A 144,179-nucleotide genomic window follows, 5' to 3' on the forward strand; every position below is an offset into this window, starting at 1 on the left:
CTGGATGGAAATTATTAGTGCCTAAAATATTGGTATTAATTTACATGGAGTCCAAATATCCATAGGATTAAAATGATATATTCTCCTTGACTCTTTATTATTTCTTTTGAGAAGAAATTTAGAACTATGTATCAAGAGCCTTAAACTTATTTATAAATTTTGATTCAGTACTTATATTTTTAACATTTTTTCCATATAGCTAAATATCAAAGAGTTATATCCTAAAATGTTCATTACAAATTATTTGCAGTAGAGAAAAATTTGTGAATACTCCTAAAGTAGTAGGGAAATACTAATTAAACTATGCCATCTTCTCTTGACGGTCAATGGTGGTTTTCCAGAGCAGCTGCTGTTTATATCTGATCGTTTATGTTTGTGTGGAAATGAAAACAGTGTTTTCCCCAGGCTCCTGGACAGTTTCGCAAGCTGGCATTTTGTGCATGGTTGTGTGATGTTGCTAGGAGTGACTGATCCTTGGAAACGCAGTCCCCTGCTGCTGCTGTTTCACCTCCAGGATACCAGACACCAGAGTTGTGACAAGGCCTTGAGTTGGGGCAGCATGGCAGGATCAAAATGTAATCTCAGCCTCTGTGCAGTCTATGAGAGCCTGAGGCTGCAGGCAGAGGTAGGAGACCAAGAAATGTGAAGCAGACGCCACAATCCCAAGGAAAATACCAACATCTTATCTTTCTTGCATTCATTCATTCATTCATTCACTCAACAAATATTCACTGAGTGGCTACTGTGCCCCAGACGTTGTTTTAGGTGCTGGAGAGTTGGTGGTGAACACCAGATAAAAATTCCTCCCCTTATGGAGAGTCGCTCTGGGAGGGAGAGAGAGTGGTACTGTCTATTAGAAGTCAAGAGGTATGATTGGAGAAAACAAAGCAGAGAAAGGGTATAGGGAGTTTCAGGGGAGGGCATATTTTAAAATTGGACAGAGAAGACCCCAATGAGGCCATGTAATCTGAGCAGCCTTGAGGGAGGAGGGAGCCTGAGCAATGCAGTATCTGGGAGAAGGTGTACCAGGCAGAGGAAGAGCTCCCCTGACATCTTCTAGCCTTGAACTTATCTCTGCCTTAGTCTATCTATGGTGGTAATTACCTAACCTAAGAAACAGACTCTAGTTTAATTGGAATTTTGGAGGAGGGACCCCAAGGGAACTGTAGAATTTTCACATTTGTTAGAACTTAAGACCTGGAGCGCCCCAACTTATATAGGAGCTTCTGAGATCCCATGGACCCTCTGTCTGTCATTAAGAATTTATACCAGTGTTTCCAAAATGTTTCTCTAGGAAACCACACTGAGCAGTGACTGCTCAGTGAAGAAAAGGTCTCATTCTGAGGGTGGGAGTGGTGGAGAAAGGTTAATGGATACAGGTTGCAGTTGAGTAGGAGGAATAACTTCCGATGTCCTATGGCACAGCAGGATAACTATGGTTGACAACAATTCATTGAAATTTCAAAAATAGCCAGTAAGGAGGATTTTGAATGTTCCCAGTACAAAGAAATAATAAATGAGCTGACAGATATGCCAATTTCCCTGATATGATCATTACACATTGTATACAAATATTGAAATGTCACACTGTACCCACAAATATGTACAATTACTGTGTGTCAATAAAACAAAGAGATCTCATTCTTAAATGAATTTGGCAAATACCACATGCTGGCTGTCTTCCCGGTTTGGAGATTACCTTTACAAAGTCCTGCAATAAAGAAACCTGTGTGATTTTGTTTGACCCTGAGTTTCCCAAACCTATTCCTAGCTGTGGCTGTCCACATCCTATGGAAGAAATGTTCAAGGGGATACACTGGTTCACACAATGACGTTCCATGATGGACACAGGCTACCTGTCATTGTTCCTTCTCTCTTATGTGATGTTAGTTTTGTTGGATCCTCAGGCAGGGTTGGTGATAAAACTCTCCAGCATAATCATGGGTCTTGGACACAGAATACAAGGACAGATGGCTAGAGATGTGACCCTACACAAGAAGCCTTCAGGGTCTCCTGAAGATGAACAGGAATATATCTGAGGAAGGTAAGGCCTGTGTTCAGTGTAAATTGATCCAGAGACACAATGTTATCACCCAAATAAACACCAGGGTGTGAGGGGATGTGGGCCAGGAGGTGGGATGGGGGCAGGCCAGATCAGTTCTAAGCAGAAAATCTCACCAGCCATTGCCTTTGCTGTCCTCAGCTGAGTGTCCATTTACTCTCCTGCTGTCTCCACCCATTTCCTAATCTCTAGGTAAGTCTTGATCAGACTCTGAGTCCTGGTTACTCTTTCTAATTTAACATTTCTACCATCCTTTAACCTCCTTCCTTCTTATTCTTCTCTTCTGGTTGGTCCTTCAGTTCCCTTTCCCCACCTCTCCTGCTTCCTCCCAATCCCTTCACACACTAACTATTGTTGCACATCCCAGGTACGACCCACCGCTATTCTGTCTTGTGTCCCTGCCTCCTTCTGGCCTTTTATATTTTGGGTTCCTGGTCCAGAGGAAGACAGGCCTTTTTTTTCACTGATGTATCTTTTTGCATCATTCATGTGACATCTATGTTTATAAAGCAATTCTCCTTGACATTGCTCCTTTTTTTGTGGGGGGGGGGGGTTACAAAAGTTTGAAGTGAACCTAGGGACTCTTAACCATGGGGCCACATCCCCAGCCTCTTTTTCTCTTTTATTTAGAGACAGGGTCTTGCTGAGTTGCTTAGGGCCACACTAAGTGGCTGAGGCTGGCTTTGAACTTTGGATATTCCTGCCTCAGCTTCCCAAGCTGCTGGGATTACAGGAGTGCACCACTGTGCCTGGCCTTTGCTCCCATTTTTAATAACAGGATTTACATTGCTTTATAATAAAAACCTTTTGCCTAGAAATGTGAGATAGATTTCCATAGTCACCACATCCATTATCCTTGGAGATTTATTCAATCCTATCATCCCCTGATTAAGCAATGTTTATGTGGGAGGTGCTAAGGATAGAGAGAAAGAAGACAATTCTGTTCTGAAGGAGCTCATGGTCCAGTGAAGAAAGCAGATAATCTCAATAGCATGGGGCAAATACTGTCCTGGGGGCCAGGAAAGGATACTGCTATCCAGGAAGCATGCTGGCCCAGGCTGGGAGGGTCAGGGAGAGTGTTTTGGTTTTGAGGGTAACTAAAGGAACAATTCAAATTTGATCTCTTAACTGAAAATTAAATTTTGGAAAGCTTTGATCTTGTACTTGGCTTGAGAGTTTCTCAATACTTTGAGTTTTCTGATAAGATCAGGGACATTATTAATAAATGGGATTTTAAAAAATACTGTATGATGAAAAGTGTCAGCATTAGGAAGACTTGCATAAAAACTCAGGGTAATATTTTCTATGGGTATTGTGTCACAAAGTAATGCATGGATAAAAGATGCACTCAAAATGCAAGACAGATCATGGCTTTAATGTCACAGTGAATGAAATGCTTAATGACATGGTTTCAAATTCTACATTACAAATCATCTTTAAGAAACAAACACATGTAGAGTTTTGGTGTATTAACAAAGAAAAATATTTAAAATTATCTGAAAAGATAGTAAAATACTATTATTTCACCAACTATTAACTATGTAAAGTTAGATTTTCTTTATGTCTTTAAACCAAAAAAGTATAATATTGCAATGTATTGAATACAGAATTGAGAGAAGAATCGGCTGCTTTATTAAGGTAGACAATAAAGAAATTTGAAAATATGTAAAATAATGCCATTATTATTGCCTCATTTTTTCGTTTGGGGAAATACATGTGTTTTTTTCCATAAAAATACATTATTTTTTTTAAACATGTAATTCTCATTTCTTTAAAATTAAATAATTAACATTCAGAAAATTTCTCAGTTTCAGTGTCTACATGGGTAAATTTGTTAGTTACACCCTACTTTAAGCCCTTTGGGGGTCCTCAATAAAGAAGTCCTAACCACTGGCCTAGACTAGAAAATGCATCCCTAAACCTGAAGAAAAGTGATTTTCATTTTTGCTAACCAACATCCTTTAGTCCTGATGATCCCTTTCATGTCCCTCCCCTGCTCCACAAGAGATCTGTTCTGCCTATTGTTAGATTCAGAAGTTTGGAATTGCCATGGGTTCATCATCCCATTGCAACTGAATTTAGTTTTCTGGCTTTGACAGGAATTCAGAATTTCAGATAATTTTCAACGTCTGACAGGCTATGTATCCCTGTGATGTTGTTCTTGCCATAAAGCTGTACAAATATTTATTGAGTGGTTCCTATTTGTCTGGCATTTGTCCAGGAAGGAGGCATTCGATGATAACAATAGAGATGCTATTCCTGCTCTGTGGGGTTCATGGTTTAGCAGGAGAGCTAGTGGATAGCATTTACTTGTGCCAGGTTTGGAGCATTTTATATATGGGATCACTAGTTCATTATCATAACAATTCTCTGAGGTTAATATGATTATCCACATTTTCCATAGAAGGAAGTTTTATGTCTAAAGAAGTTAAGAAATGGGCCTGTTCTCACTGTAGAGTTCAGTCTAGATTCTCCCCCAAGATCCTCTCTAGCTATCCTCCTGAGCACTGTGCACACACATCTAAGTTTGGTGTGTCCTGCTGCCAATGGCTTGTGGCTGCAAAATTCTTTAGATTCTTGGGCCATACCCAAGTGCCTAAGAATTTATCCCTGACTTGCCACCCACTAGCTGACGACTGACTGATGAACAAGTATAGAAGCCCAGCTTCCTTTGCCTCTGGATAAACTCTGGGGTGTAATTTACACTTCAGAGCTCCCTAAGAATTAGGTTGAGGCTGATCTTCTACTGAAATTACACTACTTGACTTTTTTTTTTTTTTTTCCTTTCTCTGGTTTGTTTCTCAAATGTTTGTCTTATTCTCCTGGGAGTGTTTTCTTGATAAATCACTTGCACCTCAATATTTGATCATCCACCTAAGTGAAAGAAGTCAGGATTTAATGGTGAGGCCACGTGACTGGAGCACACTTTCTCTTACACAGCCCTTGATCCTGTGTGTCTGCTTAATTTATTTATATGTGGGCTTGTTGATGGGTTCGTTCATCCAGAGTCAGGTTTGAAATAACCATGCTTTTTATTTTGCTACATGTGAAGATATTTTTCATCATCCTGAGAATCTGTATTCTTCACCTTGTTGGGAAAGAAAAATATTCTACATGGGAGGTGGGAGTGGGTAACATTCAGCTAGATCTTCATGATAATTGAAAACCAGTCAGCCTTATAGCAGCTCGATTCACAATAGCTAAACTATGAAACCAACCCAGATGCCCTTCAACAGATGAATGGATAAAGAAAATGTGGTACATATATGCAATGGAATATTACTCAGCCTTAAGAACAATGAAAATATGGCATTTTCAGGTAAATAGATGGAGCTGGAGAATATGCTAAGTGAAATAAGCCAAACCCAAAAAACCAAGGCCGAATGTTTTCTCTGATAAGCAGATGCTGATCCATAATAGGGGAGAAGGGAGAATGAAGGAACTTTGGATTATGCAGAGGGGTGTGAGGGGAAGAGGTGTGGAGATGGGAAGGATGGTGGAATGAGACATACATTATGACCCTATATTCATGTATGATTACACCACTGGTGTGACTGTACCATGTACATCCAGAGGAATGAGAAGTTGTGCTCCATGTGTGTATAATGTGTCAAAATGCAATCTACTATCATGTATAACTAATTAGAACAAATTTTTAAAAACCCAAAACAAGCCAACAAAAAAAAAACAACAGTCAACTTAATATATGTGTATAAGTGTGTATGTGTGTGTATAAAGTTGACTGGTTGACCTAATATAAGTCATGTAAGTTATATATACTTTTATAAATTCTCTCTCTCTCTCTCTCTCTCTTTCTCTCTCTCTCTCTCACACACACACACACACACACACACACACACACACACACACGGGTGCGCCAGCTTCCCTTCCCTGCTCATAGCAAGTAAAAATGAATGAAATATTAGTAAACCCATGTTTCCTGCTACCCTGGTGGTAATAGATAAGCTAATGAAGAAATAGTAGTCAATAGCATTCCATAGACTCTTGGATTGAATCAGCAGCGGCAGTTAGAATTTCATGAGCCCTCAGCCCCTCCAGAGAAGAGAACAATGGCCTGGTGTGGGGTATGTGTGTTGGTCACAACCCCACCTTGCTGAGCTCCCTCTTCTGGTCAGTGTTGACTTGGTAAACTCTTGCTCCTAATCTCCGGGCCTCTTGATTTGGTTCCCTAAACTTGATCATTTGCCTTTAAAGAAAACACACTGAGTTCTGAGTATAGGTTGTCCCCTTGTCTTTTGAGTTTGCCTTGGGTTAAAATCCATGGCCAGCACAGGAGCACATATCTCTGAAGCAACCTTAGCATCAAAGACATTTCTGTAAAAAGGGCCTCTCTCTACTACCACAAACTATTATTATTATTTTTTTTTTTCAATTAACAAAGGATAAGGTAGTCCACAGGGAAATTTTGGCTTGGAGCCCCAGAATTTAAATATGTGCTCTAAGTGGGGAGTTAAAAAAGGTTTTAGATTAATCCAACTCTTGCAACACCTGGGCCTGCCGTGGGGGTGGGGCTATTAATCCAAGTGCTCAATTTGAGAGCCAGCAACTCTGTCCCAGGGTGTGGGCTTTAAACGTTGTCTTGGCAGCCCAGTTGAGGAGTACAGTGCATCCCTTGGTATGCCTTGGTTTCCAGTCTCACCCCTCTATTTTACATTTTTTCTCTTCTACAACAAAGAAGAGATCTTATTTGATCTTTTCTTTCTACACAGATTTCCGGACACAGTCCATTCTTCAATTTTAGGAAAAATAAACCTCAAGATAAGACATGGATTTATTGTATTTCAAGAGAGACCAAGATGTACGTAGAAATTCTATAAATTCTATAGCTGTACTCTGGGATATATATATATATATATATATATATATATATATATAATATATATAAATATATATATATATATAATATATATATATATATTTATATATATAATATATATATATATATATTATATATATATATATATATATATATATATTACCAGAGATTGAAACTTGGAATGCTTAACCACTGAACCACATCCCTAGCCCTTTTTCTATATTTTATTTAGAGACAGGTTCTCACTGAGTCGCTTTAGGACCTTGTTAAGTTGCTGAGGGCTGGCTTTGAACTCATGAATCTCCTGTATCGTGCCCCCTGCAACAGCTTGGATTACCAGGCACTCTGGGAAAATTTTTCTAGACCACCTTCAGCACAGTGCCCCAATAAGAAATTTTAAATTCTCTCTGAAATCCATGGAACTGGGAAATATTTACAACACTCAGCCATTTGTTGATTTGGATACGTGAAGTCTTCTACAGGAGATATTTCTTATAATCATGGCTTCAGAATAATTGATAATGGAGGAGATTCCATCCCTGACTTGGTCTCCTTCTTTCCTCCATTTTTTTTTTTTTTTTTTACATTTACTTGAAAGAATAGTCTCTTGAAAAAAAAAATATGTTATGATCTGAACACCCATGGACAACTGTTAAGTCTTCTTGAGACCCAGGGCCCCACTCTTCTGGGCATCCTGTATTAATGATTATATAATAACACTCCAAAGACCGGAGGGTGAGATCTGCTTTTTCATCCAACATCTTACATTGTGGTGGTTTGTCTCTGTTCTCTGAGTTTCATGATGCTGTCCAAGATGACAAGAAGAACAAAGGTGACAGAAACTTGTCCCAGAAAGACAAAGACCCAGAGAACAAATCTGGGGCAAGGCCAAAAAGAAGTGGTCCAGGGGCTGGGGATGTGGCTCAAGCAGTAGCGCGCTGGCCTGGCATGCGTGCAGCCTGGGTTTGATCCTCAGCACCACATACAAACAAAGATGTAGTGTCCGCCGAGAACTAAGAAAAAATAAATAAATATTTAAAAAAATTCTCTCTCTCTCTCTCTCTCTCTCTCTCTCTCTCTCTCTGTCCCCCTCTCTCTCTCACTCTCTCTTAAAAAAAAAAAAAAAAAGTGGTCCAAAGGCAAAGTTCAGGACAAACTCAACAACTCGGTCTTGTTTGACAAGCTACTTAGGACACACTCTGTAGGGATGTTCCCAGCTATAAGCTCATCAGCCCCACTCTGGTCTCTGGAAGACCGAAGATTCCTGATCCCTGGGGCCAAGCAGCTCTTCTGGAGCTCCTTAATGAAGGGTTCAAGGCCCAGGGCTCCAGGCATTTGTACCAGAAATACTAAGGAAGTGGTGCTCCAACTGCTGGTGAGATGTAGGAACACATTCAACCAATGGTACCTTTGGAAAGATAAGGCTTTATTAAACCAGAGAGGGTTGGGAGGATGGGAAAGTCTTCTGGCTTAAAATTCAGTCTAGGGGTACACTACCCATAAGATACCAACCACCTCCAAAAGGCAGAATTCCATCTCAGAGAACACACTGACCCTGTGGGACTGGGCCAGCCTGGGCTAATTGAAAGGTGGGAAAACTTGGTTTACCCCCAACGCCCACCCCCTGCCCCCCATTCCCAGTGAGGGTCTTGTGGTCTTCCACGCTCCCACTGTTTGACTTCATCTCTTCCTGGGCCCTCAAACCCATCGTGTCGGGTAGTAGGTGAGGCTGGCTTCATGTCACATGTTAACTTCCCTTTGCGCTGGTCTCTAATTATGAGAGAGAAAGTTCTGTCCTTTTAAAGGCAATGTGGGGGGCCTAGGGAAGGACTGAGGACACTGAAAGGAAACTTCTTGAAGAACTTTTGACCAAGAGAAACACCATCTGAAAATGCCTAAGCTAACAGAATTGAGTTTAGGACATCTGCTTTTGGCCTATTCTCATTAACCACCATGTCCCTGGAGACTGGTTTTCCTCCTAATATGGTGAAATATGCCAAAAGCAAGTAAATTCTCCTGTGGATTTAAAGGATTTAACTGAATCACATGGAAAGTTACCAGATTTTCTGAATGATTTATGTGGTAGAAGCGTGGTTCTATTTGGATGAACTTCTTGCTGTCTCACAGAAAAAAGAAAGTAAAACATTCAATATATACTCACCAAGTGGTTCCAAGGGCGCTGCGTTGGAAAAGGAAAAAAAAGACACTTTAAAAAAAAAAAGTTAGTTTAGGAATGTAAAAAGAAAATCACATTTTCATAGAGCTATCACTTTGCCAATTGGTTTTTGTTTTTTGGTTTTGGTTGGTGCTGTAAATAAAGTCATTTTTCTTGTTAGCGCATCATTTAATCGCTCATAAATAAGAAAAAAGGTGTGTTAAGTGTGGTCTTAATCTAAGTGTTAACACATTGGAGAGAAATGTGAAGTCCCTCGAATTTATACCAAACCCTTTAAACATATGAGATAAATTGTAGAAACTTGAAACCACATGGGGATGCTGAATCCCAGGCACATGCCCTTGCTTCCTCAAAAATCTACAACATCTCTTAAGAGTTGAAGTTCAATTCCACTTAAAAAGGCATCATTTCCATTCTCAGACCCATTTTAAAATAAAACGACAGAGGCGAATTCTATTAGTTTCTGTTTACATCTCAGTGACCCTAGAAAGGCTCACAGGAAATTCACTTCTCAATCAAACATTTTGTTACTATTTATTGCAAAGACCCCAGACAATGTATTTTAAATGAATGCAGAAAAATTTATTGCTAGGAAACTAGGACAAACTATACAACTTGCGTCATCTTCAACCAGAGAGGTAAGAATGATCAAAGAATAATAAAGAAAAGAATGAAACTGGACACAGTGGCATATACTAGCAATCCCAGTGGCTCGGGAGACTGAGACAGGAGGACTGCAAGTTCAAGGGCAGCCTCTGCAACTTAGCAAGGCCCTAAGCAACTTAGTGTGTATCCCTAAGCAACTTTGTGAGATTCTGTCTCAAAATAAAAAACAAAAAGGGCTGTGGATGTGGGTCAGTGGTAATATGTCCCTGGGTTCAATTCCTGGTACAAAAAAAAAAATACTTTTCAAAAGAAAGGAATCAGGGTGATAAAAATGGAACTTAACAAATCCTGGTAATGTTCTGCACCCCCAGTGTTTCAGATGTATTTGGGAACGCCATGGGAACACTCTGGGTTTGCCTCTTCTCTGTGCTCTACCTAGTAAGTTTTTGCTTGGCAGAATCCCTCACCTTGTGTGAAAAATCATTGGGGATCCAAGGAGGGAATTTGGGTGCATATAAGAGTAAATGACAAATTACACATCTTGGTTTAGATGTGTAGTTCTTCAAATATTGTGTTTTTTTTTTTTTAAGGTTATTTTGAGAAAGTGATTAAGGCCCCAAATGGACTTACCCAAATCACATACACTTTGCTTCTTGCAATCTTTTCCAGGGTTCCAAAACTCCAGGTCTAGAACATTATTCGGGAATACTTCCACTGAGGTCTGCTTAAAGAAGGCACCTGACCTTGGGCAGAAGTATAATTCCTTTTACCAATGACCAGTTAATTCAACTGGTTTTATCAGAATAATTGTCAGAATAATCTCCGCTCTCATTTTTAAGTGGTTTATAAAAAGGAACCACAGGAAATGGCCTTGCTTGGAGCTTTTCAGAACTAGAAATAGTTATTAAATTAGTAAAAAACAAAACAAAAAAACAGAACACTAACAATCAGATAAATACAATATACATCAAACTCAAGTTTTAAATGCTATTCAAACCCGAGAAACAAAGGAGGAAATGTTGATTATTTGGGGGAGAAATGGGGGGAGGATGGGAAAGGAAGACCAGATGTTCGATTTTCAACATCAATGTTTCTGAAGCCAAGAATATATTGCTGACCCAGGCATGATAAAATGTGCAGGGATTTCCAGCAATCCACAGTCAGCTGACCTGTTTAAGGAGAAAAACAACAATTTTTAAATCAGAAAGTGAGACTGCAAATATGATTTTCTTATCTGGGATGCTCGTTATTTATACCTCAAAATGAATAGCTACATAAAGGTCTTATTGTTTCTTATTGAAACAACCTTTAAGCCCAGGGAATGCCTTGACTTCACCAGGGTATCAAAAGAGAATGTTGTGTTTTATTTATCGATGTGACTTTTATTCAATAGCCAATCTAGCATTTATCAAGACACTATCAATTACAGCAAATGAAATCAAAGTCTTCCTCTTATTGCTGGTTAGCTGACATAGTGTTCTCCTTTCACAATTGATAGGAATACATTTTCTTTGCTTTCCATTTGAGCCCTTTTACAGGTTTGTTGTTGTAGTTGTTAGAATCAAACAACTTTACAAGTAACACACAGCTACGTGTTGTCTCAATCATGGGAAATTTTGTAGGTTTGGCTGCTTCGTGACACCATTTAAAAGTATGCACTCTGTCCTCTTTTGATTTGACCTTGAAATTTCCAAACTGAAGAAAAATGACTTTTGTAAGGACACCAGCCCAATTGAAACTTTGCAAGATTGGAATCATTTAATTTTGGGAGGTTGTATTCCATCCAAAAGCCTTCTGTGGTTTGCGTACCCCAAGAATGATTTTCTATCCAAGTCATATTTGAATAAAGCAATGGATAACAACTTGTCCTGTGTTTCCAAGAAACCTAATCTGGTGCAGGGTTGGGAGTCCAGGGTGTTTTCTTCCACCACCCTTTACAATAGGGACTGGGGGGGGGGTTTGTTTGCAGGCTCACTCACACCAAGATTTTACTGCATTAGCCAAATCACAACACAAAAACTGCTGATTTTATGTTAGGTTTTAAAAATTACATCTCAAATAAGTATATATATATATTTTTTTTTTGGTCAAAATGTACAGTCTTTGTATTTTCAAATACTAAAGAAAGACTAGATTATTTCTAGCAGAGTAAGCTTGCTCTCTTCTTTGTTTTCCCTTTCCTCTATTCAAGATAGACAAAATTTTTTTTTTTGCTATTTTCTTAGAAAGAATGACCTCAATATCAACTATCTTTTTCCAGCTATAACTTTGGCAACTTCAGGAAGTACACAATGACTTTGTGTTGCCCCTTGTTGATATAAAACTTTCATAATCCTAAAAATTTCTCCACTTTTCAGACTGAGGTCTACTTTTTCCTGCAGCTTAACCCACCCCGACTTTTCCACTAGCCCCACATGAAATAAGACCTTGAACACCAATAAGCTAAACAAAAAGGTCAGTGATCATAAGGAAGTCATATTTAATAATAAAATGATTTTTAATCAAAATCTTTTAAATATAAGATTTAGTGTCCTGGGCAAAAAGAGTAGCATTGCTTATTATCTTGTCTTTATGAATTTAAAGTATTCCAGTGTAGATTTTAGAGTGATGAATCCTTGTTTTAATCCATTTCTGTACCATCAGGTGGGCAGTTTATTACTTGCAACTTCCTAGTCAGAGGTGATTGGTCGACACATGAAGGACTTCAATCAAGGGTCTACAAGTTATTGGGGAGACAGTCTCCCAACATTTACCCTTTGCAATCTCATCCCCAGCAAGCAATTTAACAAATGGAATACAAGCAAAATGATGAGATGCTACTTCTAAGGTTAGGTTATTAAAGATCATGACTTCCATTTTGCTGGCAAACCCTCTCTTGCCTTCTTGTGTGCTGGCTTTGAAGATACAAGCTCCATGTTGGAGAGGTATACATGGCAAGGAACCATGGGCAGCCTCTAGTGAGAGACAAACTAAGATCCTCAGTTCAAGAAGAACTGAATCTGCCAATGACCACCTGAATGAGTAGGGAAGCTGATCTTTCCTGACTTGAGCTGTTAGATGAACATAGACCTGGCTGAGACCTTAATTATGGCTTGTAAGAGACCTTGAAGGAGAAGACCTGGTTAAACTGTGTCTGAATTGTTGTTCCACAGAAACTGTGAGTTAATGTTTTAAGTCATTATATTTTGGGGTAATTTGTTATAAAGCAATAGATAACTAATACACAAGAGCTACAAGGGATCATGTTTTACTTTTATAGTAGTTAATCTATTGTACAATAAGCAAATTAGATGATGTGAAGTATGCCTCAATAAAGCTATTTAAATGTGTATATTAGAGTATTTGTTAAGCAACATAAATGATACTGGAAAAACACACATATATCTGCAAAAGGAGTGGTATAAATTATGTGAGTTGGCTAGAAATAATGTGCAGTAGTGTGCTTCTCTGCCTTTGCATGTAAGAGGCATAAGGATAGAGCAAGCTCAGAGCTCAGTACTCTAACAAGTATTCCCTTCTTCAAGGACTTCGCTTAGTCCTGGATTCAGCCATGACATGGAAGGATTATAGGGCATGATCTGATTCAGGTTACAAGACTATGGTCTTTGTCCCAATCAAAACTGCATTTTGAGGAGTCTAAAGAATTATGTGAAACCTCCCTGAGTTCACGTGAGCAGATTTCATGACATTTTTGTGCCTGTATGTTACTAATTGATTGTGAGACAGAATTTGTCCAGTGATTTGCTTTCCTTGAAACATACTATCTGCTGTTGAGTGTTTTTGGAAACCTATAGCTTTAACCTTCTACGAGGAGCTAAAGAAATTCACCAAAAAACAAAACAAAACAAAACAAACAAACAAACAACAACAACAAAAAATAACTGGGCAATCGTGGATGACTAAGTTAACTTCGATGGTTCCGTAACAATGCTTTTGAGACAAGGGATTAATGCATCAGACAAAAACTGTATCCCCTGTTAAAAAAAAACGGGGGCCATTGTGTGTCCTGTAGGTTTTATCTTTGCTATGATAGATCAATTAAACTGGCCCCTCAGCTAAGCCATCAACTAATTCAAGCAACCTCAAAGACATAATGATAGCAGCAATTCTCTTACTCAAAAACCTTTCATAGTCTTTTTTTCCCCTAAGAACTAAGTCTAACTTCTTTGTCTTGAACCCAAATATCACACATTTTTTTTTTTTGTTTTCTACTCTCTATCATATATCTACAACATTGGACAACTTTTGAAACATGGCCAGTTCTTGTTCTTTGTTGCTTCTCTATCTTTATTCATTTAACTCCATCCATCCAAAAATCTTCCCACCCATTAACTTTGGACAGTGTTTATTATATCTCAGTCCCTTGGTTACAAAGATAAATAAGGCATGGTCTCCCCCCATAAGAAGGTGCTTGTTTGTGAGCAAAAGGAAGTCTAGTAGAGAGAATGAGAGAGGAGAGGGAGGCCGGGAGGGATCAGGAGGAGGGTAAAGGGAGGAATCATGAACCAAAATTGATTTCCAGGCATATATGAGTTTGTTGGGATGAACACAACTACTATTTATAACCAAAGAAACAATGCCAAAGAATAAAAACAAAAACAAACAAAAAAGATACTTGTTTAGTGTGAGTTGGCCATATCAACAAGCAATTTCAATACAATTTGACCAATGATGTGAATGGTTGCTGTGAGTAGATTAAATGTGGCTATAAATTCTTTGTGGTTCTTCCTGTTTAAAAAAAAAAAAAGTGATATCCTTCCCCCCCTCTCACATGAGCCTGGGCTATCTCTGTATCTTGCTTTGACATAAAGAATGCAGAGGAAGTGGCCTCTACATATGTTGCAAGCTTTGAGCCTTGCTCTTGAATCCAGTCACCTCGTAAAGAAGCCCAGTGGAGCCTGCTGAAGACTGAGAGGCCAGGTGGAAGAGAAAGAGGCACCTCTATGAATGGCAACACTATATTATATCAGTCATTTTTTAAAAAAAATTTTAATATGATGTTTTGACAGCTAAGAGGACTTTGAGACCTTGGGAAGAAGTACCCCTTGCAGGGATAGCTAATTCCCAGAGGTGGTGGGCAGTTGGAAGACACCCATCATGTGCAGACTGCCTGACCACTGCTGTGCCCTGCACCTCCTTATGTAACTCTCATACCAAGCCAATCTATCCCCTAATAAATAAATAAATCCAGAGCCAGGTACCAGACAACCAGGGACAGCCCTTATGCCATGCAGTCCCCCAGAATCATTCAGATTAGCTGATCCTAAGCTGTTTGCTCTGCTTTGCTTGACTTTGCCCATAAAAACCCCAATACAGTCATTGACCTAGGTGTTCCCTTAACTTCTGCTTCTGCCTCAGTACTGAAATCTGGTACTTCCCCTTGTGGCCCTATAGCCTGTGGTATGTCCCCTTCTCTGGAGAAATGTAAACACAAAAATCCTCTTACAAGGTCATTAGCTTTTCTGAGTTGTCAGTTGTCACTCAGTTGCCTCCATAAATTAAAATCCTATGGATTTATATTTGAGAACAATCACCAACTAGTTGTACTCCCAGGCCTGAGTCAAGACTTCAGAGGGCTCCAACTACAGGAAGGAGCTCAGGAGAAATCGGCAGAGCTTCCAGGCAGAGTCCAGCCCTAATTGTAAATTCACAAGAGAATAAATGCTGTGGGACAGGGATAGAATTGTGCTTCTGTGGGCAGCTGTGCATTGTCTAGAGCTCACACGACCAGCTTAGCAGACTGTGAATCTAGGGGAACGATGTCCCACCTCTGCATCTTGTACCAACTGATCTCAATCCAAAATCATTCTTGTCTGAATTCTGTCCAGTGATGGATTAACTCCCTTCTCTCACAAAACCCTGCTTTGTCTCCATTTCCACCTTCATTTTAAGCATTCCTTTACTCTATATAAATTTTGCTACTTTGACTTCTCCTTTGAATCAGTTATGACATCTACCTGTTTCCATCAATTCATGAGTTAAATAAAACTTTAATGTGCACTCATTTTATACCTGTATGAGAGTCATGGTTTTACCTTACTCTGAAAATTGGGCAACTTCCTCAGCCTTTAAAAAAATATTTTACTTAGCGACGAGGTCTCTAAGAGTTGCTTAGGGTCTCACTAAGTTGCTGAGGCTGGCTTTGAAATCGAAATCCTCCTGTCTCAGCATCATGAGCCACTGGGATTATAGGCATGTGCCACTGTGCCCAACACCATTGAGTTTTTCTGTGTAGCCTTGGATGTGTGAAGGTGGCAAAGGCTGAATCCATCACTCACATCCCTATGCCCTTTATCTCTTTCTTGTCCACATTAGTAATAGAAAAACATCATTTCTTTGTGGCATAGATGATAAGTACTTCTAAAGGAAAATAGCCCTGCCCCATTTGGACCAAGTGGAGGTAGTGGGGAGATGAGGCACTGGCTTTCCCCATTGAATAGTCTGGGTTCAACTGTACCATGTACCAGCATGTGTATATTTGTTAATATCGTTAAGCTTCATTTTTTAAAGATGGTTTTATTGTTGCATTATACTTACACACAACGAGGGGTTCATTTTGACATAATTGTACATGCACAAAATATACAATTTTTCCATTTCTGTCTCTGGTACTTCCTCTTTCTCTTCTCTCCTCCCTCCCCTTCCTCTACCCTACTGGTATTCCTCCTATTTATTTATTGTTCTTTTAATGGTACTTTATAGATATACATAAAGGTGGAATTCATTGATATATATATATATATGTATATATATACATATATATATATATATATTTATTTATTTGGTGGGGGCACTGGGGATCGAACTCAGGAGCCGTAACCACTGAGTCCTACCCCCCAGCCCTTTCTTGTATTTTATTCAGAGACAGGGTCTCACTGAGTTGCTTAGGGCCTCATCATTGCTGAGGCTGGCTTTGAACTTGTGAATCTTCTGTTTCAACCTCCTGAGCTGCTGGGATTATAGGCGTGTGCTATGGCACCCAGCTACACATATATATTTTAACTGATTTAATCAATTTCATGTTGATGTTCCTTCCTTTTCTCATCCCTTCATTCTTCCCCTCAATTCCCTTCCTCTACTCCATTGATCTTCCTTCAATTTGCATGGAATTCCCCCATCTTTTCCTTTATTTATTTCCACCTTCTGCGTATGAGAGAAAACGTTTGACTGTTCACTTTCTGAATCTGGCTTATTTCACTTAGCATGTTGTTCTCCAGTTCCACCCATTTACCGGAAAATGTCATAATTTCATTCTTCTTTATGACAAACAGAGTAATACTTCACTATGTATATATACCACATTTTCTTTATCCATTCATCTATTGACAGGCACCTCGACTGGTTCCATAATTTGTAAGCCTCAATTTATTCATGAACCAACATCACACTTACTGCAAAAGATTGTAGTAAGCACTTACAGGACTGGGTAGCAGATGCTTTAATTGCCCATCTGACATTCACTTCCTCACGTCCAAACAAAGCCCCAAGTTGTGTCCACATTGTCTTCAGCTCCAGTACAGAGTCCTGAGCAGCGGGAAAGAGTTCTTCCCTGGCATCTGTGACTGTTCAGGAGAGGGCACATGATTGTCAGTGCAATGGAAGGATGCAAACAGGACTGGTTTGCATCCCATGTTGGAAGAAAGTGTTCTTTTTTTTTCCTGTCTCTTTTCTGCTGTGTGTGAATTAGGAAGCACATGGATACTGATTGCTGCAGATGGCCATCTTGGAGCCAAGAGGGAAAACAGATTTAAGACACAGCTTCTGTTGGAAATCACAACTGCAGAAGGACCAAAGCTGCAAGCCCAGAGCCTGGCCCATAGTCAGTGCTCTGGACGTGTAATCTAAGCAGCAGCCTGGGTTCTGTGGATATAGAGAGGAACCCTCCTTTGAATGGTTACCAAGAGTGTTGGCTGGTAAGAACTGGAAGGACTACTCCATTTCCCGTAGACTGTGCAGTTTTATCATGTGATCAGCCTTAAGTGATTGTTCCCCTTAAAACCAAAATTCAAGTACAATTGGGACATTGGCCTCTGTATTCAATTGCCTGTAACCATAATTCATTTCTGTCAAAAATATAGTTTTTCTTTCCCCGCCAAAATGTTGAATCACAATTTTCAAGGGCTTGGCAAAGTAGTATTTTCCCATGGGAGATAACATTTTTTAACTTTGATTTTTTGCCCCCTATATTATAAAATAACAATAGCCAAAGCCTTGCATCTGCTAACAGAGTATTTGTGAGTATCTACTTGCACCAGAACAAAGTGATGCTTCCAATTCAAGTCCTCTTTTTTGAGATGTGTTGTGATAAAAGACTTGGAAAATTTTGCCACTGGCTAAACCTTGGCATTTTACTGAGCTCCCAAGCATTCTTCTGAATATGGTTTTGCCAAATGCAGACATGCATGTGTAGAAATACACCACACACACACACACACACACACACACACACACACACACACACACACTTAGCTTATTTTATTTTGTTTTTGCTACTGGGTCTTGAACCCAGGGGCATTTTACCACTGAGCTCTATCCCCAGCCTGTTTTGTTTTTTGAGACAGGGCCTTGCTTAGTTGCTGAGGCTAGCCTCAAACTTGCCATCCTTCTGCCTCAGCCTCAGAGTTGATAGAATTACAGCTATGCACCACCATACCAATTTCTTTCTTTCTTTCTTTCTTTCTTTCTTTCTTTCTTTCTTTCTTTCTTTCTTTCTTTCTTTCTTTCTTTCTTTCGATAACAACAACAAATACATAATGGAAGAAGCAGAAGACTTATTGACAAGGTGCAGACATCTTGCTTTCTAAACCCTTTTTTTTTTGGCAGGGGGTATTGGGACTTGAACTCAGGGGCACTCGACCACTGAGCCACATCCCCAGCCCTATTTTGTATTTTATTTAGAGATAGGGTCTCACTAAGTTGCTTAGGGCCTTGCTTTTGCTGAGGCTGGTTCTGAACTCTCAATCCTTTCTGAACAACAACCTGGCCTTAAGATGTGGGATGAGATAAGGAAGTTAATTCAAAGTGATCCCTTTTTCTTTTTCTCTTTTTTCTTTTTCATTTTTTTTCCCTTGGAGTTCTGAAATCCAGAGTTCAATGGACAAATATTTAAAGTTTAGAAAAATGGCAAAAGTTGCATGTCACAGAACTGACCATTGTGTGATTTTTATGATGATCTGTTTTATCTCTTAGTGGAACTTGTGAACCCATTCTTATTTGGTGTGTCCATTTGATAGGTCTTTGGGACACTTCAGTACTACCCAGGGAAATCTACGCGGTCGGATGCCAGTTTGGTTTCTCAGCTTACCTCGTGTCCCTCTGTGATCACTCAGTGCTTGAGACAAGTCCAAGTCCCAGTTAGGGTTAAGCATAAAATCCTGTCTCTTGGTACAATTCATTAAGAGACAATTTGCCTATAATAGCTACTTAATGTGTCTGCAGTATATTTTCACTATAGACAAAATCAATAGAGACGATCAATAAAAAGAATTATCACAAATTTCCTGACAACTCCATGGTGGCTGGGAAGCCACGGGAGAAGGGGTGGGCCATTGTGTTGGGTTGTCTCTGAGCCATCGGAAGCCGGTCTAGACTGGTTATCTTAAAGTGCCAGTCTTGTGGCTCCCCAAGAGAGCTGCCCACAGTTCCTTTTCTGGTTTATTCACTGACCCATTACCCTGATCTCCTCCTACTTCCTATCCTGGCTCTCAGCCCTTCTCTGACTAAAGATAGGCTGGGGTGAGTTTTGGAGTCTGGGTTTTTTGATTTTCATTCTTAACCCCAATCAAGAAACTCTTCAGGCTGGGTGCAGTGGCACATGCCTGTAATCCCAGCGGCTCAGCAGGCTGAGGCAGGAGAATCGCAAGTTCAAAGCCAGCCTCAGCAATGGTGAGGCGCTAAGCAACTCGGTGAGACCCTGTCCCTAAATAAAATACAAACTAGGACTGTGGCTGTGGCTCAGTGTTTGAGTGCCCCTGAGTTTAATCCCCGATACCAAAAAAAAAAAAAAAAAAAAAAAAAAAAAGAGAGAGAGAAAGAAAAGAAAAAGAAAGGAAGAAAGAAACTCTTTAGAACCAGGGCAGCAGGGCAGCCATTGTGCTGTCAAGTTGAGGTAGTGACAGCAGAACCAACATATTCTCGCATTCCACACTTCTCTATGTATGCACCTTATCCGTGCAGGAAAGATTCAAGCATCTGATCAACACATACAACACAGTACAATGGAATAGTAAATTGCAGTCCTGGGGCAGGACATGTGATTGCAAGTGGGCTGCAGGAAGGGAGAGGATAGTTGTGAACCTGACTCTTACTGTTTTTAATGATGAAGCCACCCACCTAGGACTACTCTTTCCAGACTCCTGGTTATGGGAGAGAATCAAATGTCTTGTTATTTTTAAATACTAAAACTTCTGTTCATTGCAACCAACTGTAATCAATGCTGATAGGAGTTATGAACATCTCTGAAGACAGAAGGCAATTGAAGTGTGCCACAATGACTTGGCACAGGAGTAGCAAGGCCTGGGTCTTTTCCTCCCCTGTCTGGCCCCACAGTCAAAAGTCTTAATCCCTTTCATAGTAATGGTTTAACTTCACCTGGGGTCCTAATCAAAAAATGAAGAATTCGTCTACTTCACTTCCAAAGACTCCATTCAGGAACTCCATTAGGGACCCAGCAATCTCCATTCTAAGGCAGCAGCACTGGCTGTCCTAATGCCAGGGCTTTCTAAATCCCATTTGCAGAATTGCTGCTTATGTCATCGTACCTCTTAATCCTGCTCATTTTTTTGAAGGCCTACCTTTCCCTCACACTTGGGGCTGACGTCACCACAGCACCGCAGCATACCTCCTATTGCTCCCCTCACACCAGTGCCAGAGTCTGAATTCAGACACTGGACTACCTTAGCTCAAAAGCACAAGGCCCTTGTTCTTTGGGATCTAAGGCTGAAAAGTGAGAGCCATCAGGAAGGGTGGGATAGGGCCACAACTTCTTCTCCCCTCCGGAATAGTATTGTTTTATTTGTCAAAATGGACATCCTGGTGCCCACAGATTGAAACAAACATCTTTACTTCCTCAACTTACTGGCCAGCTCATGACTTAGATGTCAACTGCCCGAAAAGCAGCAAAGTGAAATGGTCATGAGTCTTCATTTGTGGGACACGTAGAGGAGGAGGTGTGGAAAACACTGCACACATTCACTTATATTTCAAAGAAATCCAAGTGGTTTGCTATCACTCAGCTCTCTGGCTTAACCAGCGAGACGCAGAATCCAAATGTAATATTGCAGGAAGCCATGAAACCAAAGTTTTGAATTTTTCTCAAGAATTTCATTTTTTAATATTAATCATAAAAAAAATCACCAAGCCCCTGTGTCTCATAAAAATAAACGAACATTCTCACTCTTAAATGGACAAAACAGAGGAAATCTGGAAGCCACCTAATGCTTTCTGTGTAGCTCCTCTAGGTCATCCAAAGATTCAGATCATTAATCATTCTGTTTTGCCAGGGAAACTGAGGAAGCACCAGGTCATGTTCCGGGTGTGGCTGTTGAAAAGTTGCCTACCGGCTACTCTAGTTTGGAAGAGCAGCTCTGTGGGGAACTGGAGAAAGGCCCAGAGTCTGTAGCATGGCATGATCTGGCCCAGGGAGCATGTCCAGCTACATTTCCAGCTGGGTCCTACTTGCCCCCAGGGACCTGTGGTCCTTCAGAGGGTCATGTTTCCTCAAAACTTTGTTCAGCCTGCCCCTCCTTATTGACAGGCCCTCCTGCCCCTTTCCCACACACCAAGTACCCATTCCTTCCCTGCTCACTTATCACCAGAGGCTTTTGGTACAGCCCTTTAATACCCAAAGATTTTTATGTGTCTTTGGTATTCGTGTATCTGGCCTTCCCACCATGTCCCACCAAAACACTCACAGAGCATCTTGACAGCTGGATCTTGTTTAACTCATCTTTCGTTTCCCAGGGCAGATCACTTTGCCAAACACAGAATAAATGCTCATGAAATGCTTGTTGAAGGGATAAGTAGATAAACCCACGCAGACCCTTGGTGATGTGAGAAAAAAAGATGCTGCCTTCCACCTCATTCTTGCTCCTTACAGGAAGCTGGAGGAAAAAAACAGGAGGGTGGGGTGGAGGGGCGGGAAAGCCCATTCAACTTTCTGGCCTGCTTTTCCCAGGGGCTGCATCTCCCCTTTTGGTCTGAGGAATGTAAACACTGAAAATAGAGCTCAGATTCCTGTCAATGATAAATAACTTCTCCTTCCTTTAAAACAAGGAAGAAGGAAAACTGACGGTCACTGGGGGGCAGTGATTTCGGCTGGGCTGCCAGGGAACATGTTTGTGGCTGTTGCGGGTATTTGGGAAAAGATGCTACCTCTAGGGCTGGGATCACTTAAGGCTATCCCATTTTGGGGGAAAATGTTTTTAAGGCTTTCCTTCCCTTGGAAGGAACACTAACACCCTGGCAATTCCTGTCACTGTGTTCCCAGTTTAATCTTGAATGAAAAAAACTTCAGGCTTTGGAATGATGGCTCTTGTGGCTCCTTGGGTACAAAGGCTAGAAATTGAGTAGCAGTTTCAGGGTGAGGGGCGATCATTGCCTCCAGCACCGGGGTGTCAGCCTCCCCACCAGGGGGCTGGAGCCAGGCCTGGGTTGATGTATTTACCCAGGCCTCCAGGCAAGGCTGCCCACTGTGATATGGGGCTGCCCGCAGCCTAAAGGGCTGTCCTGCTGGCTTTCTCAGGATCTGGTAGACCATGCTATCTCTAAGCAACCTCCCCTTACAAAGGGCTCAGGTATTTGAATTTGTTATGTTGGGAGACTAGAAAATTGGTTATTGATGGGAGAGGTTTATAAGATGGAGTTGGGAGAAAGTTTTGCATCTGTTAGGAGAATGAATTTTGCTTACCAACAAAAGAAAAAAAAATGGAGGTGAAAGTAGGGACTGAAATCGAACAAGAAAGGGGATCACTCTTCACCAGAGCCTTATCTGATAGTGCAGCTTTACTAATAAAATCTCATTTAAATGTAAAAAATCTCATTTATATGTAAAATCCACTCCAATTCCCTTGAGGTTTATGTTACCAACTATCAGAATTTAAGACCCAACCGAGGCCCTAAAGGGATGAAGAGATTGCCAGAGGCTACACAGGCAGGTAGTAGACATGGGGGCCAGGAGGTGAAAATGGTCTGTTTGCCAGACTATGAACAGAGTGTAAGGAGGAGGAAGGTAGTTAAAAAAAATAAAAGGGAGTTTTGTTAGAACAGTTTAAAATCAGGTCAGTCTCCTGAGTGGCTTTTCTGCCAAGCACCATCCTATTTTAATCTTTATAAAATTTCCATAGGAAACTTCCTTGGGAAACTGAGACTCAAAGAGGTCATACCACTTGTGCAAAGTCAGATGGCTAAGAATTTGTGCAGTCAGGACTCAAACTTGGGGTGGATGGAGTTCTTACTATTAGGGGTCAGACGGAAGTGAATGGTGGGAACATGAGGTGAAGAGAATAATTCTATAAAATGGGTCCATTGTGCTGACCCCCACATGCTTTCTTTTCCAAGAAGCAATCTATCTGCAGCCCTGCCTGGCCTCAGTGGACAGGATATGCCACATTCCTCAGCAAACTACCTGTTAACTGCAGGAGAAATGCAGGCCCAAGATAATGTCAATGGGAGGAACCCAGAAGACTTTTGTCAGGAGATCCTGGAACTCTGGAAGATAAGGATAGTTCCTCTTAACAATAAAATCTCTAAGAATATAGTGGTTAAGAATCCACTAAGAACCAGTCAGCATGGGTCAAGGTGACCTAGAGTTGCCATGATAGTGGGGACTTGAAAGACTCATGTCACCCAGCTGTGAGTGGAAAGTTGAGAGGTAGACCAGGGCAGGACTCTCTGGAAACTTCTCTGGTACCCCCCAAAAACTAGAGTGCAGGAGAGGCACATAGTTTCTCTCCTGTCTGAGAGGACCCACTCTCTCCCTCAAGAGGGTCCTCTTTCCCTTGTCCTATCCCTTCAATAAACTCATTGCTGTTACTCTGAGTGACACGTCTGAAATCTTTCTGGCTTGATCGCAAGAATAGGACTTTGAAGAGGGGGGGGTCTTTGAGCTGCCTCAGTTTCTTGTAAGACCCCAGCCCCATAACATAGCCTCTGTGGTAAGGCAGGGAGGAGCAAGAGAAAAATGAACGAAGCTGTAGACTCTGAGGAACCAGGAGAATGATCATGTCCTTGAAGAGGTCAAGGTAGGGAGGGCAGAATCCATAGGGATTAGAGGGTAAGTAAGAGGGGTAGAGGGGAAGGGACAAGGAGTTAGGACAGATGACAGCTTTTCCTGTTGGAATTTGAGTCCTAGATACTGAGATAAGTGCAGCCTGCCCTCTGCACCCCCATGTCAGAATATTTTAAGGTCCTCTCTAGTGGTGTTAAGCAGACACAAATTCTTTGACACTCATCGCACTGAGGGGGACTGTTCCAGTCTAGGTGGGCTTATCATTTGCTTGTAACCAATAGAATGCAGAAGTGGCTGCGAAGATGGCTGAGGCTGGGTCAGAAAAGTCAATGTAGCTGCCAGCTTTCTTGTTGGGACCTGTGTCTTCAGAGGTCTGCGCTTCCATGTAAGAAGTCTGGCTACCACAAGGCTTCCACGCCACGAGGAAGCTCAGGGCACATGGAGAGGCCATGCGTTCTGGCCAACAGCTCTAAGTGAGATCCCAACCAGCAGCTGCCATCAACGCCTAGATATGAGAGAAGGCTGTTTCAAATCAAATCAAATCAAGTCACCCCTGCCTCTACCTTTGTAACTTCCCAGTGGAGACTCCAGACATACAGGAGCAGAGACAAACTATGCTAAAGTGTCATACCAAAATCCCCAACAACACGTAGAATCTGTGAACATGATAAATAGGTTGTTTTATGTCACCATGTCTTTGAGTGGATTGCTGTGCATCAGAGACACCATCCTGTTTCTTTTCTTTTTTTTTTTTTTTTGAGGGGGGGGTTCTATGTCCCTATTCTTGTCCACCATTGCCAAGTTCTTGCTTTTCAATAAACTATAGATGGATACACAAAGTGACAGTCCTCCACAGACTACATGGGGGTGATCTCAGCCACACTCTTTGATGAGGGCCCTTTCAGCCTGCAAAGATGAGCCACCTTCTTTACAATTGCCTCTCCTCACTGGGTCTCCAGGTCTTCCCTCCCAGCCCTTTTTCCATCCTTCTCTTTTAGCTGACAGCCCCTTACCCCCTCCCCTGCATTTCCCATTTGGATGGCAAATGCCTTTCAGTCCATTCAGCCCCTAGGGCAAGAGCTTCCTGTTAACTCTGGAGTCATTTATGGAGTTCACCACAAGCCCTGCCTATAGCCATGGGCTCCTGGAGTCCAGCCTTTTGTGAAAGAGGCTGAGTGTGAAACAGCCTTAGCAGATATCTATCTGGCTCTGGTTCTGTCCTAATGGTATAATTCTGAGGTTGTTAAAATTCTTCAAAGAACTAGGTGAGCTCATTTCTGCTAAATTAGTACTTGGTAGGAAATTGTGGAGAAGGAAACTCCAGCACAAAGTTCATTCATTATGTGACCCCAGTGCTAAATCACGTTAGCAACCCTTGCAAAGATTTAAATTCAGAATCCAAGTAAGGCTTTTCTTGCTCTCTTTTATTTCTTTTTTTTCTGGAATTGATCCTGAAATTTAGCATCTAACCAGCATGATGCACCGATAAGGTTTTAGGTCTACATTGATCAGTGTCTCCTCTACTTACTCATTAGTGCCTTTATGTAACCCTCTGAGTACCAGTTTCCTTATCTGCAGGATGCAGATAATGAGTCCCACCCACAGTTACTGTGAAGACGGTCTGAGATAACATTGGAAGCCAAATTGATCAGAAGTTAGGCTAGTTGGAGGATAAGGTTTAAGATCTTATTTTTGTTCTCTTTGTTTTTATTTGTGGCCATCCCTTAAAAAATCATAATGGCTCTACCTTCCAAATAAACCCCGAATCCAGCCATTTCTTACCCTCCCCTGCCAATCACCTGGCAACTCTCCTATCTGATCTCCTGGTTTCATCTGGGGGCCTTTCATCCCTGCCCACAGCAGCCAGAATAATCCTATCAATCTTGTCATGTCTCTTCCAAACTCCAAGCCTTTCAGTCCCTGGCTTTCTTATTCAGAGTAAAGTGTTTACAGTCGACTAGGTCTGTGTCAAATCAGACTCCTAATACGCCCATCTTCCCTTCCTCTTTTCATTTCTCTCTCTCTCTTCTGGTTTCTCAAGCAGCACATATACCTCTCAGAGCTGTGGCACTTCTGTGGCTCTCAGAGACTGCAGGACCCCTGTCTTTGCTTCTTTCAGCCATCAGCTCACAGGCCATCTTCTCCACCAACTCTTCCCTGACTGTCTGAATTAAAGTCACCTCCACACCTCTTCCCTACTTTATTTCTACAGTTGATCACTTTCTTATTTATAAGACTTACTAGTATTTCTTATATATTTCTCCTGATTAGAATATAAATTCCATGATAGCAGAGATTACTATATATGTATATATATATTTTTTAATTGCTACATCTCCAGTGCCTAAAACAGGACCTGGCATATAGTAGAACCTCAACTACAAGGTTGAGTTGACCATAGGCCACAGGAACAATTGCTTGACTGTGGCCTCTTGCTAATATTCTATCTTAATGAAGATGACTTCTGTTCAGCTCTGCATCAAACATCAACAGTCTTTTTTTTTTTTAAATAAATATTAGCATGGGGCTGCCTTCTCTAGTTTGAGAATATACTAATATATGCCTGGGGGAAAAAACTCAATTGAGGTCAAAGGATGCAAGAATAATGAGTCCTAGGTCTTCTGCTTGCTGGTTCCAAAGGCTCCCTCAAACCAAGGATGGACTCCCTCAAACCAAAGATGGACTGCATTTTTAGGACAGCCCCTGATTTATGACTTAGGGGTTTTTGACTCTCCAATGGTACAAGAATGATCAACATTTAATAAAAATCATATTTTGTTGACTTTGGATCTTTGCCAAGACTTGTGATATATGTAAGATACTTTCTTGAGCTACTGAGTGGGGCTAGTGAGCTGCAGCTCCCAGGCAGCCACCCAATTACTATGGGAGACAACGAACAATCTACAGTGTACTGTGCAACAGTCAATAAATTATGTGAGATATTCACAACTTTATTATAAAACAGGCTTTGTGTCAGATTATTTTGCCAAAATAGGCTAATGTTAGGTGTTCTGACAATGTTTAAGTAGGCTAGGCTAAGCTATAAGGTTAAGTACATTAAATGCATTTTTGACAATATCTTCAACTTACTATGCTTTCTTAGGACCTGGCCCCATTGTAAGTTGAGGAGCATCTATATAATCTGCAGAGCTCATTGCAAAAGACAAAGGTGGGGCTGGGCCCTTGTTCAAAATGATTAATATCATCAGTATAACAACAGCAGAGCAATAAACCAGGAGTGGGGTCCTTCTGGGCCCTACGTGATGGCATAGGTTGTGCAACTATAATGCTGGTCCTCTTCTTCTTCTATGTTTATATTTTTGCATCCACTGAAAACAAACCTTAGGAGGTTTATTGACTCAGTGAACTTTATTCACATCATCTCATTACCAAGAGGCTAAAAATTTTAAGGGTATTCGCTCTGCTCCAGGTCCACTGGTATTCAGACTTCAAAATAATCCATTTTTGTTTTATCTGGATCGTATGGCAATATTGGAACAGGAAGATGAAAGTTATTTACATTATTGTCGCTACCCTTGCAATAGGTCTCAGTCTGACTCTGAGCATAGCACTTAGTGCTGAGGTTTGGAAGTGTCCAGGAGGAAGACTTGAGGAAAGGGGGTGGGGGGAGGGTCCCTGCTTCTGAAGAGATGAAGTCATTTCTGGACCATCTTGACTGTTATCCATGGTGTGACCATAAGCAGCAATCTCTGGCTTACAATATGGAGCAGGCTGGGAGGAGGCCCAGATGCAGAAGAGTAGGCCCAGGGCAGTCCCAGGGCCTGTGGACTCCAGATGCCACCAGGTAATTTAGTTTAATGATGGTGATGAGTACTAGAATATGCCAAGGAATTGCTGAGCAAATCAGCTCTTTTCCTTGGGATTTATTTTCTCCATCTTTCAAAGAAAGACCATATTGTTCAGAGGCTATTTTTGAAAATTAACCAGGCTTCAAACTTTCTCTTGCATTCTGAGTGTTTGGAGGTAGGCATTATAAAACACACAAGCCACCAGCCCCCCTTTATTTACATTTTCCTGAAAAACAAAAGGAAGCCTTTGGCGTATTTTGAAAACAGGTCTGTCTCAACATCTTAAACTTAAAAATGACCTGTTCTTTGGCTCTGAATACAGTATGGATGACGGAGACTGTGTCCAGGCTCACTCATGAATATTTTTAAAAACCTAATTACAAAAATCATAGTCAAGTTGAAGAAAAATGTAATAGAAATGTTATTTAAACCACAAAGTTATCTACAGATTTTTACAAAATTCCAAAGATGAGATGACTTGGCCACACAAGCTTTAAAAGTATTAAATGGAATGGGCAAAAACATTAGTTCACCATTTCAGGGGCAGTTTAATCACTAAGCAAATAGATTTGAACCTATGGAGATCTTTCTTACAAGAACTTCAAAGTCTTTTCATGAAGATAACTAAAATAAATATCATATGCTATTTTAAAAATCCTATGTATACTCAAGTCTTCAAGTGAGGTTTAATTTTTTTTGTAGGTCAGAAGTTACACATTTGCATGAAAGGCCGGGAGGCTATTCATATTTACAAAGGCAAACTTTTCTTCACTTCCATTTTTGTCTTTGATAGGGGCTGTTAACAACATTTCAAAGTAGCTTGGCTTGTAGTGATTGCTTCGATGTGTCATGAAAGAGTGGACATCAGTTTAACAGGAAGTGAAATGTCACAAGGTAACAAACCCGGATATTGACATAAGAATTTTGTACTCAGCCAAACACACTTGGAACCCCAGGCTCTTGTTGCTTCCCCTTTTTATAATACCTTGGGAATTCAACTTTTCTTCTGGTTCTATATCTGATTCTCATACAAGTGGAACCTGTTTTCCTTTTGACTATTGCAATTCACCCACAGTCTGGGTAGGAACAGCCCACTCCAGAAATGGGAGATGGAACTGCCTCTTTTCTATGCATGGTTAATGAAATTGCTGCATCTTTAGGGATGGCTAGTAAAGCACACAGAATTCTTTTCCCTGCAGAAGAATCCACAAGAGAAGCAGAGTTACTAGTGCTCAGGGAATATGAGAAAGGAGGCAGACTTGGATGATCTTAATGCCTTTAGCCTAGTTCATCTTCTCCAGGAGAGCTGTTCCTGCAACCCAGAGAGCAGGGACCAGCTTCTCCCCTGGCTCAGGTTTAAATTCTCCTTTTCTGACCCTAAGATCTACCTTTTTTTCCTTAGATGTGCCAATGTTCTCTCCTCAGAGCCAGAGTTCCTTAATCTCCTTGAGGGGTTTTTACATCTCTCTTCTGATGTTGTAGATTCCTACAGAATGGAAGCCTCAAAAGGTCACCTGGCTACCATGGTTCCAAGTTCAGGTGAGGGTTGCAGCCCAGGGTACCACTTCTATAATCTAAGATATCTCTGACCAGGGTTTTAAAGCCTCCATTCTTGAATCATGCCAAGTTCAGGGCTACATCCTTAAATAGGCATTGCTTTGATGATCAAAAGTATAGGTTGAGCTGGGCACAGTGGTGCAAGCCTGTAATACCAGCAGCTTGGGAGGCTGCAGGAGAATTGCAAGTTCAAAGCCAGCCTCAGCAAAAGTGAGATGTTAAGCAACTCAGTGAGACCCTGTCTCAAAATATAATACAAAATAGGGCTGGGGATGTGGCTAAGTGGTTGAGTATCCGTGAATTCAATCCCTGGTTCCCCCCCAAAATGTATTAGGTTGAGCCCAGCATAGTGTTACACACCTATAATCCCAGCAATTTGGGAAATTAAGGCAGGAGGATAGCAAGTTAGAGGCTGGCCTCAGCAATTTAGGGAGGCCCTGAGCAACTTAATGAGACTCTGTCTCAAAAAATAATTATGTTGAATCATAGGAAATTGCCAATATTCAACCATTTTTATTTAAAAATATGGTAGATTCATAAGAGATATTCAGACACAATGAACAGATACTTAAAGATTTTTGGTTTTTTTTTTTTTGTCCTGTCTTTTTACTTTATGTTTCACGTCCCCTAACTTCTTTCTTTGCATCCCACATACCTGTACTAAGACTCCACACCTACACACACACACACACACACACACACACACACACACTGACTTACTCTTTCTCTTCTGGGATCTCATAGAGTTAAGAAACCAGATAACAATAAGGTTGAGGGCTTCATTATGGAAATGAAAGGCCTAGGCTGTGTTACTCACAATACCCTTGTTCTTTGTTCAGGGTATCCACCCCTCAACTTTACTCTCCACTCCCCAGTTCTAAAATCAACCAGGAGAACATCATGGGGCAGGTGCGGGGCAGGCTTTATGTATGGACCAAGTCTCTGTTGTGAGTCATAGAAATCTGGATTCTGCATTTGATGTGTGAATACTTCTTAGAAGGTGATGATGGGCAGGTTACTTAATCACAGACTATTTCAATTTTCTACTTTCTATCACTGAGGGAGAAGACAAGGTAGCATAGTAAAGTGACTAAAATGGTTCATGGGACACATTGGTTCCCCCAAGTCAAGTCTGAGCAAGAACATTAAATTTCCTATCCCCTGGAGCTTTCAGCCTCCAAACCTACCCATATGGCTCAGAGACCAAAGAGCTACTTTCCTTATAGTGGCATGTGGCCTGGGACATTGGTGTCTTAGTGGTCACCAGTGAGGCAGCTGAGTCATGGCTCGCGGAGTCTCTGATGCTCTGGGGAAGATAATTTACATCTGGAGAGGCACAGCAGTGGTTTTGTGGCCTGGTGACATTTGGGGCTGGTCCCTAAGGATGGTTCAGGTTTAGACATATCCTCTGGGCTAGAACAGCCTCATTAAATTTTCTGCAATGATAAAAATGTGATGTATTCTGTGCTGTCCAAAACATGCAGTTACCACACACTTGAAATGTGGCTGGGATGAAAGAGGAATTTTAATTTTAGTTAACTTAAATAGCCAAGTATGGCTATTGGTTCTGATATTGAATAGCACAGGATGGACTAGGCAGAGAAACATCAAAACGAAATCCAAGCAGCAGGAAATCATAAGACAGACACAGGGCAGCAGCACATGTGTTAGCTAGGCTGAGGCACAGGCCTCAGGAAGGATGCTAACATCTAGGACAGCTGGGGAGATATATGATTGTCAGTTTCAAGAGTTTGAAAGTTATTTTCCAGGCAGTGAGAGCTAGTGAAAGTTTGTGAACAAGGTAGTGACAGCACCTTGCTCCACTTCGGACTCCTTAATCTAGCAGGAGACAAGGGAGTGGGGTATCTGATTTGACCAGATAGAGGCTGGAAATGAAAATATTTAGAAATGTCACTACAGAAATCCAGGAGAATCTCCTAATGCATGCTGAGCACTGAGCAAACATCTTTACCTGGATTACCATTAGTTAGGTTACAGGTCCTCAAGAAGGTTCAAAAATAGAAAAATCTGAACCAGGTCTGTTGGTTTCCAAAGCCCATAACAGAAAGAATTTAACTGCACTTTACCACTGTTTTCAATATCCTGGGGGAAGAAAGGAGAGCCGGTTTCCTCTGGCAGTGTAATGATATAGAGGACACGGAGCCAACACCGTAGGGCAGGACCTCGTCTTAATCTAGGTGGGGGTGGCTTTTCTCATAACCTGACAGAATTTTTTTCCTTTCCACAGGCTTTTCTGAATGGGACCCCCTGTCTGCTGCCAGACCCAATGCCTCCTGCCTTCCTACTGCCTTGGTTCAGGTCCAAATCATGGTATTACAGAGCCCATTAGCTTGATTGTTTGTGGGCAAGTAGGGTTATCTGCAGTTGAGGAATTCTAAAAAGGTAGAGACTGATTTTCTTCCTAAGATCTCTTTAATTTGCAAGTAATTCTCTCTTGCTCTTGCTCTTTCCCTCCCTCCCTCCCTCTGAACCTCCCCAATTCTTCCCTTTTTGGAAGCACTGTAGTGTGGTGAAAATATAAATTCAAAAATCAGGTTGTTTGAATTTGAACCCTGGGGTGCTAATATGAACTTGAGAAAATTGTTACTTACCTCATGGCCTAGTTTTAAAGATTTAAGGTACCAAAGTGCTTAGAATTGTGCAAGACATTTACTGTATATGGACTTACAAGGATGATTTATTACTTGACAAGACTTTTTCATGTATCACCTTGATCCATCAGTTTGGAAGGGGACCAAAGCAGGAGTGCCCCTGGGTGGCCAGAAGGAACAAGCAGCAACTGTCAAGAGACATTCTACAATATTTGGGTGTGAACTACAAGAAATTGTGCAGAGATAACAGGCCAGTTTTCTGAGCTAAATTCATACCCTAGGGGAGAAGCCATGCAAATGTAAAAATCGCAGAGGAGGCAGGCCTGAAAGGGAAGGGAGAAGGAAATCTTCAGAGGCACTGGAAAGGGTAGTTTTCATTCCTGTAGTCTGTCATTCAGGCTGATGACCCAAGCTTAACCAGTCCGCAGCCCAGAGGGAACTGCTGAGTATCAGACCTGGGCTGCGGGCTAATGACGATCCCAGTGCTGCCACCTACAGGGTCTGCGAGGCAGAGCGCGCTGCCATCAGGGCTCCTTGGCGGCTCTGTGCTGGACACAGAGTCATCATCAGTTGTTAGCTCCTCTATCTTATTGGTTTTGAATGCTTCTGTCCTTAGATGCAACAGTTCAGGGACATATTTCCAAACGTTATTTCTAAAGGGGATGGGGGATGAAAAAAAACAAACTAAAAAAAAAAAAAAGCCCCATACAGAGAAGGGTAGGAAGTGCACATTGACCTAGCCCCATATGCTAGGTGATGAGTTAGTGATGGGATGTGTTATTGTATTTAATCCACGTAAAAGATATCATCAGTATTATTATTATCCACACTCCAAAGTAGGTTAAGAAATCCAAGTCACAGTTGTTTAGACCTTGGGTCACTCAAATTCTGAAGTCCAATTTTGTTGTAACACACTAATTAATTTCTTGCTCTTTCTTCAGTATAAAAGTGCCCACAATGGAGTTGACTAGACAGGAAGGACAGTCATGGAGAGATCCTGTGTGTGTGTGCAAAAGCAAATTACCTCGAAGTAGTGCTTTAAAAATGGAGACTCCTCAAATGAAGATATTGTAGGAGAAATTCTCCCTTACATAAGTGAGTTGGGTGCCTCTATTGCTGGGGTCCTGAATATTTGTAAATTAAACTATTTTTATGCATTCCAGCCAAGTTGAATGAAATAACCTTGCAGACCAAAATACAAAACAAGGCACCATATCTGTCCTTTACTAGCTCCACTTGTCTTTTAATTGCTGAATTGGGGCATGCTGCCTTTACACTATAGTTATCACATTCAAATTCATCGTCCTGTCACAAATGGAGCTTCACAAGCTTTACACTATAGGTACATACCACCCAGGAACTTTGCTAAAAAGCACCTTCTGATTCAGTGAGTCTGAGATTGTGCATTTGAACAACCTCCCGGCTGATAGATGTGCTGTTGGCACAGCAGACACACTTGGTGTTTCAAGGAACTAGATGATCTTCAAGTTCCTTTGAATCATCAAAATAAATTTGAATTTCATGCATATCATTATATTTTATTGTTACTTAATGTTTTGAGAATCAGTAAACTATGTATTCCATCAAAAATAGAAACACAGGGTAGGCATGGTGGCACAGCCTGTAATCCCAGCAACCTGGGAGTCTGAGGCAGGAGGATTGCAAGTTTGAGGCCAGCCTTGGCAACTTAGCAAGAACCTGTGCCAAAATAAAAAATTAAAAGAACTGGGATGGGGCTAGGGCTGTAGCTCAGTGGTAAAGCCCTTGCCTAGCATGTGTGAGGCACTGGATTCGATCCTTAGCACCACATAAAAATGAAACTAATAAAATAAAGGCACTCTGTCCATCAACAACTACAAAAAATAAAATAAAAAAAAAAAGGGATGTGGCTCAGTGGTAAAGTGTCCCCAGTACCAACAAAAGCACACAAACAAAAAACAACTTTCTTACCTGTTAGAATGAATTTACCAGAATAGTCTATCTTTTCATGCAGGCTGGTCTATAAAGTGATATCTTTAGAATCTCTATGACCCGGAGGAATATTGCCTCTAATCAGAGAGTAATTTCAGCACCATGAGAATTATTTTTCAACTATAAGGGAAAGTAATGACTTATACCATGTTAAGAAAAAGTGTCAAAATTATAATTTTCCACTCTTCCAGGTGAGTTTCAAGTCCACTTTTTTTTTGCCTTTTGTGTAAGTGAAAATAGCCCAGTGACCCACTTTAAAACCAAGAAATAACTTCTTATATCAAGGGATCTGGGGGATTCATTAATACTTACACTTATCAGAGTCTCCAGATGTTGAAGAGAAAAAAAAAATAACACATTCACAGGTGATGTGCAGCAAGCCCCTCTCATAATGCATAAGGGACAAGCTATTTGTGGCAGTAAGGAACAAAGTGACCTATAAACAAGCTGCCATTTACTTGTTTATTTTGTCTGAGGTGCATTTATTTGTGTCTGTTAGTACTATGATAGCTAATGCTCAGCCATTATTTCCATCATAAACCTCACTGGGGATGAGAAATGCAATAGAACTAGATCCTTCTCTTGGAATTGATTCCCCCCCACCACATCAATTAAAATATTCAGTAAAGGTGTTGAGTTCTCTCCAACTCCTTCCTATTTCCACAAATAAAATATATGCATTTAAATGCTTCAAAATCAATGACTACCTTGTATGTCTTAGAGAATATAATGTGTCAAATGAGAGTAGTGGAAATAGTAGATTTGTAATGAGAATGAAATGGAAGAAAGGTAGGCACCTATAATGGGAAGGAAGTGCCCATATGCACACAGTAGTTTTTCAAGTGTGAGTTTACTGACTCGTATACCTTAAGACTGATGTCTGGGTTAACCTTGTGAGGACTGAGCTCCCTACTGGGGAAGAGGCTGCTGCTATCTGTATCCTGTGATCTGAGGCCAGCGTTCCCTTTTCTCGTTTCTCCTTTGTGGTTCCTGCCCTAAAGCCTACAATTTTTTACAAGTAGCTTCAGTCCTTTCGGCTGAGGCTTTGCTTACAACACATGCTGGAGAACCTAGGTGTTGGTCTTTTAATTTTGTAGAATTATTATTGTTAATGACATCTACGTTGGCCGACACTCTTTCAGGGCCAACCATGTGGCAGATAGGGGTTTGACTCAAGTTTTAACAATTCAGAGGTAGAGTTGAAGCTATGTTCCCAACCCTGAACCAATAAATGAGGTTAGAGAGATTAGAAACTATATTTGGTCCATCTTGGACCACTGACCTCTTCAGTCCACTGAAGAGTGTGTATGCAGTAGGAAGGGGGACCTCAGTAAAACTACATATTTTGAGCAGCATTTCTCAAAGAAGGTGCTTGCTTTTCTGGAAAAAAAAATTCAGGTCCATGATAGCTTTGGGCAAATTGCTCAATTGATTTGGACTTCAGCTGGATAGTTTATAGAATGAAGGAGTTAAAGTAGATAATTTCTCAGGGTCCTTTCATATCTCAAACTCTCTTGTTTTGTTACCTTTTAAAATGTAGCACTTTCTAAATCATTTCACACTGAGCCCTGACAAGCAGGCAGAGATGATACTATTTCATTCTCTTATTAGAAGGGGAAACTGAGGCTCACAAAGTTAATGAACTTGCCTCAAATTATTAGAATGTCAAGTAGAAGAATTAGGATGAGATATGAAGTCATTGGACTAGTTTCAAAAAATTCCCTTTGAATGCTTTTCACATTAGTAAAATTAGTTTCATTTTATAATGATTACTGACTAATCCAATTGGTGAAGAGCTATTATCGATTATGCTTGGGTTGGTGGGATAGTTTTGACCAATTAAATCTTAGATATTTGAATTTATTATTTTGCTGCATTCCAAGAGGTGCTGGGTCATTCATTAATAGGATTATTGTCTTTATTGTGGGGGATACTAAAAAGTAAGGCTTGAGGAAGGAAAATAATTCAAATTGAAGAAGATTGCCTTTAGGCAGAGACTGAGATAAAACCTCTGAGGAACTGGTTACCATCTTCCATCTCACAGATACATGGTAATATGCCATTAAGCCAAAAGAGGTCAAATAAGCCACTGTTTATGGTTTTTAGATTTCTCTAAATTAATGCTTACACCACACAATCAATGAAGTCTAGAAATCCAATTGCATAAGTTTTATCTTAACTTGTTTATACATTCCCAGCATCTACAACCACCTACCAAAGTAACTGAGGAATGGTTTAGGGGTTGAAGTTTTTTTTTTTTTTAAACAAGTTAATAAGTTTAGCATGAAAAAGGTGAAGCCCCAAAGGGAGAACAGTCTGTGATTAAGAATTATAAAAATAGGACTCAAAAGCATGCCTTTGGTCTGCCAGCTAATAAATTTATCATTAGGGAAATAAATATGAATATTACAATGATGTCCACTGAAGCATCCCTCCTAAAAGTAAAGAGTTGGAAATAACCCAGGTGACAGATTATTTAAGAGGATTATAAAATATTGCCTAATTATTAAAAATGATGCTGTCAAAGGATAATTAGTGTCAAAAACTCACAATAATGAAACCAAAAATAGCATGAACCAGATTACCTGACTTATGACTCTTCCTCAACTAACTTCCCATTGCATGACCTTGGACAATCTTTATAACTTTGTGTTTAATTACACTCAGATATAAGTTGGGTTTAATGATAATACTTACCTCATAAGCTTGTGGAATGAACTGAATGAGGTAATATATATGAACTGCTTATCACAAAGCTATGAACCATAGTAAGATTAGGAGATAGTACATTTTTCTTTTGATAATCTAATTTTTGGTCAATAATTATAAGTTAATTTGATAATGGAGAGGAAAATATTAATATTTTTTATTTATCTAAGAATTTAGATTTTTTAAATTATGGTGAAATACATGTAATATTTACCATCTTCTGTGATTCATACATTAATGGTATAGTTCAGTAGTGTTAAGTGCAGTCACTTTGCTGTACAACCAATCTCCAGAACTCTTTTCATTTCACAAAACTAAAACTCTGTACCCATTAAACAATTCTTCATGCTTTTCTCCCCTTGCCCACCCCTGACAACTACCATTCTATTTTCAGACCCTATGATTTTGCTATTCTGGGTACTTCACATAAGTGGAGTCATATAGTATAAGTCCTTTTGTGATTGGCTTATTTCACTTAGAATAATATCTGTAAGCTTCATGCATGTTGTGGTATGTGTGAGAACTTCCTTTTTAAGGATGAATAATATTCATAGTATTTTAAGGATGAACAGTATGCATACACCACATTCTCTTTATCCATTCATCCCTTGATGGATGCTTGGATTGCTTCCACCTTTTGCTTATTATAATGTTTCCATGAACATGATTGTACAATTATCTGAAAGTTTTTTTTAAAAAAAATATATAGGTTATTTAATTTACATTTAAGTTCCTTGAGTCTTATAAAATATGTTTAAACAGAGTAAATTACTTGAGATACTTGTAAACAGAAACTATAGGTGATTGACAGCCCAGGCATGATCCGTGGTTCTGAAATTATTAATGCTTCAAATATAGATAAATGTAGCTATTTATCAAGGACTTATTCCTTGCCTTTGATATGTGCCACATATTTCAGATTTCAGTTTCAGCTATAAGTAACAAGAAAAAAAAAATCCTAACTGACTAACAAGGGTTAAAACAAGATGGCACTGCTCAGGAAAGCTGGAGGCAGTCAGCCCAAGCTTGGATTTCACTGCATGGAATTGAATATTTTCTCTTCTTGCTCTGCCATGTCCTTGAGATAAAACCTAGGAGGATCTGGTTACCATCTGCCATATCCCTGAAGTTTTCTTCCAATCTCATTGCACGAGGTGGCTGCTGGATCCCCAGCCACAATATTATCCTTGTACTCCAGTCATATGAAAGGAAGAGAATTAGAAGGAAGAATGTGTTGTTCTTTTAATGACACTTTCCATTTCTGCCCCATTGGCCAGAAGGTAGACATAGGATCATGCCTGTCTATAAGGAAAAAAAATGGGACAAATGGCCTTTATTGCTTATAATCCATGCACAAACTGGGGGTTGTATATTGAGAAAGAGGGGGAGAATAGATATTGGGGACCAGTTGAGAGTCTCTACCAGTATGGCCATACACAGTAAGTAGCAACCTGGTAGTGTAGATCCTTAGGTGGATAAGGAAGCTAATCTTGACTAAGAATCCTCTGATAATGGCAATTTTTTGTTATTCTCTACTGATGCTTACTCCAAACGAGATTGATTTAAAGTCTTTACAAGAACTATTAAAACCTAGAACAACAAGAGAAGCCATTAGCTCAATACCCTGGACCCTGGATTGGCCCTCAGGTTCTCCTGTGCATCCCCCACTTCAGATAGATGGGGCTGCAGCTCTGGTGCCAATGAAGCTGGCATTAGGTACATTTGTTTGGAAAGTGACTTCCATATGGAATATGGAACACAGGGGCCTTTCTTAAAGATCATCCCCTGTAAATGAGCTACACTAGTGTCTATCTGGTGATGGAGTTGAATGTATATCTGATTTGTATATCAAACCAACTTACGTGTTTGGTGAACTCCTGCAGTGAATCAGTACCTGGAAAAACATTAGCTGTTTTGATGGAAATTTTTTAAAAAATCTTTGTTTTAATCTCAGAACTTTGCTTTAGTAGGACTGGAAAATCTGCAACACTCTAACCTAGTCGGTTAGAGTACATTTAAATGAACAAGTACTATGTGAAACAGCAAACCTTACCCCATTATTTATGACCATTTTTTTTCTGTTATCTTTAGGTTGGAGATTGGGGTGAAATCATGGGTGGTCAGAGAAGGAGTGAAGGGAGTTTATTTAGTACAATATTATTTCAAGATGAAAAAAATCGTGATTTTGTTATTTTGATGCAACTGTGTTTAAAAATGTCTGGATCCTATCATCTTTATCAAAACACTCTGTTAAAAATGGATAAGCTTCTTAGTCTTTAAGGTTACAAAGAAATGAATGAAAGAAAAATGAAGAAAAATGATTCAGTAAAGTAAGATGAGGCTAATGGTTAATAATTCAATTTCAATAATGGTCATATATAAACTAGACCAATATCACTGAGACGGTGCTTAGGCCACTGTTCCAACTCCCCTCATCCCTTCAGAAAAGTAATTTCAGAGTCTCTGAGTTTTTTGGAATGACATGAGAGTCCGGGACACTGGCTGAATCTAAAGGACTTCTCACTAGCCTCATTTGGTGCCTAGCTGTCTCTGAATGATGACACACAAAGCAAACTAGTAGCAAAGCACAGAAGAGAGTGCAGTTCTTTCACATTCTAGCCTAGTGATCTAAGAATAAACTCCCTGTTCAACTGATGAGCTCAGTTGTGGTCTGCTTTTTATGGTGTTACAACTTGTATAGTTGGTTCCAGTTCAGTTCAATAAATATTTGAGTAGCTATCACGCCAGCTCTGTAACTTTAATTTGCATCATATCTAAAATATCCCATGGTCTTTTCCTATAATTCTTATGACTCATAATCCAAGAAGGCAGAATATCTGTAATGGAAAGCACCACCATCAGGGAGCCCGAAGAACTCTGTTTAACTGGGCTATGCCATTAAGTAACCATGTGACCCTGGACAAATCATTTCCCTCTAAGTCTTTAGATTTCTGACTTTGAAAGAGAAAGGACAAAGAGGAGGTTTATATGATTTCTAAGACCTGCAGTTCTTTAAGAAAATAGTTGAAATTGGCATTTCTTTTCTTTTTTGGATGGGGTGGGGGACTGGGGATCCCACCCAGGGGCACATTACCACTGAGCTACATCCCCAGTCCTTTCTATTTCTAAAATTTTGAGACAGGATCTCATTAAGATTCTGAGGCTGGCCTGAAACTTGTGATCCTCCTGCTTTAGCCTCCCAAGTCTCTAGGATTAAAGGCATGAGCCACTGGACCCCACTGAAAGTAGCATTTCTATTTTCATCCCAAGAAGACTCATATAACCACTGCTTAAGATGTTGAGAAAAGACGATATATGTGCATCATCCACTCGATCGCCCATACCTTTCAAGCATGTGAAATGGTGCACTCCTGTATCATGATCAGCACTGAATCATGATCAGATTGCTGAATACACCTGTAGAAATAATTTTCTTTCTAAAGAAATAATTTCCCTTTCTTGTGGGTCATCTGGGGTTGATCCCTCAAATGCTATCCATACACTCCTCACCATCTTCATGGTTCCCATCAGATTCTGCCCAGTCAACAGATAGGCCCAATAGAATTACTGCTCCCCATTTTCTTTGGAAATCCTGTGTGTCTCTATTCTTACTTCCGCCTTTTCCCAGATTGCCCTTCCTTCATTCCAAGCTCAGCTCCTGGTGCCACCTCCTCCAGGAAGCTTGATCTCTGTTTTTTAGATTATCAAGGCAGGTTATGCCTCCGCTCATCTTCACTTCCTACCTTGCACATATTATATAAGCATGCTTTATCCCCTTTGCTAGACCTTTAGCTCCTTCATGACATGATCCTTTATCAAGTCTAAAATCAAGTCTACATGCCTAGCCTGGTGTCATAAATGCATGAGGGTTAGGGTAGGTTCCTTCCCTCCCCTGGTGGTTGGTATCATAATTTCTTTACCCTGGTTCCTTGTTGAAAGGTTATTTATTTCTATTTTGGGGAAGCTGGGTTGAAGTGATTTTTCTGGAAGTAACTTTGGGACTTAAAATCACATTACTAAGTTGTATATTCAGTTGAATTTTTCAGTGAGAAGTCAGCATCATAGATTTGAGAAGAGTTGAAGACAATTTCTCTGACCCCAGGCCTCTCTCCCTTTCTGTATGATTGAGTTACACATTTTAGAGTGCAAGAGGAGACAGCACTTTGTCCACCTGAGCCTGGGGTAGGCCATGAGTTAAACTGGTCTTTGCACTCCATTGCCTCTTTACCTTTGAAAGAAGTTGTAATCAGAGTCAAACATACATTTTTTCCCCCTCCTTTTGATTATAGTGAACGACATTTGGATGGTACAACCTTTTGGGTTAAACGTAAACACAGATCTATGTGCCTTTCAGTGCAGGTGTTTTCTTTTGGCCCCTGAATTAACTCAGTCTTAATGGGCAGAGACCAATAGGCATACGCTGACACTTTAAGAGTGGTTGCAGCAACTGTAGATGCATGGGGAAACATTCTGATAATCTCTTTGGGGGAAAGCCGCTTTTTAAGAAGTAGGGCCCATTTATGAAGAGGGCAGCACATTATAATAAACAGGAAGAAAAGCCAGGCTTGCCAAAGGCTTCTGTAGATCTTTCCCATTTGCAAACTTCCAGGCAGATGAAAATGTTTTCCAGGTGGTTTTTGAATTTACACTTACGGGGAAAGTTCCAGTGCATCCCAAAGCACCATGCCACCTGTTACAGAAATGCCACAAGTACCTAAATTCCATCATAAAGATAGATATTTTTCATGTAAACTGTGAGGATGTGTGACGGCTGCCAGGGAAGACATATCAAACATACACGCACATGCTTTGGATGTCTTGCAATTCTATAGTATGTGTTTATTCAAATCTACTGATGTCTAGGGAATAAAAATTCTCCCAACTCTAGATTATTCACTTTTCCTTAAGTAAGTCATGAATAACAATTTGATCTAAAAACTATCCAGGGAGATTTTTTTTTTCTTTTTTCTTTTTTACCATAGAGGAGGTAGTGGTTTTGACTGATTGTACTTATCTGCAACATTAAATGTTTTATTTAAAACCAGTTATTGCAGGAAGTAAAATCTGGGTGTAGAGATGTTTCTTTTCTTTTTTGTAAGTTATCTTTCTGTATGATTAGTAAATACATTAAATACATGGATTTTCAAGAAGCTGCCTGGCCATGGCATTATTTGGGGGAAAACCGGCAACCACATCATCTCCTTTCTCTTTTAATTTAAGTTTCACACTGAAAAATCTGTTTTGAGAGGGAAATGGAGCATGTTAAGCTAATGACAGCTTTCCCTTCTCTCACTTTCCCCACATCATTGCTCCTATCAGCTGGTTGTTGTGTTGGGATGTTGGCAATGCAAACTCATTAAGCGAATCCACCAAATCACTGGGGTGGTGGTGGTGGTGGTGGTGGTGGTGGAATCAAAACGCCAAAACAAAACAAAACAAAATAAAAAACAAAAACAAAAATGGGGAAGTGTTAAGATGAAGCTAGAAGAAACATGTAAGCAAACAGACTCATTTACTTTCGAAGATACGGTTTCTATGACTAAAAACAGCCCACACATTTGCCTGGAGACTCTTAGGTCCATTCCAGTCCCATGGGGTGGGGTGGGGTAGGGGGGTCGGCGCGGGGAAATGCTTGGCCTGTCAATGATTTGCTGTTAGGATCTATTCAGGCTGATTTGCCGCTGGGAGGATGGGCGTGCGGGTACCTTGTGCCCATTCTTGGAAGAGCAGAAGCCTGTGTTCCCTAATGGGCCCCAGACACAGCTGATCACTAGGCCCCAACGTTTGCCAAGCGTCCCTTACCCACCTCACGCCTTTATAATATAGCTACAAAAATTCTCCTCTCCTGGACTGCATCTCTGAGTAAAGGGTGCCACTGCTTGAGTGGGAGGTCTCCATTCAGCTGCTAGGATCAAAGGATCGGACTCCCTGATACCAGGGCTGCAGAAGCAAGAAGGTTGCAGCCCGGGCAGCAGAGGAGACTGCACACCCAGCAGCAGCTGAGGCCGCCGCAGCGGCGGCCCCAGCTAGAGATTAGCAGCCGGACCGCACGGCGGATCCCTCCCTCTTTCGCGGGTGAATGAATGATTAGTCCAATAGCACCTCCCCGCCCCAGTGCACCCGAGGTTGGAAGGGAGGAGTTTCCGAGTGACTGTTCCTCTTTTTAAGGGCGAAAGGCGTTTGTCTGCCCCAGTCCGTTTATTAATCGACCTTGCGTGTGGTTTCAACTTGTCTTCCCCAGTGTCAAGGCTCTCAGACACATAAGCACATAGAGCACTGATCTCTAAGAACACCCGTCTCTCCGACTGCTCAGCCGCGCGAGTCTGGTGCCTCTCCCCCTCCAGAGAGAAACAAAACGGGGTGGGAAAAGTTGTAGGGAGACTAATGCGTCCGGTTTCTTGCTCCTTCCTAAAGCCGGGATACCCGGGCTGAGCAGAGGTGTTGAGGCGCCCCTGAGCCCCATTTTTTTCCTCAAAGGGCTAGGGCACCCCGGCGCGAGCGTGGGTGGTGAGGCATCCCCGGTGGGGGGGAGGGCTACTCAGGAAAAGGAGGAGGCTGCGATCGCCCTGGGCAGTGGAGACGCGCCTTCCCGGCTCGGATGGGCGCCCTGGGGAGGGTGGCCTTCCAGAGGAGCTGGGGAACCAGCTGGACGCTGGGTCGAGACGTGCTCTAGGCGCTGGTATCATCCAGCTCTCCTGTGCCCGGGCGCCCCCAGCGGGTTCCGGGAGGTGCCCGGTGCGTCCAATTCTCCCGCGCCGGAGGGCTGGTAGGACCAGCGGGAGCTGCGGAGTGCGGGAGTGGAGGACGCCCCGGCAGCTGCAGCGGCTGCGCCGGGAGCAGTAGCTGCAACCGGTCGCTGGCGGCGGACCGGCTGTGCGCATTCGGCAGCGTTGCCGCTCCTCTCGGTCTATCTCTGGCCGCTCTGACATCCCCTCCTCCCGGCCCCTCTCTGGAGTGGAGGGGAGGACTCCTAACCCGCGGCAAGCAACTCCCTTAGGGGAGGAAAAAGCTGCCTTGGACGATCCTGGCCGCAGGACCCCTCCTCCCTGGGCGCCCCCAACCCCTCGCCTCGCCCCCCTCCCCCTTCCCCCCTCCCCCGCCCGCTCCCGCCCGGCTCCCGGGCGCCCGCCTCCCTCCTTCGCGGACTGTCTCCCGACACGCCGGCTGAAAGCCCTTTTTGACTGCGAGCGGCGGCAGCGGAGCAGAGGCGGCGGCGCGGGACCTGCAGTCGCCCGGGATTCCCTCCAGGTGACGATGCTCTGGTTCTCCGGCGTCAGGGCTCTGGCTGAGCGTCCCTGCCGGCGCTCGCCTGGGATTACCTGCTGCGTCTTGCTGCTCCTCAATTGCTCGGGGGTCCCAATGTCTCTGGCTTCCTCCTTCTTGACAGGTAGGGGAGGGCGCGGGAGGGACTGACCCTCCGGACGCTGGTTTGGTACTTGGGAGAGGAGGCGCTGGATTGCCCTGGAGATGGGAGGGTAGGGAGAGCGCACCACCACGGTGCCTGCCTGTCGCCCGCGATGGGGTTGAAGCGAAGCCGGGGTGAAGGTGTGGGAAGGCTGTGAGTAGGTGGAGAGGTTGAGGGCTGAGGACTGGTGTCTTCTATGTGGTGATTATAAATATTCTATTTGTAGTTGAGAAATTTCTTAATTTATTTTTTGTATTTTCCTCAACCCTTATTTTTATCGTTTCCTCATATCCAACTAAGAAAAAAATTGCGCGGTTTTCCGCACACCCTCCTTTAGCAGTTTATCGGATTTCAATATCTCTACTGTGCTAGTCAGTGCTTTTTAAAGCATTAGCTTTCCAAATCTTCAATTTAAAAAAAAAAGAACTATCATTTTTAAGAAGAGTAATAATAGCAGGATATAATAATTATATGTTTTCAAGCAGGTGAAGATCTCAGCTGCTAGTCTGAAGGACATACTTTACTGACACCTGGTGCAGAAAAGAAAATGTTGAATCAATTTCTAAGAGAAGAGAAAAGAGGATTGCATTTCAAAAAAGTGATTTCAACCCACGACAGCATGAGGCAGATCCATGTAAAAGGCCTGCTTATAGACAGCGTCCTGAATTTATTTCGAATTAAAAATCTTCCCTAATGGTCAATTTGAATTTTTTGCATGTGGGGGTGTGTGCCTAGATGAAATATTTTCACAAAGCAGAAGTTAAAGATTCAGTTAAATACTTGGAATTGTGTTTAACATCTGAGAATAGAAGATCTATCAACATATTACAGTGGGTTTTTTTTAAATCTGTTTAAATGAAACTATTTAAAATACATTTTAGGAGTTTTTTTTTTTTGGTGAGTTTGATAACAAAACTCACTAAGAATTTCTGGAATTTGGGTAGATGTTTCAAGAAGGACTAATGTGAAAATTTAAGATTTTGTAAAATGCCAAAAAAAGGTTTACATAAAATCTTTTTTTCTTTCTTTTCAGGTTCTGTTGCAAAATGTGAAAATGAGGGTGAAGTTCTACAGATTCCATTTATCACAGACAACCCTTGCATAATGTGTGTGTGCTTGGTAAGTGTGGAGATCAGGTAAAATGAACTCAATTGCTCTGTGGACAAGGTGAATCCATTAAATGTAATAATATAATCATATCTTAAAATTTGTTTTTAGTTATCACAAAATTAAATATAACTGTGACATAGTTTGTGTATTGAATTCGGCTTATTTTCTGAGTTTTTTGGGTTCTGGCAATTTCCATTTTATCAGGCTTATAATTCTTCTCATTGATATCATCTTTACAGAAGTAAGTGTAAGATGGACTTTGTATGACACTGTTTCAATGAATATTACATTTTTCAATGTTTATTCTTCCTAATGGCTACTGCTACCAAATCATTGTTAACTACCAAACTTTCTGCATTGGTTCTATCATCTAAGCTCAGCAGGAAAATGATGAGATAACATTTAGGCATAAAGGTCAAGGATAAGGTATATAAGAGAGATGACTCCCACAAAGGACAAACATGAAGACAAGATGTAATCTTGGATTTCTTTCTTAGACTTCTTTGCTTGTTATACACCAGCCTCTCAAATATAGTCTGCATTTCTGATTTGGAAGCATAATCAGAAAGACCAATTTCATTCTAATAGAAAATGATGCTTAGCTGACAGCTACTTAGTTATCACTGGCTGATGATAGTAGAGTCAAACAAATAAATTGTTTCAAGTTACTTTAACTTAATAGTTAATGATAAGTCTAATAAGTAACCACTTGGGGAAGATTAAGTTATATAAATAAGAATTCTTAGATGAATCAGAAAGAACAGCATTTTTGCTGAAGAGTATTTTACCATGCCAATCACTTTTGGCAAAGCTTACTCAAAAACTACACATCACAAACCCCTGTTGGAAGTACATTAAGGCAGTCAAATGCAAAGCCCAAAAGTGATAGATGGATATTTGTTACCAGATCAGCATGCACTATGGAACTGGAGAGAGGATCCATCTCTATTTAGGCAAAAGCCAAGCTATCTGGACTTAAAGCCAAATCTTTTCCTGATAAGAGATGAGTTAATGCTGTAAAATGACAAATGGGTGAAGATGAGAAGGTGAAGGCCTATATCTAATGATATAGCCTGCTCGACTTCGAAGACTAAGGAAACCGGACAGAAACAAGTAAAAAGACATCACATTTGCTCAGATGATAAATACTGCTGCCTAATCAAAAGAGCTAAGAAACGGGATTCTTCAGATTTTGTGGTTATAAGCTGCTATGTTAATGATCTTTACTAAAGAACTTGTTGAAAAGAAGTTTTAAGTTTTTATTCCCCGTTGCAGATTTAAAAATGCTCTCTGTGCGTGTGTATCTTTTTTTCATTTCCTTCATCTGGATAACGTGAATGAATTATTTTATCTTACTCTCTTCAGTGAAAATTGTCCTGACCAAGTAATATTTAAATATGCTGAGAATTCCACATGTGAAAACATTGTTTTTCTCTTTGGCAATATTACTATTTATAAAGTTTAAATAAATACACAGTTTGAATTTTGCATACGGCTCCCAAATAACATTATGAAGAATTCCCCACATGGTGTTCTTCCTTTTCAGTACTCTACCCCAGTGGGAAATAGTGCCCTTCTTGGAAAGTGGAGATTTTAGTAATAGGGAAATAGGTGTTAAAATCCTGTAGTTTTGAAGGTAAAGTGTGAAGAGATAAAAATGTGAAGAAAAAAGATGCATCGGTTGGAATTTGAATGAGAATGATAGTTATTTAAGAAAACTTAAATCAATTGCCTACCTAAGTGTAGTAGATCTTTATATCTGTAACATTTAGGCAGCATTTGGAGGCATCTATCTGCCTTGGATGCTGTCAGAAGTCCTTTCTTAGGACCTTGGCAGTTGGACTCACCCATTATCCAGGAGGCCCATAGAGCTCTTTCCTTAGCTAGCGGCTCAGTGATATGTCACCATGACCTTTGCAGGGATTTAGGATTATGGGCCCAAGCTGTCACAGTCATTATTGCTTCCAAACCTTTGCAGTGACTTGGTAAAACTGAGTCAGATAGATAGCTGACCATTTTTCTCTTTATGTATGTTATTGTGGTTTTCTGTTGGACCTACTGTATTCCATGGATTTCAAATCTGGCCACTTGGCCAGGAGGCTGCTTGGCATTTTTATACTTAGTTTGAAAAGTAGATATATTTAGCAGATTGACAATATTAGCAAGCAAACATTTTATGAAACACTTTTTACTTTCCAGGCACTTATCTAAGCCTGCTTTATTTAATTTGATCCCCACAAAAATCCTTTGAGGGCTTTTCCTTCTGTTTTACAAATGAGGAAACTGGAAATGTAGGAGGCTAGGTAGCTAGTGAAAGTTGCATTTTATATGCAACTTATATATGATATTTACTATTTTATTCACTAGAATGGCAGTGCTGACACTCAGTCTCAGGTTTGTCTGTCTCTAGATCACTAGCCTAGAAGCAGAATAAATAGGCTATTTGTTAATTTAAAGGCAGGAGAAAGTAGGCAGGGTAAGAGGGGATAAAAGACCATTTAAATTATTTTACATTTTGGCATTCCATGAATTATTACTTTTTTTTCTCCTGGAGTCTTTTGGGAGTTTGGTTAGTTAACATTTATTAATCACATTATATGAAAGGAAAATCTCGTTATGATTTCAGCTGACCTGCAGGGAGTGTTGGTGTTGAGTTAGGTTTATGTATATTAAGAAGGTACGTAATAGTCTCAACTGAACTTTGGATAAAGAAAATAGTCATATTTAGTTTGTGTTGGTCCACCCTTTTGGCAGAAAGATACCTAAGGCTGGGCTTAAGCTCATATCTTATTTCATAACATGTACTAAAAAAAAAAAAATAAAAAAAAACCAACCTCAACGTATGCTTAAAAAAAGATGTAAAATGTTACAGTTGGGAGGAAATCAGTGGCACAAAGTCCTACATATAATTACAGTGTTGAAGCTTGCAAAACCCCACAAGATCAGCTTGGCCTGATTTAAAATTTTAAGCTCCGGAATATTTCAAAGGTGGAATGAGCTCATTTCTGTGGAGATTTCGAGGATGACAGTGGCTGCAGTAGCCACTGCGTAATTTTATTCTCATTTATCACCGTCTGCCTAGACTTGAGCATCTTGCCAGAACCAGTCACAGTTTAAGAATAACCTGTTTGTTAGTGGATGATGGAACCACCTTTTAAAGTAGGTGGCCCATAATGCTTCAGGTCCTGTCTACTCAAGGAGTAGCATTTGGAGGCATTAGCCTTGGACCAGGTTCCAAGATCTCAGGAAAGAGGTAGGCAGTTTAGGTTAAAGATGCATGTGCTTTGTTGTTTACTGACAAAACAAAGCACAGCCTTCTCCTGCCTTGCAAAATGATCTTTTATGGGCCCAAGGGAGGGAGGCCCAGACGTCTTACTGTTTAGTTTGATTTCCCCTTTCTTGCCAGAGTTGTTTTTCCCATAATTCCCAAGAAAATTCATTGGTGCCCACTCAGAAGTCCAGCCGGGGGGAGCCAGCCACGCCTAGGTAAATGAATCTGAAGCAATTCTCTGGGTCTTTGGGCATCCCCAAATCTATCAACTGTACATGAGAAGGGGTACTCACACTTCTCAGCCCTTTCCCTCTTAACTGTACCACAGGAGGAAATGGTGGAAGCCAGTGAGTTGGGTCCAGGATTGGAAACCTGAGAAAACTTTGGAGGCTGGGACTCAGAAAACCAGAAGTCAGAGCTTAGTTTGGCATACATTTTGTTCAGCAGAAAACATTATTCTGAGGTTGAAATTTCCTCTTTTAAATCCAGAGGTGCAATGTAGAAATGGACCCTTTGCTCATAAAAAAGCCATGTGAAATTCAGTGTTATAAGAAGTGGGGCCCCACCTATCTCGGAGCCAACCAAATAGTGAAAACAGAGCGGACCTTGTCTGCTCTCTTCCACTTTCTCTGTGACAGGAATCCTCTATCGCTAAGCAAGTAGCTCCCAGCCTCTCAGCCTCTCTTGGGTGCTTTATCTCCATCAAATCCTTGTGTTTTTCACTGTCCATGTTATAACTGGCTGGAGAACAGATATATATTATTTGAGCAAGTGTTAGGCATGTGTTTGAGAATCAGGGAGATAAGGTTGCAGCAGGATTCAATTGGGGTGTGTGTGTGTGTGTGTGTGTGTGGTGTGAAAGAGCAGGGAAAAGATATAAAGTGCCAGGTTGTGTTCAGAGAGCTAGAGCACTTAGTATATCCATATGTATGTGGATTGCCATACTTTTCTCAAAACTATTAGGTATCGTTCATCGATTTTGGATGCTCACTGAGGAAGCGATCAGATTTGTTTATTTATTTTTATTCTGTTTAGAAGGTGATGTGGCCAATTGCCTTTCAAGAGAACAGCTTTGAGGGATGTACCAGGGTTGTGCTGGCACATTCACAAATATCAGCTCTGAGGCAGTTATTCTTATCCACATTTTACTCAGGCTCAGAGAAACAGAGCAAATCTCCTGAGGTCACACAGTAACTGAGAGACAGAATTAGGATGTGAAGCCACTTTATTATCTACTAAACCAATGTGCTTCTAGTAGTTCTTTACTACTTAAAAATGTCTATAGACACCTTCAGAGGCTTCAGAGGATAGTTTCAGCTTCCACAGAGCTAACCTAGATCTCTTTGCAGGGAGTTAGAATGGTTTTTGATCTTGTAGCATAAGCCAAGTCTGAAACATGGAGAGGCCTTTATGGGAAGATGCAGCTTTTGACTGGTATTATATCATTTTTTGGAAAAGAGGCATAGGCATCCAACCAGCCTGGTTTCAAGTCTAACTCACGATGAACTTGAAACAGTTACCTCACTTTCCTAAACCTCCGTTTCCTCATCTGGACAGTGAAAGGGAAATCAACCTCTAGCTCATAAAGTTGCCATGAGAATTAAATGAGATACAGCACATAAAGTTTGGCCCAGAGCATGACAGATAGAAAGCTGTCTGGAATGATTTGCTTTTGCTGTTGTTGGTGATGGTATAAAAATTCTCATCACTTTTGTGGAATAGGTTGCAAAGGTTCATCAGAAAAAGATACAAAGAGAAGCTGATAGAGAAAAGCCCCAGAGACAATGATGCCAAGCCCACCATGTTTATGAACAGTTACGTCAGTAACATTTATCGAGTTTTTCTGTTCCTCCAGGCTTGGACCTGGCTGATCTAGGCTGTTTCCTTATTGGTTCAGTGTTCTGTGGGCCCTGGTGTAAGTTTTCCCCTTATTCTCTATTAAACATTAAAAAAATCTTTCCATGGAAGCGGGACCTCCTTCTTTGCAGAGTATTTACATCTCTGTGCCTGTGGGGTCACCTTCACTTGTACTTTTATTGGCAGAGAGATAGGGTTGGGACTCGGAGTGCTGTAATTCTGGAAAAACTGCCTAGTGGGCTGGCACCACGGGGATTTTCCTGGCCCGCCTTGTGGAAGTCTCTCGACCCCGTTCCAGACCCGACTGTGTTTTTGCTGCTGACTTACTCCTTGCTCCCTTCCCCATCCCGTTTCCAACCCACTTTCCTTTGGTTTTGAGATGTTGGTCTTTACCATGTGCGTCAACCGCGCCTCGACGGCAGCCTGCATTTGAAACACGGGGAGTGATGCTAAGGAGAGAGATCCTGCCCTTTCTGGAATACCACAAATAGGGCAGGAAAGAGGAGATAATGGGAAAAGTCAGGCAAAGCAAAACATCGGAAAATAAAACCAGTTAATAATAACGTATCAAAACGTCGGAAAAATAAAACCAGCTAATAATAACGTATTGGACAAACAGAGGGTATCAGTTTTTCGCACCCTCTTCTGTGGCACTTCTGCCTGGCTGGTGGCATACAGAATCCTTTGTGCTATGAAAGAATACAAATAACACCACCTCACGGCACTGGGAGGTCAAGTGTGCTTGTTGAACTTAGTTAAGATCAGCAAATGAGGTGGGTGTATATTTTAAGACTCTCGATTCCCAGTCCTAATTCTATAAAACACCGCTCAAGGCACTAGGGATATAGCAGGTCATAAATTCAATAATATTATTCTTTCTTCTGTCTTTCCACACCTCATCCCTGCTTCTATTTTGTTTCATTATTTTTAGCTTTCTCTGCATTTGAAGAATAGTGCTGGTTGGGTCCCCTTGAGGAGATAAAGACCAATAGGACTACAATTTGGTGAGAGAGACAGAGACATGCATGAAAACATTTATGGGAGTGCCAGAAAAACTCTAAGATAGACTTGAATCCACGTCCAAAGGGGATTGTAGACAATTTCTGACTAGAGCATGGTGGGGGCAAGGAAAAGTCCAGGAAATACCCAGTGTGTGTTTGGGCTATGTGGAAGTGGCAGAGTCCAGCATGCCCAGAACTCCATGGAACTGGAGGTAGAGCATCCTTGGGAACTGCCCTGGCGAGTCCCTGAAATGCAATAGTGATATCCGTTCCATTCATGTTATGAGAGGAGCCATTTAATATTTTCACGCAGTCACGTGGCACAAGAAGCAGTGTTATTTATATGCCTCTAGGAGCTTTTGAGGGGGATGTTTAAATGGAGAGAGTGGAGTTTGGACAACAGACTGCAGGGATGTAGTGTGGTCAGGTGACAGCAGCATCCTGGAGCAGGGTGGGCAGTGGAGATGGAAAGGAGTTGGGATAAACCAATGTTGCACAATCTTTCAAATTCCCTTAACTACTTTCCAGTTCTGAAATATTTGGATGAACAGATCCAAACAACTCCCAATAAGACACAGCCAGTAGAAGGCAGTAGTCATTGCAGTGGAAAGATGTGTAGGGTGTCTCTAGCACAGCCACCTTGCTAATCATGTTTCATTCCTAAAGCAGGGTGCTGCTACTGGAATAGAAAATGGTTTACCTTCTGAAGCTCCCTCTCAAAATTCTATTTGGGTGCCAGCTGTCTCTTCATACTCAAACAGTGATACGCTGCTGCAACGTTCCTTTGGCAAATTATTCATCCTGATGGATATGATATGACCTATGCTCAATGGCAGAACACATTTTACACATCAATCAAAAACTGGGCAATTCACCTTTAAAATATACACCACTAGACTTGAGAACCACTAGACTCCAAGAGGCATTTTGGAGCCCAAGTTGGTAGCACTTGGCAAGAAAAGAGATGGCAGATGTGAAAGAATGGGGTAAATTGAAGGGAATTTTGAGCATTCTAGCCAGTGACAGCATGGGAAGAAAAGAGGTTAGGGAGGTGGGAGGGTGGGTGGTAAGCTTAGACTTCATGGGGGACCATAGGCTCTTAAAAACATGGATCTGGATCTTAGTAGAGAAATCAGGACTGGAAGAGCAGTTTGTTAACTGCATAGAAATGATCTTCATTGGATTCATGTTCATTGGATTAGACGAAGGGGAATAAAGGGAAGGGAAGAGAATGAGAATAGGAAAGACAGTAAAATGAATTGGTCATCACTTTCCTATGTTCGTATATGAGTACACAACAAGTGAAACTCCACATCACATACAGCCACAAGAATGGAATCCTAATTACAATAAGTTTTACCCCATGTATGTATAATACGTCAAAATACACTCTACTTTCATGTATATCTAGGAAAAACAAATAAAAAAAAGAAAATGTTTGAGGAAGACAACAACCAACAGTATTAAATCCTACAGAGCGGTAGATTGGGCAATTCTAGAAGAATACCAGAGAAGGAACTCATCACTGTATCCTTGGACTATTTGAAACAATGAACAATGGTCCCATCTCCCTAGCACCTACTGCACATTTGCACATGGAATCAAATTGATCATAAGTAGGGTTTGTTGGCACCCCATTTGGCATGCATCCAGAACTAAGATCACGAAAGAGGATATTAAAAATTACAAAAACCACAAATTTCCAAACTTGTATTTTAAAAGATCTTAGCAAAAGAGAGTGCATAGATATCATACGGCATTTTAAAGGTACCAAAACAAAACTAATTTCATGGGTAGAAGTAATGTACTTCTGCCAAACATTGTTGGAATGTTTCTATAATTCCCTGCAAAATGGCCACATTGAGACATTTTTTACTAGGAATAAGAGCAACAATATAAAAGAGTCTGACTAATATAAAAATTTACTATTATAAACTTTCAAGTTTGCTCTATTAAACTGTTAATGGTGCCTTAAAATATTATGATATAATTTAATATCTTTGAATCAAGTCTTCACGTAAAATATTTTCTCTTTTCATCAAATTTTTTAATGCTCATTTTGTTGGTGAGACACGGCTGTGGAGTGGGGGTTTTGGTGTCTGATATCATGGATTCAGGTTTTATCCAGGTGACCTGGTAGCTGTCCATCTCTGACCAGGCACTTTGGTCTCTCTGAACCTTAGTTGTGAGGACTGGGGAAATCACTAATGATGTGTGTGCCTTCTAGAAGACCTCAGTAGGCTGTTGTAGCCATTAACTGAGGTGATGTGAGTAGGTTAAATGTGATGGATGTTTGTGAAAGCCTTTCATAAACAGTGTCAAAGGAATTATTATCAAGGGCAAGGACTTAAATAGAAGAAGGTCAAATCCAGTCATTCCCTGATATCTGTGGGGGACTAGTTCCAAGACCCCTGCAGTTATTAAAACCCTCAGATGCTCAAGTCCCTTCTATAAAATGATGTAGTATTTGCATATAACTTACACAATCCTCCCATATACTTTAAATCATCTCTAGATTACTTATAATGCCTAATTTGATGTAAATGTTATGTAAGCATTTGTTATATTGTATTGCTTAGAGAAGAACAAGGAAAAAAAGCCTACACATGTTCAGTACGGATGCATATTTTTTTTCTGTAGTATTTTTAGTCCATACTTGGTTGAACCCATGGATGCAGAAAGTTAACTGTACCTGCCACAAACCAGCTTTTAAGTACATACTTTAAAGAATACATTCTTTTGGAATGACAGGGTATTTCCCATTAATTGTTGTATGGCTTTGGGTAAGTTGCCAAATATGTCTGTATCTCAGCATTTCTGTCTTCATCACGATGCTCTTGTTAGATGGTGAGTTAACACATGTAAAATTCTCCCAACGTATTCTGAAACTTGGAACACACTTCAGAAGTGATAGCTACTGCCACTCTCTAATTTCTATAGAACTATTGCCCCTGGGATCCTTCTAAGAAGTGAATAAATGGACTGTTCTTTAAATACAGTTTATTATCAATACCTATGTCACATATGTATTCTGGATCTCTAACATCAGGTAGACAATGGAAGCAGTGGAAGTAGCTGCTGTCCTTTGTATGCAAAGATGGAAAGCCTTGTTATTTAGGGTTTAGTAAGGTGGGTTGTTCCTTTATTTTTCACCTTCAAGGATTCACTCTCTTGATCTGTGTCCATCCATGGACAACTAATCAGTGTCGTTTTCCCAGGGGGGCTCCATTGTTGTTTTATGGCACTTGCCACTGAGTTATAAATATGGCGGAGGGAAGCAAAGATGTGAAACTAGTGACTTAGTGAAGCCCAGAACTTGATGCTTCTGAGTTCTTTTCATTTTAAAGAGTATGGCACGAACTTAGATAGGGCACAGGGGAGGGAAGGGAAGAGACGGGGCAAGGGGGTAAGAAAGATGGTGGGATGAGATGGACATCATTACCCTAAGTACAGGTATGAAGACACAAATGGTGTGAATATACTTTGTATGCAACCAGAGACATGAAAAATTGTGCTCTATATGTGTACTATGAATTGAAAGGTATTCTGTCATGTATAACAAATTAGAATAAATAAATAAATAAATAAATTTTAAAAAAGAGTATGGCACAGTCCAATGTCTTCTCCAACCAGCCATAGTCACTTGAGGCATGGGGCCTCATCCTAAGGGGTCAGCCCAGATGACCCAGACTGGCTGGACTTGGACATGTGGCCCTACACATTCACAGAGCTTTGTGTGCTTGTGACCAGAGGCCCTTCAACTCCTCCAAGAGCCTCCTTTTGCTTCTCTTTAAGAGAATGCTCTGCCTTGTTGTGAAGTTACTTAGGCAAATTTATATCTTAAGGGCTGAGGTCCTCGAGTGTAAGAAGCTCGTCATGATCATGTCTGCCTACCACGTAGCTACAGTGACAGGTCCACAACCTTGGGACTTGAGTGGGAGTAGGGCTGGAAGTTTCCTGTTTATAGTTCGTGTTGTTAACACTTGGGATAGCTCCCCCCAGAAGGGAACTCCAAGTTCCAAAACATGACTCTCCCAGAGAGTTTGTCACAGAAGGTCACCCTCCTCTATAAAAGACATCCTAAATAATCATTACCAAAACACTTTTTTTTCCTCCTTCAAAAGGAATGCAATTGCATTTGAAAATATAGGGTCATATACACCTCGAGGCCTGCTTTTATTCGCGATGAAAGGAACATTCCCTCATACAGGAATATCCTGCTGTCATAAGCAAGAAATGTTGATGACAAGGCAGGAGGTGTGGAGAAGGGGGGGTTCTGAGACCAGCTCACCTCTACTTCCAAAAGTCACAGTGAAGAATGTCTACGGATCCCTGGAGCTGGCATTCCCCAGACATTTCAGGCCCCGTTCAGTCAGGCTAACACTGAAATCTTGACTCAAGCCGTGGTGTTTATATTAGGTTTTGGATGTTAGTTCCCTTGGCTTCTGGGAGCTGACTCTGTTGAAAATTATGTTTTTCTTTTAAGGACAAAGGCCTTATTGTATGTACATGTTGTGTAGTGTAATGAGCTTTCTTTTTCTTTCTTTCTTTTTTTTAAATCTTAGGTAATGGGTGGTACTAACCCAGATCTGCCAGGTGAGAATTCACAGATCTGTGAACCGACTGGCGATTTTAAGACTTCACATGGGTGATTCCGTAAGAGAAAACGACAGGGTGGGCCGAGTGGTATCTTCACTGACCACAGCATGTCCCCCAAGTGCCCTACCATAAAATGGCTCTGAGAGAGGACCTAGAACATGAGCACTGGTACCTCAGTACCACTTCAAAGAGAATGACGGTGACAATAAAAATTGGGAAGATAGTGATCATCACATTTTTAAATTATAAAAACACACATTTCCAAAATAAGTCTTGTGTTCTTGGTAAAATAAATAGATTTTGGCCAGATGGCTGTTCATGTCTGCCAGTGCTGTAGGCGTAGGCCGAGCACCTTATTTTTAGGCTCAGTGTGGTCGCTTGGCCTCTGTAGGAGCTTTAGGTCTTTTTAGCTGTGGGTGACCTCAGGGAGACCATTCCAGGAGAGACCCGCCTGGCCCGTGGAAAGGAGGTACAAAAACCAGAGGACCTGAAGCTGCCCTTCCATTTCGTTGGGTCTCAGTGAGAAACATTTTTTTTTAGTATCTTTTTCTTAACTATTTTCCCTTTCTTATTAAAAATTTTTTATTTCTTGATATGTATCATTTGAGGTTCTTCTTTGAGTCTAATTGTGGACTGTACTAATAACATTAAGTTTTCTTTAACCCTTCCCTGCTGTCTTCTGAACAAAATAATGACATTTTTATTCTTTTTCATGTCTATTCATAGAGCATCTTATTGAAAAATACTGGGGGATTCTTTTTCCAGTTTGTTTTCTATTTGAAGAGAACTGTTTGTGCCAAGGTATCAGACTTGCTCCTTCTTGGCTCAGAGTGCATGGCCTGCTTCCTGACAGTGGTGGGGGGCTCACAGCTTCTGTCTCTGGTAAAGCCTTTTCTGCCATATTTGACTATCTCATTTGGTTCCTTTATTTCTCAGAAGTTCATGAATTCTGGCAGTGGTCATGGCCTCCTGGGTCTCTCTTGCTTTGTGGATTTATGGTGTAAAAGCAGTAGCATTAAGACATTCACATAGCAGTGCTTTTTAATCTCAGGGGACACTGTTGTGCTGAATGAGAGGATATGGAAGATTAGCCAGACATTTTCCCTCTTGGGAGCCGCTATGCCTAAACAGTTAGGTTCCACCATGGGCCTGTGTTTATCCCTGGGGGGAATGGGCCTGTTAGACTTGAGTTGTGGTGATTTCCTGTTTTCAAGCACATGTGAAACAGTGGTTCTGGTGCCCAGTGGGACCCACCCGAGTCAGCGGGGAGCCCCATTAGCACATAGGTGCAGCATGGAAATCCTTGACCAGAAGAGTCTCAGCTCAGAATTTGTGGAGTAGTTGCTTAGCAGGGAAGTGGGCAGAAACCTGTCATTTTTGTGAGTCTCAGTGGCTGGGATGAATCTGTTGGAGAAAGTAGCTCTTTCTCTCTGCTGAGATATGTTGGAAAGGCATGTACCAGAGACAGTAGCTTCTTTTTCTTCTCTGAGAGTATGAGTGTATGGGTGAGGAGTTGGGATTTATTATAAGCAGTGAATTATTATTATTTTTTTTTCTGTTTCATGTAAACCATATCATGGGTGAGGGCAAAGAGAAATTTTCATAAATTGCTTTGCATACTAGTTGGCTGTGTTTCAGTAATCTAGAGCCCTATATTTTGGTATTGAGGCATTTTTATATTTGCCTCCTGCTGATCTATAGAAACAGCAATTTCATGTGGTCCAATCTAATATATATTTTGAGCACCTTTAGACTTTTTCAAGTCAGATATTTATCTGGACAGATGATTGCAATGTACATGAATAAGGAAACCTTTAAATCCAGAATGAATTTCCACTGGGTTTGTAAACTGAAAATGAAATGTGGTGATAGAATAAAACACTTCTCAATATGCGATATGGTAAAGTGCCTCTCAATCTGTGAAGCTTCAACTCCAAATTAATGAGCTCTTTGTACACCCTCCAGACCCCTCTGAGGGTGGCTGGCAATGGGGGGAGACAGACTTAGTGGGGAAGCACACGGTAGGGCCTCTGCAGGACATATGGGAACTGCATTGCAGGTCTGAAGCAGGAAAATGATTGATTGATGGTCATTAAACCTGTCACATATTTATTGAACATTTATGTTAATAATGTCCTGAGGCACTGCAAGATTGGAGAAATCCTTTGTACCTGAACAAAAAGATTAAACTATATTTGAGAAAGTTTTGAAGTTGGATATATTTGATTGCTTTAGAGGTCTTTGAAAATTGATTAACTTATACAAACCCGAGATAATAACTCTGGGCTGGAATATTTGATTAGTCAAAGTAAACAGATTCCTTGACTGTGCTAGATTTTATATATTTATGTATCTGTATTATGCATTTAATATAATATTTGAATAATGACTTTAGTATACAAACTACATTCTATCACTGGAGAGTCTAAAAGGAAAATGAGCATGAGGTGTAACCACTAGTTGTGTTTTGGACCCATAGATGATTTTGTTCTGGTCTCTGGCAGCCCTGCCCCTTCCTCCCTCACACACTTTAATTTTGACTACCTGTCTTCTCTCACATGGTCGTAGGTCGTTAACAAGTTAGTGGTTAAGAGTTTTGCCTTTAGTTTCCTCTGTTCTCCCCCAGACCCCAGTGGTGGTGGCTGTCACATTTTAATGTGCATAAGAACCACCAGGGAGTTTGCTAAAAATGCACAGTTCCCATGCCTTACTCCAGAGACCAGAGAAGCTTAGGGGCTGGTCTTTAACAGACTCTTTCCAACTGAGGTTTAATGGAAAGGGAAGGACATATAAATAGAAACCTAAGTACTTATGATCATATTTAAATATTGGTTAGGTTCCGCTGAAATTCTGTTGAAATTAGTGCAAAATTTATAAGAGGCCAACTATCAATTACATGATATTGTTTGTGTGACGCTTTCACAGAATTATCATGAGCATTAACCATCTTCATTGAAGTGGTACTTATCCTCTTCAGATCATCTCTATCGAACCTCCCCTAGTTCTTTGAACCCTATATGTTGAATATTTTTATTATAACCCTTATTCCTGCCTCCCCTGAATTTTTACTAATTATTTACATGACTGGCTTCTTTACTAGAAATTATGTTTCATTAGGGCAGGAATAGAATGTATTTCTTCTCAGGATCACTGGAAGCATCAAGAATAGTGCTTTGCCAGCTTCAATAAATGTGAATAAACATTGTTCCCATAACCTGGGGACAGTCTGAAGTTCATTTTTCTCAAATCCACCCAGTGAGATTAGACCGACTTTCTCCAGAAACCTATTTCATAGGTCAGATTAGTAAGGCTCAGAAAAACAAAGCAAAGCAAAGATCACACAGCAAACCAGTGAGACTTGGGATTACATTCAAGTACAGGACTCCTGTTCCATCCTGGGTAGACTCCACTAAAACATCTCTGAGAGAATGCTTCCTAACCACAAGGGTTGAGAACACACCCCGAGGGCTGAGCGAGAGAGACCCAGCAAATAGCTTCCCTTGGGATTGTGTTTTGAACAGTCTTGTGGTCCAGTTAGGTAGAGTCCTGACTGGCGCCTTTGGGTGGGACAGCCTGACCCACTGGGTTGCTGCCAGCCTCTTCATGTGCTGGATTCCCACAGGGATGCACACTGTTTCCTGTGGTCTCTCTGTGATGGGCAGCAGCTGCAGGATGAAGCTGATGTGACGTCTGTTTGTTGCTTCTTCAGCACGAGCCAACTCGATGTAGCAACTTGACCAAACAGCCAAGGTTTTATGACTGACCTGGTGGGATCCAGCAGCATCTGGAGGAACCCAGAGGCGAGTAAGAGGAGTCCAGGGCCAGGTGAAGCAGATTTTAGAGACTCCTTACCCAGCCCACAAACTGCTACAGGAAGCTTTCTTGTTCAGAATGGATCCATTCTGGGAAATCCTCTCTGTCTCCATCTGCTTCCCTCTTTCTGCCCATACCTTCCTCTTCCTGTTCAGGGAGAGTGTGAAGTCAAGCTGTTCAGGTTCTGATTCACGTCACCTTCGTATAATTCTTGGTCAGGTTGTTACACCGTTTGCCATATTTTTAGCGAGAATCTTGATTAAAAAAAAATTTTAAATGAGATCGGCATTCCACATTCCAGGGGTTCACCTTTATCTTCTCCATCTTTGTTATTTTTTGAGCTGTGTTATTCTCTTTCTCTGTCATTAGCCCAGCATTTCCATGATGTCACTGCTCTCCACATTTTGTGCCATGTTTTTCTCAGTCTCGGTTTCTAATTCCTGGTTTTAGCCTGATTCTGAAATATACCATCAGGTATTATGGCAGAATGGTCATTCTTCCTACCCATAAGCTGCACAGGGGTATGGGCAGTGTGCTGTGTGGAACTTTCTGGTTTTGGTGGAGTCGGAAGATCTGGTGGAGAGCCAGAGGATAGCCATTTGTGACCATGGTTAAGGGGTCAAGAGAAGTGCTGTGGGGATCATGGTGGGGCTGGCTCAGAGCAGAGTCAAGTGTCCAGGTGGGGGTTCAGTAAATATTTTTCACTAATGATGATGATGTGCTGATATAATTTCTCCTGGTGAAGAGACTGTCCAGGAGAAACTTGAACAGCCTTCAGTATGTGGGAAGGAAATTCTATGTTGAGAGGACAGAGAGCAATACTAATCCTAAAATTGCAACATATCATTAGCTTCAGTTTCTCCTTAGGCCCAGAGTGAGTCCCTAGTTGCTAATAGGGTCTTGGTTTCTCTGTGTCTTGGCTGGTTCTTCCTGGTAAGTGCAAGCTCTTTCCCGGATCCTTGGATCCTACTTACACTGCAAAGACAAAGTATCACTGTCATACTTTTTGGGATCAGAAATGGAAAGATTTTTGGGATCAGAAATGGAAGAGAAGGTCTGACTGTGATCTCTATTCAGGGCAGGGATCTGGCTTTAGGTCTTTGTATTACTGAGAAGAACTTATGTCAAGAGATTTCTCCCTTTCAGTTTTTTTTTTCAGATCTATTTCTAATGTTCTATTACCCCCTCACCCATCTTAGATATGCACCTGGTCTTTGTTCACTAAGCTCTGGTGGGTCTGAGCCTTCTTGTTTGGGGACATTAATCCAAGACCTTTACCTTGGCATTCTCAGCACTTCTAGCCAATTGGAAGTTTCCAAATCTTAACTCTGTTCCCTTAGAGATGTGGGTTGGAAGGCAAGGTGGCTACTAACACAGGGGATAAGGAGTGACCAACAGGGGTCAAGACAGCATCTCCAGGAGCCCTGCACTGTGGGTGCTGCTATGCCCTGTGGTATCTTGGTCTCTAATACCTGGCATGGTGGCAGGTGCTGAGAGAAGGTGACCTCTGGTGGTCACTGAGTTAACATATACTCCCAACCAGTGGTCACACACAGTTGTAAATCTACACATGTGTATAAGTACTTACATGTGTACAACTCCCTCCGCATTTGCATGATGGATTTATAAGAATTATGCTACTTGACTTTTCTTTGGCCTTTCTTTTCACCAGATCTTCCTTATCTTCTCAAACTTTCCATATTAAAAGATCCAACCAAAGTGTTTTCTACATTTCTCTATTCCATGAGTGATTCTGTAGAGATCTCTATATGCGGTTAGTTCCCACATTTATGTTCCCAGTCCCCTCACTGTTAAATCCTAAGTGATAGATCCATATGTCCTCTTGGAATCTCTGTGTGGATGTCTAGCAGCAACCCAAATTAAAAAAGGCCTCAAAGGAGACTTGATTGTCCACTTCTCCCCCAAACCACATCCTTTCCAGGAAGCTGCCTTGCTTCATCCACTCAGCCCTCCAACTGTGTGGACCTTGATTCCTTCCTCTCTCGACTCTTGTGTTCAGTCTCTTAGCAATCTTGACCACAAAGCCTGGAGACTATATCTAATAATTTCTAACTATTGCAGTTATCACTCTTGCCTTTAGATAATACATTATCAATGATTTAAAGATCTACAGATTATTTCACTTATTTGAGGAAAAAAAAACAAAAACCCTTTGGTGATATCTTATCTCACCCAGAATCAAGTTAGAAGATCACAGCCTACAAGGCCTTATTCTATATGACTCCAGACGACACCTCTGACTTTATGTCTCAAACCCTCCTCACTTTTCACTCTGCTCCAACACTCCTGGGCTCCTCCTTTCTTTTGCATGATATCCAGGACCTTCTCCACAGAATGTTTGCACTAGCTCTTGTGCCTGGAACCCACTTATCCAATGCATTTGCATATTCTTATTCCTTCATTCAGGTGTCTGTTTCCTTACGAGAGGATCGTCTTCTGACCATTGATGCCCACCAGCACTATCCCCTTATGCTCTCTCATTCTGCTTCGTCTTCTCCAGAGCCCTCCCAGTACCTGTCACATCATACACATGTTTGTTCCTAGCAGTCTTCTCTGTTAGAATGTTAACTCTGTATGGACATGGTCTCTCTAAGGCTCATGACATACTCATAGTGTCTGGGACAGTGCAGGCAGGGCCCATTCAGTATATATTTGTTGGATGAGTGATTTTTGTGCCATTGGTGTTTATTTATTTTTTTATTCAATAATTTTAAGGTCTCATTCTCTTCCCTCCAAGGAAATTATGTACTTTCTACTGTCAACTCTGCCTTTCTGTTTTGATGACTGACCTTTTACATAGATCCTATTATTTTGTATATCATGTTTGATGGTGGGAAAGTTATGTAAATGCAATGAAAGATGAAGAGTTGCCTCCAGCGAACAATGATGTCATCATAACAAGCTACATAACAAGCAACGTAAGATAAAACAACAGATGATCCCTGACTTAGGATGGTTCAACTTACAATTTTTTGGGCTTCACAATGGTACTAGAGCAATATACGTTCAGTAGAATCCATACTTTATGTTTTGAATTTGGATCTTTTTCTGGGCTGGAGATATGCAGCACTCTTGAGATGCTGGGTACAGGCAGTGAGCCATAGCTCCTAGTGAGCCATGAGATCACACAGGAAACGACCCTCACTCTATATTGCACTGTGTTGCTGAGGTTGGGCAGCCTCATAAATTAAGTGAGTTCAATGAATTTTTCACATAGGGTACATTAGCCTATGGTGAATCAAGGAGCATCTGTATCTCCTATAGGAAACTTCTTTAAAAAAAAAAAAAGATATTGCTGCCTTCATTAGACTTGGTAGCATGATAATTATTGGTTTTGGAATGTTAATTAAATTAATTGTGTTCACATTTTCTATTTTACCTAAAACATTTTACAGATGAAAGATAAATAGTAAAGTGTGATAAATATTATAATTTCACAGAGGAAGGAAATAATGGCACAAAATAAGCATACCCCATTTCCCCATGATATCTGTAAAAGCAAGTGTTCTGCTGCTTGCAATTCCATGATGCTGTTGTACCTTGGCGGGTGTGCACTGGAGTACCATCATGGAAGAAGACTCATCTGGGCTGTGAGATCCCAAGAGGCTGAGATATGTAGGTCAAATTCTGTCTCAGTGAGATAATTGTATAACAGAACTTTTAAAGGCTCATTCAGTGACCTACGATGTAGTGTCTAAAGACCCAGGATGATCTAGATGATCCCAAAGAGTTTGTGGCAGTGGAATTGGGTTACCACTGACTGTTCCCTCCCATGAACTGGTGACCAGCACTTCTTGCCACTCATGTTGCAATATGTGAGGTACTTTTGCTGTGTTTATGCTCTGGGCCTTCTCCCTCTTGGACTGTAAGCTCTTCTGAAGGCAGAAGATGTATCTGATTCATATTTTCTATTCCCAGAAAAACCTGGCGTAGTGTCTGGCCCACAGCAGGGCTTCAAAATATTTCTTAAGCAGATTTGTGGATTTTTCGTCAGAAAGATCTGAATTCTGCAGTGCAAAGGGGTAACCTACAGAAAAATATGTTTACAGCCAAAATATTGCCTTTTGTAAGGGCTGTTTTTCTGTTGACATTTTTTGTCTTAGGTACATTAATGCTCTGAGAAGCTGTTTTATGGTGAAATCTTTGTTAAAAGTAATGGTTAAGGGTAATGACCATGGTTGGTTTTTTGCCTTTTAACAAATAAAATAAAACATGGTCTGTATCCCCCTAGCAACATGTTTATGTTAATAATATTTTAACTAGCCACATTCATTTTTTTATAACACCTTAATTTCTAAAATGGATTATATGCAAAATATGGCACTCATTGACCACTTAGTGAGTTTAAAAATAGAAGCTAATAGATTAAAATTACATTTTAGACCTATGAAATAAATCTCTGGCTTTTCCAGTTCTGTCTGACATCTGCATGTGGCCCCTGGGATAGCTCTGGTGAAGAGAACATGCTGCTAATGGCCCTGGCGAATGAGTCAGACCAACCCAAGCTCAGAATTGCCTTCATATGGGGGATGCTGTCTGAGGCTGAGGTTTTCAGTTCTGTGAAGGTCTAACCAGCTAGAACACTCCTGTCCCTTCCTTTTCCTACTTGTCATTATTCAGGCTAACTGGACACCCTTTGGAGTGAGAATCAGGGTCAGTGTAGCCCAGGAGCAGAGATCTTCTCAGCATCTGAGGCACAACAGCATATACACAGGCAGGATGGTAGAATCCAGCCTAAACCTGACTGGGCCTTCTGTCCCAGGGGTGCCTTTGAAAGGCCCAGTGATTGCTGGTGGTCGGGGTCAATTGTGCAGCTGTCTTTAAAAGTGTCTCACTGGTGACCAGAAAGTTACTTTGTCAAAATGACAGATGGGCTGGAAGCCACTCCTCCTCCCTGCTTATTCCCTGCAATGTCAACTTCTATTTACTCCTCAGAATCAGGTATTTTTGTAACTTCCAACAGAACATGGGCTTTCTAGGGATGATCAGTGAAAAAAAAAATCTTCTATTTCATCTGCTTTGTGGGTTTTTTTTAATTCTTTTTTTTTTTTTGAGAGAGAGAGAAAATTTTTTTTAATATTTATTTTTTAGTTTTTGGCAGACACAACATCTCTGTATGTGGTGCTGAGGATGGAACCCGGGCCGCACGCATGCCAGGCGAGCACGCTACTGCTTGAGCCACATCCCCAGCCCCCTGTGATTTGTTGTTGACCCACAAGAATGAGGGGTGCTGGAGGATTTGGTGGGTTCGCTGTGGGTGTGGGTGATATAGGAAGGAGATAGGTGCTGACAGCAAGAGTAACAGCCCTCTAGGGCTGGTCAGTCATACAAAGAAGTGATTTTGACACCACCAGTGGCCAACAGGATTAAGACATTCAGTTTCCATGCTTTGCTCTTCTTTGGCAGAGAATCGTTTATATGCATAATTGAAAGGGTCTGCTGAATTCTCAGTCTTTTTATACCAGAGAGCCCTGCTTCTTATATTGTGGTGAGTAAGGAAAGGGACCCTTAAAATAATGTCTCCAGGTATCACCTTCCTTCTTGTTGTGTTGTCTGCTTTGTTGTAGAGTTACTCTAATTTATTAGGCTCTCTCCTGTCCCCCCAGAAACTGATAAGGCTGGACAGTGCCCTCTGAGCCACAGATCCTGCTGGTAATTGGAATTGGACACCCCCCCATCCCCCACCCCATGTGGCCCATCGTCTTTTCACTGGGTCAAAAGAACTCACAGAAAGGCATAAGGATCTTCCTAGTATTTCATCACCCCTTTCTTTTTTGTTTTCTCTTTGGACAGGGGAAGAAGCTGATTCATTATTTCCCATGTGCTGAAGGGCGCCCAGCAGTGTAAAATAATCAGAGGTGTTAGGAGAGGTCACGGGGCCACCTGTACATGGTTTCGTTCCTTTGCAGGGCTTCCTTCTCCCAGATCCCTGGTTTGCAAAATCTTCCCAAATCAGGAGTCTTTTGGAAGTTTCTCTGCAGCACCTACTTCATCCCACATCCCAGTTTTTGGATGGGGAGGACCGAAGGGGAGAACTGACCATTTGGACAAAATAAAAGAAGAACGTCATTATTTATTCCTGTCCGTTGGCATACCTGGCTCCTGTCTGCTGGCAGGACAGGACACAGTGTACCTTTTGGTTTTCTAGTCTGCTTCTGGGAGCCACGTGCAGTGGCAGGGCTGCATCTGCAAGGGGCTCACAGGGCTGTCACTGGCTGCTTCCTATCCAGTTCATTTCAGTTACATGAATGTGTGCTGCCGACAGACCCTTTGCTTATACGATGTACAACATAATAAAAAACAGGCCGTGCTACTTTCTTTGGGCTACTATTTTTATTTGGTGGTTATTTCTTTTGTGTTCTGCCATCTCTAATGTTTTGGTTCTATTTCAAAATATGATTAAACAGAATGAGGAGCTGTTTGACACTGCCCTGTTTTAAATCAGAGTTTGTACTTGAGCAGCTGGGACATTCTAATGGCCTGTGTTTCTTTGTTCTGAGAGTTCCCTGAAACAGCCAAAAAAAAAAAAAAAAGCCAGACCTAAACCCTTAAGCAGAGTAAGACCCCAAACAATCCCTCCAACAAACTAAAGACTGGGTTTTTTTTTTTTTTTTTTTTAAATTGAAATGTTAAGTAACTTAAATATATATAAAAAGAACTTCTTATTAATCCCCCGTTGCTTCTGTTGGCACGTGTCATATTTTCAAGGTACAGTATCAGGAGAACACTGTCATTTTGTGATGTATGAGGGCAATATATCATCAGCACATCGTCTTTGTAGAGGATATGGGTACTAAAAGACACGATTCTGGCCAGACAGAGCAGCAGGGGGCCTTACTTCTTTCCTCCGCCCGCCTGCCTTTTTCTTTAATCTCCCTCTGTTTTGTGTTGCAGAGAAGTGAATTTCTTCATGGGATATGACTTGTTGCAAAATAATCGGGGGGCCCCAGTGGGCTTCATAAAGTCTTTTAAATGGTCGGGCTTCAAGGGCAGCTTTGTTCGGAGTTTGCACTGTTAGCTGGGCCTAAGGAGGCCGTGTTTGCCAGGGCCCAGGTCTCTGGGGTAAAGGCTCGCTGAGCCTAGACAGGAGAAAAAAAAAATAACACTCCCAGATGTAGTGCAATGAATTGCGTGATGTTCTTACAAGATATTTTAACATTAAGTCTCTAAAATTATGGCCGTGGGATGCTGTGAGCCTCCCGGGAGGGTATTGCCTCCTGTGCAAATGGCAAATGGAAGAAGGGTTGAGAGGACGCGGTGGGTTTGAGCCCAGGTTCTGGTCTGTCTTGCAAATGAACTGGTGCTCAGACTTGTTTTGAGTGGAGCCAGAGACATAATCTGTCTTTCCTTAAAGGTCCTATTTTTTACTTGTGTGTTCAAAATGAAACCATAAAGCACGGAGGTTTATAATGGTCTGAAAATGGGGAATGCTTCATCAAGGCAAACGTTTCAGTTCTTAGCGGCAAGGAGAGAGGACTCCTCTTAGCCTTTAAGACAAGTTATATATTATAGTGATTAAGGCACAGACTTTGATATCAGAGAGCCCTGGGTTTGAATGTCTGCCTTGGCTGGCTGTGTAAACCTGGTGAGCCATTAAACTCCCTGTGCTTCAGTTTTCTTACCTATAAAATAAGAGGGTGGTAAATTGGTGCCTTCTTCAGGCTTGTGGCAAGTGCTAAATGACAAAGTACACAAAAGCATGTTCAGTGCAGTCTGGCACCTAATAGATTTTTCTAGAAAGGTTGGGTGCTATGCTAAATTAAGAGTTCAGCATCTTGCCTGCAAAACTGTATGCCCTTCACTGTTTGACTCCTTTGATCAGATTTGTTTGTGGCCTTGACCACGGAAGGGATTTGCAAAAGTCAAGGAGGTTGGTGGTGCAGAAAGGGCTGGAAGTGCAACTTTAGGATAAAAATTGGAGGCACGTAGTGCAAGGGCTATAGCCAATTCCTCCCATTTCTTGTGCTGAGCTCTACTCAGTTTGTAAAGAAGAAATTTTGGGAAACCATCTGACTCCAGTGGGAGAGTTTCGGTTCCTTTCCCTTTCAACTTCCTTTTTCTCACCTTAGAAATGGTTTCCTTAATTTTTTTCCCCCCACCGAATCCTGTTGAGCTGAGACATGACCCAGAGCCTAATACTTTACACTTAGGCTTTGTGGTAGACCAACTAACTGCTTTTACTTTTTTTTCTTCAAGCTCTTTGGGGATAAGAGTTATGGAGAAGTCAATTGTACTATCAGCAATGAAGAACAAGCAAGCAAAAGTTTAATTAAAATAATAAATCATCAATCAAATTTAATACTGCCATTGGCAACCAGTGAGCTATCTCAGGGACCCTCCCCCAGCCTCACTTCATTATTATTTCTAGGAGGCAGAGTAGATTTTGTCCAAAGGAGACAGGCTGGAGCAGGTATGAGCTTGCATTACCTCCTTGAAGGCTTATGCTTGCCTGCAAAGGATTTCCCTGACCATGCATTTCAGAGAGGGAATCAATTTATTTTCCCATTTTTAGTGATCACAACTGCTGATGAAAAATGGACTCTGCCCATTTGGGTCTTTGAATGTTCCCAAAACACTTCTTTCTTCTGCTTTTGCCAATATTTCTGTATTTACGAACCATCAAGGCTTGAAGTCAGGTCTGCTTGCCCAAGTCTAGGCCCATTCCTTCCATGACATCTTTCCTTACCTGTCTGACTCAAGTAGCCCATCCTTCATAAAAATTTCCAGACTAGATTAACTATATACTAATCTATTCCCAAAATTTCAAGAGTCATGTCAAAGCTGGTCTAATCCTAATATTATGTATCTGTAAATTTTAATGTTGTGCCTTAAAAACTAAGCTTTCTGGCTGGTCTCTTAATCCAGGCTTGGAAACCATGTTCTGTGCTCAGCTCCATTGCTTGCTAGCTCTTTGAGGGACCTGAGACACTTAAGTTCATTCATTGTGTACCATTCCTCTCTGTCTGCAAATCGAAAGAATTCTGTAAGGATTAATGAAATAATGTCTGTAGAGCTCCTTAGAAGAAAGGTGCTAGGTAAACACAAAGTATTATTCTTCTGTTTATAAGAACTGGTATGATATCGCGTAGGAGAAATTGGGACCCATGTTCAAAAGTATCATAACATTCCCTTTGGCTCTTTCAGGGTCGGAATTGGGTTACAATGGGGTACTTCAAGGAGAAGTTGACCTGTTTAACTTCATGCATGGGGAGACCAGAAATTCCAATGAGAATACACAGGCTGATGTTGGATCCATTTCTTCTGGTCTCCCTTCCTTGGGAAATTTGACACAAGACATTCATATTCCTAAAAACAAATTCCTATATGAGCAATTTGGAGACTCTCCACATGAAACACTGTTGTGTGTGGGCTTCAGATAAGTTCTCTAATATTAAGATTTTGATTAAGGGTCAAAGAGTCCTATTTGTGCTCACTAGCTTCTCTTTTAGTGCCAGAAGTTATGCTGCAGCATTTGCATAATCAGCTAGTGTCCAATGTCTCGTTTCCTTTGGGAACTTGTAAGTTTCTGGAGATAGGAACCTTGCAGCCTGCTTCTCTCTCCCATTGCACTAAGCACGCATGTGCCAAGTCTTTGGTGTCATGGCTGTTCAACCCCCACTGCTGAGTCCCTACACCTTTTAGAGTTGCTGGGCTCAGGCATCTATCCCTTGGTAGTAACTAATAACAATGGGGATGAATGTTGGTCCCTTCTAGTGGATATTTGCATTTGGGTGGAGAATTTTTTTTAAAAAAATGCTGCATTATAGTTGTTTATAATGCAGGGACTTGTTGTTACCTAATAATATAGCAGTATAATTTGGCCGCTATTACTTCTTAGCACTTTTCCCCTTCCTCCCTGCCTCTGGGTGAAGAATTTTGAAGGCAGCAAATTCTTTTATTTATTTATTTATTTTTGGCGTGGGAGTACTGGGGATTGAACTCAGGGGCCCTTTACCACTGAGCCACATACCCAGCCCTATTATGTATTTTATTTAGAGACAGGGTCTCACTGAGTTGCTTAGTGCCTCACTTTTGCGGAGGCTGACTTTGAACTTGCAATCCTCCTGCCTCAGCCTGCTGAGTTGCTGGGATTACAAGCTTGTACAAGTTGCTGGGATTACATACCTGGCAGCAGCAAATTCTTTAAGTCCCTTTCCCAAATATGACTGACATGATGGGGGAGGGCTTAATATGTGTATGAAAGGGGAGAGGGGTGGAGTGAAGGACTTCTAATTTAGGAAAGAGCCACCTCTGCTTATTTACCACATCTAATGATTCTACCTGCTCTGTGTGCTTCATTGATGTGTTGAGTATTGTTCATTTGGGCAGAAAGGAATGTCATAACTTCACAGCTTTCTCAGTTTTCTGAGAAAGGACCTACCTGGCACTTTGAATTTGACTATTTGCCAAGACAGCTGTTTGCCTTTGAGGCAGGCTTTGCTTTCATAAGGGACAGGGATGGAAGGAAAATTATGCCATCTCCAGGGGAATAGACTAGTGTGGACTGCCACCTTGCTAGTATGGCTCATTAAATGAAGGATCAGCAGGCAAGGGAGTGGATATTTTCAAATTAAGTTTTTTTTTTTTTCACAAGATCTGTGATACTGTCTCATAGTCTAAAACAATATCTGTCTGTGGATGTCTGTCCTTCACCACTCACATCATATTAGCTGCTGTGTTTTTGTCTCCAGATTATTAAGGTTTTTTTAAAGCATAAACGACAGATCAGGTAATACTTTCCATATTGCATAATAGGATTAGTTCTGGAAGAATTAAAAAAAAATCTTCAAGTCATTGGCTGGGAATATAATAAAATCATCTCAAAAACGTTTTTGTCTGGTGGAAGAAAGCAAACAGAAACATTTAACACTGGTGCTTTACTATCTTCTGCACCCTTCTGCCCAACTCTCAACAGGGAGAGTTCATTTCCCTCCCCACCAGACACTGAAAAATGCTCCCGTGATGGGAGCCAGGCTCAGGGCTGCAATTTTTAAAGCCAGGGAACTCTGTGCTGCCATCTAGTGGCAGGTCTCAGATACAGCAAGCCAGCCGCCAGAATCCTGCTTGAACTTGGCTGTGGCTTCAGTCTGTGGTTTGGCTCCCATCCTTACAGACCTTTGTTGCCAGCCATGTAGATTTTTTTTTTACTCCTTTCCCCCTCTCCCCTTTACTTTTACCTGTTGGCACTTCATTTGAGGTGTCTCCAGAGGATACATTTTGGGTTTTGGTGTATGTGGTCAATGTTAGGGCATCTGTTGTCTGTCTTTCAGAAAGGAGGCAATAATACAGAGAGACACCTTTGACAGCAGGCAAATCATGGCTGGCTGACCAGAAAAAGTGATGAACACAGAGAGGAGACTGAGAATGGAAGATGAGATCAGATTTGTCACTCCTACTGTAGTTAGTTTGATTTTTTTAGGTTTTCATCTTTTTCCTTGAATGCAATTTTTTCCCTATAATTTCTGTTTGCTTAGAAATAGAGAGACTCCAACCCTAGCTGGAATTTGGGGAAAACTGTTTGAGGATACCAATCTTGCTTTCAGAGTTATGAGAGACACTTCTCTGTCAATGTCCAGATTGGAACCACTTTTCTTGCTACCAGAAGACATTGACTTCCCATGGCTGGTGAAGATGCAGATTCTTGAAGTTATTCTTTTGGAGAGCTCAGGTCACATGCATGGAGAAGACCTCAGTCTGTCCAGGGTCCTCAGGGCAGGGACATTGTTTTGTTCTCTGTATCCCAAAAGCTTGGAAAGTACAGAAAGTACATTTAAATAACAGATCTCTTCCTATTTGTATTCCAGATCTGCCTTTTGTGTGTTTCCTAACTTGGTTCCTCATCAGTAAAATGGGGATGATGTGGAATTTTTGGTGAAGGAATACATAAGAGATTCTTAGCCTCGAGCCTGAACACATTGTAGAAATTGTACCTTGAATGTGAGCCAGTGTCAGAAAATGTTTCTTGAATGAAAAAGTAAACTGAGTGAACTGTGACCTGGAGCCACAGTGATTGTTTGGTGTCCTCAGGACAAGGTGACTGAGAAGATCAGAGACTCCTTGGAGGTGTGGCTTTGTGTGTGTCATTCCTCACCAGAGCCAGTGGCTTGAGGATGTGTGTTTTTTTCTCTTGGCAAAATCAGGGAAGTAAGGGAGTGGTCTTAATTAACCTGTGTTTGAATTTACCCTGTAGCTGCTGCATTCAATTAAAGAGACAGAGGAATCAGTCTCCAGTGATTCTCCAGACTTTTAATTTTTTTTTTTCCCATGAGGGCTGGAGATTCTAAGCATATCTTCATATCCACGTCAATCAGACACCAGGGAAATAAATGATCAGCTATGGCAGTTCCCTACCAACATGACCTTGTCAGCATTTAAAAAACTAAGTGTAATCAGAAAGGGGAAAAACTCCACTAAGCCTACAGGTTTAGTTTTGTTCTTTCTGTCCTCCTCTCTTACTCTGTGTGTACAGAAAAAAAAAAATCCAGATGGAATCTACAAACCATCTGGTTAGAATAACTTTTGTGCTGGACTATAATTACAAGCTATTTATTATGAATGTTGGGATCCTGTTATGGATTTTGACTGACTCCCAGATTTATAATTTAGCAAGGAGTTCCTATGGAAGAATGTGTGCCTTCTTATTTATCAGATCCCAAATTGCATCTTCACACCACTCTGACTGCCACTGTGCCTGAGAGCTTTGAACTCCTTGTGCCTGAGGAGTCTTCCTTTCAGGAGGGAGGACCCGCACTTCTGGTGGCCCTTCTCTAAGGGTGCAGCCAAGCTGGCTGAGTGCATCAAGCTGTGGTGACAAAGTCTGCTTATGGAAGAAATTCCTGTCACAGTCAACCTGGAGTGGGGCAGTCCATATCAAAACAGGACTTGCAGAAGCTGCACTTGGCAAAGCAAACTCACACTTAATAAGGCCCAGCAGCCTGTGTGTCTGACAGCTAGTCTTGATGATTTTGGTGAGAGTAAGTTTGATGACACTTTTAATTTTTTAACATAGATCTCTTTAATTTAATATCTGACCGTCACTATGTTAGGTTTGTAATTTGAGAAACGTTATAAAAAATAAATCTATGGGCTGTGACTTACAGTTAGCTTTGATACCACCCTCATTGTAAAGAATCAAAGTGAGGGAAGGAACTTGGAGCCAGAACGTCCCGTCTGTTGTTCAGAGGAAGAGTGGACAGCTCCTTCACCTCCTCACTCATTCCTAGCCTCTTTAGGAATAAGCATACTCTCTTTAGAGCAGTAGTTCGCAATCCAGGCTGGCCTCAGATTACCTGGGAGTTGGAAAATACACTAATGCTTGTCCTTAGATGACAGCTGAGATTCAAGGGGTAGGCCGCAGCTTCAGCCTTTGTTAAGAACTCCATGGGGGGTTCTCATTTGCAGTTAAGGATGAAGACTACTGTCTCCTAGGATCTTAAGGAGTAAATGAGGCTAACCCCAGGAAGGCACTTCACCATCAGAAAAACACCAGAAAATACCAGCTACCGGAAAAACAAGAGAGAGAGGAAGGGGGGAGAGAGAGAGAGAGAGACTGGATTGCTTAGAAGCCACACCCTCCAATCCTACCAGTAAATGATAAATGCAGACCATCAGCAACAACAGCCCTTCAGGAATGGGGTTCAGGTGGCAGTGGATTGATGCTCAGTCTCTGGGTGGTTGGGCAGGTCCAGGGATAGCCTCAGGCTGTTTACATGGGTTGTAGTGGGACTCAGGAGGTCTTGCAAAATCATATGGTAAGGAAACAACAGAACTAATGCAGGAATGGAGCTGTTGGAAGGTGAGCCCTGTCCTCCTAATACCCCCTGACCTACTCAGGGGAGCTGTGATGGTTGAATTCAAGGTATTGGGGTTCTGGGACTCACAAAATATCTGATGAAAAGACAGAGGGTGACAATCTGGATTAATCTTAGAATTAGACCCTGGGAATGTATCAGAGGCCAGGGAATTTGAAATAATGTAGGTGATAAACTTTGTCTTAGAACAATAGCCTTGGGGCCGGGTTTCAATATATGGGCTTGGCTTAGGCTCCCAGCCTTTAAGACACACACACACACACACACACACACACACACAAACATACACACACTCATTCACATTTACACATGCACACATCTTCTTGGTTCTAGACTAGAGATGGTGAGGTGAACTCTTCCTTGGTCTCTGATATTGAAGTGTGGGGGAACATTTGTGAGTCTTCTCAAGTTCATGGTCATGGCTGAGTTGGGATTCCTTCAGTCCATATCCCAGGAGGGATCTAGGTTTATTTTAAGGTGAGCAGAGCTGGCCAGTTGCTCCTCTCCAAGCTACTCTCACACCAGGCAACGGAGTTGGTAGCACCAGCCTTAACCCAAGTTAGGGAGCCGTGTACACACATTTGTGACATTAGCTTGAGTTCCACCTCTCCCGTCGTGAAGCTGTGTCAAGTTGGAAAAGTCTGGGACTCTCTCTGAACAGCAGTTTTCTTATTTGTAAAATGGGGATGATGACAAAATTTACCTCATAGGACTGAAGTAAGAATGAAAGCCACAACACCTAGTAAACTCTTGTTAAGACTCGGTGCAGTTCTGTGACATAGTCTTTTGGATTGTGTGGGCGCACTCCTACAGACAGGCATACACATCATGTTTGGATCTTCTCTGAGACATTTTAACAGCTAACCTTTCGGGATAAAACCAAAGATGCAAATGCTTACCACACTTTCATTAGCATAAGTGCTAATGTAACGCAGCTGTCCCACGGCTATAAAACACTGACGACTGTGTCTCTGCTTGGCATGTGGAATATTATTTTTTCTCTTACTGAGCTGATTCAATACTCAACTTTGTCATTATTTGAGTTGGAAGTTTAGATTGCTGCATTTTAATGCACTCAACTATTAAGGATTGTTGGACGGCCGTGAGAAAATATTTTTGTTCTCACGATGCAGTCCTGGCCCAGGTAGCCCAATGGGCAAAATATGATTTACACAAATATTATCATTTCTGGAGTGTGTACTAAAAGGAAACCTTAGAATGCAGCTGGAGAAAGCTTCTCCCTGAGCATTCGGTTATCTGGGCAAAGTTGGCTTTTACAGAAAGGGCTTTTCAGCTCCTCTCATCTCCAAAAACCCTGTGCTTTCCAAAAGTCCCGTGGTCCTGGATGGATATTTCTGTTTCAGAGAGAGAAAAATTCTATTTGCTATCACAGAACTTCTTGCCAAGATGAAAGCAAGATATAGAGGAAAACTTCCGCCATGGGTTAGGATGCTGGGAACTCTGTTTGAAGTTGATTTCAAATGTCTCTTGTTTCTTTTTTTGCCTAGAACAAAGAAGTGACGTGTAAGAGAGAGAAGTGCCCAGTGCTGTCCAGAGACTGTGCGCTGGCCATCAAGCAGAGGGGCGCCTGCTGTGAGCGATGCAAAGGTGAGTTAGTTCTCTCCTGGCTGCTTTCTCTTTTGGCTGTGACTTAGATATTTTTATTTCTCCTTCTCTCACCTTCCTTTTTATTCGGCTCTTGGCTGGGGTACAGTTGGGTTTTGGAGGGAAGCTGGGGTATGCCTGCATATGGATTAAGGGACTGCCTGGAAGGGGACTCCCGGTGAAGGAATGAAGGTACAGTGAGCATCTGCATACTGGGCTCATTTTCTAAAGCAAGTTGTTGACTTGTCAATGGAGAAGATGTAGACATGATGCCTGTGCATATCCATGCACAAGCGCCCCAGCGTATTTTGTCAATAGGTTTTGACAACTTGGTTTTTCCAGGCTCTGTGCTCACTCTGCCCTCCTCGGCCAGAGGAGTTCTTAAACCTGAATTTCACCCCTATTACATTTTTTTCTTTCCTTCCAAAATTAAATCTCAGTCCCTTTGCTTGTTTGTGAAGCAGCTCTGAGATCTCCTGACTCCAGCCTCTGTTCCCGTCCTGCTCCGGCACTCCTGCTCTGTCTTGAGGGCTGTTCTGGTGGCACCTTGTCTTAGCTCAGTGTAGCCCCTTCCTCCTACCCTGTCTGGAGGCCGCCTATGTCCAAGGCCATCCGCCCTCATTCCACACTCTTCAACTTCTCTGGCATCCAGAAGGGGACACTTCAGTGATGTGCTTTTCTCTCTTTGGTATCTCACTCGTGTTAAGGAGATGAGCAGCTCATTGAGGATGGGACGGGGTCTTGACATTGTGCAGTGTATGTGCAGACAGTGCACCACCATGAGGGGTACCCAGGAGGCCATGTAAAGGCAGGAACTCAGGGCGTGGGCTCAGGAGCCGTGCTCCTAAGTCAGAACCCAGCAGTGCTGGGTGGAAGCGTTCCCCAAAATTTCATGACCACTTGGAACGTCAGAAAAGGTGACCTTGTTTGGGAATAGAATCTTTGCAGATAAAATTAGTTAAGGTAAGGTCATACAGGAGTAGGCGGGGGGGGGGTCCAAATCCAGTGTGACCGATATCTTTATAAGAAGAGGAGTAGACAGAGACAGACAGACACACTGAGAAGAGGGCCATGGGACCAGAGACACAGATACTAGAGTGATACTGCTATAAACCAAGGAGTGCCTAGGGCCAGGAGGAGCTGGGCAAAGACCAGGAGGGCCTTCTTCAGATCCTGCAGGTAGAGCACTGCCTGCCAGCACCTTGATTTTGGACTCCCAGTCTCCAGAACTGTGAGAAAATAAATTCCTGTTGTCTTTATTATTATTATTTTTAATTAATCATAAAATAATCATACACATTTATGGGACACAATGTGATATCTCCATATATGCATACAAAGTATAATGATCAGATAAGTCCAATTAGCATATCTATCATTTCAAACATGCACCATTTCTTTGTGTTGGGAACATTTAAAATCCTTCTTCCAGCTGCTTTGAAATATATACTAAGTTATTTTAACAATAGTCACTCTTCTGTGCTATAGAACATCAGAATGTATCCCTTTTATCTAACTGTGATTTTGTACCTAATGGCCAACCTCTACCTATTCCCCTTCCCCATCTTTCCCAGCCTGGATAACCCCATTCTACTGTCCACCCATGTGCAACACATTTGTGGTACTGTGTATGGAGCCACTGGAAGCTAACTAACTCAACACCATTACCATGAGAGCAGTGGAGACCTGGATCCTCCCTTCTCCTATTTATTGCCTGTCAAGTGAGCATAGTGACAGTGTTGTAGGGAGTTAAAGGAAAATTAGTGCAAAATGTTTTATCTCTTTGCACACATTATCACTGTGTTTCTTTTCCCAGTGATCCCTGGTACATAAGGGAACTTGGGCTATTCTGGTGTGTCAAGCAATAGCCCTCCTCTCCTTCTCATCGGGCTGTATCCATTTTATTCACCCTTTTCTTCATTTACCCTAGTCTTCCAAGGGAAAAAAAATAAACCAGGACAGACACATTTTCTGAGCATCCTTTTGGATGATCAAGATAAACCTTTCTAACCAGATAAGCCTTTTCTAATTTATCTAGATCCAAGAATAGACCAGTGAATTCAGCTTCCTGAGTTCTCTTTAGGATAGTCATCTCAAGGCATTTGTAGGAAGGTCAGGAATCTCTACTCACTCTGAAGTGGCGCTTCCTGACAGAGACCCTAAAGGCATTTGACTTTTCAGGGGCCCTGGGTGAGGATGCTAAAGGTACTTGCTTTTCTCTCTCTACTTCACAAAACAAGGCTTATCTCATGGATTTTAGAAAGCACAGCCTAGCTGGTCACTGTGGCACACACCTTCCAGCAGCTTGGGGGGCTAAGGCAAGAGGAATGCAAGTTGAAAGCCAGCCTCAGCCACTTAGCGAAGCCCTAAGCAACTTAGCAAGACTGTGTTTCAAAATAAATTAATAAAAAAATAAAAAGGGCTGGGGATGTAGCTCAGTGGTTCAGCATTCCTAGAATCAATCCCTGGAACAAAAAAAAAAAAAAAAAAAAAAAAAAAAAGAAAAGAAAGAAAGAAAGAAAGCATGTTGTATTCATTTATTCACTCTTAGGTACTAAGACTACTAGGATTTTGGTTCATTTATGTTTTTCTGATTAGGATAGTTATTTGTGCTTACATGAAAAGCTTTGAAAAAGAGTCCAAACTGTAGAAAAGCTGATATTACTTTTCATCTCACCATCCAGAGACTAACAATTTTAACATTTGGTAAATTGATATAAAGAATTGTTAATATTTGGTATATTTATTTTTATATTTTTCCCGTGTGAAAGTATTTATGTGATTGATATTTTACTAGTTATATCACTTATTATTATGATGATGATGATGATGATTTTACAGATTAATGTTAGGATATATCATCTCCATTTATCTGAACATATTGTTCTTAACAGGTACATAAGATTCTGTTGTGGGAAAGTATTAGCATTTATTTGATCATTTCTAACCCCATTTGGGGGCATTTAGATTATACCCTGCACTTTAGCCTTGAACAAAAGTGATGATACACTGAAACTAAAGTGCATTGTGGAGCATAGGAAGAGTGATCCCGAAGATAGTCTCAAGAGGGCACTGAGTGTAGTGCAGATTTTGGTATTAACTCAGAGGCCACTCGGGCTTTGGTCACCCATGAATCGGGTAAACCCCTCCTAAGCTTTTGTTATCTTCTGTTCACAAAGGGAAAAACACCACCACAACAAATCATTAGTATGTTGCAGAAATTCTGAGGCAGTAGCAGCTGTGTTTCTGCTAAGTTTTCTAACAGGCATCTACGTGCTAACATTAAGGTTTTTTTTTTTTTCTGTTTTTAAAGGAGTGATTCAACGGGGAATCATGCTAACCCAGAAGTTTGCTGATAATACTTTATTTTAGAACCAAACGATCTCTAGGCAAAGCTGCCAAAGAGTCAAAAAATTTAATCAGATATAGGGAATAATATGTAAATTAAATAATTTATAAAATATATATAATATGCAGTGAATTTTTCTTAGCAAAGAAATTGAGAGTCTAATTTTTTTTTTTTTTTTGGTACCAGGTCTTGAACTCAGGAGCACTTGACTACTGAGCCACATCCCCAGCCCTATTTTGTGTTTTATTTAGAGACAGGGTCTCACTGAATTGCTTAATGCCTTGCCCCTTGCTGAGGCTGGCTTTGAACTCGCAATCCTCCCGTCTCATCTTCCTGAGCTGCTGGGACTACAGACATGTGCCACCGCGCCCGGCCTTGAGTGTCTAATTTTTCAAATCTTAACTGATGGACTGACATTTCCTGTATTCTGAAAGGCAACTGCGTTCAGAGTACTTTTGAAAGCTGCTCCCCAAGTGAAGTGGTCAGGCCTCCTGCAGAGGTGCGCACAGTGTGTGCCTAACCTAGAGGGATGGGTACAGGGTCTGGGGCTTTCAGGCTTCTTAGAGGAGCTAGAGTGAAAACTTGAATTGCTTCAAGTGACCCTTGAGGACTGTTTCTTGTGGTCTGTCATCACCCCTCTCCCCGCCACCGGGAATCATGAATATAAACATTCTCAAAATGTAATGTGTCATGGAAGCAGTTGTTACAATGCAGATTCCCGGGCCTTGCCCAGTAGTAATTATAGTCACCAAGATGGTCATCTTCTTTATTGAAGTGGCAGAGGCAGTTCTCTGGGACTTTGTACTTGAAGCCAGGCACTGGCTGAGGCGCTACCAGAGCCCCATTTTATGCATGAGCAAATAGTATAATTGAGAGGTTTATTCACTCTCCTAAGATCACAGAGCAAGTAAGTGACAGAGACAGGGACAGCTCTAGGTGTCCCACCATCAATCTTGTAGACGTGCTGTATCAGGAACTCTGGGCCTGGGCTCTTGCTCTACATTTTCAAGTCTCCTTTGAGACCCTGGGTACATTGAGGCTGGAGGATCCTGCTACCAGATAAAGGAAGGGGAGAAGTGAGAGGTTGTTTTTGAGGAAGAAGAAGAGCCACATTCTGTAGAGGCTGATAGTCATTATCTGTCCTACTCAGAATTTGGGGGTGAGAAGTCTCTTTGCTTTTGTAGCTGGGAAACTATGTTTTTTCCATGAACCTTTGTTTATTTCCCTTTTGAAAATTGTACGTAACTAGAATGATGATACAAGAAATCAAGCTGAGCATATCCTAAAAGCTGAGAAGATCTAACTCAGATGTTGATATGCTGCTGAAGCTTAGGCAAAGTCTTTCTTAGTTGTTCAGTTGTGTAAATAAGTGGAAGTAGGGGAACTTGAACCCCAAGAACTGGCTAACCACTTCCCATTATCTTTTGGGGTCTTTTTCTTTTCTGACCTCTCTTTCCCTCCTTCTCTTTCCTAGCACAGCTATGTTTAATTTTAACTCTCATTAGACAACCACTACATTAATACATTACCACACCAAAACATTTGTCCAGGAAAGGGGATAGAGAGTCCTTTTTGAGCCTAAAACAAATGCAAGAAACAATAACTGTTGGGGCTGGGGATGTGGCTCAAGCGGTAGCACGCTCGCCTGGCATGTGTGCGGCCCGGGTTCCATCCTCAGCACCACATAGAAACAAAGATGTTGTGGCCGCCAATAACTAAAAAAATAAATATTAAAAATTCTCTCTCTCTCTCTCTCTCTCTCTCTCTCTCTCTCTCTCTCTCTCTCTCCCTCTCTCTTTAAAAAAAAAGAAATAATAACTGTCAACTGCTTAGAAATAATCACTGTCGTCAATGTATTATATCTTTCCCAGGCCTCTTGGAGTCATATATATAATTTTGTGTGTGTGCTTTTATTTGTATGGAGATGGAATGAAACTACATAGTCTTTTGCAGTTTGCTTTTTAAAAATCTCCAATAATATGACTTAGGAATTTTCCCAGGCCAGTTCATGCTTTTCCAGTTGTTTTATGGGTTCCATAGCATTGATGTGCAATAATTCATTTAACATCTCCCAGTCGATATATATCTGGATTTCAGACTTTTGCTAAGCATCAGGGAGGCCACCTTGCCATGCCTGCTGTGCCTACATGTGTCTGTGAAACCTGTGACCAAAAGTGGTGTGTGTTGTGTGTGTGCTTGTGCATGTGTGTGCATACATGCATGTGATAAGTGCATGTGTAAGTCCACGTGTGTGTGTGTGTATGTGTGTGTGTGTGTGTGTGTGTGTGGTATGTGGTGTGGGCGTGTGGGTGCATGCTTTAAATTCTGGTGGACATTATTAAAAGGCTACCCAAAAGGTAAGACTATTCTCCTGTCCTATTCCGTTGAGAGTTTTAAAGTCCTTTCTCCCTAAAAGATGATACACCTGCCTGTAAAGCTTGCCAGATTCCCTTGTTTCCATTCCATCCAGCTGATTGCCTCAATTTAGACCACCACATTCACACTCTTATGCCAGTTCTCTGCTTTTCTCCGTATCATGAGGGATATTTTCCTCCCCTCTTTCTGTGGGTGAGAAATGCTCTCAAGAGCCTCACTGAGGGCCATCATCGCCGTTGTTTCCCGGTGGGTTGTAGAGTGCACCAACTGTTGTCAATAAATCGAGACTTGAATGATGCTGTCTTCACAGATTTGGGTTCACCGCTGCAGAACTGCATTCACAGAATTGAACAAATTTGGAATACAGGCTAGATGAAGAGAGGGACAATGTTTTACCATCTGTTATTCCTAAGAATGATTTTTTTTTCTGTTGAGATATACTATTATTATCATCCTAATTCTTTTCATCATACAACACACTCTGCATTTGAAAGCCTTGGAAAAAATTCAGAGGCTACAATTTTTTTCTGTTTGTTTTGATACATCCATATGGGGAAAGTACAAAGAGAAGGAGGCATATTATTTTTCTCTTTCTGCACTGTCTTCTTAAGAAATTTGGGCCATTTGAAGTCTCTGTATTAGTTCATAGTTGTATTTCTGCTTACTTCTATGTATACTTCTTCTAATTGGGCCACTTTTTAATTAAGTGCATGATTTATTTATGATTATGTGGAGCCTCACTTTATTCCTTTAAATAGTTACAGAAGTTTATCTGTATTGTGCATCAGTCATAGAGGGTCACAGAGGTCCTGATAGGTTTTTAAGAGTCATTATCTTTCTTTATTTGAGGTCAGGCTGCTGGTTAGGCACACAGCTTCTCAGTGCTGATGCTGTTGCCACAGGAACAATAATCTTATAAGTTGGGATCTCCTTATGGTGTTCTGAAAAGTGTTACCTGCTTGTATCTCCTAAGAGCTCTGATCTGGGGCTCACAACAGTCATGGGCACTGACATTTAATTGACCTGACATTTCATGCTGTTGAAGCCCTGTTGGTTGAGAGGTGAATATCTGGAGTATTTTAAATGCTTTCCCCACTGTTATCTTCATGGAAGTACCAAAGCCAATGTTTCCCCCCATTGCTAGATACTAGGTTAGCTGGTTTATGCTCATCACTAGACTTCACAGCAAGGAGGTAATTTCTTTATTTTTGTAAATGAGGAAACTGAAGGCCTAGGGAAGTTGAGTCATTCGGTTACCAAGGTATTAGTTTTCCAAAGATCAAGTGGAAGGTGTTCATGCCCTCAAGGAATTTGCTCTATTAGGATGCATAAAGAAACACCAGCCAGTGGGGAAGTTGTCCAGGGAAGGCATGCCAGAGTGAGGAGGAATAGGGAAAGAGGATGCTCAAGGGCTACAGATCCGGGAGATGCTGCAAGGCTTCCAAAGAGGCACCATATTTCTATTATCAAATTAAAGTCAATCAGGAGCCATAGAGGGATCAGAGCCATAGAGGACTGGTCTGGAGAGGGTTCCCAGATGCAGGTCATGGTACAAATGGAGGCGAGAAATTGTGCATAGACATTGTGTAATTATTGCATCCCATGTCACCTAGGAAACATGTTAAAGTAAAAAAAAAGATTGTTTTGATTACTGATTGTTTAGGGAAGGGTAGGTGGATCAGACAATAAAATGACAATCCTATCCTAATTTCTGCTTATTTTTTCTGAAATAGATGTTGATATGAAAGAGAAGGTAGTAGAGTAGACCTACTTTAGGACAACTCAGATTTCTACAAGTATTCTTAGAAAGTTTTTTTTGGTGTGTGTTTGTGTATGTGTGTGTGTGTTTCTGTGTGCATATGTGTATATTTGTGTTCTTATTTGATTTAATCAGATTGCTCATATGTTCCATTTATTCATTAATTCAACAAGTATTTACTGATCCCTTTGCCAGATTTTAGTGGGATAGTGCTTCTTACCAAATTGCTCTTAACTTTTGTGAAGCCAGAATATGCTTTCAAACAAAAAATAAGTATATTATAACTAATTCCTCTCAAATAACTGTGTCAAAGTACTTTTGAGATTATTCTTATGCTAATAATGGTTATAAATTTTTATCCAAATAGCCTAATAACTGGGCAAAAGATTAATCTAATTTGAAAAGCCTCAATATTGTTTGATGAAAACAAATGAGATCATTGGGAATCAAACAGACAGTTTTGGCAGCTTTTCTATATTTACTTGGACTGAAAATCATCTTTTAATTTGGGGTTCTTTCATGAACAATAATGTATTTGTTATCTGAATATATGTTTGTTATTAGAGGATCATAAATGAATAAGGTGTGTTTCAAGCTGTATAGGTCAAATTCCATTCTCTTTCTTCATATAGAACATGAAATATTAATTGTCCACAATACTTTGATGGAAGATAGAAAAAAATAGTCTTTTATTTGTCAAGTGGGGTTTATTTTCTATAAGATCTCTTATCTTTGATTTCATTGTGCCTTCTCTTCTATTTTGGTTGGTTGTGACCCCATGGCTTGCATTTTCTAATAGTTTTAACCTACACTTATTTATTTATTTTTTTATTATTGGTACTGGAAATTGAACCCAGGGTTGCTTTACCACTGAGCTGCATCTCCAGCCCTTTATTTTAATATTCTTTTATTTTGAGACAGGTCTCACTACATTGTGTAACACCTTGCTAAGTGGCTGAGCCTGGCCTTGAACTTGTGATCTTCTTGCCTCAGCCTTCCAAGTTGCTGGGATTCCCTGGTGTGCACCATTGTGCTCGAGTAGTTTTAATTTTTATATTTTACCTAACATTTATCCTATGATGTTTTGTAAAATGAAAAGAAAGAAGTAAAACATCAGTTTTGCACACTAACTTCCAAAATCTGGCCAACCATTAGGGGCTCTGATAAATAATAATTAGCCAGATGCATAGGGAATTTTAATTGGGCTCATTTGTACAGAAAAATTACTGACTTAAGGAAAGAAAACTATGAATAATGGTGATGGGTTGAACATTATTAGTTTTAGATTATAATTTATATGGTAAAAGCTTATAAATAAAGACTCTTTTCTTAGTCCTTTGAGAATGACCTGGAAGATGATCATGCCTTTCAGAATATTGCTATGTGACTAATTTTAGAGGGAACCAGCCACTTACCATCTACAGGAATAAACATTTCTAATAAAAAATCTTGTATAAGAATAATCATGCTCTCTGTGTTAACAGAGTAAACTGTCCTATTGTTTAAACATTTTAAGATGAAAAAGCTGAGTTAGCTGTGTGCCAACCTGGCTGTTTGCTTTTAACCAAACTTGTTTTGGCAATCATAACTGTGTATTGTCTGTTGCCTCCATAAAAAAGTGGTTCTTTCCTTAACTTCTGCCTTCCTTCCATTTAGACATGACCAAATTCCTTGATAATTATTTTATATTATCAGCCTGGATGATGGCTTGCCTCGGGTTTTGCATCCCAAATGAGGACGAACCCTCTTTTGGAACAAAGGTCTGTCAGTGGGATAAGAAGTAGGAGACCCAGAGTCAAGAGGGCTCTGGAGATAAAGCAGGGAGTAGCATCTGAATGAGGATTGTTTCAGTAGCCTCTGGTCTTGCTGCCCTCTTCCTCTTCCAGCAATTTCAAAGGCCATTTGTAGGCAGAGATTTCTGAAGGTGATTGAAAACAACACTTGGTTGAGGAGGCAGTAGTTTCTTACTAATTGGCATTTAAATTTAGGGGAACCCTAAAATTTAGTTTTTGATTAAATTTTTCTTTTATTATTATTTTTTCCTCTTCAGTAGTGTTCCAGAGAGACACTTTGTGACTTAGCTTTTGTAATTAAAAAAAAAACCAAAAACTTTTGAGACGAGGTTCTGCCCAGACTGGTCATGAACTTGTAGGCTCAAACAGTCCTCCTGCCTCAGCCTCCTGAGTATCTGGGACTACAGGTGTGCACCATTGCCAGGTTCAAATATTTCTAAACAGATAATGCACACCAAACTGTTAAAATGTACAGAAGTGTCTATAGTAAAGCAAGGTTCCCTACCACTCTTGACTTCAGATACCCTGTGTCTTTTCCTGGAGTCAACTTCTGTATAAGTTTCTTGGGATCCTTCCAAGAGAAGTTTCTGCTAAATTTACTCCAAGCTGTTTTAGTGCTGACACTAACTTGTCACTTTAAACTTATCTTGGGAAATTACATTGACTTTCCATCATTGAGATACTTAGTTTGCAGTGTTGCTGTTATTTTTTTTTTTACCAGTTTTTGGAACTTTAGTGAATTTCTGATGCACTTCTTAATGAAAGTGTTAGTCTCTGGAATTCCTGCATATATATTTTAATGATTTGATGTAAAATATAACTCAGTATAACTCATTTTATCTACCCAGCACCAGAAATTTGAGTGGGGGTCATTAATATGTTTCTAAAGACAAGAAAAAACAAAATAAAAAACAATAGGGATTTCTTTTTTTTTCCTTTTTCCCTAACTGAAAAAAGATGTATAAAATATTATAATTCCTAGATTGCTTACCCATAATATAAACCAGGCTATTTTGGCATTTAAATAAAAATGACCCTATTTATTTAAAAGGACCTTGTTAACATTAAAGTCATACTTTACAAAAATCTGCTTTTGTTGTTAAAAGTGGTAAGGAAACTTAAAATACAGATCAGCTTTCCTTGTCAAATTTGCCTCAACCCATTTTCTCAGGGGTTTTGTTTTTTGGATTATGTAGGATTTGGGAAGGCAGTTTAAGTGGAGAGTTTGTGGTTGCCTTTAAGTTAGGAGATTAGATTTCTAAGGCTTGCCGCTGACTTTGGGTGCATCAGTTTTCATTTTCCTAAAGTGGGCCAAGTTGAGAATGTTCTTTGCTATGCACAAAGAACATTGTGCGGCTCTGTTCTCCCTGTTATCTTACATGTAAGTGCCTGATAGCCTTATCAGAACACAGCAGCCACCAGCCTCAGAGCTGCCTTCTGTTGCTGAGGTTGAGGTTAGTTTTCTATTGATATATAGCTGGTTATGACAACTTGTTTATTATTTCATGGCTTGCATAGGTTAGGATTTTGGGCATACTTAGCTGGTCCTTTGTTGTGCTGCAATCTTGGTGCCAGGGAGGTCTGAGTTTCCTGAGTCTCAGAATCCTCTTCTAAGCTCATGTGGTTATCAGCAGAATTCTGTTTCTTGCAGCTATAGAATAGCTTTCTTCTTCAATGCCAATGGGACAGCCCCTCTCTGACTTATAGACCCATGTTAGGGACTCACCTGTTCATCAGGCTCACTTAGGATAATCTTCCTTTTGATAACTCAAAGTCAAAACTGATTAGGAACCTTAATTATACCCAGATAATTTCTTCTCTTTTGCCAGTTAACATAACCTAACCACCTATGACATTGATCAAATGCACAAGTCTGGCTCATATGCAAAGATGGGATTATACAAGGTAGATATTTATCTGGGGTTGGAAATCATGACTTTGACCCTTTCTTCAGATCTCACTTTAGGCATTGCTTCCTGGCAACTGTGGACACTTACTGTAGAACTAGGTATCTCTTCTCATCATTTAGCCTTTAATTTTCTGGTGTTCCCAGCATACTGACAGTTCTGTAAGGACAGTGACTATAATTTTCTCAGCCCTGCTACTTATGCCTGGCATACGCTGAGTGCCCGCTGAAGACATGTAGGAAGAAGGGGACTAGGAGAAAAACAGGACATAAGGGGCCAAGGGGCCAAATTCCAGTCGTTTTAGTTCAATATGTGTCTTCAGTATTAAGTGTACATTTAATGTGTTATTACTGGCTTACCTAAAAGTAGGGAGAGAATGATAGGGAGAGCATAAGAAGGGATAAGTAGGAGTGAAGAAAATGACTGAATGCCTGTCAATCAGTCCTGGGCGTTTACTGTTTTTTTTTTTTTTTTTCCCATTGAATTTTCTAAACTGTAAAAACAAAAATCCTTACAACCACCACAGTCTAAGTGTCTTTTCACCTGGCAGTGGCTGTTGTGTATTTTAGTGCTAATTGACTTAGTGTTCACCTAAGTGTAATTTTTTCATAGGTGCCTCATTGAATTGTGCAAAGTTACTAGATAATATTCTGCAATTATGACTTCAGATTTCCTAGGTACCATCATTTTTATATCACACCTGTTCTCTTTTTATATCATTGTATAAAATGCACCCCTAACTTGGCTTGGGGTTTCTGCAGGTGTTTTTAAAACAATACTGTGCCTGCTTATAATGCCCCTACTCTAAAGAGTAAACTGCTCAGCACTTTGTTTTCCCCTTACTGTCTTATATTACATTTCATTGTGGGGATGCTTATTATCACAACATGTCTTGGAATCAAAACATTCTCATTTCCTTTTAGGTTTCTAATGGCATTGTTTCATGGAGACTCTCAACCTGAGAAAAGTAAAGCTAGGTGTTCTGGATGGGAAGTTGGGGTACAGTATCAGAAAGCCCAGGAAAGGAATGATTTGATGTGAAATATCCTGCAAACTCTCTAGGTTCTCTTTTAGTTGCTCTTTAAGTTTGGCATCTGTGAAATTGAAAGCATGTCTGTATATGTGACATGTGTCTACTTATGAAGACGCCTGAGTGTCCAGCTAGCTATATTAATTAAAAGTGATTATTATGCTGCGATGATAGCATTCTTTCTGGACTATCAAAGAATAGGCTCACAATCTCTTCAGAAGTTGGTACTTATTTTTATTTCTATTAACATCTGATGTTCTCGATCTCCTTTTTGAGAAGAATCTCATCTTAGCTAGTGTGTATTTGCTTAGAAGTCTGTCTGCTGAAGAGGCTGGTGTGTAATAGGACTATATGATAATGAAGGTGAACAAAGCACATTGGTATGTTTGTGAACTTGAGTGCCTTCTTCATTCAGGGTGAGTCTGTCTACACCAGAGCCAGCTCCTTATGTTTCCTGGAGTGTGGTGGTTAAAGGCTCATGATGTTTATCTGAAGACGTGCTTGGGCATCGACCAGCTGTGGACGAATATGTGAGATAGCTCTCTGACAGCCCAGGAACGTCTGGGCATTCTCAGAACGCACTCTTTGAGCTTCTGTTTTATTGGGCCCTGGGAACTGTGGCATGGCCACCCTGATGAGGCTGTGAATGCAGAAGCAAGGATAATAACTTCCAAGCTCCAGAGGCAAGGCCATACTGAGGTGCTAAATGTAAAAGCAGGGTCATGTTTTCTTATTTTTAGGCATCTAAAAATATTGTAAATTGTACAATAAAGATTCTCAGTTATTCAAAGAATGAAATGAAAGAGGAAAGGACTTGGAAGTAGGTGTGGCATTAGTTGTTGAATCTATCACTTCTAGTTACTTGACCTTTGCCTAGCCACTTATTTCTAATCCTTGGTTTCCTCTTCTCTAAAACAGAGGCTAGACTAGATTCGTGGATCTTAAACCTATTTTAACCCCAGAATTGCCACAGCTGCTTGAAAATATTCAGACACCTGAGTCCCGCTCCAGACCATGTGAATCATAATCTCCAATGAATGGGCGGGCCCAGGCATTTGCATTGATTTTATTGTAGCAGAATACACATAATATAAAAAATTGACCATTTTAGCCTCTTTTAAGTGTACAATTTAGTGGTATTAGGTACACTCATGAGTGTGGTACACCTGTTGCCATTCTTTTTCGAGAATTTTTTCACAATCCCAAGTTGAAACTCTACTTATTCAACAGTAACTCCCTCCATCCAGTGCCTTTTCTCCGTAGAGAGCCAGTTGTTAAGTATTAGCAGCACACCACTGATGACATGCCAGGTATTTGGTATTTTTCTTCTTTTGAACAAATGTCATTCATTTTGTGGTAACATCTATTCTACTTTCTGTCTTGATGCATTTGTCTATTCTAGCTACCTCATGTAAGAGGAGTCATGCAATATGTGTCTTTTTGTGTCTGGCTTATTTTAGCATAATGTTTTCAAGTTTTTTCCATGTTGTGGCATGTATCATAATTGTATTCCTCAAAAGACTGAATCATAGTCTATTGTATGTATGTACCACATTTTGTTGATCCATTTGTGCTCTGATGGACATTTGTGTAGTTTTCATTGAACACCTGTACTCTTAATTGATCCTGGAACGCTTGTTCTCCTGGTTAAATTATGTGTTTTTGTATGCCAGAGTTAGGAGAAGGGGGACCAGTTATACTGTAATAATTGAAAAGATGTGATTGCTCTTCTTATGTAAGTTTATCTAGGTATATGGGATAAACAGCAGGGCCTCTGATGCTAACAAATACCCTGAACTCTAGCCAAGGGTTCATGTTCTTCTGTTAGGAAGGTGAAAGGTTTTACAGAGACAATAGCATCTAATTTTAAAATAAATACAAGTCAAATATACCTGATCCAAAATGCTTGAAAACAGAGGTGTGTCAGATTTTGGATTTTTTTTAGGTTTAATAATTTTTGAATATATATGAGATAGATCAGGAATGGTACCCAAATGTAAACACAAAATTTATTTTAGATTTTATGTATAACTTATACACATAGCCTGAAAGTAATTTTTTACAGTGTTTTAAATGCTTTTGTGTGTGAAACAAAGTTTCATGGTGTGGAATTTTCTTCTTGTGGTACCATGTTGGTGCTCAAAAAGTTTCAGGTTTTGAATTTTGGGAGTAGGGATGGTCTATCTGTGGTTCTGTATGTTGATATGCTCGAGTGCTTATCTTCGCAACCCTGTGCTCACTGACAGCACATTAATAGTTTGAAATCAACTGTGGTGGGAGGATTTATACCTTGGGATTAGAAAATGTAAAATCAGTGTTTTTTTCTTACTACAGAGCCAGTTATTAAACATTAGCAATACACCACTGACTACATGCTGGTGTTTCATATTTTCTTCATTTTAACAATTTAACTAACAAAACAAATACAATTTAAGAAGAAAAGTCTTTGTTGATAAGCTAAAATTCAGAAATCAATGATTCCTCTCAGATTCAGGAAACCTGAGACTGAAGGCCCAGCACCTCCTTCCACCTTGGCTTGGGTGCTGAGTGGACCACGTGTGCCATGTGGAGATTTGTCCCTATTCCTCTCCCAGTTTCATCACATGAGTCAGAAATTGCTTTTCTTGCCAGATATTTGGCAGTCTGTGTCAGGCTTATTTCCATAGGTTAAGGTACTTGTCAGTTTTGTCCTGTTTCTAGAATGGGTGAATTTTCCCTGCCCATGTGTGTTTCAAACACATCAAAAATCCCTCTCTGATTCTGTGGCAAGAGACCAGAGGGGCACCACACAGCTTCCCTCAGACTGTGCAGATATGGTGGCCTGTTTAATCAGAGGCCTCTTCTGCTGGCCACACAGTTCTGGCAACATCTCAAGCAAAAGAAGCTTAGCTTAAACTTTCTAGAAACAAACCCAGGTAAAGGAGGTGGCGAATAAGAGGATGAAGATCAGTTGTAGGCATCTGCATTTTTATAGCCCCTAGGGATACCCTTAAGTCCTTGGACTGCTCCTTGGCAAATGCTTCTCAATATTTAGGGTAGGACTTGGTAGACACAAGCCAGCTTCATCTGGCAGTGGGAGAGGTTCCTGATTGATGTTTGGATCAAGCCTGATCTCCCATATAAATAATTTTTTAAAAGGTATGTAAAGGAATGATATCAATAGGGATATTCTGCAGATATAGACAAGCTTATTCCAAAATTTACATAAAAAAGCCAAGAACCTAGAGTAGCTGGAACAATTCTGAAAAAGAAAAAGAGAATAAAATGGATCGAATCAGTTTACTTATAATATGACTACAATAGTAGCTGCTGAAGTAATTAGATATCCATTGACAAAATAAACTTGGTCTATGCGTTATACATAATATAGATATCAAGTCAAATTAATCACAGACTTAAATATGAAGTGTAAAAAATAGTCTAGAGAAAGCATGTCAGAGAAAATATTTGGGATCTAAGTTTGGGCAAAACATTTTCAGACTTAACACAAAACCATAAGAGGAAAAATTGATAACTTGAATATCATCAATATAACACACATTTGCTCTATGGAAAACTTTGTGAACAGAACAAAAAATCTAATTAGAAAATGGACAAAAGCTATAAGTAGACATTTCATCAAAGAGTATATATAATGTATGTTGCTATGCTTGAGTGCTTATGGCAATTAATCACATGAAAAGATGCTCGTATCATTAGGTATTAGGAAAATGCAAATCAAAACCACCATGAAATATCACTATTTACCCATCAAAATGGCTAAAAAACCCAACACTATCAAATGCTACTTAAGATATGGAGAATCTCATACATAGCTGGTGAAAATGTTAAATTGTTCTGTCACTCTGGAAATTAGTTGCAATTTCTTAAAAAAACAAACAAACATACACTTACCATATGACTCAGCAATTGCATTCTTGAGCAGTAAAACAAAACCCAGTGTGCACGTACAGTCTTATACACCAATGTTCCCAACAGCCTTACTAGTATAAGCAAAACCCTGGAACAACCCAGATGTTGTTGAGTGGGTAAATGGTTAAACAAGCTATGGTACATCCATACTAGAGGATGCTGCTCATCCATAAAAAGAACAAGCTATTGATCCATGCAACAACTTGGATGGAGCTCAGAGGAACTATTCTGAGAGAAGAGTCAATCTCAAAGACTACACACATATGATTCATTTAATAGAACATTCTTGAATAACAAAACTGTAGACATGAAGAGTTGATTAGCGATTGCCAGGGTTTAAGGATGGAAGCATACAGCAGAGTGAGTGTGGCTATAAATGAATAGCCTGAGGGAGCCTTATGGTGCTAGTGTAGTTCTATGAGTTGATGGGTTATAAGAGTCTACATATGATAAAACTGAATGGAAACACACACACACACACACACATATGTATGAAACTGGTAAAAATCTACATAAGCTCTGTTTAAATCTAATGTAAAATCTATATTAGTAGATTTTATAAGTTTCCTGGTTTGGGTATTGTACTGTGGTTATACAAGAGGTTAACACTGGAAGAGGTTGGAAACCTCCCTTCCTTCATGAAACCTCCTTTCCTTTGTGAACAGAAAGTCCATGTATCTTCTGGTGAATCTATTTTAAAATGGGAAAAAAAAAAGAGCCTGGGTGTGGTGGCACATGTCTGTAATCTCAGTGGCTCAGGAAGTTATGGCAGGAGGATCGCAAGTTCAAAGCCAGCCTCTGAAATTTAGTGAGGTCCTCAGTGATTTAGCGATTTAGTGAGGTTCTGTTTCAAAATAAAAAAATAAAAAAAAGGTCTGGGGATGTGGCGCAGTAGTTGAATGCCCCCTGAATTCAGTCTCTGGTGCCCCCCCCCCCCCCAGGGAGAGAGACAGAGAGAGAGAGAGAGAGAGAGTGAGAAGGAAGGGTAGTAGTTCAACCATCCCTGAGTACACTGTTTAATCAACCATAAAGGTTACATCATGTTATATATTCCCAAAATATAAAAATCACACAGAGCATTGCCTTAATCACAGAGGGATTATTTCACATGTGTGTTGTATATGACTTATTTTTTATGATCATCAAAGTGATATTTACTGATGTTTAAAAATTACTTTGGGGAAACTGAGGATTCCATTCATGACTTTTTGTGAATTGTCACTGAAAGGCAGCATAGATTTGGCGTAAGACAAAGTGGCTGCTTGACTGAGACAAAGTCATTCTACTTTTCTCAACCTTGATTTCTTGTTTTAACAATGTGGGGGTAAAATGTTGTCTGTCCTGTGGGGCCTAAAATTGAACCCTAGGCAAAAACCTCAAGCACAGTGCCCCACCTATAACAATAGGCAAGGATTTTAATTGTCTCTCTTCTTTCCCATTTTGCCTATTGGAGATTTTTTTTCACATAATGTTTTTCAAAAACAATTTTTGGAACTCATCTTTGGGAATGGCCTGTGGTGACATTTTCCTGTCCACATTAGAAGGTCAGTCTGGGAGCTTGATGGGACAGTCACTCATGGTTGTGTTACTGGTTCTCTTTATCTTTGCTTAGTACCAGCTCCACCTGGTTCCTTCTCCCTTGCCTCTCAGGAAGCAGTGGGTGCTGGCTACCTGACAAGGGGCTGCTGAGGGTGGCGTGGCCGCAGCAGGGTGATTCTGCCCAGTGGAAGGAAGAAGGACTCCCATGTTTAGAATTATTTATGATCAGAACAGATCAAGTGCAAGAATGATGGGTGACTGGTTTGTATAAAGAAAAAAAGTTGCAAGTATTTTTCTCTCTTGCAGTTTTATTTCATTATATTAATCATATTTAAAAGTTCCAAAGCATATTTTGTTCAATAGAAGCCAAATTCATTTGTGATTCATAGAATCTATTTTATTATCTTATATCAATGCCAGATATTGAACATATTATATTGATACTATGAAGCTATGAGATCATAAGGCACTATTTCATCACTTTGCTGTCTCTAAGAAATATACAGATCAGAAATACATGCAGGTCATGTGGTAGTTTTGTGTCCCTTTGTCCTGGTGAAGTGAGCTGGATTTGCACTATGCTCATGGGCTATTTCCAGGTATTTGGGTTTTAGGCATAAAAAAATCATCAAAAATTAAGTAAAATTGCCTTTTTTCCATTTTTATTCTATTGTTGATTATTTCATTTTAATTGTATGTTGAATTCCTAATTGGAATACAGAACAAGAAAAGGTATGAAAAGAATGTGTGGTGAGGGGCACACACTACTCTTTTAAGAACTCAGTTCATGAGTCTGATTTCTTCTCTTGGGATTGAGGAAATGGTTTGGCTATAAAATTCCCATTAGCCCAAAATAAGCAAAATTGCCTGCAGGATTCATGGTAGGTACAGCCTTAAAGAGTAATAAAAGCCTGTTTTAAATGAACTCTTAAGGACACAATTTAAGCCCTCAAATGGCTAGTCAGATTTTATGTTTATCCCTTCTGATTGTACTTCCATATGTTTTTGGAGAACAGTGTCTGAAAAGTGGTTCATTAAAAAAATTGTATTGGACTTGGGGAATTTGGGGTTTATTGACCAAGTCCAGGGGTGGGGGTACCCCATCAGGGGACCTGGAAGCTTGGAAGAATGGCAGGCCTGTTTGGTCTCATTCCCTATGTCATATGGCATGAACTGATTTCAGAAATGCCAAGTTTGGTTTAACTTAAGATGACTGAGTGCTAATCAATACAAAACAAAACAAAAACAAACAAACAAACAACAACAACAACAGCAACAAAGAGAAGTAGAAACTAGTGGTTTGGGAACCAAAGTGGATTTGGGGAAGAAAAGTCACCCTATTGAAAATTAGCTTGTCTGAATTTTTCCAAGGATGTTTTACTTTTCTGGAGATGATTTGGTCCTACGTGCCCAAGAGGAGAAGATGAGAGGTCAGTCAGAGAATGCCATCTTCTCTATGATGTATTTCTACAGTTTTCAGGAATGTGTGTTGGTGCTTGCTATTTACTTCCAGTGAAATTAAACATTTATTAAGTGCCTGCTACATCCAAAGTACTGCAAGGGATCTGGAAATTTACATTGTGCATGGAGAAAGTACATGGAAGTATGACTGGTCAGGGAAATTTAAAGCATGATTTCCTAGAGGCTATGACCTTGAGCCAAGTCTTGCAGGATGAATTAGGCAGATGAGAGCCTGGATGACCTCTGTGTCCCTATGGGGGCCGGGAGGAGATGGAAGGAAAGGATGCGATTTGTTTTTTTTTTTTTTTTTTCAAGAAGGGACAAGCATATGCAAAGTTGTAGAATGAGATCTTCTGACCATATTTGGTGAAATCCTAAGTGCAGATTATAGGCAGTGGAGACAGTTTGAGTTTGGGAGAAGAGGTGAGTTAAGGTCAGGCCTGGGAGCTTGTATAATAGGCCATCCATGTCTTTGGGTTCTGTTCATGTGAATTCAACCATCTGCAAATTGAAAATATCTTTAAAAAATTGCATCTGTACTGAACATGTGTAGACTTTTTTTCCTGTCATTATTCCCCAAGCAATTAAATATAACAACTATTTACATAGTAGTCACATCATATTAGATATTTTAAGTAAGCTAGAGATGATTTAAAGTATGTGAGAGGGTGTGTGTAGGTTATATGCAAATATACACCATGTTTTTTGAAGGGAGTGTCTGTGGATTTTGCTATTCTCTGGGGGTCCTGGAACCAATCCGTTATGGATGCCAAGATGTGACTGGATATACCAACAAGTTTTAATTTTAGAGTAAAGGTCAGTGGTTTTCAATCCCAGCTGTACATTAGATTCCTTTTCCCACTTCTTATTTCTAGAGCTTTTGATCCGATTGGTCAGGAGAAGAAGGATTGGGGGGTTGGTACATAGTCTACATCTCAGCCAGGCTGAGCACCATCCGTCATTGATAGAGTTCGAGTCAGCAAATGACATAATAAAATCTGGACTTGAAAAGGCACATGCAGGCAGCTATTGGAGAGGAGGACTTGAAAGATACCGTCTTTACCACACCAGGAAAAATATTCAGTGAGCTGTTGTAACAGTCCAGGTGAGAAATAACCCGCAGCTTAGCTGAGGCCAGAATGGAGGGAACGGAAAGAATTGGAAGAGAGTTTTTAAAATGTGTGAGGGGGGTTGAAGAAGAAAGGTGTGAGAGAGGTCCTATAGGATAAAGACCCAGTGTCCTTTGATTATGCACTTCGGAAGAGAACTGCAGCCTGAGAGGATAAGTTTCATGGGGATGGTGAATGGCCATCCCACCGTAGCCAGGCTGCCCATTGAGAACTTGAACATGCATTCAGAAGCATGCAGGTTCATTGAGAAAGCAACCCCAGGAATCATGGTGGTGTTCTAGGGATGAAGGAAAGGACTCCAAATGTAGTTTGGGGACACACTGTGAGGGGCTTTGGGTAAGCTACCGGTGATGATAACTTCCAGTTCTTTGCTCTAAGGCTCAGGTTAGCATAAGCAGTGACAGGATTTAGACTACAAGGGCGAAACCAGGCACATTTAAGACTTGTTCAAAGGCCAGTGCCATTTTTTATGGTCGTGATGATTTTCAACAGTTCTTTTAACAACAGAATGATGAAAATGTGTGGTATTCTCTCTCCCTTGGGATAATGTGGCCACTGCAAAAGGTTGCAACTAATAGGAAAAATGAGTTTTATTGTTTAACTGTGGATTCAATTAATTTGTCTTCTTCCTGTTTCCATCGCCATGTGTTTTTGGAGATGACTGGTTGACTAGGCAGAGCTTCTCTACAAGAGCATGTCTGCTAAAAAATACAATGAAGTTCTTCTTCACTCTGAAAAATATTTAATTTTAAAAGAGCCCAAATGCATATAAAAGCAAAGTATTACTAGCTTAGGCTCATTTTTGTATTTTTTAGACATAAATGAAGATTATTACACTCTGCATGATGGTTTAAGACAGTATTTCCTAATCTTGGCACAATTGATATTTTGGGCTGGTTAATTCTTTGTTGTGCCTTGTCAGCTGTCAGTAGCATCCGAGGCTTCTACCCCACTAGATGCCTGGAATATCCCTAATCCTCTAGTTGTGACAACCAAAAATGTCCCCTAACATTGCCAAAAGTCTCTGGGAGGGAGAAGGGGTGGGAGGCAAAATCTCCCTTGGTTTCAAACTACTGGTTTAAATATAGTGTGATTTTTTTTTTTTATCAGAAAATAACCACTTCTTCCTTCCGTAGTACTTATGGTTTTATTGAAACTTGTGGAATCTCTAAAGCTCTTTGATACCAGAGGAAAAATGAATGGGTGTTTACAAATTTTCTTGTAGAAAGTTTATGTAAATATCATTTAAAGAAAAAGGTTATGGTGGAGTGCACCTGTAATCCCAGTGGTTTGGGAGGCTGAGGCAGGAGGCTGAGGTGGGATACTCAATAGTTGGAAGCCAACCTCACAAACTTAACAAGTTTGTTAAGCAACTTAGTAAGACGCTGTCTCAAAATAAAAAATAAAAAGGGCTGGAGATGTGGCTCAGTGACAGAGGATCCTGTAACTATTACATGTAATAATAAAAAATGGGCTTACATCATTTTGTATAGTCTTTTAAATTCAATTATTCTAGTAAGTCATCTTTATTATATTTTTTAAAGTATCAGTCTGCATTGGATTGGAAAAACAAAAATAAAACTCATCTTTCATGAGAGGCAGTATGAAAACTCTGCCTGGATATATGGTGGAAATTTTTCTTTGCCCCTCTTTCAATTCTGTCCAAAAAGAGAGTTAGTATATTTTGCTTCTGAGGCTTAAACAAAAAAGGAGGGCAAGGTTTTGTGTGTGTACCCTGTGATCAACATAAAGTTGGTGACAAATAGAATTTATTACAAAGAATTTACCTTATAGAAAAGAAGAGGTGAGGGCTGGGAATGTGGCTCAAGCGGTAATGCGCTCGCCTGACATGTGCGGGGCGCTGGGTTCGATCCTCAGCACTACATAAAAATAAAAATAAAGATGTTGTGTCCACCGAAAACTAAAAAAAAATAAAATAAAATAAAAATAAATATTAAAAATTCCCTCTCTCTCTCTTTAAAAAAAAGAAAAAAAGAGGTGATTTACTTCTGGAGTATATTTAAGTTTTTATTTGGTTACTTACGTCTTCATATAGTGCATCTTAGTGTCTTTCACTAAGATAACATGCTTATCTTTGAACATGAGCCCTAAGAGTGGTAATAACCTTTCTTTAATCATCTTATTTCTGAGAATCCTCACCTGTGAAAGCTGCTCTGATCCCTGATGTACCGCAGTCTCCATAGCTAGCTAATGCTAGTGAGGGTAGGGGAGGAAGGAAAAGGCGTGGATTACCCTTGCTGTGGAGATTTTCCCAGATGTTTTTGAGTCTTTTTAGTAATTCAGAGTCATCCATCATTGGAGGAAATCTGTTACTTTGATTCAGGTTTGATCGATTGATGTATGAACAAGGGCAGTAAAGCAATGAAGCACTTCACAGTCTGACCTTGGTCCGATTTTCCAATATTGTTGCCCAGTTTTCTTCACGTGTTAGAATGTGGTGGGAGGAACGATGCTTCGGATGGACAGTTATTTGAAGCAGAAAACACTGTTGGGTTCCCTGTACTGTGGACCACTTGTTCCAATCCCTTTAGATTCCTTTATTCCATTTAGAGTGGAATAATCCAGAGGCCCCTGTGCTGCTCTTGGCGCCCTTTGCACATGACCTGGCATCGGTTAAGAACGATCTTTTGGCCTGCACTTCCTCCCTGGGCTGCATGGGTTTTGTACAACACTTCCTTCTGAGTAAAAAAGGCAAGATCTTTGCCTGCCCTATAAGCAGAAAAAAAAATTACCCTTTCTTTAAGTTTTTTAATCCAGATGATGAAAATATATAGCATATTCGGAAATTCTACTGGCAGACTTGGCAGGCGTTTCATATGCACTTGGACTTAACATGAATTGGATTTGGTTCTCTGATTTCCCCGCCTCCATCTCTTGGAACAAGTTATTTATTATCTGAGTGAGTCTGTGTTAGTGGGTCAGACATGCACATGGCACGTCGATTGTTAAGTGTGCCTGTTTGCTAAGATTTATGCTAGCCTCAATTGTTTTATATTGGTTTTCATTGTTGAAAATTTACTGTATTCATCCTTGGTTTGGCGTGAGAATTTGTAGTGTGCTAAAGTTTCCTGTGGTTGAATACTTTATCTCCGTAACACTTCATGCAAAGGAAATTAAAAAATATATAGCGAAAGCATTTCCCTAATATGTTTCCAATCAGCTGTGTACTTTAGTAATTTGATTTGTAAGAACTAGAGAGAAGAGTATTACCGAGCTCTGTTCAGTCATTCATAATTCTTTGGGAATTTAGATCATGGTTCTGAGTTTATAAAAACATCTACTGAAAATTTCCTAAGTTCTTTATTATTCTGCTTCTATGCATTAAGTTTTTTGACCACATCTGTATCTAGAAGGACTCATGGAAGAAAGTGAGTCTTTCCTCTTTGTCTTGAACAAGATAAACAGACAAGAATTGAGGTTGATTAGGTAGCCAGAAGTCATTGCACCAGACAGGCAGTGCCTTTGATTTCTGTATTATCCCTTCTATGTGTTCTTTTCTATACTTTTTGGGTTAAACATTCTAAGCCTGGTGGGCTCCTGAGACTACAGTGACTGTTGGCATAGCCAATTGCACCTTCCCAGGAAGTATAACCCTCAGTGTGGAAGTTGCTTGTACAAACTAAATCAAGATTGAGGCTTGTTCTTCACACCATTATTTCTTTGACTTTATGCCATTATTTATTTGAGGAATCTCAATTAAATGAATTATTCCCTCTTGGGAGCCTCTCTGGTCTTTGACTTCTTCTTCTTCTTCTTCTTCTTCTTCTTCTTTTTTTTTTTGCCAATGAATAAGTATGACTTTTATTTTGGCCAGTGAGTTAACATATAGTAATCCATACATTGGCAGTTTCATATATGTTTAATCTAATTTATTACCTAAGAGTAAAATAAAATTGAACCAGGGAATCATCGCTGTGCAAGCTAGGAGGTAAGCCTTGGAAGGTTTTATCTGGTGAAGACAATAGTTCTTATGTATAGAATTTTGCAATCAGTCTCTCTATTTTAGTTTTCTGCTTTAAGTCCCTGCCACATTTGAAACTTCTTTCTTGATCTTCAGCAATTTTGAGTTCCTTTGCTCTCATGTAAGATCACCATTTTCATAGTGCTGCTTTTAGCTCTGGTATTATGAGAAGTAATAAAGTATGAGAACTTTGTTAAGCATAATAAAATCATGCATTTTGGCTAAGAGAGTTCATTGATCTGTGATGTTTCATTTGAAAACACAGTCCATGAATTAGTGGATTTAGTAGTCAGAGAATTAACCTAAGTGGATGCCAAGTAGGTACTTAGAAGGCTTAGCTGTGTCCTGGGAAAAAATAGCCCGGGAGCTGATGGTCCCTGGGATTACTAGTCTTGTTGTAATTAGATATAACTTCTTTTGCTCAAAAGATAAAGGAAACATATGTTCATTTTTGGCCTTTCTTTTTCTTTCTGTGTTTCCCACCTAGGTTGCACCTATGAAGGAAATACCTACAACAGCTCCTTCAAATGGCAGAGCTCAGCTGAGCCCTGTGTCCTGCACCAGTGCCAGGTAAAATCCAGCTTTTTTTTTTTCACTCTCCAGTGAGGACTCCACAGGGTCCTCCTTAGCTCCCCCTTCCAGACCACATAAAATAAAACCCTCAAATGAAAAACAAAAAAGATAAACAAATGAAAAATCAACTGTATCCTTGTATGTATTTTACTGTGACATTCACCATAAGAAGACAGGTACAGGAGGGACATTGTATAGGACTTTTTTTTTTTTTTTTCCAGAAACACACAACAGAATTGTCCACCCTTGCTAAACGGTGCCTGGAAAAACTGCAGGAAGATGCATACATTCTTGGGGAAAATTCATGTCTTCCTCTGAAATTATCTTTAAGCAAAACATGAATTCCTCTTAGCAGAAAAGAGGTATTGTTAGATGGGATAGGTTTTCCTTCTTTGATTTAGAAAGATTTTGAGCCAGAGCCAATCCATAAACTGTATTAAATAGAAGCAACTGGTACACTGTGACCTCGATGATTTCAACCTGACAAACCCAAGAGCCACTTTTTTCAGCAACCAAGGAACCCACTGTGGCTGATGCTTGCTGAATTCCAAAAAGAACAATAATTCCACATGGCTCTAATCCTCACAGGTATTAAACACAGAAAGATGAACCAAAGGGAATCATAGAACTAAAATTTTAAACTGCTTTTCTTATCTTTAAAGAAATACTCTGATAAAAAATAATGCTCATTTACTTTTAATATAACTTAGAAATTTTCTGTGGTGAAAGTGCTATTAAGTCATTGTATCCCAAATCCCATTTCATAATCTCAGGAAATGCATTTGCATTAAAAGGAGATTAAAAAGTGAGCACCACAAGAGATATTTCTCTCTGATCTTATCTTACGCATATTGACATTTAGTTTATGAAATATGAATTTTATATTAACATGTTCTTATTAAATGCCCACAGCAAGCATGTTCATTCAAAAGACCTTCAGTTATTTATTCATCTTATTTATATAGTCATTTTTGAAATAAGCAGAAGGTAAGACAGCTGTGAATGATAAATTAATTATGTCAATAAATATTTGTTGAATTTTTACACTAGTTTATAAATTCAACCAGCCTCATGATACAGAGATAAGAGCAAAGAGTTTTAATAACACCAAAAGCTGACATTTCTTACAAACTTGCACCACTTCACTTCCACCTTGCTTTTTGATCAATGTAATTTTCACTCTTTGGCAGGGTGTTCTGGAAGCCTTGGTTGAAATGTTGGTTAAACAGGATAACTTTGCAGTCTAGTATAACATTTGTGTATAATCATCCCAGGTCATGTTGATCCTGAAGTTGCTTGTATCTAAAGATTTTCCTGCCTTTGAATGAAGACCTTGTTTAAATTAAATGGAGGGAGGGAATATTTTGTTGCCTGAAGAACAGATTACAAGCCATTATCAGTTGTTAACATTAAACCTCCAATTGCCTATCATCTCTGGTTACTAGTCACTCAGCAGGCTGGAGACAATTGATGCAGGAAAATCAAGTTATTATGGGAAGTCAGGAAATACTGAACTGCAGAGTGGCATGCAGAAAGGGGATGTTACCTGCTGAAGATCAAATTTGTCTTTCATCCTCCTGTTTTAAAACTTTGCCTAAGCCCTGCTGGCTAGTGTGATGCCATTTCATTCAATAAGCAAAAACGATGCAGGATCCTGTGAAGAAAGCTACATAGAACTGTTCCTTTGCTCAGCTTGAACCTTCCCACTTTGCCATCTCTTGCTTCCAGTCTTTAGGGATTGAGACCTCATCAAAGAATGCAGGAAATGATCTTCACTTCTCAGGCTAGTCTTCTTTTTTCTCCAAAGAACAGACACAATTGCAAACTCTATCTGAAAGCTCTTCTGAGGGCACAAAATCAGTTCCATTGGACCCAGTGTAGGACAGTAAGTGAAATACAGGCTCTGCTGCTCACATAACTAGTTACTTAACCTCTCTGCACCTCACTTATACCCTCTATAACTAGAACTGTCTCATTGGTGGTTAGAAGCAATAATCAAGACTGTCATTAAAAATGCTCCTGATAGATGCCTATGTGTGGGGCTACAATTAGAGTCCAGACAACAGTGAATTCAAGGATTTCCTTAGTGTCTGAGTTGAATTTTGCCTCCTTTCTTATGTCCTCTGATGAATTTTTGATTTCCTACTAGAAGAGGACAACCTGATCATCAGAGATGGTGGAAACTAACTTGAAGCCTCCAACGGAATTGCAGATATTGAAGGAAATTTGACTTTGAATCATAGCTTTCTTTCTTTCTTTTTTTTTTTTTTTTAGTACCAGGATTGAACTCAGGGGCATTTGTCCACTGAGCCACATCCCCATTACTATTTTGTATTTTATTTAGAGACAGGGTCTCGCTGAGTTGCTTATTGCCTCCATTTCTGCGTGTAGCTTTGAATTCACAATCCTCCTATCTCAGTCTCCTGAGCTGCTGGGATTACAGGTCTGAGCCACCACACCCGACTGGATCATAGCATTTTTGCATTGCTTCAGTTACATAACCAAGACATGGATTTTTTTTTTAAATCTTATCTATTCTTGGTATTTTGAGAATTGTTCCTGTCTCCAAATGTGTTACAAACTACAATAAATCCACTTGGTCCTACAAATCTTATTCCTGACATAATATGAAGACATTTAGTGTAGAACTCTCCTTGTTGAATTGGTACTAAATGGTGGCAGACATAATGAAAAAAGTGGCTTAGTTGTCACATGGTTACATCTGTCTTCAGCCCATGCTAACCTCCCTTCAAAACAAAATAAAACAAATAAATACCAAAAAAATCACAAATTCCTGTACAAAATGGGTAGAGAATACAGAGGAAACTCTTCAAAGATGGACTCTGAGAATTAATTTAAAAAATATTTCAATTGGGGCTGGAGATGTGGCTCAGCGGTAGCGCGCTCGCCTGGCATGCGTGCGGCCCGGGTTCGATCCTCAGCACCACATACCAACAAAGATGTTGTGTCCACTGAGAACTAAAAAATAAATATTAAAAATTCTAAAAAAAAAAAAAATATTTCAATTGACATTAAGATGATAGCAGAATCTCAAGATCAGTTTGCAAATGACACACTTGATTTCATGACTAAAACTTGAAGTCTCTGTTTAGACTTACTTAAATACAAACTTAGAAACTGTTTTGTCATCTCTCTTCATTTGATATGAGAGAAAACCCAACCCCAGACGGTGTGAAACCAAGTTACATTTTTAAGATTGCAAAACCAGCCTTGTTATTTCTAGAAGGGTGGTCAGAATTTATCTGGCTCTCTGAATGCTAGCCTGGGTGTTACATGTGTACTCTGTTCCTCACAGTTAATGGCTTGAAGAGTAATAACAATGATAGAAAATACAGCCAGTACTGAAAACAATTGTGAGTGAGCGGCCAGACTGTCAGGTATAGACTGATGGCAAGAAGGCCTTAAAACCTAGACTAAAAGAAAGCAGGCAGGGCCGAAGAGAAAGTACAAGAACAGGAAAAAGAACAGGAGACAGGATTTGCACTCTGAGGTCCACAGAGTAGGTCTGGGTGAATGGCTCTTACCTCATGTGTGCCATGTATCTATCTCTAGGCCTCACACTCATCCTCATCTTGTACCTTTCCAGTTCTTTTCCTTCTTCGTCCGTTTTTCATTGCTGTGACATAATACCTGACAAGAACAACATAGAGTAAGAAAATTTAATTTTGGGCTTATGGTTTCAGAGGTCTCAGTCCACGGTCAGCTGACTCTATTGCTCTAAGCCTGAGGTGAAGCAGAACATCATGGTGCAAAGGCATGGTGGAGGAAAGCTGCTCAACTCATGGCAGTTAGGAAGCAGAGATAGGGATAGGAAGGGGCCAGGGACAGATACAGTCCCCAAGGTAAACGTCCAGTGCTTACTATTACCAACCATGCCTCACGCGCTCACAATTACCATCCATAGGATGAACTAATCCACTCACAAGGTCAGAGCTCTCACAAATCTGATCTTTTCACCTCTGCATATGGCTGCATTGTCTAAGCTGAGCTTGGATGTTCCAGTTCCAAATCATAACACCTTCCTTGATTATTTTTCTATAATAGTAGCTCCTCGGTAGGACTTCTGGGATGACTGATTTGGGACATTCTGTTTTGCAGGAAGGTGTCGTTACACAGTCTGAAGTCCGCTGTGTTGTTCACTGTAGAAACCCTTTGGAGCATCTGGGAGCCTGCTGCCCGACTTGTCCAGGTAATGTTCTCAGGAAGTGGAAGGCTGGAAAGCTCTCTGGTGCAGTGCAGGAGTATTGAGTATTGAAATCTGTCTTCTCTCAAGTATGCATGATCCCCACCCCCCACCCAACTGGGATTTTCCTCACTTTACATCTGTGTACCTGATGGACTTAAAAGAGCAAGCAAGCTCTTTTGCATAGAAATGTCTGGTTGGCCTCCTCCGTGTGCCCAGTATGAACACATCGTGCTGTAGGTCTTGGCATGTGGATTCTCAGAGGCCTGCTTTCCACTCCACAGGGCCACAGGTAACGCTTATTTTGGAAAGAAAGGCTGTGGCTTTCACTTGTTTCCAGAAATGTCTTTTTACTGCTTCATATTGCAATACGTTGGCCAGAGCTCACCCGGGTGATGAGGTGACCAGATGTTTTCTGAAAACTGAGAGCTGTGTCCCTAGTGAGTTTAGCTTAGGGTTTTGCTGGTCTAAGTTTTCAGTGTGGTTCAACAAGTTGGACCCACTGTCTTTGTGAGAGGACACAAATGAGAGGACACTGGCTAACTGAGAGCAAGGATCTTCCTTTTCTAGTGGCTGGGAATGTTTCCTCTTCGTTTTCTGAACAGGATTGCAAAGGCCTGTTGCATCTTTTCTTGCCCTTTCGTACAAGCCTGGGGATTTTGAGGTGAGAGAGTTTTTCTGATCTCCTAAGTTGCTAGCCAAGTGTTTCCAACAGGTGTTCTGCATTTTGGGTCTTCTCTGAGCACTCTTCCTTATGGGTGATGATACAGCTACTACCCTTTGCTTTGAAAGGTTACTCTCTAGAGGGTCCTCTGATCTTGGGACCTTCTTGTGAATTGAGAAGGCACCATGGTGGGATACTGTGCAGAAATGAGCTAGGCTCTTTCCCCTCCATGTGGTAGAGTGGAGCTCTTTTTAGAATTCAGTCTTTTCTCACCTCCAGTGACAAGGACAGCCAGTGTCTACTACTTCTAATCTTCCTTATATCTTAGAATGTCTTTATTCAGCTTCCTTTTCTTACTAGATTTCTGTAAAGCATTAAAGTGATTCTTTCCAAAATTTGTTTGGTTTTTTTTTTTTTTTTTTTTTTTTTTTTGATACTGGGGATTGTACTCAGGGGCGCTCAGCCACTGAGCCACATCCCCAGCCCTATTTTGTATTTTATTTAGAGACAGGGTCTCAATGAGTTGCTTAGTGCCTCGCTTTTGCTGAGACTGGCTTTGAACTCTCTGTCCTCCTGTCTCAGCCTCCTGAGCCACATTCTTAAATGTCTATGGGGTCTTTGCTAAGCTAGAGCTTAGTTCTCTAGGCTGCACGTTAGAATCACCTGGAAAAAGTGAAGGGAAAGAGAAGGTTGGTGCCCAGCTGCATCTCAGACCAATTCCATCAGAACCTCTGAGGGTGGGACCCTGGACTCCTCCGACATTTCTTTTCACAGCCAAGCTTGGGGATTGGTAATGAGACAAATGTTATTTGTCAACCAGATTCAAAAATTACGAAATCTCTCAAATACGAATTTGGTTGTTCTGAGCAGACTGTTGCTTTATGGATACAGAATCGACTCAGATACCCCACCCCCAGCCCACAACCATAGGACCCGTCAGGGAGCAAGGGTAATGCAAAGCCTTGAAGCTCATCACCTCTTGCCTTCTCATTTAGGAGACAGTCATGTTTTAGGTTGTCTTTGAAATGTAGGCACACAAACAGCAGCATGAATTTATTTCAGCCATTGAAGTTTTCAAATTTGAGCAATGGCTCCTTCACTCTGATTTTGGTTGTGTTCCCAGGAAGGGAAGGGCTGGGCTCCAGGGTTGTACATATTGCACTGCTAAGTTCTCACAGCCTTCCATTGAGGGGTGGGGTGGTGTCCACTGCTCAACAGGAAGAAACCAGGCCCAGGTACACAAGTGAGTAAGGGCTGAAGGTATCGCTGGGCCCTGGCCCTTCTCTTACCTCACCACCACACTACACTACCTCTCACTTCACCACACACCATGAGAAGTATTCTGCTTAGGTCCAGGTGCCCTGGGTGGTGGATCTTCTTTAACAGTGAGGCTGCCTGTGTCACACACTGACCACTTGCCTTCCTGGGCAGGTTCTGTGCCTTCTGATATGAGGTCAGGAATCATCTTTGCTCCCTGTCCTTCATTCCCACAGACAGTGATTGGAATGCACATGGGAAGGAGCTGCTCCAGCATGTATTATCCTTTGTCTTAGGAGAGTGGCCTCAGCCAAGTTTTGATAGAGACAGTCGAGGGAAGCCGTAGGGTATGATTGTTAATTCAGAAGGACTGGCGTCTGTCATTGATCAGGGAATGGTATTCCACATAATGACAAACATGTACAGTCTGTGGTCAGTTTCTTCCTGAAACAGATTTCAGGGCATTCTTGGTTGTCTGTTCCTTCCATCCCATCTGACTCTTTGCTCAAGGATGCTGGATCATGAGGGAACAGCTTGAACAGAATTTTCAGAGAAATTCCTTCCCTTAAGCTGTTAAATGTAGATTCTGTGGTTTATCCGTCTGGCCATCTGTGTCACAGAATCAGAGGTGCAAACATAGAAAAGAATTGAAGACACTTTGTTGGAAGCGTCCTTTGGAGAGAGAGACTGGGCATCGTCTGTCATTCATGAACAGTGCTGGGTGCAGTCACTGGGGGGCACCATGCTTACCAAGTTTTTCCATATTACCAGAACATCAAAGAGGTGGCTCTTGGCTAGCCCTGGTTGTGTATATCAAACAGGTCTTATTCCTGGGGCATATTTTTAAAAGTTCAACTTTATCTACCTATTCAAATTCAGGCTTGTGGCACAGGGCTATGTGTTTTTCTGTTGAATGAAGGGCCATATTTGGCTTTAAGAAGGATGGGGCCAGAGGTCAGGCCAGCAGGGGAAAATGTTCTTGATCTTTTTTATTAAGAAGCAGCTCTTCCAAGAATTTGGTGGCTTCTTCTGGCAGTTTTAGTGGGAAGACCTTGAACACGCCTCCTTAGTCCTTCATGAGAGCTCGCTTGGCTAAGTTTTGCCCCCTCAGCGGCTCTGTTTCCTGCACAGTCTGCTATGTGGAAAGGGACCCCAGCTATCTTGGCCAAGCACCTTGTGAGGAAAGTGGTTTTGCTATTGACAGTCCTCTCCTAGTGTGAAGGACACAGCTGCTGGGCACTCTGTGCCTCAAGTCATTTGTGACATCTCTTTAGAATATTGGCAGTGTCCTGAGCATCTTTCTGACTAGAAGACAACTCTGAGTTTTGATCCTTTTATTAGCCAAACTTGTGAGGGACCACAGCCCGTTGAACACACACAAGGTGGGGTGGAAAACCCGTGGAGTATTTACTGCCCTCTTCTGCCCCTCTTTCCTTTGGCCCTCTGCTTAGTGCAGTGGGTGGGTCAGAGCCAAGGATGAATCTCAAGTATGAATCTCAAATTGGCTATCTGCCAGGTGGATTACTTCCACTCCAAGCCATGTTTTCCTTATCTGTGGAATGAGGAATAAGAGACCCCCACTTTGTAGGATTCCTGGGAAAGTGGAGTGAGATCAGGGTACATAGGGCTTGGTAGAGGCTGTGCAGTTCCCTGGTACTCATTATGTGGCAGCCTTTAGCATCATCTGCTCTTTATCTCATGGTTGACCTCTTTCCCTTGGCCTTCCTCTGGTTTCTTCTGCCCCCTTAGGGATGGGTTCCCCTGATAGTGGTCACCACGATCCTGACACAGCCACAGGGGCTCACTATGGGAGTCACTATAGTACTTTTGCTGTCATTGGGCCACCCTGGGTTTGACTGTTAAGTTTTCTGGCATCTTTAGGGTTTCTGGTCCCATGACAATGTGTCAATCTTTTGTACTCTATTTTTTAAAAAAAATTATGTAGTAATCTTATCTACAGGTGAAGGAGGACACTTGTTGGGGTGTAATGGAAGTGGGGGTGGGAGATAGGTGAGCAGTGGATGGAAGGATCACATCAGGTTGAAAGAAGACTTCTTCCCTAATTCTGGCCTCTGCTTTACTTTCCAGGCTGTGTGTTTGAAGGTGTGCAGTATCGGGAAGGAGAGGAATTTCATCCAGAAGGAAACAAGTGTATCAAGTGTTCCTGTGTTGTAAGTCCTGCTGTAGCTGTGGCTAGGGTGATCCTTTGGGTTATTTGATGCTTTAATCACTGATAGCAGCCCTGACTCTTAGGTTCTCTCTGTTCTGTTCTCCAACCAAGGGAAAAGCTCTTTCCTCGGAAGCAGGTTTCTCAGCCTCAGCACTAGTGACACTCTGGGGTGGGTACTTCTGTGTTGTGGGGACTGTCTTGTGTACTGTAGGGTATTTAGTAGCATGCCTAGCCTCAACCCATTAGGTCATAGGAGTACCCCTCACCCCAGTTGTAGGACCAGTAATGTCTGCAGATATTGCCCAGTATCCCTTGGAGAACAAAGTCGCTTCCAATTAAGAACTGCTGCTCCAAAGGGTGACAGAGAGCAGCTGATTTTCTTCCATCAGCCTCCTTTTGGGAAATACCATGGATTTTCTGTTCTTTTTTGAGGGCAGAGGAGCTTCTTGCTGAGTCAGCTGTTGAATTGAATGCAGGCTCACAGAAAGCAGTTGGGGAAAAGTACACAGCTCAGTGCACTCTGTGGGGTGAGAGCTGGTCAGGTACAGTTGCAGAGAATGGATGGGAGGAAATTGCCTGTGTCCATTCAGGGCAGAGTATGGATTAGTAGCACAAAGCCATAGATTGCTATTTCTAAGCATTGCTGATTTTTAATCCACTTACTCAGAATATCCCCAGAATGCATAGGAATGAGAAGAGGAAGTTGACCCATGCAGCAATTTTAAAGGGATCTTTATAATTAATGTACTTTAAATTTGGTAGTGGTGATGGTGGTGATGGGGAATCTGGTCTTCAGCAGCTGCTCCAAGTTATTTACAATAGGGAGTTAGTGCAGCCATATATTTTTCCCCTCTTGTGTAATAAAGAACATACATTTTCCAAATCACTTGTGACTTAGAGGGTATTGCAGAATAATAAAAAATACATGGGGAACTCTAGCATACTAATTTCACCAAAGCAGAATCAGATGTGGATCATCATAAATTATAGCATTTATCATTTCTCTACATGTCTTTTCTAAAATCTTTTGCTCTTCCTATAGCATATGCATATCCAGAGTCTAGGTTAAAACCAATATGACCATGGGTGATGGTTTTTGTATGGAGAAGAAGAAAGGGAAGGAAGAGATGGGAGGAGGGAAGAAAGGAAAATGTGTATGTGTCTATATATCTGGGTTTAAAACATGTTATATTTATGTAATATGTTAAAAACAATTTACCAATGAAAATGAACTTTGGCTTGCATATTTCAGTTGAACCTCTTATTTTCTTGCCAATGCTGGGTAGATAGACTTATTGTTTTTATGTAAATGATTTTTATTTGCTATTAAATATTGCCAATTTCTCAATTTTATCTCTTCCCTATTGGAAGCTGTAGCATTTTCTGGTAATTTTCATCGTAATCTCATTCTTCTAGGAGTAGAATGAGGGAGAAATAAGGCACTTATCAAGAGGAAATTTTAAATGTATGCTTGCACAAATTGCCTTTCTGATCAAGGTGTGTCAATGTCAGATAGCTGAGCTCCTCAGGGAGGAAATTTAGAAGGTGGTGAGAAGGATGGGAGTTCCTCAAGTTCTACTGATGACATCAGTCCAAGGAATCCAACCTTGGAACTAGAAATGAGCTCAGGCCTTATGTGCACAGGGGTCACAGATCCAAATATACTGAGGCATTGCATTTTATTTGTTTTTCAATTTAGCATATTCTGAGTGAAACACACCTTAGGGCCAAGTTCAGGCCCCTGAAAATCCTGCTTTCATTTTTGGTTGACAAAGTAAAAATCCAAAGATGTCGTCACTTGCCCAAGCCTTCCTGCCAGCTGAGTTCTTTCTAGACCTACATGTCCATTCCTACACGTCTATAATGTTATTTCTTGTATTCTTATCAGTCCTGGATTTTTTCTCTAATTTTGTGTGTTTCACCCTCAGCACTTAAAGGGCCACTTATGCTTTTGATTATATTTCTGACGCCCGCCTTTTCTACTAGTAGAATACGTGGGAGAGAGGCTGGAGTTCTCGCCTGAGGTTAGGACATGGATGTGTGGGCTTGGGTGTGGGAGAGGGTCCTGGAGCAGTTTTTCTTTTTATGAATACAAAAAATCTAAGGTGTAAACTTTGTTGAAGCTCATTATTAGAATAACCTGGCTTTTCATATTCTTTCATTTTGCTATCTTTTGATGTAGTGCACTAAATAAAACCCTAGTGTCTTGGCAGTACTTGTCCTTGATTTGAGCTTGCAGCTGTGGAGGTGTCTGCTTGAGAATGTAATAATGCAGATGTATGGTCTGGCTTTGTAGCTGACAGGCATGAGGCTAGTCAGTGTAAGCCAGCAGCTGGCATGGCAACTGTGGCTGGTAGCATGTGTGGGGTGTGAGGTGCCATCTTTCTGAATAAGAGGGAAATACTGGAGCAGGGCTTCCGCCATGGTCAGGAGGAGATCGAATGCTGCTGGGGAGGTTATTATGGGGCCATTATGGAGTGGGGGCCATTCAGAACATTAGGCTTCAGATTCCTCTGACAAAAGAAGATGGTCTATAATAACTTGATGTACGTTGGTAAAAAGGAAAATATTTATGCATTTGAGCACATAAATAGGATAGTTGTCCCTCAGTATCTTTTGGGGGTTGGGGTCAGCACCCCCTGTGGATACCAAAATCTACAGACGCAAGTTCCTTATATCAAACTGTGTGATAATCACTGACAACCTACATACATCTTCCAAATACTTTAAATCATTTGTAGATCACTTACAATGCCTAAAACAATGTAAGTGCTATGTAAATAGTTGTTACACTCTATTGTTTAGAGAATAATGACAAGGGAAAAAGTCTGTGTCTGTGTATGCTCAGTACAGATTCAGAAATTTCTCCAAATACTTTCCATCTGTAGGCAGTTGAATCCACAGATGTGGTACTCATGGATATGGAAGGCCAGCTATATTTATGTGAATATATATTTGTGTGTATGTAAATCTGTATTTGTATTTATCTAGACACATACACACATATAAACAAATATATATATGTAAGTGTGAATATAAATACAAATCCAAACACACATATTTACATGTCTAAGTTTGGATTCCTTCAAAAACAGACCCTGAGACAATTATTTGAATGTAAATAGTTTATGTAGGAGATAAAGAAGACTGACAGAAGAATGTGGAAATGAGACAAGAAGGGGAGGCAGCCAGTGGAGGGTATGTTACCAAGTGCTAAGATCTGAATGTTCCCCCAAAACCATGTGCTGAAATTTATTTCCCATTGTTTTGGTCTTAAGAGGTGGTGATTAGGCCATGGGGGAATCAGCTCTCACAAATGGTTTAGTGTCCTTATGAAAGGGCTTGAGGGAGAGAGTTTGACCTCTCTTACCCTTCCATTCCTACCGCTGCATGAGGACACAGACTTCCTGCCCTCCAGAGGATGCAGAGAAGACGCCATCTTGGAAGCAGAAAAAGCAGACCTCAACAGAGACCAGACCTGCTGGTGCCTTGATATTGAGCTTCTCAGTCTTCAAAATTGTGAGAAATAAATAAATATCAGTTCTTTTTAAATTCCCCATTCGGTAGCATTTTATGATAGCATAAACCAAGATACCAAATGAACTACCAGTGTGGATTACCAGATCTTAATCCTACTGGGGAAACTCTGGAAACCTGTATAAAATTCATGCCTCATGATTTTCTTACTAAGTGATGAAAGAGCTGAGTTATTTCTATACCAACTCCCAACTCCCCCTACCGCCAGCAGCGTGGGCATGACTGTAGGGAAGCAGAGGGGATTCTCAATCCCCAACTCCCCTTACCACCAGCGGCAACACCCAAGGTCTTAGCCGCCAGTTCCAGGGGGGTGCCCACCAAAGGGGTCCGGACAAATTAAACTGGGTAGCATTTCTAGCCTGCCACTCAGGTGGCCAGAGGAAGAAATACAGGTGTTAACAGCTGGAAATCTGGCCTTGTGTTCAAGTGGTAGCAGTGAATATGTATGTGTGTGTGTGTGGGGGAGTGCAGCAACAGAGTCAGCTACAATAGCTAGGCAAGCATATGTGTGCTTGTATATGTACATAAATGTATACTCATTACTGTCTTTGGATCTCTGAATATGTATGCAACCATGTGCATGTTTAGACCACTGCCTCTAGCATTTTCCCAAACCTACTACTCTCTCTTGTGTCTCCAGTCTTCATGTTGCTGCCTTGTTCTTCCTTCTCCTTATTCACCTGATGAGTGTTTGATCTTTCCAAGTTGGTTATTACCATTCCACTCCAATTGCTTGAGTACTGGATCCTATTAGATAGAGACAGCGGTTTTCTTGTTTTTATTCTTGAGAGTCTGTGGCCTTTCACTTGCTAGCATACCTGCCCCCTTCGCTTCTTTTCTTCCCTTTACACACTCAGACACACACAGACACACACACAGACACATACACACACACACACACACACACACTCATACTTCCAGGCAGGCACTCAACCAGTGGTATCACCGTGATTGGTTTACTTTTTTGCTCCCTGTGTTGACTGTGGAAGGGGATGTCTTTGTATGTTCCACTGTCCATCCTCTGTGGCCACGAGCACTGTTGTGTGACACTCTTCTCCTTTCCTTGCTGTTTTTTTGCTGTGGTACACTTAGATACACTAGTGTTTTCTCTTCCTTACTGTGACAGTTCTGCTCTTTGATGCTGGCCAGCTCACTCTTGCCTGGGGGAACTACTGCAAGTCGATACTGCGCTATCATTAGGGGACTGTTTGCCCTTGGAATCATGCGTGTGGGAAGAAGCATCCCTCTTGCATATCATTGGTCTAATGGATGAGTCACCAACTCTTTGAGGTGTCCCTCAATGTCAAGTAAATATTGCTGATGTTGGTGGCTTTCAATTTAAATCCAACCCCTTTCTTTATACTCTTCAAGTTTCTGAAAGATCTGTTTCCTCATGTTTTTGTGATATGATAGCATAGTAGACCACCAGAAAAACACTTCCTCTTATTGAGATGAATGTCTTAGCTAATGAAACAAATGCTTTACACATGATTTTACATCCTGATTTTAGTTGGGACAGTATATACGGCATTCCAGACAGCTGAGAACATGCTAACCTTTGGAGATATCTGGAGAGGATTTCACAACGCTTTGCTAGTACCAGTTCCAGAAGCAGAGCATCTCACATTTTTAGGTGTGAGTATCATCATGACTCATTTAGGAAATGCAGCGCTTTTATTCTCACTTGTTAAACCTTATGATCCCCACTTACACATTATATAAATAAAAAAAAAAAAAGCCAAGAGGATTGCTTCTCCAGAGCCTGGATGCTAATCAGAGGAGTGATGACTTGCATTCCTTTAGCTGTGCTGTATACTCGTCTGAGTCACATTTGAGTGTGTTCTGTACGCAATGTGTTCAGCGTAAGTACCTTATTAATTTTAAAATAGAGAGATGATTTCTTCCTGAGTCTGAACCAAAGAATAATTTATAAAGCATACCAAGCATTGGTTGAAGCACACATTTGCTTCCTCTGGGTTTAAACTTGACTTTTTATTACCTGCCAGCTGCACAGCAAACAGCTGTATGTGTCATTGTTCAGTTGAATGTTCAGGAAATAAGGATGGTGGCACTTGGCATAGACATTTCTGTAAAACCCATCTTCAAGGTTGGTAAGGTCAAAGACAAAGGTGCCAATGAGGGATGTTTGTGTTCTTTTTTAACCAAACTATTTTACGAATCCTATGGGCTCAGGGTTCTTGGAAATTACTTAATGAAGGGATTATAGCCCACGGAGTTGCAGGATACTCTTGAAAGAGTGGCAGGTCCTCAGTCTGTAAAACCCGCCAAATTAGCCGGCCAAGATCAATTACTTTTGCTGACAAAGGCATATTAAGTTCAGAGGATTTTTACCAATAAACATGGGTTGTTAATGGGCTGTCTGTGATGAAGGAGCTGTGCTTTATTGGCTCTTAGAAGCCTTGAAGTCCATAAACACCTTTGCTCTCATTTACACTTGAGATATTGCAAAGCGCTGTCTCCCAGGGAAAATGAAACTCTGAGGAAAGTTATTTGGAGAGAACAAAGAAAATGGAAGTCTCCGCTTCCCTCTCCTCTAGCCTGCATTCCTGAAGATGTCCTGCACAGCCTGGGATGGCCCGGCCCCTGCATACCTCTCTGGCCTCACCATTGGCCTCTCTTGTTTTCTCTGCTTTGGCCTTTGGACAGGACCTCTTGCTCCTCACTAGCTAGTGTGGTCTCCCACCTACAGCCCAGGCCTTGCCTGTGACCTCGTTAGAAATGCAGGGTCTCTGTCACTCCTCCCGGCCCATAGAATTGAAGCCTGTGGTTTAACAAGATCCCTAGAGGATTCATTTGCCAAATAGAGCTTAAGGAACACTGGTTTAATACCTTGTGGTCCTAGGTTATTTTCTCCTTTCCCTTCCCTCCCCCCTTCCCCTCCCCTCCCCTTCCCTTTCTTCTCCCCCCATATGTAGGTGGGCACATCTTCATCCTGCACTTGGAGGCTGGAACATTCCTCCTTCAGAAATGCTTGCTTTGACTCCCAGGACCAGAGCATATCCTATTGGTAAAACCTTTTATAGCACCATATGCTTTAATTCCCAGACATCTAAAATGGTTTGTAATCAGATATTTTTGATGGTGATGATTTTAAAACATTTTAATTTTTAATTGACATGCAGTAATTGTACAAATTGCTGGGGCACAATGTGATAGTTCCATGCATGTATACAATGTGTAATTATATAATTAGGCTAATTGGCCCATCTATCACCATAGACATTTATCATTTCTCTGTATAAAGAATATTCAAAATTTTCTCCACTGCTGTTCTGAACTATAGGATTACTCAAAGGCTTTATTTAACTTCAACAGGGTAAAATGATCACTTTTGATTTTTTCAGTGCCTGGCACATAATCAGCATACGTAATAATTGCTAAATTCATGAATGAATGAATGCTGACTTTATTTTCCTTTGCCTGTCTCCTCTGTCTGCTGCTGCCACTCTCCTACCCACCCACCCTCCACTCCCCTTCTTCCCTCCCTCATGAACATTTTTAATCTTTACCAGTTCAGCAGGGAATAGAGAGATGCACTTCACTGTGGAGGAGCTCAGAAACGAAGATGGATTTATGTTCATCGGCAGTAGCACTTATTATAAATGGCGGTCTGTGGAATGTGTAGGACTTCCCTGGGGATGTCTGGGTTGAAAAGTGTTCTCTAAGCCTTGACGATTCCCACATCTCTAGTCAGCAGGAAGTTGCGGTGGCAGAGAACAGTTGCCAGTGATCAGGGCCATTGCTGTGGAAGAGCTTTTAAGAGAGTGCAATCCTCTACCCTCGGAGTTGACCTTGCCCTGAAGAATGAACATGTCTGACTCCCACCCCCAGCCATTCCAGATTCCAGTGTCTCCAAATCAGATCACACCACCTATGTTAGGAAGCAGAGGAATTAATTCCTCATTATTGCTGAAGTCACATGATGCCATGGTAACCCAAGTTACCTTCCCAACCATCCACTTCTCTGACATGGGGACTTGGGACCCTAAAAGCCTGAACACTCTCTCATGGCCTCTGCCTTACTTGAAGTAATATGTGCAATTTGGTGCATTTTAGTTATAAGCTGTCATTATATCGTCTCTGTCCATGGGGAGAGATTTGGCTACATCTGGGAAGCAAATTGGAGAATTGAGCAATTATCAAGTGAATTAGATCAATGTGGGCAGTTTATCTAACTTGTGTATGCCAAAAAGCCTCAGAGGAGTTTTTCAAAACTAGTCTGAAATATTGATATAATTGCTGCAGTGTTTCATTTTGCACTATGGATGTACCATCACCCGAGGTCAAAAAGGTCTTGCTTTAGAGAAATCAATTGAACAACAATAATAAAAAAAAAGCCATCTTTTCCTGAAAGGGTGAGCTGGATAGCCCTTGGCCACTAGGAGGGGCCTCTCCAACTTGGGTATTCTGCTTGTTTGTTTGTTTGTTTTTGGATGGATCATAGATTGTGAATATTGATGTTTTCTATAAAATAAATCTAAGTGGGTATGATTATCTCTTGTGCTAAGAGTCCTATAGGAAGGTCTGTTGAAATGCCACTCTGATTAGGTTGAATCTCTAAGTATACAGCTATTGAAATGGGGTTTTGAATTCTGGCTTCTAGGCAATGTCGTCAAAATGATCTGTTTTTAAGGCAAAACTGGGTTAATTGCCTACTATGGTAATTGATCATTACAATGTGGAGCCTTAATAGCATTTTTAGAAGGAAGAGGGCAATGGTGGGAGTAATTATGAGGTTTTGCAGCCTCTGGTTTAATGTGGGTCTTTCAGTGTGAGGACTTGATGTGGATTAGACACATTTTATGTTATATTGGTTTAGATTTGGTACAAACAGTGAGGCAAGGGCTTCACAGCATATCTTTAAGAGTTTATAAACATAGTTGAGTTATTTGTGTTATAAGATAGTACTTTCAGCAAATTCCTGAAACCAACAGAGGGCTTAATTTTTTTTTTTATGTTAAAAAGCTTGGGAATAATTCTCCTGTATTTTAAATCCTAGCTCAGTCCTGCCTTATGCATTTTCAGAACACATCCTTAATTTTAAACCTCATATATCTTATTTTTATAGCTTGTAGAATTCTTTATGATTATTTCTTTATATAATTTGTAGTTGAAGTACCCTATAAACTTATTTTTCTATACCGGTAGTCACCAACATATTATAATAATAAACACAATAGGGAGAATCATTGAAAAGGAAATTTCTTATATGACATTTGAGCTTTCATCTGAAAACACAATTTGAAAAGAGATCAACAAATGATTTATTTACAGAGGACTTATTGATAATAGTAGATGATATTGCTGAATGTGCACTTCTTGCCCAGGCACCTATTGTACTTTAATGTTAGTTTCCAAAATTTTTGTTTAACCTAGGAGGTGTTGACTTCTCTTTTGATGAAGAAAATAGACTCTGAGAAGTTTAATATTTTGCCTAAAGTCAAGGAGCTTGTAATAATAGAAAACCTGACCTGTCCAAAAATAAAGCCATATGTTATTTCTCCCAATTTACCTTCTACCCTACTACGTGCTATAATTTTGAGATGTTATGCATGACTGTTTGTAGACATTTGAAACTGGGAAATGCCATTTCGTCTATGAGGTGAAGAATGACCAAAGATTTCAAGGGAGACATAATGGTGATGTGAGCATCCAAAAGGAACCCTGAATCCGATGCAAGAGATATTAACACAATAAAAAAATAAAAGCATTACGCTTCCTCTCTCCAAAGTTCACAAGTCTAAGCAAGTTTAAACTCAGACCAGATTTCAGCCTTGGGCGTTCAGCCGAAGCGTGTGTCACAGCGATGCCAGAGTGGGTGAAGAACACAGATCTGTTACCCTCATAACAGCTGGAGAATGGAGATGTTATGATCCACAGCGCTTCTCTCTGCCAACAAATTATGGATATACAAAGAAATTGTGATAGTTTTGGAGACAGACCCACTCTCATTGCCTCTGCTTCCAGAGATGGATGGGAACAAATGTTTATCTGATGGGGTGCATCTACACCTTGCTCACTGGCGGGGTCTGAGCATCCATTTAGAAAGGCCCTCCTTAGAGATTTTATACAGGAGGTGGGTTCACCTGGACATGCATTTTAGTGGCTTTGTGGATGTGGATTTATCCCCCTGGTAGAATGGAGGCAACACTGTGTAATAGCTTTTGAACAGTTGCTTTCTCCTATCTGTCTAAGAAAGTGGAACATTTGAATGGAGTTTGGAATAGGTATTGAGAGTTGATAGAAGAGTTAGCTCAATCCTCTCAATCCATTGTGTCCATACAAAGACTGTTCTTTCTATTTCTCTTTTTTTTCTCCTTCTGCTCTATCAGATGATGAACCTCTTTCATCTTCTAAAAATTTCAGGAAAGATGCTTATTGTACTAAACTCTGAAGAATTTTCCAACTATCTGTCCATTCCTCCTTCCATCTTTACATATCTCTTTTCTCTGCAACCAACCAAGTCGCTTATTAATTTTAAAAGATTGTGCTAGGCACTGAGTACCAATGATGAAAGGGACTTCATTTTTTCTCTCCAGGCAATTGCAACATATTGATTTGGGTATATTTATTAAAAAAAAAACAAATTAAACTATAATGGAGCATTTTTGTGTGCCAAATATAGTTTATGATCATTACAAAAAATCTAAATATATTGAAAATATATTTAATGGTACTACTCAATTTATAGCCACTGATAACAATATTTAATATATTCCAACTTGTTTCTTCCATATTTATATGTAATTATATAACTTGGTAGGATCACCTTCCACATGCAGTTTTCTATCCTTATTATTTTCATCTAACATGATGCAGCTTGAACATTCCTAATATGGAAAACTAAGATCCAAAATTCTATAAAATTCAAGTTTTGAGTGTGGTGCTCAAACAATTTCAAATTTTTGGAGCAGTTCAGATTTCAGAGTTTTGGATTAGGGATGGCCTACCAGTAAAGTCTATGCAAATATTCTAAAATTTTTAATAATTCTTAGATCTGAAACACTTATTTTGTCAAACATTTTGAATAAGGGATACTCAATCTGAATTGTAAATATATATCCATTTCACTAAAATGTGTTGAAAATAATTCTTTTTCCCTTTTTTTGGTATCAGGTATTGAACTTAGAGGTGCTTTACCACTGAGCTACATCCCATCCCCCCCCCCCCTTTTTTAGTACAGGAGATTTACTCTTTGCTATGAGACAGGGTCTCCCTGAGTCACATAGGGCCTCCTCAAGTTGCTGAGGCTGGCTTTGAACTTGTGATCCTTCTGTTTCAGACTCCCAAGATGCTGGGATTACAGGTGTGTGCCACTGAACCTGGCCCCTGCCCTTTTCATTTTAATTAAATTTTTAATTTTTTTTAAAATTATGAGACAGGGTCTCACTAAGTTGCTTGGAGCCTTGCTAAGTTGCTGAGGCTTGTCTTGAACTTGCGAGCCTCCTGTCTCATCCTTCCAAGTTGCTGGGATTACAAGCATGCCCCACCATGCCTGGCAAAAATTATTCTCAATATCTACTTAATATTCCACTGTTTTATCATAATTTATTTAATCATTTTTTTGGTATTTAAAATTAATGTTTTTAGTTTTCATGATTATGTATGAATAATTTGACAAACATCTTTCAAAAGTAATATGTTATTTCTCAGGCTAAATTCATAGAAGGATAATTAATGGGTCAAGGATACAAACATTTTAAGGTGTATGTATTATGTTACTAAAATACTTAGAAATAAGTGATGTCTTAATTTCCACTCCAATTGAAAATAAATAGATATGGATCTTCCTGCACCCAAGCCATTTTCCTTTTGGAAATCTTGTTTCCATTGGCATTTGTATTCTGAAACTGAATGGTCTCTAAATGTCTAGCAATCATTTGTGCATCTTCTGCAAATTGTGTTTTTATTTCTAATTTTTTTTTATTGGGAGGTAAAATTGTATTGAAGATTATGTCTGAGTGGAGGACTTTGTTCCTTTGCTAGTTATGTTAAGATGTGTTTTAAAGCTGGGCATGTGGTGTATGCCTGTAATTCCAATGGCTTGGGAGGCTGAGGCAGGAGGATCTCGAGTTTAAAGCCAGCCTCAGCAAAAGTGAGGCTTTAAGGAACTCAGTGAGATCCTGTCTCTAAATAAAATAAAAAATAGGGCTGAATATGTGGCTCAGTGGTTGAGTGCTTCCCATACCCCAAAACTGGAATATTTGCACATACTTTACTGGTTGAGCATCCCCAATCCAAAAATCTACAATCTGAAATGCTCCAAAATAAGAGAGTCAACATTGTCAGATTCCCAAAGTTAATTAGTCCAAGAATTTTATTTATTTCAGGTTCTTCTTTTCCTTTTTTCACTTTTAAATTTATTTTTCTTAGATATATATGACAGTAGAGTATATTTTGACATATTATACCTATATAGATTATAGCTTATTCTAACTAAAATCCCATTCTTGTGGTTGTAGATTATGTGGTGTTTCACTGGTGGTGTATTCATATATAAACATAGAAAGTTAAGTCTCATTCATTTTACTGCCTTTCCTGTTTCAATCGCTATACCCTTCCCTTCATTCCCCTTTGTCTAATCCAGTGAATTTCTATTCTTCACTTCTCCCTCCTTATTGTGTGTTAACATCCACATATCAGAGAAAACATTCAGCCTTTTGGTTTTGATTGGCTTATTTCACTTAGCATGATAGTCTCCAGTTCCGTCTATTTACTGGCAAATACCATAATTTCATTCTTCTTTATGGCTGAGTAATATTTTACATATACACATTTCTTTATCCATTCATATGTTGAAGGGCACCTAGATTGGTTCCATAGCTTAGGTATTGTGAATTGAGCTGCTATAAACATTGATGTGGCTCTGTCACTGTAGTGTGCTGATTTTAAGTCATTTGGGTATATACTGAGGAGTGGGATAACTGGGTCAAATTGTGGCTCTATTCCAATTTTTCTGAGGAATCTCCATACTCCCTTCCAGAGTGGTCACACCAATTTGCAGTCCCAGCAGCAATGTATAAGTGAACCTTTTCCCCTACATCCTCAACAACATTTATTGTTGCTTGTGTTCTTGATAATTACCATTCTGACTAGAGTGAGATGGAGTCTCAGTGTAGTTTTAATTTGCATTTCTCTTATTGCTAGAGATGTTGAACATTTTTTTCTTATATTTTTTGAACAGTTGTACTTCTTCTTCTGTGAAGTGCCCGTTCAATTCCTTTGCCCATTTTTTGATTGGGTTATTTGGGTTTTTTAGTGTTAGGTTTTTTGAGTTCTTGTATATCCTGAAGACTAACGCTCTACCTGAGGTGCAGGTGGCAAAGATTTCCCTCCCATTCTGTAGGCTCTTTGTTCAGGTTTCTGCTTGATTCCTTGGCTGTGAAGACAGCTTCTTCCTTTCTGTCTCTAGCATCTTTGCTTGGAGGTGTGGACCTCCTGTATCTGCCTCCCACCATCATGAAGTCCTTCTTCTGACTTTCTCCACCACCTCTCCCTTGATCAGCTCTGCAGCTTCTTCCTCTCTATCATCCCCAGCCTGTTCTCTTTCTCTCTTGGCTCTGAGTGAGAAATGTCCCCAGACTTTGCAAGCCTGATCCTCCATTTGGGCTCTTGCTCCCCTTCCCTTCTTCCCTCTCCTGGACCTTGTGTGCCTCATATCTTTGAGGGCAGAGTCTTGCATTCAGGAAACAGTCAACATTGGACTAAATGACTACCTGCGACTTTTGATTGGGGCACACACATCTTTGTTTTTGTAAATGAGTTAGCTGATGCAGAACTTTCTATTTTTTTTTCTTTACCTGGATCTTGGTTTAAATCTTAAAGGTCTGAAGCTAAATATTCACTCTTTTTCTTTTAACAAGCATGGGTACATGAAGGATTCATGACAGATCTGTAGAGGAAGAGATTCCATCCTAAAGCATTTAAAAAGAACTGACGAGACTTCAGAGTAAGGAGCGTGGGGATTGCTGGTGAGCTCAGACCCTAGGAATGAACCCTTCTCCCCAGAGCCTCGTGGGATAGCAAGTATGAGAATGCATCTTTCTGGGCTGTGGAAGGAAGAGAAAAAGAAGCATTCACTAATGAAAGTAGAAAGCATGTTCTATTTTTGTCAGGAAAATACTGTAAAATATTAATGTTACAGTGGCACTTTGAAACATTTTCAGATCTGTTTGATCTTTTGCTTCAGAAAACTTCATATTTTTTCTTTCATTTTTTTAGTCGGTGGCCCCTTCTCTGTTCCTTTCCTTTCTTCTACTTCGTGGCCTCCTACCCTTCCTTTGCTTGTCTATCCCCCTCCTTCCCTGCCTGCTTTCTTCTTGCCTGTGACTGCCAGTCCTCCTTGAGCTGCCCCTCTTCATTGCCATCAGTGTCTCTGCACGAAAGCCTGGTATTAGTAAAGTACCCTATTTCATTTTCATTGCTGTCTCCGTCTCTCCTGGAATAACAACCGAGAGTTTTGCACACGCTAGATATTCAGGAAATATCTCTTGAATGAATTGATTACACATTTTGGCACCTTTTAAATGTCATTCAAATGTTCGATTTGGAGGGTGGCAGGGCTTTTGTGGTCCTGTGAATGGCTTCAATTACCACCATTCCCTCTGAGTGGAATTTTAAACGGTACCACTTGTTTGGTGTGTAAGCAGCGATATGTTTGGATCTCAAGGAGCCACAGTCCTCCCCAAAGTCTAGGGGATACCAAACCACAAACACACAAGCAGAAGAGTATTTCCCCTGCACACGTCCAACAATCTCATCTACAGCCCGTCTCCAGGCCGGCACTGAGTTATAAGCAGTGAATCATTCTTTTGAAACCCACCTAAATTCTCCAGTTGTGGTCTAGAAGAGTCCGGCTTGGAATACTGAGCAGGCTTTGCTGTTTGGAAAGGGGTCAAGTCTCCAGAATGTGCATGAACCTTCAGTGTAAGGAGCACCATGAAATACAAGATGACTAGCAGTTAGCTCTAGTGTCATATGCTCTGTTACAGAATTCTGAGTACCACTTATTTTTGCCCTAGCTCCTCCCTTCTGTTTTCTGTGATACATGACAGAATCCGAAAATATGACTGTGATCGTGATTAACAACATTATGTTCCAGATGTTAAATTATAAAGCTACGGGAGGATTTTTTAAACCTCTAAATATTCCTTGAATTAAACGATCAGGATTCATAATCAGTAAAAAGAAAGGCCATTACTTGTCTGTAGCATTTTTTTAAAGGCAGTGGTAGGGGGAGTACCCATTTCATTTTTGGTCAGATTAAATGTAAATTTGTAATGTAGCCAAACATGAGTGCAAAGCAGTACTCAGTGTGAAGGAGGATTTTTTTGGTCATCTTTTCAGAACTAAAAGTTAATAATGGAAAAGTACTTTTAAATTTCAAAATGAATGCAAAAATTACTCTCACCACATCATTCATACCAATATATAAAGATTGTCATGCTTCCATTGGATGCAATAGCTTTTAATATCCTTTCACATATCATGTGTTAGGACTGTGTTGATTTTATGAATCTGAGTTTATGAATGTGATTGGCAGATGCCAGGAGTGACTCTTCTTGACATTGGTGGGAAATGCATTTTTTCTCAGTTTTCAAGTTCAAGAAGAGGAGAGGGAGGGGACTCTTAAGAATTTGGGGATTTGTTATTAGGTTTTCAGCGTCCATAATATTCATAAACAATGGACACAGCTGTCTTTAATAACTAAGCCCACTAACTGAAAGGATAGAACACATGCCAGAAAAACATCAGGCTCTAAGAGGATTATTTTTTTTTCCAGAAATTTTCATAGATTGAAACAAGATTTTGTTTATAACCAAAACTGGATGTTTACCCTAAACTTCTCTCATTAAGTAAAATCCTTTGACCAAGCAGTAAGAAAAGTGCTAGAGAGTTTTTGGTATTTTAAAATGTGTTTTCCTATGTTTCTATACTGTTCTGATTGCTTTTAGGGAATGTATATGGGGTCTCTATTCATTAGAGGGGATTGATATGGACAAAGTCAGCCTGGGAATGAGAACTGACCAGTTATGTCACCTGGAGCTTCCCAGTAACCTCCCTGAGACTCAGATTCCTCATCAGTAAAATGAGAGCCTGTTGAAACTTTCCTGATGCTGTAATTCTATCATTGTCCAATTAAAAAAAAAAGGGCTTTATTTTTTTCAGGAAACAAATAAGCAAATTATTTGATGGACTCTAAATTTCAGCTAATAAAAGTCATTGTTTCTAATATAATAGAAGGTCATCCACACATTTTAAAATTTACTTTATAAATTTTATTTTTAAATTTATATGCAGCAAAATTCACTCTTTGGCATACAATATGGAGTTTTGACAAATTCATGTATATTTTTAAGTAGGAAATATTATCATATATTCAGAGGTGCAGGAAGTCTTCAATGATTGTTATCATGCCACAACTTATTATATTAAAAAAAAAACAGGAAGAGAAGCTACTTTGACTCCTAAATCATAAAGTTTCTCAGAACTATTAAGACATGTCTGATATCCCCTGTCTATCTAAGATGAGGAGCAAGAAGCTTCAATTCAGTTACTCATGAAATGGATTTGTAGGTTCTGTTTGCAAAGCAGCCATTAGAAGTAAAGGAAGCTTCTCTTTTTCTCCCCAAGGCCAGTAAGAAAATAAAATAGGGTGGTATTGAGAGCCAGGAGGAGAACTCTGGTTGCAGGGTTCTGCCACTGATGTTGCTTAGTGTGTCTGCTTATTATACAACCTTAAATTTGTAGTCCAGAGATGAAAAGCATCCCAGTAACTTGACATGCAGTGTGAATTTGATGTTTTTCTGGAAGAATTTTGAGGTCCTTTGAGGGAGTCCTCTGGTCTTCCCAGTAGTGTTGCTTCTGTGAAGACTGGGCAGGCGTTAAAGTGCTACTTCTCTGTGGCAATCCTTGCTACTTCTCTATTGCAGATATTGTCTCTTCTGTTCATACAGAAGAGAACTGAGTTTCCCATGGGGTGAGGTAGCCTTGGCTGGAGTCTTAGCGGAGTCAGTCTTAGCGGGTTCCATGTATTCTACCTGGGATCTGACCCCACTGAGGCCAGTGAGCCTACTGGGAGAGACATGGTCTCTGTGCTTAAGTTAGATGGAGATTTAATTTAGCTGTTTTTCTCCACCAAGTGAATATAACTGTGTGCCTCCCTTTTTTCAATGGGTAGCTGATTCTTGGCAAAAAATACTCATGAACCTTCTGCTTTCTTTTTCCATCTCTAATGTGGTTGCTCTAGCAAACAGAACCCACACAGCTACCTCATGCTTGAAGAGCCTTATCTAGAACAAAAAGGATAAAGATCTCTTATTTACTGTGGAAATGAAATAGCAGATTTTACTTCAGGGCTTTGGAGCCAAAACCACTCCTACCCTCACTATTTTTAATATAAGAAATTCCAGACGGTTATGAGAATTTCATGTGCTAATACACACCCAGTCTGGAAATCAGCACCTAATAGGTGCCTTCCCTTTCCTGGATGGCTACATGATTTTTAGCTTTAGTACTTTTGATGTTAAACTGCAGTAATTTACTGTTTAGGACATTCATTTGTATGTAAAACCTAAATATTCTAAACCAGAGTTTCCTGGTTTGGTTTTCTGAGAAGAAACGTACCAAATGGCTTCCTGCATTCTGTGACTATTGCCCTTCCTACAGAAGGCCACAGAAAGAAACTCTCTTTGTGTTCAAATGCCAGGGCTTTTCTTTCTGCGTGTAGGGAGATAATATTTTGCTATGGCACTTTACCTAATGCCTCTGTGTGATGGGAAAACTAACATTACTCTAGCAATACTTTAATCCTGCACTGTCCAGCAGAAATGTATTGTGAGCTACCTATGAAATTTTAAAATTTTCTACTGGATACACTAAAAGAAGTGAAGGGGTGAGTTAATTTAAATAATACATTGCATTTAACTTACTTTATTCAAAATGCCATCTCAGCATATAAGCATTATAAAAATATTAATAGGATATTTTATATTCTATTTATTTTATACTATGTCTTCAAATTCTCATGTTTATTTATCACAGCACTTATTTCAGACTAGCTGCATTTCAAGGGCTCACTTGTACACATGTGGCCGGTGGCTACTATGTTGAATAGTATAGGTGTTAACAAATTCTGAAGATTAAAGAAAGAGTCTCTTCTGCTAATACCACCACATAATAATACGCATATTCTCTGCCTGGTTGATAGTCATATTGTGCCTAGAAGTTAGAATGAGAGTGATAATGAAAGTTCATCACCAGCCAGAATGACGGGTCCCATTCAAGGTCATGTCCATCTCTGCTCCAAATTCTCCAATGGCATCCCCTCTTCATAGTTCAAGCCAAACTCCTTCCTCCCCAACCTCTTCTACTCCTATCCAGACACACTAAGCTCCTTGCTATCCTCAAACAGGCCAGGCATGATCACCTAAGGTCTTTTGCCTGGATCCTTCTTCCTTAGACACTCACATATCTGGCTCTTTCTTCTCCTTGAAGGTTTTGCCTGAATGTCACCTTTTTACTGCATCTTTTAAATGACAACTCTACTTTGCTACCCACTTCCTCTGCCATTAGATGCTCCCTTTTAAACGGACTCTATTTTTTTCCTATTGTTTATTTATCACCATCTGATGTATTTGTTTTTGCTTTTAATCTTTCTGTTCTTTCCCTGCCCTGGTAGAACACAAGTTCCACTAAGACAAGGATATGGTTTTGTTCATTGCGGTATATCCACCATCTAAAATGGAGCTTAGTGCACAGTAGATATTCAACAAGTACTGGCTGAATGGATGGAAGATATTAAGCATTTAGAATTTCTAAAAATGCAGAGTTCCAATTACAGTATTTACCAACAATTGATTGGCACTTGTGAAAGTCTTGAATGCCATTCTTACCAAGATAAACAGGGTTCCCTTGCTTAGTTTGGAAAGCACAATTAGATGGTCTTTGCATCGCTTTTCTCTGGTTTGGAAGACTCACTAGTGAACCTCATGTTGTTATCCAGGATTGCTAGACCCTGGTGGGCGATGGTCAGTGATTTCAAACAATAACAGTGCTTTCAAATGGTGAAGTGTTGGAATGTCTGAGCAGAGTCAAATTCAGGAGTCCCTGAATGCTTTTCCTTCTTTGGAAGTAGATACTTAGAATTCTCAAAACTTAGGAACTCTCAAGTAGAAGATTTAATGGGGGCAGGTTGGATTACCTCCTCTATCTTTACAAATCCATAAACCCTTCAAACAAACCTCTCCCGTTCAGTTTCAGCAGACTCCTTGAGAACGCTGTGAACATGTACACAGGGTCAAGGCTGAGTGGTAAGAGGGGCTGTTGTTGTTGGCTGGATGCGTGTGGGGAGCAGCGCTAACCATGGCTTTGTGCAGCCAAACAGTGTGATGTGATCCCCCCGGCTGCCGAAAACCTGGCAGACAGCACAGTCTGGCTCAGTGGCTGTCCGGCCTGCTCTTCAGAGGAGAGGCCAGTCTAATTTAGAAGCCAAACAACTTTCTTTTGTCTTACTTGTTTTTCCTCCAAGAAGGCCAAGTTTTGAAGGCCTCAGCAAGAGGGAAGTCTCTGGTATCAGGAAGGGTCTTTCCGGATTTTGTGACTTGCAGCCTGGAGGTGAGCTAGGATCTGTCCACATCTCTTTCCTCCCCCGCTGCGGCTCTCAGCCCCTGAACATAAAATTGGCAATGGCTGTAAATATATTTCACACTAAGTCATTCTTTCTAGCAGTAGAGTGCCTCGTACCATTCTCTTACATGTTCCCAGAGAGGAAATAAAACCTTTGTCAACCGTTTTAGAGTCAAAATGCAAAATGGCAGCTCCTAGGCAATGGCTGCCTTTCCCTTTCCCTTTCCCTGCCTGGACCCTGGGAAGACGGCGGGTTTCATGGCTGAGCACTTGCAGCTCGGAGAATTGAGAATGCAGGACTCCAAGTCTGGAAGATCTTGTAGCTAGTTGAAAAAAAAAATTAGTACAATCGCTTTGGATTAAATCCAACCGTGTCAAACTTTTTAAAAAGATAACTTCTTCCCATAAAAAGAGTCAACTGCAGGCAGGTTTGGCTCTTGGATTTATTTTTATTATGTAATAATAATTATTGCAACTCCCAATTTATTTAATTAGAAAAAGGCATTTACTCGACTTACCTGTTTATATTTTTACAACATTTACAAAAAGATCGTTTGACCAGAAATTGTGGATTTTATTGAGAGGACGGATATTTTACCTAAAATAACTTTCTCCTTTTTCTCAAAGAACCTTTCCCTTTGGAATTTTCAGTTCAGACCTTATCATCGACATAAGAAGAATGTAGGGAGGCTTTTGGTGCTGTGTGCCTGACCTTCCCATTCTCCTAATCCATTGAGGTCAACTGAGTTTGAAACAATTGTATAGCAATGGATGTTGAACAACTCATAAACCTGGGGCATGGGAGCCATGAAAAGACTGGATAGGGGCAGTGAGACCTCAGAAAACCCATTTCTCTTCCAGTATTTTCTTTTTAACTTTCCATCCTTCTTCTAGATGTTCAATTGCTCCCTCCTTCTTGGAACCCCAAATGCAACCATAGTCAGAAGTGACTGGAGACCTCTTCAAACTCTCTAGGGGAGATTGTCCAATCCGGAGCCTAAAGGTCAAGACGTGCAAGCATTTTGTATTTGTGACAAATTGGTTAATAAAAGTCTTCGTTTTCCTAGTCTACTAAATGGCTGTTTGTAATTTTCTCTAAGGAACTCATGAATCATGTAATAATCACATGTTGAGTGCCCTGGTGGGAGAAGAGAAGGTGGAAAGGAGATTAGGGGTAGCCTGATTAAATCTCACTCAAAAAGAAGCTATCTGGCTCAGATATCCTAAGTCCCTTGTGCCCTGTGACTCTGGCACGTGTCGGAGTTAATACTATTCATTCATTCTTTCATTTAATATTATGAGAGAAACAAGAAATTTGGGCAACTGTTTTAGATTAAAGTAGATGAAAGGGACACGACAAATAAATGCAATTCATGACCTTTGACTGGATCCTGGATTTAAAAAAAGACATGATAGGACAATTGTTTAAAGTTAAAGATAGACTGTGTATTAAATAGGCTACTATTTACTACATGAATGTTAAATTTTCTAAGTGTGATAACAATATTTTTATTATAAAGAAAAAGGAAAATGTTCTTAGCTTTAGGAGGTACATTTTTAATTAAGAGTTAAATGTCCACAAATGAGTCTTCATTTAAAAAAAAAAAGAGTCTCTGTGTCTCTATGTCTTTCTCTCTGAAGAGAAAAAGTCTCACTAAACATTAAAAATGTGGTGATTTGGGGTGAAGGACAGCTGGGGTATGGACTGTGTAATGTTCTGGTAATTTTTCTGAAGATTTGAAATTTTTCAAAATTAAATGCTGGGCAAAGAATAGGAAATAGTTGCAAAAGAATTTCTTGCCATCTTATGGGTCAATGGAGTGTAACCCTTTTCACCATTAAGTAGATGTCTTTTGGAGATTGAAGAAGTTTCCTTTTATTTCTAGTACGTTGATTAATTTTAACATTAATACCTGTATATTTTTCCCAATGCATTTTCTGCATCTATGAAGATGACAATGTGGTTTTTGTCCTTCAATGTATTAATATGATGTTTTGTTTATTGATTTTTATGTTAAATCATTGCTGGGATAAATCTCACTTGATCATACTATATCTTTTTTATTTTTTGTAAATTGCTGAATTCAATTTGATAGTATTTTGTTGAAGATTTTTGTGTATTTATTCATGAGGGATATTCATCTGCACTTGTCTTTTCTTAGGATGTCTCTGGTTTTTGTATCAGGATAATACTGGCTTCATGAAGCAGGTTGGGAAATGTTCCCTCCTTTTTTATTTTTTGGAAAGCTTTGTGAAGGATTTGTGTTCAATCTTCTTTAAACATTTGGTAGGACTCAACAGTGAATCAATTTAGCCTTGGCTTTTCTTCATGGGAAGATTTTTGGTTGCTAATTAAATTTCTCTATTTGTTATAAGTCTATTCAGATTTTTTTTTTAAATTCTTCTTGAGTTGGATTCAGTAGTTTGTGTGTTTCTAGGAATTTGTTCACTTCATGTAGATACCTAATTTGTTGGCCTATAATTGTTCATACTATTTTCTTTCATTTGTTTTCATGGCTGTGAAGCAAGTAGCAATGTTCCCACTTTCGTTTCTGATTTTAGTAATTTTAGTCTGCTTTCTGTTTTCTTGTTCAGTCTCATTAATGGTTTGTTAATTTTGGTGAGCTTTTTAAAGACTTTCCTTTGGTTTCATTTAATTCTTTAGTGATTTTTTTCCTCTCCTTCATTTATTTCCATTTCAGTTTTTGCTATTTCCTTTTTTCTGCTTGTCTTGAGTTTGCTAGCTATTCTTTTTCTTGTTTCTTTTTTCATCTTTTTAAATATAAATGTTTATAAATACAAATTCCCTTCTAAGCACTGCTTTAGTTCTACCCCATAAGTTTTGGTATGTTGTGTTTTAATTTTCATTTTTCTCAAATTTATCTTGTTGTTTATTCTTTGACTTATTGGTTTTAGGAGTGTGTTCTTTGATTATCAGCTATTTTTGAATTTCCCAAATTTCCTTGTGTTAATGATTTTCACTTTTATTCCTTTGGGATTGGAGAACATACTTTTATGATTTAAACATTTTTTAATTTGTTGAGATTATTTTTTGGTCTATCTTGGGAATGTTTCATGTACATTGGATAGTGTTCTAGATGTCTGTTAGGTCTAGGTGATTTGTAGTGGTGTTCAGGTCTTCTACTGTCTTGTTGATCTGCTTAGTTTTCTATAGATTATTAAAGTGGAGTATTGTGGTCTCACACTATTTTGAATTATCTAATTCTTGCTTCCATTTTTTTTTTTAGGTTTCAAGCTTATTAGTGCATGTTCATAATCATTATTTCTTCCTGTTTGATTCTCTGCATCATTGTAAAATGTCCTTCTTTTTCTCTTGTAGCGGTTTTGTCTTAAAGATATTTCTTATCTGATATTGGTATGACTCATGCTTTTGCATTGTATATATTTTTCCACATTTTTAATATTTTCAACCTATCTGTGACCTTGAATCTAAAATGTGTCTGTTGTAGACAAGACATAGTTGCATAATACTTTTCAAAATTTTTTTCTGCCAGTCTCTGCCTTTTGATTAGAATATTAGTTTATTTTCATTTAATATAACTTCTGTTAATGTAGGTTTTATATTTGCTATTTTTTTGTTTTCTATTTACTTAATATCTTTGTTCTTTAATTCCCTCATTACTTTTATTTTATTAAGTGGATATTTTCTAATATCCATATACATACATGTGAGGTATATGTTATTATATAATAAAGATATACTATAAAATGTCCACATAACAAAGAAAATACCATTCTTTTTATTATAGTTTGTACATTTATGTACTATGCAATATAGTATTTATTTAATATTATTATATTTTGTTTCATTATATATTATATACTTGTCTGTATATAATATACATTTTGTTCCATCATATGTATTATATATTATTATATATATTTAATGTTTTTAGTTGTAGATGGACACAATATCTTCATTTATTTATTTATTTATTGTGGTGCTTATACATGTGAGGCAAGCACTCTGCCACTGAGCCACAATCCCAGCCCTATATTATATATTTAATGAACCAAAAGCAGGATGTTATTTTCTTATGTAGATATTTTTATATAATGTGTATTTTAATTTTATACAATATGTTTATATTTCATAAACCTATTATAGGTAGTACATTATACACTAATTATAAAAATTATAATTATTTAGCCTAAAGTATAGTTGGCCCTCTGTATTCATGGTTTCTGCATCTACAGATTCAATCAATCATAGATAGAAATTTTTAGAAAAATTTGCATCTGTACTGAACAAGTACAGACTTTGTTTCTTGTCATTATTCCCCCAAACAATATTGAATAACATCTATTTACATAGCATTGTGTTATGGTAGGTATTATGCATAATATAGAGATGATTTAAAGCATACAAGAGATGTATGTGTACAGGTTATATGCAAATATGTTATTTTGCATAAGGCAGTTAAGAATACATAGATTTTTGTATCTGTGAATGGTCCTGGAACCAAGCAGATACTGAGAGAGGACTATATATTATAATGTACATTCTATACTATATGTGTTATTATTTTCTTAATAGTTGCCCTTAGAATTACAATTAACATCTTAACTCTTAAAAGTCATCATGTTAATACAATCTAATGTAATGATATTCAAAAACTTTGCTCCAATAGAGCTCTGTTTTCACATTCCTATCTACTTTTATCTTATGGAACAGATCTTTGTGTGTTATAAGCCCATCAACACAGTTTTATAGTATTGTTTTAGGCAGTTTCTTTTACATTTTATAAGGAAAATATAGCTGGGTACAAACAAATATTTATCCTATCTTTTTGTCATTACCTTTGCAATTACCATTAAAAGTGCCCTTCATGTGTGTCCTTTCATTCTTGTCTGAAAGACTCCTTTCCGTAGTTTTTCATAGGACAGTTCTTTTTTGTTTATTTGGGAATGTCTTCTTTGTTTTTTTAACAGCAGTTTCAATGCGTATAGAATTTTTACTTATAGTATTTTTCTTTTACCACTCTGAATACGTCTTGTCTTCTGGCCTCAATATTTTCTGGTGAAAAATTAGCTGCTTGTTATATTTATGATCCCTCACATGTTTGGAATCACTTTTCTCTTGTTGCTTTCAAGATTCTTCTGTCTTTCTATAGTTTGTGATACATTTGGGTATGAATTTGTCTGAGTGTATGTATTACCAAAGGTTTGTTGAACTTCTTGGATATAAAATTAATGTTTTTCATTGAACTTGAGAAGTTTTTGGCCATTATTTCTTCACACATCCGTTCCATCTTTCTCTCTCTTCTTTCCTTCCTGGACTTCTAATGTTTGTATGTTGTTACACTTAGAGGTTTCCACATGCCTCTGAGACTCTGTTAAAATTCTTTTTGTTAAAATTCTTTTTCCATTCTCGTTTCTCAGACTGAATGATGTCAAATCACCTGTCTTCAGTTCACTCATTCTTTTTTCCTGCTAGTTCAAATATGCTATTGAGCTTTTGTAATGCATTTTTCATTAAAGTTATTGTACTTTTCAATCCGATATTTTTTTATAAGCTTTTCCCTTTATTGATATCTCTCTTTGATGAAACATGACTGTTACACTTTTGGTTTTTTTTCTATAGACTTGTTTTTGCTCTTGGAACATATTTTAATAGCTAATTTAAAATATTTGTCAAGCAAGTTCAACCTCTAGAATTTCTCAAGGACAATTTCTATTGCTTGCTTTGTGTGTATGTGTTAGGGGGCCAGGGCAGGGAAGAACATACTCCCCTGTTTCTCTGAATATCTCAGTTTTGTTGTTGATGTTGAAAACTGGATATTTAAAATAATATAATATGCAACTCTGAAATTCACCTTCCATCGTTCCCAGTTGTGTTTGTTGTTGTGTTTGTTTAGTGAGTTCCATTCATTTTGAAGTTTATATTTTTTGCTATGAGTGGCCACTGAATCTACTCAATTTAGTGGTCAGCTAATAATTGGACAGGGATTTCTCTAAATGTCCTGAACCAATATCTACTAACCTTCACCAAGGGCTACTTGTCAGGCACTTTTCAATAATACTCCAGCAAAAGTTTTCAAGTCTGCCTCATCTTTCACCTCCTGATTGCACAGTCTCAGGGTTAGTTGAATGTCAACGATTCAGATCTTCTCAGGTGTTTCCTGGATATGCACACTGCCTTACACAGGCTTGTGGCCTTCAGGATTCTTAGGACTAGGTAAGGCTTTGCTAAGTTCTCAGCTTTTCCTTTTAAGTAGTTCACTCAGTTTATTGTTCACCTCAACTTGTAATGCTGCTTCAGGCGCTGCAAAGCTAAATAATCATAGCTTTGTTAGTCAGAGTTTTGTCACTCTAACAATAATCCAAGGCAAACTTAAGAAGAGGAAAAGTTTATTTTGCTTCACCATTTTGGAATTTTCAGTCCATGACCATAAGCCCTGTTACTTAGAGCTGGCACAGCACATCATGGTGGGAGCCTGGGAGAGAGGAAGAAGGTTGCCTCATGGCAGGGAAGCCAAAGAGAAGAGGAGGAAGAGGTTGGGGTCCCAATGTTCCTTTTAAGGACATGTTTTCAATGACCCAACTTAATCCCATCAGGCTTCACCTCTTAGAGGTTCCACCACTTCCTAACAGGGTCATGGGCTGGGGACTAAGCTTTCACACATTGGCCTTTAGGGGACATTTAAGATCCTGACAGAACTGATAGGTTTTAACAAGTGCCCTGGGATTAGGGAAGAAAAAGCTCTGATTTGGAGAGAAAGAAAGACAAATTTTAAGAGTACAGTTTTTCAGCAAGCTCCTGGACAGGTGAAATAGTGACAAGACTCTAGGCATGGGACTTTGGTGAGTTCCAAACACATTCTTCTCTCTTGAATGGTTGATAGGCTGCTGGTTTTCAGAGCTGCAGAGCCAAGTACAGAGGGATAGGATTAGAATACATGAAAAGATTACAGTTTTGCTGTTCTTACTGAGGTTAAGCTATTTTTCCTCAATAAATGCTCCTCAGATTTCTGCAAGCCTTTCATTTTGAGAGCTTGAATAATGTTGATTTCGATGATTTTTGACAGTGCTCTTACTGCTTTGTGGAGGACTGGATTTTCAGAGGTCCTTGCTCCACTGTTCTGCCAACTGTGACCCTTTGCACTTTGCTGTACCAATTCATTTTATTCAAGTGCTGGAAAAGTTCTTGAGGTTAAATATTTTCTTTCTGATACTTAAAATATTTAAAACTTCAGTGTTCCTAAGTTTTTCCCAAGGTAGTACATTTGTTTAAGCTATGCTTAAAGGGTCAAAAGATGAATATTCCTAAATTTTTATAATGTCTGCCAGTTTGATTTCCATAAAAATTCTCTCAATTCACAATTTTTGCATTTAGTATATGCAAATGGGTGTTTTCCTGTATGTTTAGCAATTCTGGATATTATGATGTTGTTATAAAGTCAGAAAATGCTGAGTTCTATGCACTCTATTAAATTTCACTCTATTAAAAAGTTAAATAAACGACTCTAATACCTAAGATAAAAATATCTAAATAAAAATAGTTACTATTTTTTCCTAATGTAATCATGTATTCTTCTCTCTTCAAAAAATATATACAATGCTAATTTTACTTTAAATCCTTAGGAGAATATAGATAACACATGAGGATTTAAAAAATTCCAAGAGAGACTTTGGTTTATGTCTTCTTAATTAAGGGTTCGTTTTTACAGTGTATGAGTGAATCCCTACTATCATCATGTAGTGTTGGCTAGGTTTCCGTGGAAAGGAAACACCTTGCTAAACTCTCTCATTTGCCAGGAAAAGAGGAGAAATAATGATAAAACCAGAAAGTAGAGCATATGCTAGCAGCCAGAGCTAAATTTGATGAGTGCTCCAGAAATCAAAATTGCTAATTTGTGATGTTCTTTCTGGGGTGAAGCTACTGATGCCTGGAGCAGAACAACTTTTTAGGAAGGGTCACTGACATATCATGCTTGAGTAGCAATCGGCCAGTGATTTGACTTATGGGTATTACCAGGAACCCTCAGGAGATGTGCTGATAATGTTGATGTGCTACTTCCAATTAGTGTTTGAATTCCTGGACATCTGTAGGTTGTAATTTCTTTCTTCCTGTTTGGGATGCAATGGAAGAGAATTTATGAATTTTGTGGCCATAGTTTGACCCCCTACTGCAAATTGGCATAGATAACAAAGCAATCAATTCATGTTTCTGTGATTGTTCCTTAGAAATCGAGAACAGATCAGAATGAAGGAGATTTGAGGATCTAAATAATCCCTTGCTCACCTATTTCAGACTGGCTTAGCTGCTCTGTGCTAAGGTACCTTCTTAATATAATTTTCTAAGATGTTTAATGGAATTAGTTCAGAATTCAATGAATGGCAGAATTCAGTGAGCAACAAAAAGGCTATAAAACTTGCCCTCTTATTACTAACTTACTGTACTTTCACATAAACAAGATGAAATCATAGACTCTTAGACTTGAAAATGACATTGAGATAGTTTTGTAATGTAAGGCAAGTTGCTTAATCATAGATTAATATTCTTATTTATAAACTGAAGGGATCATGGCAGTCAATGATTTTCAACTTTTTCTATGCTTTGCTTTAGGTTAGAATGTTTAGGTGTGTTGCATTAAAATTAGAATTTTAATTTTATTTTGAAAATTTCTGTGGTCAGAATGTTTGTATATCCCTTCCCTCAAACTCAAACTCAGATGTTGAAACTAAGTCCTGAAATGACAGTATTAACAAATGTGGCCTTTGAGAGGCCCGAGGGAGCTTGCTGTCCCAAAATGTAAGAACACATAGAGGTGCTATCCATAAGGGTTTGGGCCCTCACTTGACACCAGATCTGCTAATGCCTTGATTTTGGACTTCTCAGTCTTCAGAATTGTTTCTATTATTTATAAATCAGTTTGCAAGGCATGGTGGTAAACCTTTGTAATCTTAGCAACCTGGGGGCTAGAAGCAGGAGGATCTCATGTCTCAAAATGAAAAATAAAATGGGCTAGGGATGTAGCTCAGTGGTAGCATGTCCCTGGGGTTCAATCCCCAGTACTGAAAAAAAAAAATTACCTAGTCTAATATATTTCATTAGAACAGCTTGAAAAGACCAAGAAAAATAAGTTTCATATGCACAAATATATTCCTAAGTTACAAGATGATGAGTGGGCAAAATGAAGTCACTTAGGATCTGCTAGGAGGTAACCAGAATTAGCAGCGTTTTTGTTTAGTTGTTTGTTTTTTGGTGTTTTTGTATGTGTGTGTGTGTGTGTGTGTGTGTGTGTGTGTGTATGTGTATCTGTGTATGTGTTTGTATTCTTACACAGATGGCCTAAGCATTTATAGCCATAAACATATTCATCTCTAGTTACCAGTACCTCCAACTTTTCAAATGATAATATCCTCTATATTCTGTTAAATGTCATTTTTCACTTAATTGTATATCTTAGATGTTGTTCCAAATCATTGTTTTTAAACGCTGCCTTAATCTCTTAAATGGCTGCATGTTATTCCAATTATAGGTATAGGATAATTCACTTGTAGTATAAGGTAAGTTATGAAAGTTTGTGTATAGTCTTTTAATATTTTGCTATTATAAACAAGGATGTAGTTAATCTCTCTCTCTCTCTCTCTCTCTCTCTCTCTCTCTCTCTCTCTCTCTCTCTCTGTTTATCTACCTCTTTCTTTCCACACATGTAAAAATATTTCTTTAGGATTAGTTCCTAGGACTGAAGTTGTGAGATCACCGAGTACATACATTTAAATTATTTTGGGGATGGCTAAACTGCTCTCTATGAAGATAGGAGTAACTAAGAGTGTGTGTGAGTGCTTGCTGGATTTAACTTTTTTGACAGAGTATTTTTACTGTTTTATTTTGTGAATTTGATTGGTGAAAAATATTGTTTAATTGTAGTCTTAATTTGATTTTATTTTACTATAGATTGTAGTTTAGTATATTTATGTACTATAATTCATTAAATTTATGAAGACATTGATTATAAGACCCATTCAGATTTTTTAAATGTTAAAATATATCAAACTTAAATTGATGAAATATGTTCCTTAAGCCATACATACTTTAATTTTTGTGAAGAGTCTTTTGGTTCTTTTTCCCTACTGGGCTGTTGTGTTTTTTTTTTTTTTTTTGTGTGTGTGTGTGTGTTGATTTCTAAGGGTCTTTGTAAATAAATAAAGGAAACTAATTTCTTATCTGTGCTATGTGTCACATTTTCCAATTTGTCATCATTGATTCTATTGTTTTTTTTTTTTTGCATGGAGAATATTGTTATGGTTAAATTCATTCAGCTTTTCTTTAAAAGGTTCTGGATCTTGTGTCAGAATTAGGAAGTTCTTTCCCATGCTGAGATGAAAAGTCCCTAGTTGTTTTCTTCCCATATTGATGGTTTTATCTTCATAATAGGTCATTTCTTTATTCATAATTTTTCTATTATATCAATTTTATAAACTGTCTAGCTCAAAATAGTATACAGTTAATGTCTATTAGGGTCATGTTTGGACTTTCATATAAGTCAACGTATCCTCTAACAGTAACAACAATTTTTATTTCCTCTGGAAAGTTCATGTGTGTTGAAGTTTTCCTCTAGTAACATTGCTGGCTTTGTTGAGAAATCCTTAACTTGAAGGGCAAAGTCTTAGTGTTTCTCTCTTACCCAGGGGACTGGCTTTGGGTTGATGTTACATCTTGTTAAGGAAGTATCTATCCAACTCTATTTTATTAAGAGTAAAATTGACATACTAAACCTGAATTCTTGAATATGACTTTATCATTTACTTTTTATTGAATGTATATTAGAATGCTCTAAGATTAGATCTTGTTCTTTCTGAACAAGGCTAGAAAAGAAGATGAAATAGCTTTTCTGAAACTACCCAGACTGGGCTTCATGAGGATGCTGAACTGGTGGAAGTGGAGATTTGCTTTTGGGGAGGGATCTCCATTTGTTCTAATAAGGGTCACCCTGCTAATTGGATGTATGACATTGTGTATTGTTCTTATTGTCCATCTTGAAATGTGACTATTTACATAATAAAATAATGCAAAGGAGTGTCCTGTGGCTAGAGGAAGGTAATCCTCTTATCAAATTTATAAATGTGAGAGATGGATAGCTTTGGCTTTTCTTTTGAGATGGGAAAACCAACCTAAGTCAAGGGGGGGAGATGTGATCCAGAAAATAATACAAGTCTAAGATTTCTAGTTCAGATTTTATTCCCAGGAAATTTGAACCTCCAAAACACTTTTCTTTTTCAAAAGCATTACTTTGTTTGTATTGCTAGGCTTGTGTTGTGACTCTGTTGACTAGTTGATTGTCCATGAGAGCAGGAAAATGATTGTCTAATATTTCTGTTGAAATATGGCAATCTTGCAAGGTGACCTTCCATATATTTTTGATAAGACACCATGTTTTTTTCCTTTCCTTTTCTCCCATTTCAGGATCAGCACATTAAATGGTTACTCAAAGTTCAAAATATTTGTGTGCATCCATCACCCCTCACCCCTCTTATGAACCTCTGGTTCCTCAGGTGTGCTGTGTCCTCTAAGCCCCATGACAGCGCAAGTGGTTTTCGGGTCTTTTCCTTTCATCTTCTACTCTTCATCTGGTGAAGTGCTTCCTGGTCACCTTGATCACTTGCCTCCTCCTCTAGAAGTGGTTAGAACAAATTTCACAACCAACACCTTTCAGCTGGTGTATTATGTTTCCATTTCCCTACTACTGGGAATGGGAATGCTCATGTATGCTTCCTGAGTGTTAGGCAGGAATCCTTTCATTTGTTCAATGTGAAAATTCAATAAAACATCGTTGTCCAACTTAAATAAAGATATTTCTAGAGGTGTAAATGAGATAATCGAAAGTCTACTTTTCGTGTTTAACTTCCTTAGTTTTACATACTTATTTTAAATCACTAGTTCTGGAAATGGTATTCTGTTCTGACATTTCATAAAACATTTTTATTTATACTAATCACATGCAGCTTCATCTGATTGACCTATGACATCACTAGGCTATTTTGGAGTCATCAGATGTGATTTTTTTCTTGAGTAAACAATCTTCATTTCCATTTAAGTTGTTTGAGATCCAGTACTTTTTTAATCAATGTGTAATGTTGTTCCAAGTACCCACTGATACTGTTTGTTTTTCATTTATCTCTAGGGTTATATTTATGAGTTTCATAATGTAACTACACACTGGACTACTTCTTGATGCGATTTTTTCAAGGGTTTGTGTAGAATGGTATTCTATACTTATTAAGTGTGAAATTTGGCTAAAGGGAAAATTTCTATGTCCTCTTAAGTTTCATTTCTTTTTTATTGATTCCATTAGGTCGTCTTTCCCAGCTAGTATTAATTGACATATGTTCAAGTTAATGGGTCTTATTTACATATTAGTTTGGTTATCAGAATAAAGTAATTTAGAAAATACCTTTTTAATAAGAGAGACTTGTGAATACTTGAGTTTAAGAGAAATCTATTATTTTCTACAGTTTGAGTTTGGAAAAAACAAAACAAAACAAAGAACCAAAAAACATAATGATGTCTTCTTTGAAAACTGAATCTTGTCTTTTTCATTTTATGTACATACTGATTCAAATAAGGTTACTTGTCAGAAAACAAAGGGATTACTTTAACAACTGTTAACATGATCATGGGGAGACAGTAAAAGAAAAGCAATTATTTTTTTTCTGAAGACTGCTTTGTAGTTGGTTGATTCTAACTTTACATCATGTAAAAAAATATTAACATTTTGTGTAATTTTATTCATAAACTACTTAAACACAACAAATCTGTTTTCTCCGTTATAAAAATGTTGAGAACCTATCTTACAAAGTTATTATGAAATACAGAAATTTTAATATGTATATATGCATATACATACATTTGTGTGTGTGTATGTGTGTGTGTGTGTGTGTGTGTGAGTGTGAGAGAGAGGGGGGGCATTCATTAGTATTCTTTTCAGAACTTCTTTTTCTTCTATTGCCATCCTATGTGTTTTTCTCAAGTCTTTTACTGGATGGGATCCAGAATTGTTTGGTGTTTTGATCCTGCTTTTGGGGACGTACCTCTGGCCAGTTCTCTTCCACAGTACTTTTTATTTTATTTCCTAGATTCTGTCATCTCACGAGTATATTCTATGGACTTGCAACAGCAGCAACACCCAGTATTTTGTTCTAATGCTTCTCAGACTTTAACATGCATATTAATCAACTGAGGATCTTGTTAAAATGCAGATTCGGATTCCATAGATCTGGCGTGAGGTCCAAGACTCAGTATTTCAAACAAGTTCCCAGGTGTTATTGATACTGCTGGTTCATGGACCACACTTTGAGTAGCAAGGACAAGGAATGATATTGTAGCTTTAAGAATGTATTAGAAATTGCTTAACTGCCTCCGAAGGTATTGCTGAAAGGAAATAAAAAGCATATTTTGCATACGCAGAGTTTCACAATACTCCACTGTGCTCACTCATCCTCATACCATTCTCTATGAAAGATGAGTAAAAATTTCCATTAAAGGAAAACCTCTTAAGCCAGAATATAAATAAAGGCTTTGTTGCTTTTGGTTGGTCAGGGCAAAAAACAAAAGCAAGTTTACACTACCTTGAAAATCCTCTGGATGGGAAGAACAAGAACATTCCAGACAACTGGACCCATGTTACTTTGCTCAGATTTTTGCATTGTTGGAGATATGAAAAATGAGAGCCAAATTCAAATTTTCAGCCCAGAATTCAGTGCAGAAGATCTTAAGCCAGTAATATTTTCCCTATAAAATCTCTTTGGAAAGACTCTCAGATCTGAGTCAGCTAGGGTGAACCCATTTTCTGAAATTTGGTTTCTGGAAGCATTTAATTGAAAGGAAAAACCCCAAGAATGCATCCAGAGTTGAATGTCATGGAGCAATTGAGAGGGCCTCGAAATAGTAACAATGGGAATAAATGAAGCCAAATGAAATCTGCAAATTATTAGGATGAAATTGGTAAGGGGCAGAGAGACTTAATGAGAGGGAAATAAGAGAAATCAGTTTTCCAATACAAAGTCTATATTGAGAGGCTGTACAAAGGAAGACTGGGAACAAGAAACTTCTGAATGCTAAAAAGATGGCAGAGGCTAAAAGTTCAGCAGAGTCTGGATGACTCTCAATTTGTTTTCCTCCGAGGGATTTCAGGTTCAAAATTTCATTGAAATGATAGTCCTCATTGCCATCTCTTACAGTTGTCCCCAAATTACCCTTACCCCTAATTTCAAAGAATATGCTCTGAAGAACTTTGAAAATGAGATAGGCAGAAACCAAATTCTGATATTTGTAAGGAACTGTCATTAATCATAAGGCAAATAGGTCTTAGTTAAGGAAAATGACTCTGTTTTCAGTTGACTACACATTTGATTTTCCTGTGTTTACGCTGTTTGCCAGAAAAGGCAAAAGCTGTTTGTAATTCCTGTTCCCCATTTTACCTGATACAGACACAGACACACAGATACCCCCCCCCCCGCCCCACAACTCGTAAATATCCAGAGAAAAACAAGTCCTTTCTCTTTGTACTCCTTCTCAGGGCACTACTATGTGTGATGGGACACCATATGCTATCTCAAACCCTGGGAAAAATAAGACCAAGGAAAATGTTGATGATACACAAATAATGAATGCAACATTATCAAATAATAACAGCAAATGACTCATCTGACAATAGTCACAACCAAATCAAAATGACCCAGGAAGTATGAACAACAAGTATGAAAAAAGACTAACAGAAGGAAAGTCAAAGATACTGATCATACCAGTCAATCTCATTGGGTTAAACTCTCATTCAAAGATGATCTCAGAGGGAATCAATATGAAAAATTGAATGACCTACTGTTTCCATATGATATTTTAAAAGAAAATTTTCAGTTCAACGTTTTTGAAAGGGCAGCATCTTGAGTTGCTATTGTCTGGCTGTCAGAGTTTTGAATCCCCAGATGTGTCCGGCTGGAAGCTCTGGCTCCATAGTAGTCAGGCCTTACAAAAAGGAACTGCAGACCTTGAAACTGCATGTGGAACAGGATGCTGAGCTTCCACCCACCGGAGGGTGGTGGCTGGATGGTGCTGCCTGGTATTCCTTGGGTTCCTTAACAGAACAGGGATCCTCCTCTGCCAACTCTGACCCTCCCAGGGCACCACTCTCCATTACTGTAAAGCTAGTCCCTTGTGGATTATACTCCACCTCCTCCTTCTTCTCCCCCTCCCCAGCCTACCTCACCCTGAAGTTTGTATCATCCACATTTTTTGAACCTGTTTCTCCCTGCTTCACTGCTTCTACCCTAGTTCAATCTCCTATTATCACCTTGTTTCTCTGCAGTGAAGCCTTTGTAACTTGTCTCATTATTTTTGTTCTTTTTATTTTATTATTTTAAAAATGTTGATGGGAGCAGAATAAAATAGACATTATTATTGCTGTATGTATATAGGTGACTGTATGACCAATGTGATTCTGCAACCTGTACAATCAGAAAAATGAGAAATTATATCCCATTTGATTCATATGTATGAATTGTCAAGATCATTGTACTGTCATGGGTAACTAATAAAAAAATTGATAGGGAGATCTTTTATATTCTTTTAATAAATAGGCTACTTTAAGTATGACTTATATACCATAAAATCACTTGTTTAATGTGCCCCATTTGGTGATTTTTAGAAGTTTAGTTTTCTTTTTAAGAGTTGTGCACTTATTGCCAAAATACAATATTTCTTCTTTCAATTTTATTTTGGAAAATTAATATAGACAAAAACAAAGAGAATAGTGTAAAGAGTCCCTGTGTACATCAGTAGCCATTGACACATGACATGTCTTGTTTTCGCCATAACTAGGATTGTTTTGAAATACATTCCAGATGATCATTTCATCTGTAATATTTTTCAATATGTATTTTTGAAAGTGAAGGACCCCTTTGAACAAACAACTATGAATACATTATCATACCTTTTTTTTTTTTTTTTGGTTCAGGGAATAAACTCAGGGGAACTTGACCACTGAGCCACATACCCAGCCCTATTTTGTATTTTATTAGAGATAGGATCTCACTGAGTTGCTTAGGGCCTGGCTAAATTGCTGAGACTGGCTTTGAACTCTCTGTCCTTCTGCCTCTACCTCTGGAGCCACTGGGATTACAGGTATATGCCCCCATGCCTGGCTACATTATCATATCTTTAAAAAACTAAGAACAAATCCTCAATGTTACTTAAAATTTAGTTGGTATTTAAATTTGTCTCTCACTTTTCTGTTGTATTTGTACATTTGGTTTGTTTAGGTCCAAACAATGTTTATATATTACAATAGTTTATCTATCTCTTCTGCTTCTCATAATCCAAAGTTGCCCTATGTACACAACAAAGTAAAACAAAACCCACAGATAAAGGTACAACTCTTAGCTCATCTTAAGCATCTTGGCTTGGTGCTCCTGAGGACATGACTCTGTATTACTCAACAGGGGTTTTAGTTATTGCTCCCCAACCACAACATTTCATAAGAATATTAACAAAAATAAATTTACAAAATATGTTATATTTCACCACTTCTACCTTTAACATATATCAGACACTTTTTCAACTATAAATACATTAATGAGGAATAAAAGACACACACAAAACAATGGTTATTTTACAAAAACTGACTTTTACATAAAACCAGTCTGACACAGGACCTCTTCCTTCTCATGAAGTCAGAGTATCCTCCACCTCCTCTAACCCATGAACAAAAGTGGACAAGTGTCAATCCTAGAGGTTGTCTAGCAAATCCATTTCAAAGTCACTTCCAGAAGACATTTCTGACTTTTTAAAACAAATGGGCATTTGT

General features: G+C 39.8%; 1 protein-coding gene across 1 annotated transcript; it reads left to right on the forward strand.

Moving 5' to 3' along the window:
* The first annotated feature begins 45,032 nt into the window (after window positions 1-45,032).
* Window positions 45,033-108,214, forward strand: LOC144253713 (BMP-binding endothelial regulator protein-like). The gene is made up of 5 exons (XM_077796437.1): window positions 45,033-45,090; window positions 74,963-75,062; window positions 99,785-99,867; window positions 103,990-104,080; window positions 108,084-108,214. Exons 1-5 carry the CDS (start codon window positions 45,076-45,078, stop codon window positions 108,212-108,214), a joined length of 420 nt encoding a protein of 139 aa, XP_077652563.1. The 5' UTR covers window positions 45,033-45,075.
* The last annotated feature ends 35,965 nt before the right edge of the window (window positions 108,215-144,179 follow it).

The sequence above is a fragment of the Urocitellus parryii genome, chromosome 3 (genome assembly GCF_045843805.1).
Source record: "Urocitellus parryii isolate mUroPar1 chromosome 3, mUroPar1.hap1, whole genome shotgun sequence".
In the NCBI taxonomy this organism is placed as follows: Eukaryota; Metazoa; Chordata; class Mammalia; order Rodentia; family Sciuridae; genus Urocitellus; species Urocitellus parryii.

Coding starts and splice junctions, on each gene's coding strand:
- LOC144253713 (XM_077796437.1), top strand. Junction 75,063..99,784: donor CTGCTGTGAGCGATGCAAAG/GTGAGTTAGTTC, acceptor TTTCCCACCTAG/GTTGCACCTATGAAGGAAAT. Junction 104,081..108,083: donor CTGCTGCCCGACTTGTCCAG/GTAATGTTCTCA, acceptor TTTACTTTCCAG/GCTGTGTGTTTGAAGGTGTG.